Below are 144179 nucleotides of genomic sequence, written 5' to 3'. Positions count from 1 at the left end.
ATACTCTTGTTTATCTTTCTTCTGCCTAGTGGATCTGATTGGTACCTCCTAGCAACGGGGGTGGACCTATTTTGGTGCCACATGGTTGGGTGGAGTGCTTTTCACACCCATTGGGTTTGGCTCTTTTATCTTCATGTTTGTGTTGGCTCGAAGAAGATTTGAAGACTATTATTATTGTTCTAGATTCATGTATGCTCCCTATGTGGGACTTTTGAAGATTTGTATATTGAGGATCCATCATTTTGTATATGTGATTCTTATGTAAATTCTCGATAATTGTAACGAGAATCTTGTATCCATGTACTTTTTTGTAATGTATTTTATAGCAATTCCTTGTAATTATTTGAGATGATGTATAACCTTGTGTAGCATCGTTATGGGGCCTTGAGGACATTTGTTAGTTGATTCTTTATGTATTTCATTTAACTGTAATTAGCATTTGTATATGTTATATTGATTTGTAAGAAAAAAAATCTTGCATTTTCATGTTCATGGATGTTTTGTCCTTTGGGCCTCATGGCAAGGCACGACATGTTATCTTTATTTTCCACTTGCGTTATATGATACTATGATCAATTTTATGATGGCCTATGCATTCTTGTAACTATTAAATGATGCATTTGATATATATGTATATGGTAGTTGTTCATACTTGCATATGTTGACTAGTAGATTTTTTTTTTTTAAATTATCTCTATTTGTGGTTAGATTATGGTTATTTTTCTATGGTATTTTCGCGGGCATTACATGAATTCAATTTTCTGTTTATTTATTTTCCTGTGCATTCACCCGGGCTGGTTTCCAAGAGAAATTTATGTGTGATTGAGGATTTTGAATTTTGGTTGTGCTAGTTGTGGACTTTTGACTCTTCATCGAGTTCTCTTGCCCATAACTTTTATTATTTACGGGTTGGTTTCATTTTATCCTTTGTATATTTTATTTTGAAAAGAATTGTCTACTTTGTGTTTGTGTTGATTGATGCGGGAGATTTGGGGAAATATTGAGAATGGTATATATAAATATATTTATCAACTTACATTATTGTGGTTTGGGAATCAATGCATTATGTATTTCTATTACTATTTGGGCTATTGTCATTAATGGTTTTCTCTGCTTATATTTTCATTGTATTGTTGGAAAGCATCTTGAAATGATTGATGTATGAGAGAGCTTTGTTTATTGTCTTTTGGAATGCTTGTCAATCCTTTGGTTGAAATTTTTAATTCATTTCCTTGGAAATTTCTCTGTGGTTTTCTCTATATTGATTAGTTCATGCGTATAGTTGGGATCTGTGATCATATTTGATGAAGTAATTCCCCATGATTGATTTCTATTGTTTTGGTTGTCTATGACCTTAGTTTTAAGTGGATTTTGCATCCCTTTTGGACTTATCTTGGAGTGGTTTTCGAGACAGTGATTTTCCTGAGCCAGTCGCAAGTTTATGTTTTCATTTTTTGAATTTCTCTACTCTGTCTCAAATGCACCATTATATGTGTTGTATGCACCACTTTAATTATTGAATGTGCCATTATATGTGTCAAATGTGCCACAAAATGGGTCAAATGTGTCATTCTGACTTTTTCAATGAGTTTTGATGATTTCCTCAGTCTTCAGTCAATTTTTTTGAATCTGGCTTTGTACCAAAGGCTTTTGATGATGTCCTTGAGATTCTTGGTTCTATGTATTGCTCATATTTGACTGTTTTATTGTTATTTTGGCTCCGGAAAAAGGGATAATGTCTTGTCATTGAGGATTGTGCATATATTTTGATTTAGCTCCAAGTAGGAGAATGCCTTGCTGTAGAGATTGATTTAAGTAAGCTCCAGCATGATGGATATGCTCCATTGTTGAGGATTTGATGTTATTTGTGACTGAGTAAGATATACTTGTGTCTTACACTTGTTTATTATTGTGTTATTATGATTGAGGTGTTGGCATTATAACAGACAATAAGAGATTGTTGGCATTTCAATTAGGATATTGAGAAGGTTGTTGATGATTATGGATATAACTGATTAAGGATGTTTACTGTCTTAATATTATTATTTTGTCATTGATGTCAAGAAATTGATTTTCTAATTCAGTATGATGTTGCCATATCTTAAGAAGTATGATTTGGTGAGTATAAAGATGTCGGTAAAAGACACGGAAAGAATGTGATGAATAAGGGGAGGAATAAGTTATTCAATGGGCAACTATTACCGAGTTAGACAATGATGAGATCATGATGTTTAGATTGTTTTGATATCCTACATATGTTTTTGATTGTAAGGTTAATACTATACTATGTTACCGAGCAAAGAACCTAGTCGGTAAACCCTAAGGAACCTAGTCCTAAGGTTATCGCTATCGGTTAATGAAGGCGGAATGTCTACCGAGTGAAGTTTAGTATTTACCGAGTTGCAACCGAGCTGTAACAGAATGCATTAAATGATTAAAAGCATTATTTAATGAAGGAAGTTGATGAGATGGAACTGATTAAATGATTGGTATGTCGTGCATGAAGTTTGTTAAAGAATCTATGGCAAAGGAAGATCGGCAGAAAGATCTACAGCATAGATTGAACTGCAATACCTTAGCACAAGTTCCAAGAAATGTATGCAAGCTCCAAGGTGTGGTAAAACGTTTTCAAATCGAAGGATACATTAAACCTAGTCAAGTTTGAAGATCTGGTGGCTATGATTGATCATGGGATATGTGATCAAGGAGATTAAGCAGTTAGCAAATTGTTTATAAATAAGGAACTGTTGATAAACAATGCATGCGGGCAAGTGTAAGCACAGGGATGCTACATAGTGATTACCGAGCACAAAATCTTGAAGACTTGTTTGAATAATAGAGTATAGAGCCCAGGAGAGGGACAAGATAAGTCATATGACTAGATTGTATTGAGAAAATAAGAATCTGCTTCAGCATTTTAGATGTGAAGTTGCAGATAGATTTTTATTACTGTTATTTTGTAAAGTGACAGAAAATCTCTTAACCAAGTGGACTTAACAGTCTTATTTGTAAAACCCTCTAGCAAGGTGACATTCTGATTGAGTGTTTGAAATCCTTTAACAAGGTCACTTCTAACAAGGTGAAGATCTTAATAGATCTAAGGGAAATCCCTTAACCAGGTCACATCTAGCAATGTGTTTGTAATCTTAAACAGGATTTACTTTAATCGAGCATACTCTAGAAGAGTATATTTCCTAGTGGGTCCGAAATCCCACAGTGGTTTTTCCCTATTTGGGTTTCCACGTTAAATCTGGTGTTATGAGTGTTATGATGTTTATATGCTTATGAATTTGCATGTTTAGCAGTTTTGATTATATTGTTGAAGTATATGTTACTGAGGTTGAATCTGTTGTTTTTATGGAAGATTAAGTTTGTATGATTCACCCCCCCCCCCCTCTCATCTTGTTATCTTGGCATCTGTACTTACATTAAGTATCAGAACTATCATGAGGCTCTTGTTTTTATGTTGGCTTTATGGCCCTAGTTATGCTTAAGATTTGTATCAGTATGTTGATATTATTTGTGGATTCCCCTTGATTGAACCTCCTTGTGTTGTGGTTATTTATGTTTCATCCTAAGATATTGGTCCATGGTTAGGGGAGTGGGCTCTTGCATGTGTAGGACCGGGGTCATGAGCAATAGGCTTCTAAGAGGTTCCTTCTAAGGATGCTCAAGGTCTAGACTTGTCATGGAACCACATGGAGAGTTTTCCTTTAATTTGCAAGTTAGTGGGTTGGGTAATTAGGTCTTACCTAATAAGATAATAATTGATTTTGGCCCCACCTTATGGCCCTTGAGTAGAGATTCAATATGATCTTGGGAAGACCGTAGATATGGTAAACTGAACTCCCTTGATTGTCTCCAAGGTTGAGACGGTTCCACATGTCTATCAGGGTGTGGCTTGGCCCCTTCTATGTGAGGGTACCATGTGATGACACTCTTCCCCCACATGTGTTCATGATCCTTATGCCTTGATTGATGGTACGCGTCTGAGAGTTTATTGCAATCTTGATTAGCCTTGTGATGTGGTTTGGTGTATTCTTATGTGGTTTCCTTTCTTGATTGTGAGTTTTTGTCCTTTGGTTGTTAGGAGCCATCCTAGGTCTAGAGTGTTAGATTTAACCTTGTGTCATCTCCTATCATGGGGCGTGATTCCTTATTGGTTCCACATGGTCAGGTGATTTGATGCCTTCTTCCATTGGGATTTTCTTTTTTGGTTGCTAGTGTGTGTGGATGTGGATTTGTATCTCTTATTCATGTGGGTGGATCTTTGGAGCATATTCTATGTAATTGTGATAGTAACTATGTATCTTATATCATGAGGGAGATGTAATTATAAAGGAAGATTATGTATATGTATCTTGAGATCATATGTATTAGATATTGTAGTAGGTTGAGATCATGATGTATTGTAATAGATTATGATGTTGTAATTGGATATTCATTTTGTAAGTAATTCTAGATTGGAAAGGAAATCAAATGATTGAGTAATGTTATCGGTTAATTCTCTGTGTACTTATGGTTGTGGTGAGAGTGTTAAATGATCATGTTGGTAATCTTTAGAAAATGAATATGTATGAGTAGTTGGTAAGCATGTATGTTTATCCTTAAAGGAAATAAACTAGATTTGCATTAGGTGATACTTAATGTGGAAAGATGACATTATCATGTTAGATGGTTTTAAAACGGATTAGGAACATTTGTTTGGTACTTTAAAATGAATCCAAGAGTTAATGGGAATATGTAGGATTTACATTTGATAGTTCATAATTCTCAACTTAGGAAGGAAGTAATCGATTAGGAACTAAATATAGTGGATGTTAATGGTAACATGATTAGGGATGTGTTTATGTCTTATTATTGTTAAGTAATGGTGTTAAGATATCTTAGGGATTGGATAGTTGTTGTATGGTTATTTCCGCTTGCATAATATGAAGTTATGGTTATGTTTATGATGTTATGTGCATTTTGGTAGATATTGAATTAATGCACATGTGTAAATGTATCTTGCATGTCGCATTAGTAGATGTTTTGAAAAAATATATATATCTCTATTTTTTAGTTAGATTAGTTATCTTCTCCAGGGTATTTTGGTGGGCATTACAACAAGACTAAATTAAAATTGCTACCCCATGCCAAATTGATACATCAATGGATAGGATTGAATTTGGAGATCAAGGGTTGGGAGTGATTACGAGATTTGTTGTCATGAGAGGTCTCTAAGTGGCACCTTGAAATTGGCGTACAAAAGGAGCTCCATGATTCAAGGAGGTTTAATGAATGAGATTTTCTTAGAAAAAATGGATGACAATGACCAAAAAGAACCCTTTTGGAAGACCAAAAAATCCACTTTTAGATTTATATGAAGGGTCAGTATCTTCTTAGTAAAATTAAAGGAAAGTATTTCATTAAAATATTTTTAGGAAGTGATAAGCATGGGTCTATGCACATGCCAAATTTATTGTTAAACACATTACATTCTAGGGAGTTGGACAAGATTTATCTTGTTTAATCATGCTTTGACATGGATAAATGTTAAGCTATATTAAATAATAGGTTTTAATGTACTAGCGATGTGAGAGGAGAGAGGAGAATTAAATAGTTATATTTTTATTTATTTAATATTTTGGAGTGGACATGATAGAATTAAATAAATAAAATTTAAATTTATTTGACTAAGGTTGGACTTTAGAAGAATGATTGATTAATTGGATAAATATTTATAATTTATTTTAATTAATGTTAGGAGGGTTAGCTTAATCAATTAAATAACTAAAATTATTTAATTAATATTAGAAGACAAATTAGAAATTTTGATTCGATAAATATAATTTATTTAATTGATTTAGAAATGGTAATTTTTTTATTATTAAAAGCAGCAAAACAAGGGTGATAGCCCTACATACAAACAACCCATAGGTGGCATAAAAGAAAGGTGGTAAAACAAGGGAGTTGAACCTATACAATCTTAGGTCAAACATGTCATTCACAATAGGTTAGAGGACCACAATTAAAAGGCCTACCAAACCAATAATAGCACAATAGCATAAAGCTAAGAACCTACATCACGAGTGGGGAGAATCACCCACAACTCGACACAAAAGAGTTTGGGGTGGGGGAGGGAAGACTTAAATTTACCCCTATGATAAACAATAGTCCAGGTAATACTATTATTAAGAACATCATTGCAAATGGGATCAAGTAGGCAAATCCCCTTAGAGTGTATGTCAGCACTTGGAGCAGACTATTGTTGCAAAACAACACCTAGAGAAGACTCAGTAGGAGGCAGGAGCAGACTATTGTTGCAAAACAAGAGAAATAGGAGTAAAAATTTTAAGGCTTGAGGAGGCCACACTAGTAGGATCCAGGGGGTGGCAGAGGCCACAACAGTAATAAGAGGAACCATCTCATCCCAGATAGAGTCATCATTAGTATGTGAAGAGTCATCAAAATTAGGAGCCTCTATAATCAAATGATCAGGTAGAGCATATTTCCGCCAAGTAGCATCACCTTTACAACATGAGAGAGAACAATCCAAAGCTAGGTGACCAGTTGAGAAGTATATATAATAGCGAAAGGGGATGCCCTCATAATTCAGTGATTGATTCTATTGCCTATCCCCAACCATAAGAACCACATCCCCAGGGAGAGGCATAGAGATGTCGATGTAAATTAAAATGCAAGCAAAAGTAGAATGACCCATTAAGGACATGGAATCGTCAACCTTTAAGAATCAACCAATAGAGTTGCTAATGGCTTGATAATAAGAATGCTCTCAAAAATGAAGATGAGGATTGGGAAGGAGAACCCACACCAAACACACATTGAGTGGTTCAGTAAGAGTCTCAAAAGAAGATGTCTATAGTTTGATCGAGAGTGAGTTAAATCCCCAATCGCACAACTTGCCCAACACCAAGTCACAATCATCAGAAGAGGCAAATAAAGAAATGAAGAAACCCTTAGCACAAGGGAAAATCTCAATATTACTAGCAACCAAAGGCTTTTGAGAACCACTCATCCAATGATGTAGATCAAGGAGAGAAGGCCAAAACCCAACAAATCTGCACACCAACCCACATCTTTAGTAGAAAACAACATTTTCAACCACGTCTTGGCCACAAACCACAATAGGGGAGGTCTTGTCACAAGGAAGAGGGAGAGATTTCCCCTTGGGAGGATGAGAAATAGCAAATCTGGCAACATGAGAAAAGCATCACCCACTAGTAGAAGAAAAAGGTCAAGGAGGGACCCCATCACTCGCAATAGCCCTGGCATGACCACCATCATCAAAAGCCCTGACATGACCACCATTTGTATCAGCTGGTGCAGAAGCATCACTATCCACCAAAATCATAGGAGATGTTGATGACTTAGGCCCAAACCCAAACCCAACTGAAAGGGGAACCTTGGGCAAAGACATAGTAGTCCTACAACCAAGCAAGCTAGAGACAATTGCGAGAGCGAGAATATTTTTCATAATGGACGCTACGAGAGCCATTTTTATGGTATATTTATTGTGTACAAATGGTGATGTAAAATAGATTGCCAACAACAATATTACTCAAATATTATTTTTGTTGTCTATATTTTTACCCTCTTTGAGATGTTATGACTTTACAAAAGTAATGTAATTTTAAAAAAATATATGTATAGAACTTTTAGGATGAAAAGGAGAGTGATATGCCCCAATTGGTTGAAAAAAAATGCTAGTAAGAAGAAGGGATGATGCCCCCTTTGGAGGTAAATTGTGATAAAATTATGTAGCTTAACCCACAAAAAGAAGATGTAGGGAGAACATATAATGGAGGAAAATTAATGAGAAAAAAAATTAAATTAAGATGAAAAGAAAATGAAAAATAGGGAAATGGGATCAAAAAGAGTGAATGATATTAAAATTTTGATTAGTAGTGAGAAATTAGAGGTTGGGAATAATAAATAGAGTTGTGGTTTCAAAATATTTTATTTTCACCCATAGACCTTAGAGTACATAGAGTAGAGAAGAGTGAGGAGCTCAAGAAATATGGAGATTGGCTTTTGGATTGTCACCAAGTCAAGTGGGTGAGAAAGTAAAAGAAACCAAGATAGATGGAAGCATTGATATGCATAGAAAACCTAGACTTGAGAGTATTTACTTCCATTAATAAGACTATAATGTTAGGTAAGCATGCATTCCGAACTATGAAAATCCTATGTTGTCATGTGTGCAATAGAATATGGGAAATGCACTACATAGAATGACACATGCTTAGCATTTTGTCATTTTTGTTAAAATAATACTCATGTGGTCGAAATAATGATTGCCAATCCTAAGATGTGTGTGGGATTGGTACATGTGTAGGAAAATTTTGTATGTATTTCATAGTAAAATGTATATTTTTATTGGGATGTGTATGTGTATATACGTGAGTACGGAGATATATGCACTTGTATGGTTTGATACATTTATGCATACAATGGTGTGTGTCTAAAAGAATAGGCTAGGCTTCTTCTTAGAATAATCTAATCCAATTTTTTTACTTGATGTTGAAGTCATTTCTTGCATTATTTGTGCAAGAGAGATGATCATAGGTTCTTTTATTGACTACACATTTTTATGAGGTAGATTGGGGTATTCTGGTGTAGTTTAACCTATGTCAAATAGTGTAGATGTTATAGATCAAGGCTCATGATATATGATTATAATGACAATTGAGAGGTGGAATAGTGAGAATAATACCTTTCACTTTCCCACCAGAGAGAGCATAATTACATTGGAATACATGTGGAAGATACTATGGTTCTCAATCTATATGAATATTGTCTACTATAAAGGACATACACAGTATTGCTTAAATAGGTTATTTGGGAGGAGTAACCCACCTTGTATGAGGCTATCAATTGGAATGGGTATGTGTGTGGGGATATTGGATGATCTTATACTCATCTTGGAAAATATCATCAATGGCATCTTTCTGGTTGATAAGACAATGTGAATCTTTTTTATTAGTTTGGTGATTTTTTATGTAGATATATGAGTAAACAATAAAGAGTTCACATGAGTCCCATGTATATTTTCCTATTTATATAGGTATATACACATTTCTACTTATATACATGGGCATAGAAATTTTTGTCATACTTCAATTAAGTCTAGGAGCATATAGAAGTACTCAAACCTATCTATGAAAAAGTAGAGAGAGTAGAGAGTGATTCATATGTATTCATATACAATGAGAGGATAAGATATAAACATATTAGGGAGCTATCCTACTAGAGGTGGTGATAATGAGATAGGTGTAGTGGTATGGAGGTTGTAGATAGTATACAAGGAGTATCAACTTGATAGATTTCATTTGGAGTTCATGTAGATGCCTTGGTATATAGTTGGTATATATCATTAGCTAACTAAGAGATATAGACTAAACATGGTTTAGCACTAGTCCAAACTATGGCAAGGGATGCCAATAGATGGGGGTCATGTGTTTACACTTGTAACTAAGGAGGAGAGTAGGTGAGGACTATGTGTAGATCATAATTGACATGGATTAGGTAGAGATACTTTATGAGGACACCATGGGACTCTCATATAGATGTGATAAATGTAAGGACCTAATTGACTATTGGGTGCGGTGGTAGTAGAATATATTATTGATATTAATACTTTCCCTTTGAGTGGAGGTGTAGGATAATTTTAGGGAATCTTGAAAGGAGGTGTAGAGGCAGAAGAGACATGGTGGAGTTCCTAGAGAATAGACACATGCAAATGCATAGAATCACATATAGGATCAAGCCTATGCACAAGAAAGGGTAGAGCCCATGGACACTAATGATCAAGGTGTATAGCTATATGTATATTTTATTTGGAGTCTATCCATAGCCTTATCCAAGATGGATTCACTATACGTTGAGAGAGGATGGAGCGGGAAGGGCTATTGCCGTAGATATGTATTATGTTTTTATCTATAAATGTCCCAAATGGATGTGCATAGGCTTAAAATAGATAGAGATCAAGTGTAATCCTTTCTATCCCAATAAGGTTTGGCACATTTGGTGTTCGATATGGTAAATATGACAAGGGAGACAATATGGGCGCTACGCAAGGTGTTGTATTATAGATTCTCATATGAGAACATAGTGCCTAAAGGTTATAGAGAAAATTTTCATGTGAAGAGGGTAGCCTTTAAGGAAACTAGGCTAGATAGGTTAGGGAACTTCGTGTGAGTTTCTATGTACCCACCACCTACACCACCAAGAGGGCCATATATAGGATCTCAATATCAAATTCTAGTCAGAGATAGCAAGGTCAAGTCTCCATTTTGGTGTATTATTATGTACCATTATAATCTTTTCATGTGCATATGTACTCTTATGATTTATGGACCTCAATGGACCCCATTTTTATGTTATAAATGATATAGTTGGTACCATGATTTTGAGTTGAATTTGGTGATCATGATTGATGGATTCTTAATATAGAATTATGGATCATGTTTATATTTATTTTATGATGTATGATTATAAAACATATGATGATGATGATGATGCATTATTATGATTCATGCATTTTGATCGGGATGATGATGATGTATTATGATCTATATGAAGATACTTGATTTAAATTATGGCTATTTATGCTTTTAATGTGATGCATATTGATTTTATGTCATGTTATGGATGGTGTACATGTTATGTCATGTTTATATGCTATTGATATTATGACATATATGATGGTGAAATATAATGGATATGTATACATATGGATGTAGTAATGAGTTAATAGTGATATTGTTAATTATGTTTTAGTATGCTATGATTGTGACATCATGCATATTAATAACACAAAACATATTAAAATAATATTTCCAATGGTCATTTACTCAAGTGGGAATATTACATTATGTCATTTTTCCAAAATATATATTTACATCATCTTAGAATAAATAAATGGATAGCATATAAAATGTACTCTAATCATAGGACATGCTCTTCCATAACACATTGAGATATAATATTGTAAAGGAAAATTTTAAGCAATAAATAAGTCATATACTCTTCTAAATTGGTAAGACACAAAATAAATAATACATATAACATTGTATATAGAACCTCTTCCATCCCTTTCTCTGTAATTTGAATAAAATGAGAGAGAGCATCATTGAAACAAATTCCTCTCTACCATAAAGCCATAGGATTCCCCATGCTACTCCGTGAAGAAGCTTGACCAATCATGAGTATTCTATCAATCCACGATTTGAATGTGTGAAATTTGTACAACAATGAAATAATTGACACATCTGACCTATTTAATGCTCCCTAGCACATGCCCTTTTACCTATAAAGTAACTCAATTTAATTCAAACAATCCTCTCTTTAATTATTTCTTTTTTTTGCCAAAGCATTTATTTTATTTCATATTTGTTCTCACAAGTTCAACCTAGAAGTCACTTAACACCTTTTAATGTATGTATTTTCTATTGATTGTAGTTACTAAAGACTACCACTTAGTCAAAGAGACTAGGTGATTTAAAACTCTTTCTATTGCATTAATACTACTTAGTTTCTTATGCTTATTAATCAATAGTCCAGTCAATTTATCATTCTTATTTTAGTAATAATGTCAAATCCATTAGCCAATAGCGGAGAAGTTTCACTCGTGTATAGCTAATCCATCTTAAACCTGCATGAGTAGAGGAGCTGGCTTGGGTTGTGGCATCGCTCCCCATTAGTCTCGAGTTCAACTCTGAGGGTCGGATTTGCCTGATGCAAAGTGATTTGTAGGTGATAGTGTGCATTCTCAAGGGATTAGTCTCACCTTAGCTCTCTCATTCCTGGCCCCAATTCAGCAGTAAGTAAGACCAAGGTAAGGTAGGTCGAGCATTGGGCTAGATCATGGGGATACCCCTAAATTTAAAAATAAATTAGAAAAAAAAAACACTAATCCATCTTGTGCTTGTTTAGAGTTAACTAATAATAATATAGAAACAATTCACATTGCATATATTTCACTTGATAAGTTGTAGATTCTCATATTCATCTTGATTTCAATATATAACTTTTATTGCTTAGTCATTTTTTCCCATAAGTGCAAATTCCAACATGTTGGAAACTCTAGTGGTTGAGTTGTGTTGTCATTGTTGTCAACCTATGTGGTGTTTTCATTCATGTCACGATGAGTTGTGGATGGTCTGAAAGTGAGTGTAATGATGATTTTATATGCTCTGGTGATGATGGTGGGGTGTTTTTGAAAGTTTGGTGTAGTGGAAGTTTCAATATGCAAGAAACAATATTTATGTGCTAGAAAGATTAATGTTCCAGTGCATTCCTCTAGTTTGAGATGATTATGGATTGCAGTTTTGGATATAATGTTTATGATCTATGTATGTTGCACTGTTAGGTTTACAAGTCCTCTATTACTCAGATGATAGAGTTGGTTGTTGTTGTTTCTAACAATGAAGTGTCTATTAGAACTGGTCCGAAGAATGCTTGGTTGTTATTTGGTATGTGGATTCAAGTGTTGTGGCTTGGAGAACATTCTCATTAGATTTTTGCAGTGCTCCAATTCACTTTTATGTTTTTAGTTTGATTGTCAAGTGAATTTATGTTGACATGAGTTCAGTGTTGTCAGTTGGTTTGGTTTCGTCTATTTGAGGTGGTGTATCTTATTTGGGTCATACTTTTTGGTCCACATATGCATTGGAGATTGTGTTTGGATGTTGATATGGGTCTCACTATGGCATGTGCAGATCTATAGTGTTCATTTTGCATTGGAAGATTTTTAGGTTGATTGGTTAGCGTGCTTTAGTGCTTATCTACACGTTCCAATTAGTGTTGACTTGGTGGATGTTCTAGTGTGTGCAGTTCTTTGGAATAGAATTTGGAGGATGTGTTATGAAGTGTTTGGGAGTGGACCGTGATGAATGTTATCAATCTTGGTGGCCGAATTTATGTAATATTACATATTTTGTCTATGTTCAACCTAGTTTAGGGTTTCAATGAATAATATTGTATATATAAATGTGCAGTTGTAAGAGTTGATGTATGGAATGTGTGTGAATTGGTGTGAAGTGGATGTGAATGATATGCAAGCATATTTGGTATGAAAGTTAGTTTGTGAAGAGCTTTGATGATGATATCTTTAGTGTGACAGTGTGTTCATATAGTGGTTGATGTTTGATGTGTTCGTCATGATATTGATTGCTTGAAATAGTGGTTCAAGGACAATTTCATGATCAATGGATCTTTGTTCATTTCAATTCATCTATTCCATGTACATGTCAAAAGAAGGTGTGTTCATTTTGGCAACTCGTATAGACCTTTTTATCTTGCCCTAAGGTTGTGCACCTTAGTCTTGCGAGTCCTATAAGGTGTTGTGATCTCATTGGCCTTGAGCCTAAAATATTGTAATTAGTTATTCATATTGTGAGTGTTATTTTCACCATGGTTTTTCCCCATTTAAGGTTTTTCATGTAAATATGGTGTTCATGTGTTCATTGTACTTTGTGCTTTCATGTTTCATAATTGCAATAATAAGTTAATTGTGTTTGAAGTATTATAGATCAGAAGTAAAGTATTTTTAAGGTCTAGACTGATTCACCCCCCACCCCCCTTCTCAGTCATGTGGTGTGTTGAACACAACAATAGTCATGAAAATAGCATAAATTATTGGTCATTAGTGCATAAATTGCAAGATATTTTAATTTTCACAATTGTATAAAGTACAAGATCTAATGATGGTCATGAGCTCTCCTATGGCTAATATATGACACCACTATTATTCATACAAAAGTTTGTGACCATCATTATTTTTTTTATTAAAATTAAAATTTATTTTAGTCTAATGTATTAAATCATGACACAACTACAAGTAGTAGTTTAAAAGATTTGAAAATCAACGTATTCAAGTCCTTTAACTAGTTGTTATTATAATTATGGATTGAATATTATAGCTTGTTTGCTCAATTTTAATAGTAGCATGAACACATCAGCTAATTTGTGTCAATTTTAGATATCTCTAAGTTGTTATTGTCAATATTAAGAAACACTTTATGATACAAAATTCAATCTTTCAATACAATATAATTATTAATGCAACTATTTCTAAATTTTTATCTTCCAACTATATGTATTACCAAATATACAAAGGAAGTTTTATTATTATTATCACTTGTTAAGGAGAAGAAAAAAATTTAAAACAAGCCACTAGACAAAATTTCTACTTAATTGTCCTTATAAATGATCTAAATATTATTTTATGTGAAATCTTTTATAGTTGTATTAGAAAGAAAAAGAATTCAAGTCTATTTCTTTCTAAAATATACTGGCACCTTAAATTATTCTTCTCTTAACATACAATATATCTACCAAACACAAAATTATATCAAATAAATTTAAAATTATAATATTAATTCTTCATACCTCAAAATTTAAAATTATTCTCTTAACATATATTACATCTACCAAACACAAATTTGTATCAAATAAATTTAAAATTATAATATTAATTCTTCATACCTCAAAATTTAAAATTATTATGGCATTTTTTCTCCCTTTTAATTAGTGCATCCCTCATTAAAAAAATATCCCTCTCATTTTACTTCATATCTCTTCCTTTCTTTTTTTCGGTTTTTTCTTATTAGTTCCTACCCATGGCATGAATACTAATGCATTCATCATGTTTTTAAAATGCTTAAGTAGCTATTAATTATTGTCCTTCTCACCAATCAATTTTTAAAATTTTGTAAACTAAAATAAATTTTGATCATTTCAAAAGTTAACATACAAATTTTTTAGCAAAATTTATTTAAAACATGATTTATTTATCATGTGATTGGTCTATATTAATTTTTGCGGATATAAAATTTTATTTTTGACAACAAAAAATATTAAATTTTTATGCACAATTATAAAATATATCATTTAATGTTCTGACTACTTTACACCATATTTGTCCTTTACCACCAAAAAAAAATATTAAAAAAATTTTACAACTATTTTTTATTACGGGAAAAATAGGTTTTGAAGGGACCCGAAACCCTTTACAAAAAGATTACAAAAGATAGATCAAATAGGTCCAGTCATAAAAAAAAATTATAGAAAAAACAACCAAACAGGACTAAGAGACAACAAAAGACAAACAAAAGACCGCTCAACCCATAAAAACAGCAAAAGGCCAGCAAAATTACTGCACAGAACCAACAACAGAAAAAGACTAACCCAGATTTTTAAGGTTCTCCTCAACATCAGCACTAAGTTGGTGCATCTTCTTGGTGACATTCTTCAAGTCTAAAATATCCTGAGGTAGCTCAATGGCTTTCTTCTTCATACTGGCATGAGTGCACTTTCTTGGAGGACCCGAATCATCAGCACCAGCAACCATCTCCTTATCCATGTCCACAACAACCTTGTCCATGTGAGCTCTCTCCATCTTGCTGACCATGGTAGACATAGTATCTACAGAAGCCTTCACAATGTTCTGACTAGTTTTCATAATTCCCCTAAGGGTAGTCTCACACTTTGCAATTCTAGCCTCCATATCCACAATTTTTTTGTCAGATATTTCCTTAACACATTGAATAGCTTCCATATTCTTGGCCAAACAATCTGTCATCACCTGTTTTTCACTTTCAGTCCACAAAACACCAGCCGAAGTACCCTCAACCGTCTCTTTACCAGCATCAACAGGGTGAGCTCTCACAGTACTATGAAGCAAATCTTTAGCATTAGCCTGCAATACTTCCATCTTTGAAGATAAAGATCGTTGCTTAAGATTGATGTTTTTGATTTCATAGAACACCCATCTGAAAAGATGGAAAACCTCCAAAGAGCAGTTTTTGGCAACATTAAGCACATCAAATGGTATCTCCTGTTTAGGATGAAAATCTTGAGGGGAAAAATCCATCGAATCCTTAGAATTCTGCTCTGAGCCATGAGAGAAAGATGACACCTCAACATTTTGAGTTTGGTCTGTGGAATCCTAGTCATCAGAGCTATCAGAAACCTTCAAAGTGGCTTTTCGAGATTTACCCTTTGGACGTTTACTCGAGCCTTCCCCACTAGCACCAGGGGAACCCATACTCACACCCGCAACAACCATCTTCGCCCCAGTTTTGGCCTTTTTGCTAGAATGAGGGGCATAATCCCCATCATCACTATCAGTTTCCCATTCTTCCGACTCCGATTCCTCACTACCATCAATATTTTCAACAGAAATAGGGGATGGCTTACTGGGGTTTTCAGAAGCCCTAGCTTTCAAATTCTCAACAACTGTTACAATGTACTATATCACTTTAATTTCACCTACAAACATTTTTAAGCTTGTAAGTCAAGTATAGTAATTGAATAGGGGAAAGGATCCAGTAGTTTAGTGCATTCCAATTCTTGTTATAGATGTTGTTGATTTAATACCTCATACTTGTTGATTTAATGTCCAATTTTGGTACAACATTGCACCAATAGTTGTGACTTTAAAGTTGTTATTGCTATGATGAGTACCAAAAATTGAATGAATTATACCATTTGTTGTAAAAAGCAACCAAACATGTGATGCCACATCAGTTGCGCAAGTATTGGGGCCCTTTTGTATGCCTATTGATCTCACTTTTTGGGGGGGCTATTTTGGACACCTTGGCAAAAAGCATGCTGATATGGTATCATATTTCATGATGTGGCCCTGAAACCTTAGTTATAAGTAGGAGACTTGCCAAGTAAGTTGTAAAAAATTGGGAGTGGCTTGAAATTTCCACGTAGGATTTTGAGAAGCGTGAAGTTAGGGTGCACAACTACTGGGTCCTTTCCCCTAAGAGAGCAGCATTAAAATTGGAGGAAACTTTTGTTGGCACTATGGATATGTGTGGCATTGATATTTTGTCATTGATGTCAACACAAGATGTTACCAGCAGACAAATTTACATTGGTTGATATGGATAGTTACTGGCAGACAGGTTACCGGTATAAGATCTAGTGTTACCGACAGAAGAGATTATCTGTTGGACACTTCCGGCATGTTTGGATTAGTAAAGTAAATTGGATTTCATGTGTTATATGCTCCATAAGCATGTTTTGGTTAGTTGGTATTGGCTTGATAATTGGATGTTATCATACACAGTGGTAAACCATTATCGGCACTGGTTTAAGGCTTTACCGACAGAGCTTTCATTGAGGAATCATGACAGGATGTACAATTGGTGTTGGTGCAGCTTCTTCGAGAATTTCAAGATGTTGAAGATGTTCGTTGATCATGCTTCAGTTGCTTGAAGATATTTCTTTAGCTTGGTGGGCCCAGAATAGGTTCGGTACCTATCTAGGTTATGGACCGATATCATGTTAGCATGTACTCTACACGTTACCTAGATGATTTGAGATTTTTTATGGATTTGTTATTATTTTTTGGTCTTAAGCCAACATGGCATATCATTGTAATAAGGAATTATGTAATGATATTATTGTAATATCTTTAGGTGGCTGACCTAATTGGTTTAGGCCTTAGGGTTTGTATAAATAAGAGGTAGAATCTCTTTGTAAAGTATCATGATTATTGAAAAAGTTCATGGCCAAGGAATGTAATGTGCAAATAATGTAATATCATTCAGACAGAGGAGTTGATCGATCATTGGTGATCGGATTGGTTTCAGAAGAGGATTTAGTCCTTCAGCATTGAGCTTAACCGGGACTGTAATTCAGGCATAGTAGATGCTATTTCCAGCAATTCACTCTATTGGATTTTTGTCCATTTATCTTGAGAAGGTTGTAGCCTCTCTGTAGTCAGTGAGACTCTTTTGTAATGAGCAGTACGCTTTAGGCAGTGTGCCTTCCTGCAAGTGCAGCCCCTCATTGTAACACATACTTTATGCAGAAGTATCATCTGACTGTGGGTAGGCTTCCCACCATGGTTTTTCCCTTTCCGGTTTTTCCACGTACAAATCATGGTGTTATGTGGTATGATTGCTTTGCATTGATTATCTGGTTAATTATTAAGTTGTATTGTTTACCGGTATCTGTTTCTACCGGCATTTGTTTGTGCTTTACCGGTACTTGATCTGTTTAAGGTTGTATTGTGGATTAAAAGTTATAATCTGTTAACAACTAATTCACCCCCCCCCCCAGTTGTTCACCGGTTATCCTAACAGCTTCTTCAACAAAAGTAAAATGTACGAAGAAGTTTATTTAATTTTTTATACATCTTCATTGAATTATAGCAAAACGGGAAAATTGGTTGTTACTAGCAAGTGTCCTAAATGGATTTCTAAAAAATATTAGTGTAGACACCTAAAATTGTCATGTCTAATTAAATAAATATTTTATTTATTTAATTATTTAAGCCTAATTCTTCTATTAATTAAATAAATCTTTCTTTATTTAATTCATTCATTTATCCTCTTCTAGCCTTATTTCTCATTTAAATAAATACATTTATTTATTTAATTTATCATTTTCCTAAATTAAATAAATATCTTATTTATTTAATTGATCCCACTTCTTCTATTAATTAAATAAATCTTTATTTATTTAATTAATTCATTAGCCTTTTCTACCCATGACACGTGTCATTCATCTCTTAATTCATACACTACCTACCCCTTTCATTATTTTATTATTTCTTTTACCTACCCTCTAATCATAGCCAACCATTTATCTTTTACACCTCTCAATCTTATCCCTCCATTTCATATAGTGTCTTCTATATAAGAGGATACTTCCTTCATTATCAACCCTAACTGACTACCAGATCAATTGACTACACTACACCTTTGCACTTTCATATGCGATCCTACTTGCAACCACATTTCCGTTCTTTGTTGAGCTCTTGTGCACATAAAATCTGAGAGCAAATTTATCAAGCAAGATCAATAGAGATAGGAAGAATGGAGATTCAAGCCCTATTGGACATGTGATGGTATAATAATTGTGATTTCATTTGATTTGCATTGTCTTAGGTAATCTTCATATGTTATGGTGGATCTTTGTTGTTGTTAGGCTAGGGTTTTGTGGTTGAATTCATTTAGTCTTTCAATATTGTTGTTATCCATTTTCACCGTATACATTTTGGCATGCCCGGTGGGACTATTGTCCCTTTTGCATTTAACATCTTTTGTTGCAAATTTTTGTTTTGAAGTTGTAGATCTGACATTTCCGACAACATTTTGATATTTCGCGTCTGCGCACTTTCGGATCGCGTTTTTGATTTTCTGTCGCGTCTGTGAAATCCAAAACCACGTCTGCATCTTCGACAATATTTTATTTTTTTGCAGATTTCGGGAAATGCATTTGTATTCCATAGTCGCGTCTGTGAAGTCTTCAGGCGCGTTCGCGTTAGGAAAACACGTCTGCGTTCGGGAGCCGCGTCTGTGTCAGATCTAGGTGCGTCTGTGTGTTCTAGCAGTGTCTGTGTCTATGACAATTGCGTTTGTGTTCAGTTGTTACATTTTTGGTTTCATTGATTCAGTTTTTCATCATTCAGATTTCAGATCTAGTTTATTTTGGGCTAACATTTTCAAATTTAGCTAATGAAATTGGTGCAGCTTGTCTTGAAAGCAAAATCGTTTTGTTGAAGGCCCCTATTTCACAAAGTCTTTTGGATCTAAAATTTACCTAACTTGTGTGCTTGCGGGAAGGGGTGATTATTTGAAACAATCCAAACTACTAATAGATCTTTGTTGCAAGACCTTGGCAAGGGTTTTTGATCTTTATTGTGTGCCTTGTTTTCATAGATTAGCAAACACTTCAATTGGTGCACTAAAATTGAACCATTGTTTTTTGTGTCTTGAGCAATAGGCTCTTTTTGTTTAATCTTTAGAGGGCCTATCTCCCCATGTGGTCATTAAGACTACTAGTGAGGAGAGAACGACCCAAGTGGTAGCAAAAGAAAAGCCATCTTCTTCCAAACCACTATAAATAACTGTATCCATGGTGAAAACTATGGATAACGTGTGCTGATTAGTTCATACCGACACTATGTCTCCCCATAAACCCATTTCATCAAATTTATTTGATCAGTTGTAGGGCGTAACCCCTACCGGCTAGGAGCCTTCTGTATTTATAGAGCTGAAAGTGCCACATGTATGGCCACACGAGTGGATGCCCTTACTAGCACCTTTTTATTTTAGAAGCCAAAATCCTTTTAGTTGTTGGGGCAGGAGGTCGGACCTCTAGTAGCAGCCCACACACATGCGGTTCTTAGTAGAGATACAAAGTTCGCCATGAGGAGTTTCCGTGGGGATTGATGCTTGGTTGCCCCAAGAAGTGAGTGTCGAGGGTGGAGCCAGTGGGGTCAAGCATCTAAGTATCTGCTCTGAATAGCGTAGCCTCAAGGGAAACTCCATGTGGGATCAACAACTATTGTCATGGCCAGCCATAAGAATTATGCTTGACTTATTTTGAACAATCAAACATTCAAGACCAAACATCAAAACATTGTGTCTTTTGTGTCTTCAAGTGTATGCAAAACAATTTTACATCAAACAACAAACTTGTCTTTGAGTCATTTTGGAGTCTAAACACTTGCAAATATTGAGTCCTCATCAACACTGTATCCTCTTGTCATGAAAAACAGTCAAACATTCAGATTTGGTCACAACAAGCAACCTTACAGATTGGAAAAATTGCACAAAGTTTGCAAAATGCGTCTATGTCTGACAGACTTGCGTCTGTGTCATCTAAACACGTCTGTGAAGGGCAGAAATGCGTCTGTTTCTTTTGAGCAACATTGCAGCATCTCAGAAACGTGTCTGTGTCTGGTAGAATCATGTCTGTGTCATTTAAGCACGTCTGTGTCTGACAGAATAGCATCTATATCCTTTAAGCGCGTCTGTGTTCAGGATTGAAAACTTTCATAATTCAACAAACAAGAGCAGTCAGTTTCAAACTTATTGAGCTTCCTAGGTCATTTCTCTGGGTTTTCATCTATCATTCAACCTGTCTTTGGGTCTCACAAATTCCATCATTGCTTTACACCTTACATTACATTCACATTTGTCTAAACTTGAGTCAAAAGGTCACTTGCTTGTCCTCATCATACTTTGTCAACACATTACATACAACAACATTTTTCTAAGTGGTCCCTCATCAAGGTCTATCATCTTTGGGTTTCATTTGGTCTTACTTAGAATCAAGGTCAACTTACCTCATCAAGAGAAACTATCATCTCTTTGGAAGCCACACCTACTCTACTACATACATACTTGGTCTTACACTTTGGACATTGCAAGTACACCTCAGATTCATTTACATTTCATCTAATTCTTGGTCTTTCATATCTTTCCATTTTCATCTAGTCTCAAACATCTTGGTCAATACCTAGTTCATGGTTGAAACCCGTTCCCAAAAATCTAGGAGAGAAACTAAAGAGGCTCAAGAGTCCGCAAACATGAGTTCCTACGAATATGACAATGATATCTTTTTTAATTATGATCATACTACATTACCTGACATGGATGTCTATAGAAACATTCCAAATGTTGAGAACATGGACAACACAAACCACAATGATACACATAATGACAATATGGACAACTTTTTCGTACATTCAGCAGAAGTGGAAGACACCATTATGAATCCCCATTTCAATCGATTGGTTGAGGAAATAATGAGGAGAGATAGACAATACTTTCTACAAGTGATGGCACAAAGTGGAGCCAAGATCCCTCATGATTTTGACATGTCTCAAATAATGGAAAATCGACCTTTGCAACAACCTCACCTCAATATGGATCAAAGGAGGCCTAATAGTGGAGGCAATAGAGAACCACATACGGTGCCTGAATCACCATCATCTTTGTTTCAAAAACTAGAGGTCCCATACACACATGGTCAAGCATATGATACTCACCTTCGCAGACCATTATGGAAGTCTTATGCAAAAAAATATGCTCAATCACATACCAATGCTAAGGATCAACCACCAAAGCAATTGGATATTCCAAGGCATGCTCAAAATTTGGACACAAGGAAACCCCATGTCAAATTTGGGGGCAACACATTAGAACAAACTCATGACATGCCTGTAGAGTATGGTATACATGGACAAAGTAGATATTCCATTCCTCATCATGACTCTATACCAAGTGGTCCATATACGCAGCATCATTATAGACCTCCTCCATATGAACATGTGTACGATCAATATCATACATATATGCAACATGCTCCTCCTCCAATTGGTGCCTCAAGTATGGGGTATGGTCCAAGAAGTCGGTCTCCACCTAAGAACAATTTGGAACAGCAAATCAAGGATTTACAAAAGAAAATGGAGGACATAAATACACCGAAGCCAACATACACAATGAGAGACATATGTCCTTATCCATTTGACAAGAGCATTCCAATGCCTCCTTTTCCTACACACTTTGTGACACCTAAGTTTGATAAGTATAGAGGAAAAGGGGATCCTAAGGCACACATAAGATAGTTTTTCACAGCTTGCATTGAGGTAGCAGTAGAAGAGACATATTTGATGATATTATTCCCACAAAGCTTAGGTGATCAAGCTATGGAATGGTTCTCTCAACTCCCACCTGGAATTAAGTCATGGGGTGACTTAGCAGAGGCATTTATCCAGCATTTCTCCTACAACATAGAGATAGACATATCAGTCACTACTTCGTGCAACACCAAGCAAAAAGATGGAGAGTCTTTTTCATCATTTTTACAAAGATGGAGGAATCTAGCCAGCAGATGCTCTTGTGAAATTCCACAAAAACAAATGGTAGAAATTTTCACCCAAAATGTTAACAAAGACATTGGCTATGATCTAAGGAAAGCTCATTTGTCCACCTTCAAGGACATCATTGAAAAAGGCTTAGCGACAGAAAAGGTCCTAATTGAGCAAGGACTCATTAAAATATTCAAAGAAAACAAAGAGGACTTTAAAGGAAAAGACAAGCCAAGATTTTGGAATAAAAACAAGAACATAGTCAATGATGGTGTTGTTTATGCCAATACAGTACGACCCAAAATCATTTTTTCTGGATCAAGCTCTACAAACAATCAAGTGAATACTCAAACAACTTCCAGATCACGAAGGAAGTACACCCCATTGGGAGAACCACTTGAATCAGTTTTCAAGAAGCTAGTGGCAAACAAAGTAATCACTATTCCAGATTTGCCTCCATATGAGCCAAAGGTTAAACCAAATTGGTGGAATGATGATGAGTATTGTGAATTTCATAAGAGCAAGGGTCATAAAATAGGAAATTTTCATCGACTGAAGAACATCATACAAGATCTCATTGATAGATGTGACATTGAGATTGAAGGACACTCATCCAATAAAGAACATGAGATGTTTAAGGAACCATTCCCAAAACATGACAAGGGAAAATTTGCAGCCACAGATGACCAAACCAACTATACAAGAGCATCTTATAACTATGATTCAACTATCAATCACATTTCAATGGACAATTATGTCTCTACCATTATCATCAAGGACAAAACACCTGAGAATTCTACCCAAAGACCCAAGATTGTCTTGAAAGGCATTGGATCTTCTTCTGAACCTACCTCTGAATGTAATGTTACAACTCATCGAGGCAAATTCACTTTGCAGGGTGCTCCAGCTAAAAACACCACTTCCTCATCAACCAAGCCTAAGTATGACCTTGTAGAACGGTTAGGGAAGACACCCGCGCTCATCTCCATCCTTGAGCTCTTACACATATCCCCCGCACATAAAGCCATTCTTGACAAAATCTTAAGAGACACTTTTGTCCCTACTGATCTGAATGTGGACCAGTTTCAAGCCATGGTGGGATACCTTTCCATACCACACTCCCTTACATTCACAGAAGCCGATGACGCCTCCATAAGTGAGCCACATAATGCACCTTTACACATTGAGGCCTTCATACACAAACATCGAATAAAATGAGTCCTGATAGATGGAGGAGCAAGTCTAAACATTTGTACATTGAGCACTATTAAACAATTGGGATATTCTGATAAAGCTGTGAATTCTACAAACAAAATTACCATCAAGGCATATGATGATGAGGAGCATTCATCCAAGGGCACAGTCACCTTACCTCTCAGAATTGGGCCAGTTACAAAGGATGTGGTTTGTCAAGTCCTAGACTAGATCTCACATACAATATATTACTATGACGTCCTTGGATTCATGAAATGAGGGTAGTCCCATCTACATATCACCAATGAATTAAGTTTCCTCACAATGGAGTTGAAATAAAAGTTAATGGAGATCCTAATCCATTCATATACTGCAATAACTTGAGACTGAAAACTGAAATGATCATTCCCAGTAATCGTGAAGTTGTTCCTTCTTCTGCATACAATGATCCTGAATCATTAAAACCTTCAACCTCAAAACAAGGTGAGCTTAAAGGCAAATTCCAGGACAAGGGCATGGGTGAATACACTTTGAATCAAACCATGTACTTACGACAAGTCATGAGTTCACCAAAAGAATATGGAAGACCACATTCTAATAAGCAGGTATCTATCAATATACTCAAATGGGACCCTACTATCTTTCAAAAATGGGGTGAACTAGAAGAGGAAGACATACAAAATGCTTTACAAAGTCCTTGAAAATGATACACAAGATCACATCAGCATACCATGTGAAAAGTATAGAAAAGGGTTCAAGATCCTACAAAATTTGGGTATGATGGCAAAAGCCATCTTGGCTTAAGAAAGGAAGGCATCAATGAACCTTTACAACCTGAATTGACATTCAAAAAGGAACGCTTGAAGGGACTTGGTTTTGTGACTTCCAAGGTCCGCACTCAAAGGACAGAAGAAGCATTACAAATCAAAGCTACAGAAATTCAACAAGAGAATCGCTATTCCACAGACTCCAATGAATGGGAATGGGGTTCAAACAAATCTGCCAGTGACTACGAGCTCACCGAGACATTCAGAGAGCCAGATGAACCCACAGAAGAAGAGGAATTTTATGAAAAATTCAAAGTTGGTCAAGAAATAACCCCGGAGGATCCCATGCAGTCCTTGCCTCTAGGTCCTAGGTTGAAATCACATAGAATGAACACACCTGTCCCAGAATGTGCTACTAGTGATGACAATTTGGAGTCGGTCACGATCGAGACTGATGAGGAGAGTGCCAACGATGACCTTGATAACTACCTCAACATACCTGAATATAACTGCATCTTCTCTCTTAGCCCTGCTAACTTTGAAGACATCAAAGGCCTTCCCCTTGTTCACCACCAACTCATTGACTGGGACCATGAAGGACCTGCATAGTTTGATACATTCCAAAATGATGAAGCTTTCATTGATTATCTAGGCATACGAGATGATCTTCCCCTTAGGGAACATAAAGCGGGATACACTATAGAACTCAATGGCGTGGCATATTTTGGTGAGGGTGTCGGGCCTTCCAGTCGCAAAAATATAAAAATAAAAACAAACCAAGGGTCTTATGGTGAAAACCACATTGTGGCACTGTCTAACCCCAAAAAAGTAAAAAGAAAGGACGTATCTGAGGGCGAAAACCTCTCTGAGGCACCCGAAGATGGAAGGCTCGACATTCTCCTAGCATCATATGAGGAAAATTCATCCATGTTGGTAGAGGAGACTATCAAAACAAACATTGGCACAGAAGAAGTTCCACACAACATATTCCTGGCTCAATCTTTGATAGAGTCAGAAAGGTCAAAATTCATAAGTTTCTTCACAGAATGACAAATCAACTTTGCATGGTCATACGCTGATATGCCTGGATTGGATCCGGATTCGGTAATGCATCATTTGATAGTTAAACCGGGGGCAAAACCAGTGAAACAAAAATTAAGGAAGATGCATTCACAAGTCGCATTATTAGTCAAAGCAGAGCTTGAGAAATTATTGGATGTCAGATTCATACGCCCAATTGATTACCCCGAGTGGATCTCCAACTTAGTGCCTGTCAGTAAACCAGATCGTAGTATCAGAATATGTATAGATTTCAGAGACATCAACAAAGCTTGTCCTAAGGATGATTTTCCACTACCAAATATTGACTTGATTGTCGATCTCACAGTAGGTCATGCGATGTTATCTTTGATGGATGGATTCTCTGGTTACAATCAAATAAAAATTGCATCCAAAGACCAGCACAAAACAGCATTCACTTGTCCATGGGGAACTTTCTACTGGAATGTTATGCCCTTTGGGCTAAAAAATGCAAGCGCTACGTATCAAAGAGCCATGAATACTATCTTTCATGATCTCATGCACATAATTGTGGAAGATTATGTTGACGACCTCTTGGATAAATCAATAGACAGAGATACACATTTGGACATACTTTCAGTTGTCTTTGATCGATTGGAAAAGTATAAAGTAAGATTAAACCCCAAGAAATATGTCTTTGGAGTAACCTCTGGGAAGCTCCTAGGATTCATTTTATCAAAAAGAGGAATCGAAGCCGATCCAGCAAAAGTCAAGGCCATCCTAGAGATGCAACCACCAAGAAATATCAGTCAACTTCGATCTTTGCAAGGGAGACTCCAGTCCATACGAAGATTCATAGCACAACTTGCAGATAAGTATAATCCTTTTCAGCACTTGCTACATAAAAACATCAAATTCAAATGGGATGATAATTGTCAAAAAACTTTCCAGGCACTTAAAGATTATCTTCTCAATCCACCAGTATTGATGCCACCAGTTCCAGATCAACCTCTATTACTATACATATCAGCTACTTCAACAACACTAGGGGCACTCTTAGCACAACAGGTTGTTGAGGGCAAAGAAAAGGTAGTATACTATATCAGTCGCACATTGGTGGGATATGAGCTAAACTACACACCAATTGAGTGTGCATGTCTCGTTGTGGTCTTTGCTTTGTAGAAATTACGACATTACATGCTAACTCATAAGACTAGTTGGTTGCAAGGATTGATCCATTGAAATACCTTCTTAATAAAGCAACACTTACTGGGCGACTAGCCAAATGGGTGATGCTCCTGAGTGAATTCAACATCGAGTATGTGGACAGAAAAGCAATAAAAGGACAAGCTATCACAGATCAGTTAGTAGATGCTCCCATGTTAGATGATGTTCCTCTAATTTCAGAATTTCCAGATGAATCCATTTTAACAGTGTCACATGCAAAGCCTTGGCAACTATACTTTGACAGCTCATACACACAACATGGAGTAGGAGCTGGCATCCTCTTCATAACTCCTCAAGGGGATTCTATACCAAAATCATATCAATTATCATTTCCCTGCACTAATAACATAGTGGAATATGAGGCATTAACAACTGGATTACGGATTACAGTTCAGTGGAAGATCCAGGAACTTCGTGTTTTTCGGGACTATCAACTTGTGATTCGTCAGGCAACTAATGACTACCAAACAAAGGATGAGAAATTAATGCCCTATAAAATAATGGTGGATGACTTGAAACAACAGTTCATGAAGATAGACTTTGAGAAGATACCCAGAGAGCAGAATCGAGCTGCGGATGCCATGGCTACAATTGCTTCACTAATTGATCTACCACTGAATGAGACCCGCTATGAGTTCTTGGTGGATAACCTTTTGGTTCCCTCATATGAAATCACTCCTACTAAGATGTTATGTGTTGTCGGTCTTGAGTCCCAGTTATATGGTTCCATTTTCACATACCTTTGTGACAATACCCTTCCTCCTGACCTATACAATAACCAACATCGCACTTTCATTCGCCAATCTTCTCGATATGTCATTTTAGCCAATATCCTATACCGTCGAGGTCTAGATGACACTATTCTTAGATGTTTAGAAAGCGATGAAGATCAGATTGTGTTACGTGAAGTACATGAAGGGATATGTGGTCAACATTCTAGTGGTCCTACCTTAGCCAAGAAACTTATCAGGACTGGATATTACTGGCCTAATATGGAAAAAGATTCATATCAGTTTTTCAAGAAATGTAAGCAGTGTCAACTTCATGGAGACCTCATCCATGCGCCAGCACAAGAACTTCAACCAATTGTGACTCCTTGGCCCTTTTGTCAGTGGGGACTCGATCTCATAGGCAAGATTCACCCTCCATCTTCCAATGGCCATAAATTCATCATCATTGCCACAGAGTATTTCACAAAATGGATCAAAGTCGTGCCTCTCACACAAGTTACTGGAAAACAAATTGCTACATTCATTCTCAACTATATCATTTGTCGATACGGTATTCCTGTTTCCATCATTACTGATAACGGGTGTCCCTTCAAAAATCAGGATGTTCGTGAACTCTATGACCGCTTCCATATTACCCATCATTTTTCCACACCCTATTATCCCCAAGGTAACGGTCAAGCTGAGGCGTCTAATAAAACAATCCTTAAAATCTTGAAAAAGACAATTGACGACGCTGGCCGTAATTGGCATATCCAACTTAATCCCGCACTTTGGGCTGACCGCACAAGCGTCCGCACACCTACAAAAGCTACACCCTACTCATTTGTTTATGGCACCGAAGCTATCTTACCTATTGAGGTCGAGTTACCCTCTTTACGAGTCTCTTTGCAAAACATTATCAGTGATGAAGACTACAGGGTCTCTCGCTTGCAAGAACTTGAATTATTGGATGAACGAAGACAAACTGCTTTTAATCATCTCAAGGCTTATCAACAATGAATGAGTCACAGCTATAATCATAAATTCAAGCCTCGCACATTTGAGGTAGGTGATTTGGTTCTCAGAGAAAATCCTAAAAATCAGCAAGATAGAGAGAAGAAGGGTAAGTTCGAACCAAACTGGCTTGGTCCTTACATCATCACAGCAGCATATGGATCTAGTGCATATCAACTCTCAACCATAGAGGGTGAATCCTTGGAGGATCCTATCAATAGCATGCACCTTCGTAGGTTTTACACATAGCTCTTCAGAGTATCCCAATTCAAAAATACAAAAAAATCAAAAAAAATCAAAAATACAAAAAAAATCATAAAATATAAAAAAAAATCGTTACTTGGTGAAAACCTGGCAAACAGGCGCCTTGTGACACAAAAAAAAGTAAAGAAAAACATTTTCGTCCAATGGTGAAAACCACTTCAGTGGTGCCCTGGGCAAGTACCATGGTGAAAACTGGGTCACCAGCGCCATGCGTAGAGACATTGCTCCTCTCTCCTTCAGGATTCCATTTCATCCTTCACTTTGCACACACTCACAACCTATCCATTCATAATAAACTTACCCATTCCCATCATGGCTTGTTATTGATCTACCTAAGATTGGTTAGCCATTCATAATAACCCCCTTTTCACCCTTTCCATCCATAATAAATCAGCCCCTATCTCTGGCTAAGGCAAATCCTAAGTCTAGTGATGGGTATGGAACTAAGAGCATCACATATTATGAGGAGTTCAATTTCTTCCGGTTTTCTTCAGTCTATTCGTGCACAATCCACAATAAAGCAACACTTGCATCGCCGATCCACAATAAAGTTTCATCTTCTCCGCAATAAAGTATCAATTTCATGGATTCAGTCAGTTTCAGATGAGACACGCAAGCAACAATGGAATTTCAACAAATCAAATCTTTCATCAGACTCAAACAACATTATGGTTCAGTGCTATCTATCCTTTTGTGAAAGTAAACATTGTGACCACAATCAAATAAGACTTATACAAGTGACAAGAGACACTAAACTTGAGGACTACAGTGGATGTTGGTGTCGAGTCTTGGTTTTCTTTTGATTTTTATCTTTTTGGTGACATGTCTTTTAGCTTTTCCGGGATGTCTCTGACTAGAGATTCTATCTCTAGGATGTCTTTGACTAGAAAGGCGAGGATGGGGTATCATCACCTATTTTTCTTTGTTGTCTGTGGATTGTCTCTTAGTAATGCTATGACTTGTCCAAGGATATGAGGACACTATGAGTCTAGTGTGAACTGGGGCATTCCTTGTTTGTGACTGTCTTATCTCCATGCAAACAGGTACAATGACTTTCTGGGTCGAACATATGCCTCGATTGTCATAACCTACTTGCCATAATAAAGCTCAATGATGATAACGCACAAGAAGCTCTTTTCACTTTAATATCTTCTGTCTTCCATCCCCCCTTCTTGATTGACTTCCATCATCCTTCTTGAGTCCGTGTAGCCCGCCATCACATGACTGAGTATAATGACACGCCAAAAATATTTGCATTTCATATAGTTTGCACTTGCATTATCATATGTTGGCATTTCATACATACATATAGATATCACAATTGCATCACATCCTGCACACAACACATGTTAACACATTTTACATTCTCATCATGTAAATAATCATTTACATTATCATATTCGTCTTCATTTCATACATTCACATTTGCATATGCATAACATATTAAAAACATAAAAGAACAAAAAAAATATTGCATTTCATCATATACATATTTGCATCCATAACATCTCATCACATGGGTACACATGCATATAGCTGCCGCAAAGATGAATCATCTCATATATATATCAAAATCATAAGTGTCATGATACAATGATGTCAAAATACATATGGCTACAAAATCACCCGAAGGTGTCTACATCATAATACAAAATGGTACAAACTGATACATAGGGAGCCCTCTATGGCTATGATGAACTCCCTCCCTTGGAGCCACCTGGCCTCAACGAAGTCTGAGCCCTGGAAGGACCTGCCCCAAGATCATCTCTCCTGCCCCTCTATCTGGTGGTGGTGGAGGACCCATAACCCCACCACTGGATGCCTATCTCCTCCGACTCCCTCCTGTGGTCGTCGTTGTCCGCGATGGTCTACGGAAGCTCCTCGCCCGCTGCTCTGGTGGCACTGCCCCGTAGTATAGGTCTCACCAATAGCCTATCTCCTCCCCTGCCCACAGAACATAGGCATATCCAGCCCCTATGTCCTCTTCCACCTATCTCCCAACCCTTAGTGTTGTCTCAGCCTCAGTATAACGTTGGATGGCCTGATCCTGCTCCCGCTCTATATCCCTCAGCTATCTCCTGAGCCTAGTTGTCTCCCTCTCTAGGTCCTGGATCTCATCTGCCTATCCCTGGCAGATCTCCCTTAGCTCAAACATCTCATCCTCCTCCTCCTCGGCCCCTTGTGCCTCTGCTTGTGGCTCCCCCTGTACTGGTACCTGTACCTGTACCTATACCTGCCTCTATCTCTGTCCCTGCACCTGTCTAGGACCATGTGCTGCTGGCACCTGTAGTGGCAATCCACCGCGACCCCTCACCACCTGAGCCTATCTCTCCTCCCCACCCTCTCTCCGTGGAGACACTCTCCTCTCTCCAATAGCCCCCTGCCTCCTCCATCAGCCTCTTCCACCACCATCTCCATCATCATCCTCATCCCCCCCACCATCTCCATCCATCTACTCACCTAGGTCTGTCAATCGGGGAAAGGGATGCTCAGCCCAATCTGAAGTGTACTCTACATCCATGCCTGCATCCTCAATCTCCGGCCACATATCCCATGGCATAGGCACCATCTCTACCAGTTGCATCACGGCCTGATCATATGACAACAACAGCCCAAAGTGTGCCTGATCCCTAACTGTCTGAGCATACATCTCGGAACCCCATGGCATCCGCTAAATCCTACCAAACTGCCTGCATACCTTGTCAACCAGTTGTCTCTCCAATACATAGGGAATCCGCCCAATCAGATATCTGCTCTGGAAGGTATAAGGTAGATCCACTACATCATCCTCCCACTTCTCGCACTCACGGTACGGCCTTCATATCATAGTGTTGATCTCATCCAAGACTCGACGCCAATGCTCCAACCTACCAATCCATGGTTGTGATGTAATCATATCGTACAAATGAACAAAGTTGCGTCCATGACCCCTGCCCCTAAAATGTATCAGTCGAGTAACCGGCAGATGCTCATATGCCCACACCTGCAACAATGTAACTCTGCAGCCCAATCCTACGGATCCATGATAAACAAACTGATGCAACTCATAGTATAAGTGTGCCAACACGCACGGTCCCCAGGCATATCTGGTATGTTGTGTAACCAGTGTCTCCAAGGTGCTCCCCCAGCCTAGAGCCAACCCTCGTGTCGCCCTATCTGGACACAGGAACCCACTAATCACTCCTCCTAGCACTACTGGTAGTGCCAGTCCTATCGCGGTCATCATGTCCCATGCCACGTGTCCAGCCCTCATCTCCAGTCCTGAATCTTAGAACACTCATCTCAGCGCCTCCCTATCTCCATCTCGATCATAGGGTATCAGCTCCTCGTCGATCGGTATCCTCAATATCCTGTAAACATCCTCCAAGGTGACTGTCATCTCACCCATCGGCAAATGAAAAGTGCATGTCTCAGAATTCCATCTCTCAGCCAGCGCAGTCAGCAACCCCATGTTCGCCTGAAATGGCAGCTCGGTCCTCAAATGTAAGCTCTGGTTGTAACCTTTGAGTTGACAGGAATCTCTCTCATGACTCCAGCATAGGTAGGTACTCCTATAGTCAAGCAAATCGATCATGTCAGTCAAAGTAGCATTCACTGTTCATCTCAAAATGTTGCTTATTATCCTAGTGATTACATTTATCATATGGCGCACTATCCTAGTGACACTCACTATTCATCACAAAGTGTTGTTCATATTAGCACTCCATGTTCATCACAAAGTGTTGCTCATATTTGCACTCACTGTTCATCACAAAGTGTTGTTCATATTAGCACTCCCTGTTCATCACAAAGTGTTGCTCATATTTGTACTCCCTGTTCATCACAAAGTACTTTATCTTGGTACTCCCTGTTCATCACAAAGTGCCTTGATCTATCCTGGTCTTCCCTAGAGGACCTGCTTGAGTGTATCCTCTCAGCAGCTTATCCAATCGATGGCGTATGTTCATCACAGAACTATCGATTTGGCCTTGAAAACATACACGCACTTACATATTGTACATACGCGCCTAGCCAACCCAGACGCGCCTGACACCAGCACAGACGTGCCTTAGCATTTTATTTACCACTGCTTGACATATCTAAAATGCACATATTACCCTACCTAACATGCATTTATGACAACATTTATTGGGACAAAGTACAAGGAGGTTTTGTGGTACTTACCGGCTCTCCTGCATCTACTGGCCTCTGAAATCGGCGAACACGATCGAATATGTGAATCAAAGCCATCATTGTTGACTGTTGCTGCTCTATTCTCTCTCTGCACTCTGATCTCTTGGATGTGTGGATGACAATGAGGATGTTTTCCCCTTATAGTTTATTTTATAGACTACCCTAGCCCTCGTTTCCCGAGTCAGTCTTCTTTATCATGTGACTCTGTCACTCTATTCTATCTTGTCAGTCCATTCTAGCCTTTCTTTCTTATCAAGAGATTGTCTACAATCTTTTCAGATATTTTCATCCAATCTCTCGAGGGGGCATATCATTCCCATCTTGGGGCAACTTTGTATCAGTTCATCTTATCTTCTTTGAAACAACGCGACAAGCTGCATTGTCTCAAAAAGGGGCAAAATGTAGACACCTAAAATTGTCATGTCTAATTAAATAAATATTTTATTTATTTAATTATTTAAGCCTAATTCTTCTATTAATTAAATAAATCTTTATTTATTTAATTAATTCATTTATCCTCTTCTAGCCTTATTTCTCATTTAAATAAATACATTTATTTATTTAATTTATCCTTTTCCTAAATTAAATTAATATCTTATTTATTTAATTGATCCCACTTCTTCTATTAATTAAATAAATCTTTATTTGTTTAATTAATTCATTAGCCTTTTCTACCCATGAAACATGTCATTCATCTCTTAATTCATACACTACCTACCCCTTTCATTATTTTATTATTTCTTTTACCTACCCTCTAATCATAGCCAACCATTTATCTTTTACACCTCTCAATCTTATCCCTCCATTTCATATAGTGTCTTCTATATAAGAGGATACTTCCTTCATTATCAACCCTAACTGACTACCAAATCAATTGACTACACTATGCCTTTGCACTTTCATATGCGATCCTACTTGCAACCACATTTCCGTTCTTTGTTGAGCTCTTGTGCACATAAAATCTGAGAGCAAATATATCAAGCAAGATCAATGGAGATAGGAAGAATGGAGATTCAAACCCTATTGGACATGTGATGGTATAATCTTTGTGATTTCATTTGATTTGCATTGTCTTAGGTAATCTTCATATGTTATGGTGGATCTTTGTTGTTGTTAGGCTAGGGTTTTGTGATTGAATTCATTTAGTCTTTCAATATTGTTGTTATCCATTTTCACCGTATACAATTAGTATATGCTCATAAACCTTTTACTTTTTATTTAAAATTTATTTTGATCTAATTAAACTTTTCCATGGGTAAATCTAATTTGTCCTTTTTTCATGAATTTTTTGATAAATGTAATGGGTATTAATTAAAATTTATATTTTAATAAAAATATTTTATATATAAAATATAAATTATAAATTTAAATTATTTAAATTATTTAAAATAGTAAATTTAATAATAAGTTAATATAATTATATTATTTTATTAAGATTTGAGTTATAAGTTTATATTATATTTAGAGGTAGGTTTGTTTGTATATTTTATTTCTAAAATTATAATTTTGTAGATTATATCATCATTATAATTATATAATTTTTTAATTAAACTAAAATTAGAGTTATAATTTCTTAAAATATATTTAATTAATTCAAGATTTATTTTTTTCAAATTAGAATTCATAATAAAAATAAAATTATATAAATCATTTTAATATGCAATTAATTAATTTTATGATTGTAATGTATAAACAAAATATTATTATTCTTTGAAAATAAAAAATAATCCTAAAATATTTATAAAAAATTTAATCAATTATATTATTATTGTGATTATAATTGAATATTATTGTAAATTTTATTATTGTTTCAAATATTTTAATTAAATGATTTTTAAATATAAGATTAAGTAGTTATAGTTAATTATAATTTTAGAGTTAGAAAAAAATGACAAATCTAACCAACCTCCTAATTATAAACTCACATATTGACTAAAGGAAGAAACATATAAATAATTTATATATTTAAAATTTATTTAAATAATAAATATAAGATTGTTAACTTTATTTTTATACATGTATACAAAATGATTTTGAGAGTCTTTTAACATATTTTTTGTGATTATTTTAGATATGTTTAAATGTGTTGGCTTAGTTTATAATTTCTATTGATTTGGTTCTCTTAACCTCACATTTTTATTTTGACATTCAGAAACAAAATTTAACCTTCTTTCAAACAATTTTCATATTCGAGCATATCAAGGCCTTTACTCGAATCAGTTTGGGAGTTGTCTTAACTCAATTTTAAGTCATATGTGATTGATTGGTTCACTTTTTAAAAAAATTAATTTACTAATAGGTCCAATTTTATTCTCTTCTAACTAACTATAACTCACTAACTCTTGCATCAAAACTTTAAAATTGTAAACCCAAGACATTTAAAAATAGACATCACTCTAGGATGTTTTAATAAAGCAAAGAATCCTACCCATCCATCATTTTAAGACAAGTTATCTATCACAAAGAGCACTAAAGAGTTCAAAATTAATATTTTGTATGTCATATTGGCTCTTATATTAACAACCTAGTTCTTCCACTAGGTTAGTTTGACACCTATTGTCTTGCATTCTGTCGTATCAAGTCTCAATTCTTAAGTAGTTAACATAATCATAATTTCATCATCATCATATGTATTTTTGTATTTCTCCCCCCTCTCTCTCTCTCTCTCTCTCTCTCTCTCTCTCTCTCTCTCTCTCTCTCTCTCTCTCTCTCTCTCTCTCTCTCTCTCTCTCTCTCTCTCTCTCTCTCTCTCTCTCTCTCTCTCTCTCTCTCTCTCTCTCTCTCTCTCTCTCTATATATATATATATATATACTTCTCCATCGACCTCTTGCTATTCCTCTATCTATTTCTTTCCGTCCTCTTCTTCCCCTCTATCTATTTACACTTCGGGCAGGAACTTGACACTAGGCATCTCTTGTATCTTATATAGATCATTTCTTTACTATGTAGGAGGGGAAATGATGCATTTTGAAAATTCTAAGTAATTTTTTTTCCCTTTCCCTCAACACTTGGCATTGAACATCCTTTATGACAAATATATCCTTATAACATTTCTTGGCCCATTGGCATTGAACATCCTTTATGACAAATATATCCTTGTAACATTTGTTGGCCCATTTTCATAATTTCACTTTAATCTTTTTTCATTTTATAAACAAATTCATTCCTTTTAAAATTAAAATAGAGGTATTATGATTTTGGCAATGATAATACTATTACTATTTTTTTTAAAATTCTTTAATACTTTAATCCTCTCTTTATTTTAAAATTAAAACTAAGAGTACTAAAAAAAAGTTCTTATTAATATAATATTATTTAATAATAATACTAATTGCCTTTTTTTAGTCAAATACTATTAATATTAAAATATGATGTTCTTTGATAAATTTTATTTTCTTATTTAATAATGATAAATGATTTAATGAATAGAATATTATTGTTTTGATTAAGTAAAAGCAGGTATTTGAAAGGTACCCGTACCTTGTACAAACCAGGAGAAAGAACTGCTAAAAAAAGTGCCTGGTCACTTCAAAAAACAAAATGAACCCACTGAAAGGGATCAACTTAACACAACATTACATAATAAAGTATCTCGGTACAGACAGCAAAAGGAAAGCATAAAGACAGCAAAGAGACCTAACCAGGGACAGCAACAGAAACTAAATACTATTCATAATTTCCTCAGTGTGAACAACCATTTGTTTCATGCTGTTCGCTGAGGTCTTCAGATCCTCCAGCTCACAACCTTCGATGTCGCCTTTTTTCTTTGTGTTAGCTCTGGTCCTCCTTTCATGCCCTTTCTTGTTCGACTACTCTTTATCACCATCCTTTTCTACATCATTCTCGAACCTGTTAATAAGGATGTTCATGTTGTCCACCGAGGATTTGAGGATTTGGAAATTTTGGTCAGCAATCTTCTTTACATTGAGCTCCAACTTGTCAATTCTGGTACTGAAATCTTTCATTTTGTTTTCCATTTCCTTAGGATCTCCCATCTCATTGACATTTTTCTCCGTTGCCATAATTTTTCCAACCATACATTCAATAGCTTGTGCATTATGCAGAACGGCCACCAGTTCTTTAACATGTTCCGCCAAGGGCTTGTCACCAACTGTAATTCTTGCAATGGCCTGTGTATCGGTTTTCAAACTGTTAACATCCTTCACCATAGTAGCGATGGTCTCACAGAAGGCCTTAACAATGTCTTTGTCACCATTGTCACTTTTATCCCCTTTTTCCTCCTTATGTAGATTTGTGGTATTCACGGTCTCCAAATTATCCATCACCGGGTTACCCTCCCCTTCTTTATCCCGACTATCAACCACCTTGTTTTCTTCAGCCTCCTCTTCTGATTCAATCTGAACATGATTGAAGTCGTAATTGCTCCCCTTTTTAATGTTCTTTTTCTGGGCCTTCTTTCTAGTGGTTTTCCCTTTCCTTTTTTTAGCAGATTTTTCCTCAAGGGATTCAGTTGCAAAGTCCGACGTATCAGAGTCCACAATAATCCTCCTCTTTTTGGCCCTAATCCTCCCTTTCTTGCTAGTTTCCTCTGACTCTCCCTCGGTATCCGAGTCAAAATTAAAACCACTATCCTTACTTTCTGTAGTTTCATCTCTAGCATTTTTGCCTTTGATAGGCTTTTCAATGCACTTCCCCTTTAGCATTTTATAAACCAGGACCATAAGCCCCTGGTGGAGGGAATGATCACCTTTAGGATCCTTCTGGATTTCCTTTATAGTATGATCCATATAACAGGCAAGGTAATAGGGAAGGCTAACCCTTTCTCCATGACGAAAATGATTAAGAAGAACGAAGTGATGCCCGTAGGCCCTGGTAAACCTACCGTCTAAGGTAATGTATTCAATAGAAGCGAAAAGAACAAACCTCCAAGGCCTGCAAATTCGGGGAGTGGTAGGAATTGTCAATTTTGATCATCTTTCGCCTCTCTCCATCCATAACTAGAAACTTGTCTGCAGCTTTGTCAAATATTCCTATCCCTGTAAAATTTCATACCCTCAGTAGACATCCCCGTGGCCTTGGCAATAACCTCTTCATCGACATTCATCATCTGTGAACCAATTAGAATTTTTCCATTTTTCCAGTTCTTGATGAAGTAAGAAGTAATTGTGGGGTCTTTCCCACTTAGTCGTTCCATGAAAACATTCATTCCTCCCTATTGGAGGATATCCCAGACTTCTTCATTCTTTCTCCAGTCCGAGTAGGAAGCAGGTTCAAATCTCTTCTTGTTACCTCCCATTTTTCCAGCTCCTTCCTTGCAATGCCTTCTCTCAATTTGATCACTTCTCCTCTGGTTTCTGTGGTTATTCTGTAAGAGCGCCCAGAATCCGTGCCAAGTAATTATGATAAGATACCTATTTAAAAGTTCATTATCTTCAAACGAGCCCTGCATCGAAAAAGGCGGAAAGGTCATTAGAAATAATGATTAAAAGTACCATGTTCCCTTGTATATCTTCGGTCTTGATTGAGAAAGGATTTCATTTCGCTTGCAATCTTCGTTTCACCATAATTAGTAATGATGTCTCCCGATTGGCAGGCCAGGTTGGCAACCCAGTCAGCACAAGAGTTGGCCTCCCTGTAAACATGTGTAAAAACACACATGTCAAACTCTTCACTAATTTTCCTAGTAGCTTTAATAGCATTACTAATAGACCAAGACGGCAGGAATTTCATATTTAAACAGTTGATAATGTTTAAGGAGTCTCCTTCACACCAAACTTTAGTGCATTTGGCTTCCTTGGCAAGGATCATCCCATGATAGGCTGCCATGGCTTTGGCTACATGATTGGTTTGATTTCCTATGGGAATACATTTAATGATTTTACATATTCCCCATTCATCCCTTAGGATCACTCCACATCCAGCAACCCCCGGGTTACCCTTAGAGGCCCCGTCAAAATTGATTTTCATCCATCCTCCGGGCGGGCTGATCCATCTCACTCCCTCTCTAGGGTTGCTCTGAACACTCTCTTGAGCCTTTAGTCTCCACTTTTTATAGATACATTGATCCTCCTTAGTGTGAGGATTATCCAAACCACCTATACATTGATCCTCCTTAATAGAATATTATTGTTATTTATTCTTTATAATGTAATATGCAAACCTATGTGATAACATTATATGCTCGTACGTACAAAATTTCCACTTATGTCACCTCAGATGATTAAACCTCTCTTTATGGTGAGTGACAAAACTTGTCTTGTCAGAGTTTAATAACAATAATAAAGTTAGTCCATTATTTGAATAAAATCCTAAAGAGATTAATCAATTACAATAGTAAGATTACTGCATAATATTAACCACATAAGCCATATATGCAATAAAAGAATTAGAACTCATAATTACCATAACTAATCGTATTCATTAAATCTATTATGACAGTTTAAAGCACATATACAAAGATGTCATCATAAAAATATAAGGACAACCATTATGCTATTTAAATTTTCAACAATCAAATGAAACATATATGCAAGCATGGCATCACAAAAATTTAGGGTCAAGACATAATTTAGGTTGTGACAATGATAATGATTATTATATATTTTCTATCTAAGGCAATAACTGAGAGGAAAATGTGATGGTAGAATAGTTGGATTAGAAAACTAGTTAAATAATTGAACTAGTCATTTTCACAATTTTGGGTCATGATATAAAAGGGAAAAATGGATATGGATGGTGGATATTAGATTCGCAATTCATATTAATTAGTGATTGGATGGTCAAGTGAAGGTGTTGTGCTAACATGTGATGATAAAACTCAATTATATATAGTAGTGAATACTACATAATAAGGTATAAAGGCCAAGGTGACTATTTATCCAATGCATAAAATGCTAACTTGAAAGCATAAGAATGCCTCAAAACATCACAAGGAATTTGAAGGCCTTGGTGGGTCCTTTGATGTGATAACCAACAAACATGGATTAAATAAATAATAGACCAAGCCTCAATGTATGCCAATCAAAGCACACCATGATATAAGTTTTGTGGCGACCTTAAGAAGGTATAGTGTGGGCTGAGATAAACAAAAAATTAAAAATCTACAATTAATTGGCATACAAAAGGGTTACCTTTCTCTAATTTATTGATAAAGGATTGAGATGATTATATCGTTTGATATGAGGAATTATTTATCCCATGAAAGAAAAGGATGGGAAGGGAGTTTTATGATTGAAAATGATGTGACAACTACATGCTATTGAGGTCAGTATACAAACTTCTATCTTTGACATTTGATTTCTATGTTCCAAGTGCTTAGTTTATATGTTTATACATGTGAAGTTGATGTGCATATAGGTTTCTAAAGCTCAAGGTTGGAAATAAAAGTATGAGTCTTAGAATCTAGAGAGTGTATAAATCTCAAGCTTAATATTAAATGAAGCTTAGGATCTGGGATAGTGCATTAAGCTCAAAATTAGGAATAATGCATGAACTTAGGATTAGGAATAGAGAATGAATCTCATGATTACGAATGGTGCATGAAGCTCAACACTAGAAGTCCATCCTAGGCACTAAGAAAGCAATAGGGCATATTCCAAAAACTTATCTTGAGGTAGGATTTAATTTCTTTTACCCAACATAGAACACAAGGTTCACATGTAATAGAAATGGGAGAGGATATATTGATGACTCAAGGCAATGGATGATTCATGGAGTGGATAAATGAAGGGGGGTATTAAATCCATTTAATATGAGAGTAATGGATATACCAAAACAACTATAAATATCATGGATTGAAAGGGATGATGAATGAAGATTTATGGGTTATAAAAATATTGAAGCCACTATAAGAATCATGTGATGGTGATGGATTGGTGAGATATGAGAACTTAGAGAATAACAAAGATAATTTATTACTCATGACACTTGTAAGTTTTCATCTTGGTACTTGTCTAACTTGCCACAAAGAGTGGTTTTCACTAGAGGATGATTTTTTTCTTTAATTTTTTAATTTTTCTTTCTTTTTGATAATTTTTTAATTATTTATATTTTTTGATTGGAAAATTCCTCAAATTAATCATGGAATTACTTGGGATGCATTATTTTTATGGGTTCTTCAATATTTTGACCATTGAGAGCGGCTACCTAATATGTGTTGGTTCCCAAACTAGCAGTCCCTGAGTCCTAGAGGAATTGCCACTATCTCATCAACAAACTCGAAGAAGGATTTGGCCAATGAACGAGAATCGATCACAAGACTGAAATCTCCTGCACTTTTGGCTCTGCGAGACCAAGGCAAGTGAACCTATGTAGTGTCTAACAACTTTCAGCTTCAAAATACTCAGGACACTACAACTTACAGCAGATCATCCCAATGAGAATGTACTAAGGGAGATAGATTTGGGGGGGGGGGGGGGGGGGGGTTCTACATTAATCCTACTCCTAATTCTGAAAATAAAAATAGGAAACAAAAGAGATTTAAAGAGAATGGATTGATTCCGGCATTTGGGTGCAATCCCCATTACTGGTGCCTTCATCATGGCAGCAAAGTCAAATTATAGCATGTTACATTAACCCAAATAGACCTAACTATAACCAGTGGGTTCTCAATATCAATGCATTGCATTAAGACCCCCTACTACATTTCCATTGCAACCATTCTTACATATCCTACATGCACATAGCACCATTTCATCATCTTGTAAAAAGCACTTTAATCTCTTCCTTGAAGAGAAGCAAGAAACAAGATAAAAACCTGAGCTTGCAGGGACAAAACAAAGGATCCTTGATCGTTTATTTCATAAAACAGTGGCATAACATGTTGGAGACAGTTACAATAAAAACATTGAATCTTGTATGCATTTTGGTTATACACTATTTGCAATGGCAAAATGACTACAAACTGAAAAAGTGAACTCTAGCATACTCCTAATCTTCGACTGTACATGGAATAGAACCCCTGTTTAGAACCAACCCCCTCACACTGGCCCTAGATTCCCTTTTATAAGCACAAGGGAGCAAAACAAGCTACAGGCCAGGTGAGACACACCTGTCACAATCTGATTGCATGGGACAAAATACACAATGAGGTGTCCCTCTTCCCACTCTACACGCAATCCATTTGGAGGCAATCAATGCAAGCGGCTGCAATGGCAGCCTCTGGATCTAGGACCACGAGCTCAAGGACAATCAGAAGTAGGTGTCTCGAGCCTCACAGAAGTCTGCTACATTTAGTACATCCTTTACTGCATCTTGACCGACTTCTGAATCTAGATTACTACATTTAGTAATCCACACCTGCCCTGCATCCTTACATCTCATCGACTAGAGACCCTCCGATATGTTCGAGGCAGTGAAATCTCATCGACAGAAGATCCTCAGATTTCATGGAGCCGCGCAATTGATCTTTTGTCCGATCCTCATTAAATGTTATCCCCCTCTTGGGTTTTGTCACTGCGATCCGATCTGATTTGGTCGCAAAACACTACCTGCAGCATGTCAGCACAATAATCTTTGTCAGCATCATCTCTCCCTTCGACAGATGGAATTTGACCCAATCAATACGTGCCATGTCTTCGAAATCTTCTCATTTGTCCTCTGGTCAACCTCTATCAACCCTCCACATGGACATTTTGACCATCAGGTTGTGCTATGCAAATCGGATAACACACGTGTTATGCACCCCTGTGATTCCATCGTTTGGTCTTCAGCATCGCAGGATAACAGGCTCCACCTTTCCTTTTGTCTTTACTTATCCTGCGCTACCTCTGAGACATCACTTTGCCCTCGCGAGATAAGCCCTTCCTCATGTTTTGATTTGTTTCCTTATCGCACGCGTCGTGGGGACACTCTTGTTATCCTTGTGGGATAAACCTTTCCTCTATCGCCTTTGTCTTCTTATCCCATAGCCTTTGGAGACATCCTTTTTATCCCTGTGGGATAAGTCCCTTGAGTCTTGCTTCTATCGACTTTTCCTTATCCCATGCTATAATCCTTAACCCTGTTTTACCTTGCGGGATAAGATTTTTGTCTTTTGTTTTAACCTTTCCTTATCCCGCGGCCCTTTCCTTATCCCCGCGGAGATGCACGGGATAAGAAAATCTTTCTTTGTCTCTTCGCTCTCTTATCCCGCCACCTTTTGTTGACTGATGGGGACCCCCATGGGATAAGGATTTCTTTAGTAACCTTCGATCATTCTTATCTCGCATTGTATTTTCATCTTCGCTCCTTGCCTCTTCATGCGCTAGATCCTAGGTCACCATTGCTACGCAGGATAAGCCCTCTTGCTTATTTTCTTCTATCCTCCTTATCCCATGTGACCTCTTTATTGCTCATCATGGCACGGGATAAGCCCCTTATTCTTTGTCTTTCTTATCCCACGAGACCTTTAGCCTTGTGTTATGCCCAGTGTGGGATAAGGGAAAACCCCTTCCTTCCTTTCTATTTCTTATCTCGCATGAGTTTTCTCCTGTCTCAAATGTGGTGCAGGATAAGCATTTTCACTTATTATTTCTTTCTCTTCTTATCCCACGGCCTTTTCCTTATCCCCACGGGAAAGCGCGAGATAAGGAAAACCTTCTTTCTTCGTTTCATTTTCCTATCCCGCATGAGTCTTTATGCCTCCCTTTTACCCTGCGGGATAAGGTAAACCTCCCCTTCGTTGCTTTGCCTGCCTTATCTCGTGTGACCCTTTGGTTGGTCACGTTGCGTCTGCGGGATAAGCTTTTCTTTGTATTTGCTTTAGACCTCTTATCCCGTGATGCTCTACCGCTACCTCAAATGTGCTGCAGGATAACACCTCCTCTTGAGTAGTGCCATTCCCTTATCCCGCAGGGCTGAGACCTCTTGCTAAAATGCTCGTAGGATAAACTATTCTTCATATTTATATTTGACATGCTTATCTCGCACAAGAGTGACACTAAGACGGACACTTAAGTGAGTCTTTTTAGCACGTAGAAACCTCTATGGGTGAAGTGATCGTGCGCGGGGAGCTTCCTAAGGGATTTTAAGACTTTAAGTTATGGGGATTTTTTGTAGCACTTAGGTACATAACGAAAAAATTAAAAGAACCGTTTTGATCGGTGATTTCTAACACGCGAGGCCGGTATACAAACAATGAAGAACCCTTCCGACTATGACTTAAAACACGGACACCGGTGAACGCGGGTCAACTACAAAATATAACATAAGCAGGGAGAACAAAGGGGAGAACTTTGACAGGCATATGACCCCTTTTGAAAACCCTAAACCCTAATATTTTTATCACAAGAGAGGCATATCAAAAGCCAAAATTTAGCACTTCCAACAATGCAAAAATATGAGCTCACCAAATGAGCTACAAAGGCATGTTCTGAAAGGCGATTCTAAATGCAATCTACAAAATTTTGAGCCTGGGACTTCAAAATTGACAAAAATTTTGAAGTCCCAACAATATGAAACAAGTCAATGTTTGGTAATGATGATGACTATACCTAGCAAATCTAGTTCAAACTTACTTTTTTGTCTCAATCCTAAAGGTTCTTCTAATTTTAGTTGAGCACAAGATCACCAACTAAAATATGTAAGATCTGACATTATTGTTTTAGCTAGAATAAAGATGATTTAACGAATTGGGGCACCACTCATCAAGTATCTCTAGTTCATATAATTGTGCAACTCTATACTCCTCATCGTTAATAAGATTATTCAAGGATATGTGCAATTGTACTAGTTAAATTTGTATTGGAAAGATGGATTTACAACTAAAGAATAAGGAATATGGTATTGTACTTGTGGGTGTATATATATACTAAAGCAATAATCTCATGGGGTGGGATCAAGTTGGTGGTGACAATTATCACTGATAATGTTCTTGAGGATTTTGAGCAAGGTCTTCTTATATGATTATGTTGGACCATTACTTTTAAGGGCGATAGGGAGTGGACCAATGATGTTGGGTATGGAAACATTTGTAGAGGTTGTGGACATCTTGGTTTTTAAGGGATTTACTATTGTCTATCACAATAACAATAGCAATGTCATAGAAAAAATGTAGTATAGGATGAAGCTAGATATTTGTTGGAGTACCCAATGATAGTTATGATAAATGTGTGACCAATAGATGAGGATGGGTGGATCTTACCAATGAGATCAAGGCCCCATTTTGAAAAAAAATTAGAACTAATAGGCTCATATCTCTGTGATGGTGCATGAATCAAGAATCTATGGTGTTGATATACTAGGCATGTTTTGACATACTAACATCTATCATGTTCTATGGTGAGATGGTGAGATGGTAATAGTATGTTCATGAGATATTTTTAGGTAAGAAAATAACATTAATGTGGGCACTCAAAATATGATCAAGAACATATTTATTGTCAGAAGAATCTATTTTTTGAGTTTAGGTATGATAGTAAGATGGCATCAAATTTTCAATATAAGATATCATTAAGTATATTTTGTTAAGAAATAATACTTCATACCCCAAATACATTTAATCCATTTCTTACATAACCCATGAGAGAAAACATGCATACAAGCTTACAGAATCACCCTTATGCATAGATCAAATAGACAAGTCACAAGATAACACAAGATATACACTAGGAAAACCCTCATGAGGAAAAAAGTCAACCTTCAAAAGCATTCATACTCCATATTATTCAACCATAAAGTAATACAAAGCAATTACAGAGTTACAATGAATACTCTTGAAACATCAAGCCCTTCAATGCACTCTCCATGTGGCCAAACATGAATCCACATATCCCATGTTATATGTTATGCTTCACATATGCACTCCTTAGGAGGACTCAATAATGGCAACCTACTCAACCAGCCAACCTAAACCACTAACATGTTTGTTTTTATAGAAACAAATATAAAATACAACTAGTGCCACAAAACCATGTGGATACTAAACCATTGATCCCTCATTTAATATTGGGTACTAAGGATTTATTTTATTATATATCTTCCCCAATATTAAATAATTATAATATTATATACCAATGTGACACCCACATTAAATATAATTCTCAATGTTACAAATACAACGCATAAAGTGGTCCCAAGAATGTTACATCTAGTTATACACGCCCATCTAGGTTCCCCTACGTGCAACACACAATAATAAAGTAAGAGGGTTGAACGTTAGATAAAGATTTTTCATTGATTACATGATAAGTTGGGAGGTTTGATTTTGACCATTTTAGTAGATGTAAATATTATTGTACCAAAGGGAATTGGGATCTATAATCTTACATGCACGCTCAGAATCAAGGATGCCGTATACTAGAACTAGTAGTTATTCAACCAATAATTCACAACATAAAAAGTCTTATGGAACGTCCAAGAATGACCCAATAGTTTCCATGTTATCTTTTATTATTTTTTTAATGGAGGATTTTTCATCCACTAAGTCATTTTAGCTACCCCATACGAGAGCACAAGCCTTAGGCTGAACCCCTTCAACTAAGAGCCAAGAACTGAGAGGTATCCATTCACCCAAGGCACGATCTTGACTCTATTCTTGAGAAGGGTACATATTCAAATTGGATTGATGTACAATATTCCTTAAAGTTGTTAACCATCTATTTACGAGGAATCAATTTTTCATCATTTTCTTGACTTGTTGATTTATTTAATTATATACATACACACATTGAGATGATAGATATTTCACTAGATTTAAATTTTAAGACCCATGATCAAGGCCTTATAGTCTACAATGTTGGTGGTAGAAATAAAACCCAATTTGAATGATTTTGATTTGAGATGTCTTTATGGAGTCATAAATAAGATTCGTGTGCCTAATCCATGACTTGTGGAGTCATCAAAGTGTAGTTTTTAAGTTTGTGAATCATTAATTGTGAAAATAGACTCACTAAGAAAATTCCATAATGAAAGGATGATTCTCTATGATAGGTTATTCTATTGGTTGATCTACCATGAATGATCCCTTAATTATTTTTTGTCTATATATTCAACGTCAAACTCACTTAGTATCATACCCCATTTAAGACAAACTTTTCATTTGAACAATTCATGTGCTAAACCCTCTATTTCGAACAATTCATGGGCTAAAACCTCTATTTTATTTGCCCCCTCTATGTCTATGCTATAAAAATGCCTTTAAATTTCAAAAACTAGTTTTTCTCTTTTTCTACATTTTTTTATGTTTTCATTTTAAATTCCGATTTTTGTCCAATTTTTCAAAAAAAATCTTATACTTTTAGTTTATTGATTTTTTTCCAAAAGATTTTTGCGGCTATCTATCTACAAAAAAAAAAATATGCTTCTTCGTAAGGATCTGCAATGAACAATTTCAATAATGAAATAACTAAATAAATTTTGTCTAGAGCATTACAAGCACAAGCCATGCCTGCTTATATAAACATGGGTAGGCATAGCTATTGTTAGGTCTTGGCTAGTAATTCTGAGTTACATCTACATAATTCAATAATTTTTTGGCATAACAAAGAAAGGGAAACAAAATTACACAATTGTCCAATTGGAATGAGAGGGGAATTTATAAGGGAAACTTGAGATTATATCATCGCTTGCAAGGCTTTTTTCTCCAGAATCATGAAACAATTCTTCAACAACTGAATTCCATTGAAGGCTCTGGACATGACAGTGATGTGTCTAACTTCTGCTGGGGTATGAGATCATGTAAAATTGTGAAGTCCTTTTATTTGTATACTCTGAAATATGAATTCAAATAGATCATGTCAAACATGAATTAATATCAAAAGGTGCTGCATGTGCCAACCCTTTTCTAACTGAGAACCGGATCAACTAGGTGGTTGAGAGGCATCAGATAGATTTAATAAATAAGGATCCAATCCTTCAATTGACATCTGCATCTTTACTGCCTGCATAATTGTTAAATACAATTAGATCAGTTCTCTTTGCCCTTCAATGTGCAAGCAATAACCAAAGCAGATGCAGATGTAAAGAATATGTTTCAACGGAATATTGCACGCCAAATTAGAAACAGTATCTAATCTTGCAAAATTTACAAATATAGATTTCTTGCAGAGATACTCTTTTCACCACTGCCTACGCATCAAAGATAACAAAAATGAATTTGAAAAAAAATAACAAGCTAAATCTACAGCATCGGTGTACAAAGGAGAAAAGCTTAAATAATTTACACCAACACCATGTTTAGATTTCTTGCAGAGATACTCTTTCAACCAATGCCTACGCATCAAAGATAACAAAAATGGATTTGATAAAATATAACAAGCTAAATCTACAGCATCGATGGACAAGGGAGTAAAGCTTAAATAATTTACACCTACACCATGTTTTTGTGTAAACAGATCAAACCATAACATGGAATAAGTACTTGCTCAAGAACAACCCGAAGCATTTGAAATTTTTGGGAAAGCCTTGGATTATTCCTATTATTAATAAATATAATATGATATATTATATTATATATACTAATATATAATAAATGTAATTTTATATAAAAATATAAATGATATTAATATAATATATGATACAATATTTGGATTGCAAACTTAATACTTGTATGTTTTAGGCATATTAAGTACTTGAATGTTTTGCGCAAAGATAACATAGAGAAAGGAAAGATTGGCACAATAGGATTATGGTACAAGATTGTTCTTAGATGAATTTAGTATTGAACCATTAGACACTTGATGTATGTTTGATTGTTAAAAAATGTTGTTATTTTCTAATTTCTCTCCCCATCTCTCTACAGTTGTAATGTTCGCTTATTTAGTGGATAAGAGATCTATCAATAGATATTTTGTGATCTCTCTCTCTCACACACACACACATCCCTATGTGGTTGTTGATGAAATGAATGAGTAGCTAACATGAATGAACCAATCTATTGAACCTTCATATAGTAATTAAATGAACATAAGGAATGTATTCTGTCTATACTCCTCTCCTTACTTGGTAACAAATGCTTGTTATGAAAAAGAACACTCGTGTTTGTAATGTAACAAATAGATAAAACTTGCTTCTTATTAACTGTACTTACAGAAATGAACGAATGTTGCATGACAAAATGTAACTTCTACTTATGATTAGGATAGCTTTAGTTGCCTCTTGATTCTCACTTGACATTGAACCAGACAATGATTATATTTAAGAAATGGATTATGTTTACATGCTCCCTATTCTCTTAATCTCATAGAAATGTTAGTAAACAAAATTGTAGATTGTCTGTGGATAGAGTAGCTATGGGAAGAAGGTACTGTTTTCTCTTGATTTTTACTGTTAGTTAAAATGGATTATTAAAGATTAGTGGACATGTATTATCAAATGAGTTAGTGAAAATTACTAAATCAAGAATGCATCTTCCCTGCTTAACTGCTATCTTTCTGTTACCCATGAAGGGTCTTGTTTAACTCTCTTTCGTCTAGGCCCATCTTGGAATGGGTCATTTAAAAGGCAACATTCCTTTGGGGTGCCACATGCAATGGTACCCATGCCTTTAGCTTAGTAGTCTTCTGCAGTGCAGGGTGTACCACATGGATGTGTGTCCCCTGTAGCAACCTCTTATAGTTACACCCTTACGTAACTTCTTGAGTGTATGTAAACACGTACTTCCCTGTGTTATCAGTAGTAGGTGCCATTGCACGTGGTAATGACAAATGCAATGCCACCCGGATGCATGTGTCGATTGCTATTACAGTGATGCTAGTTTTTTAAAAAAGGAATTTTGTTGGTTTTGTTTTTGTGGGTTTTGTTCATGTTGGATTATAAGCATTACACAAGGGAGTAAAGTGTCATGCCCCCATCGAAAGAGGATAATAAATAATAAAGAAGAAACAAAAATAATAGAGTTTGACACTTGTAATTGGATCAGCAACCCCTCTTAAACATACATCAATATCAAAGAATAATAATATATATATATTAAGGTCATCCTCCGTCTGGTCAGCGATCAATTAGAATATAAAAATAACTACTTTGTTTAGTCAACAGCAATGGTTGAAAAGGCAGCAGTTCTATAGAGGAGACGCCTCTTTTGAGAAGGGTTATCCTTGGCAAAGGTTATGACTATTCATCCCCTCTTGAGGGCTATTTAAGGCAGATCCTCATTTGGAGAAAAGCATCGAATCAGATCAGAATTCAAATATGTAATTTGCATTCAGGAAAAGCGGCCATTTGAAATAAGAAAAGTAATTGGTATACAAATATGGTCATGTCCATTGTTTATTATGGAATCTCCTATGAAGTCTTTAATTTATTTATTATTGAATTACATTGCCATTCCATCAAGGATTTAGGATTAGTAATTGTTCATTGGATCTTGATAAAACAATCATGTAAGAAACTGGCAAGGAAACATAATAGGGAGATGCAGTTCAGGTCCCCTCAATTGAGTAGACACCCATTGAGTTGGTTGCTTGTGGGCCAAGGGGTCAGATTGACTTGGTTGGTTGTTTGACGCTCTTGGGCATAATTGTGGAGGATAGTCTCCCAGCATCGTATAGTGCTTTGTAAAGCAACCACTTTGAAATAGAATTTAATAATAAAATTAAAATTAAATTAAATTAAAATATAAAAGAATATAATTAGATATAATTAAAATTTAATGAATTTAATGAATGGTCAAAAGGCATGAAATGATAAGTTGTGACTCCCCCAAATATGAGGTATAAAAGGGAGAAGAGAACTCATTTGAAGGGGGTATAATTTGGGAATCAAAAGTGCAGATCTGATTGTGAAAGGTTGTGTCCCTTTCGAAGAGCAGAAATAATGAAGAGTTGCACTCTTTCAAAGGGTGCTAATGGTGAAAGGGTGGGTCTCTTTCCAAAGGGCATACATGATGAAGAGGTGTGACCTCTCTCTCACATTGAGAGATATAAAGGAAAGGAATCAAAAGCATCCAATTACAGCACCATGGATCAGATCAGATCATAACTGTTATTAAGTTACAGGCAGTAACATCCTTGTTCTTGGTGGTATGCATGGAAATGTGCTTAATATGTATGCTTAATACATGAAGCCTGATAACGTTCTTATGTAGAATTTAATAGTAACATTAATATAGACTGCAATATGTATGACAGTCATACTTAATTTCATATACATTTATAGTACAACAAGATATTGACATATATACAATCCCAAGCTCTTAACCAGTTCTAATTCCTTTTCCTGAGTGGTGTGATGCTGTTAGGGAGAGGTGGAGTAAAACCATCTCATCATAGATAGCCCCAAAGGTGAAAGAACTCATGATCCTGAAATCTGGGCTGCGGGCCCCAAGGGTGAATGGACTGTGGTTCTGGTAATCTGGGCTGCATTAGGGGGATTGTATCATCGCGCCCTAGACAAGCAAGTGTCCCATCCAGGATTAGAAATTAGAAGGGGATTAAGATTAGGCCTGAATAAGGACAATGCCTAACTATGAGCAACCCTAGTCATTAATTCATAACTACTGTAACATGGTAGGTAGTAATGTATGTTTCCCTTTGGGAATTGACAGCCTATAAATAGGGAACATTACATGCTTTCCCCTCAAGTTTCTAATATGGTGAACCTATAGTGTGCATGTTTACAATAAGAGACTTCATTACCATTTTGTTTAATGTTAACGGATTATTTTCCTAAATTCAATTACTATTGTGTAATTAGAGAAAGAATACTCTTGTAAATAAATTGTATTATCGTTATCGTTATTTTTGGGCAAATTTTGAGTATACCTCAAAAAGGGTCATTACATAAAGATTCTAGGTTGATTGCAAAAGGACATCAATTAGAAAATTTACACCAACCATTTTAAGTTTTTGTGTAAACTGAACAAGCTATAACATGGAGCAAATACTTACTTGTTCAGGAACACCAACACGCAGCATTCGAAAAAATCGAGAAAGCTTTGGATCATCCCTAAGCTGCACAGGAAAGAGAGTGTTAAAAGGACAAATCCAACATGAACATGTATAAATATCAAAACCATCATAAATTAGAGAAACGTGGAGCATGATCTATTACAAATTTAATTATAGCAGAAGCATATCTGATATTCAGTGAATCAAAATACAAAGAATTTTTGTAGTGAGAGGAAAACATTTAAAGGGACCTCGTTATTTAATAATCAAATTTATCCTGGACTCAAAACAAAACATGTTATAATTATAATATGCTTAAAGGTAAGCAGGTTAGTCAATCTATATTCACAAAAGTATAAATGCCAGATCAGTGACAAAATAACCATGTCTACCAATCACAGAGGAAACCTGTCTACCAAACACAGAAGCACACAGCAAAACAGTGTTCTAAATATAGATTAAGATTCAAGAAAAATATTGTAAAATTAGATCTCGAAATGTTATTTTTCCAACAAAATTAGTAATGTTACTAATTCCACTCATAAATTGAAGTGAAAGAATAGCACATAAGTTCTCATATGATTAATAGAGAAAAATATTTCAATCCAAAAAATTTCCAAGCAGAAATTTTGCTGGGATTGCCAAAAGGTGAAACAATTCTTTATTGCAAAATTAGAGGCAAGTATTCCCTGCTAGTGCAAAAAGATGCAATTCCATATTAACTATGGTCCTTAATCTCAAGGCTAAATATTACCATGATATTTACAATATAAGCTTCATGGAATTGGAAAGATCTATAGCACATTTCCAATTCGATAATTGGAAATGCTGCCACATCCAATCTCACATCCATACTTGTACAAACATAGATCTATTAAATTTCAAAGTGAATACAATAGTGCTACCCGGTACAATTACATATATAAGAATTGAAAATAGATGACGAAGAGAAGCATCGTAGTCTTATTTGTTTAATACATCTTCAAGCTACCGTTGGTAAGTGATGTGTGAAACCAAATTTGGGTGTCATTATCATTTATACTGATATTCTACTTGCCCTGTTATTTCTTCCATCTCCTACCTAGCTAGAATCATTGGCAACAAAAATTAAAAATTGGTGTCACCTCTACAGCCAGAATAAAAATGTCATCTTATTTTATAGAATATTGCACAATCGTCATTAATGTTCATTGACAATATGGCACAATAGAGATAATCTAAATCCTGCAGATTGAAACTTAGAATATGTTTCTAAAATCCTGGAGAGGCAACCAGAAAACAAGCCCACTTTTCTCAATTATAGAGGATCTTAAGATATTTTCCATTGCTATGACAGTATAAATAGGTCCATTCAACTAGCCCAGTATGGAAGAAGCAACAACAGACTAAAAAGTAGAGGAAAAGATGGATTTTAATGATTGAAGTTGGGGAAGGAACAACAATTACTAGAAAATTGACACTTTGGGCTTTTCAGCCTCTATGGCCTCTTTTCCAATTGGTAAAGCTTTTGGTGAACAAACACTAGACTTGAAGGATCTTCTAATTCCAAATATACAATGAATACAATGAGGATCGAGTATTTATTATGATATGCTCCTCACAATGACTGAATTACTTCCAAGTGAACACTAACATGCCACAAGTCACTGAAGTGGGTGAGTTGAACTTCAATTTGATGGCAAGTTAAAGAATGGACTGACTATGAAATTGAGTTACATTTATCCTAGCTTGTAGAAATTGTCGTGCTTAATCCTAATAAGGGGATAAAGCATAGCAGATGCCCTCAAAAACAGTCTAATTTGTATAAACTGTTAAACAAAACCCAAAGAAGTAAACATAATGTTGAAAATCATATAGACAAATGGCATGTGGAAATTTTTTAAATTGAAATTTAGATAACAAATACAACAGATGTACATATTAAGATAATTGTAAAGAGATTTGAGAAACCAGAAACATCAGATAAATTAAATACCACATATTTGATTCCAAAAGACTCACACAATGCTAGAGACAGACTAGTCACTAAAAAGCGAAAGGAATGTATATTTTAGAGAAGTACCAAAGTTACAAAAGGCCCTAAACAAACATGTCCCTAATAGAGGGAAAATGTGAAAAATTAGCAACAAATCAATTGCAACTACGGGTTCTACATGTAACATGAGTGGCAATTTAGTGTAAACCCAAGATTAAAACACCTACAACATAAAAACAAAGGTATGACTATCATAAAGCAGTCAAGCAACAGCCCACAAGATAATAGTTTGTAATAGAGTATAGACAAACTTAGTCCAGCCCAAAAGTAAGGTTCTATTTGGTTAGAAAAGTATCACAAAATAATTAAATGCTGGAAGGCCCATATATATACACATGCCTAATAGAGAAAAAATGTGAAATGAATTAGCAACCAATTAATTGCAATTATGGGGTTATACATGTAATATTAGTGAGAAGGGAGTGGAAACCCAGGCATAAGAAACCTACAACATAAAACAAAGGTATGACTATCATACAACAGCCAAGCAACAGCCCACAAGATAAGAGTCTGTAAAATGATATAGACGAACTTAGCCCGGGTCAAAATTAAGGCCTGTACAACACTATGCAGATGAAATTGTTTTATAGTGTCTCCTGCTGAAAGTATGAAGAAACCATCAAGTATTATTTTGTAGTGCCAACATAAACAAAGACAGCAAAGGTGTGTGCAGAAAGCCTGGCAGAGAATGGTGCCAAATCTCAATACTAGTAGCCAGCCAATCAAGGATCTATTTAAGGGATAAATAAAATATAATTTCATGGGATTCAAGATATCCTGTATGAAGTATACCACAGTGCACCTTCCTTCCTTGCTGAAGCTTATGGATCTACAAAATGAGAAGAATATTCAATGAATATGGTACAGATATAGGATATAATCCATGTAAAAGACAAGAGGAGCAAATAAAATTTGGCCCATGTGAAGCACCTATTTTAAAATTATTACAAATATGACACATAAGTCAAAACTTCAGCCTAAAATGTCTAAATGAATCCACATGCTCACTGGTAGCCATCACCAAAGGAAGTCAAAGTCAACTTTAATAGCAACTCTATTTTTTTGTTGCATGAAGCTATTGAATGTGATACCCATAACAAGAGTTGTGCCTGCCATCATAAAAAACTTAGAGAGCTTCTTGAGGTGCAACACTGATTATTATTTTATGGCCCATCTTAAAACAGCGAGCAAATGCAAAGGAATATTGGAACATAGTGCCTTGTGATTTCCAACAAAGATGGAATAAACCAGAATTTGACATTTATCCAGTTTTGCCTTCCTACAAGTTTGGATAGATGGCACCATGTGTAAAATCTGAGAGTTTTGCCAGGATATTTCACAACTAAACTTGAAGTTCATAATGTATGTATCACAAGAATCAGTACGGGCATTTAACACTCTTGCACCTCAGTATTAAGCTGATCACACGAAAAACCTCTAAAGCATGCAAACACCACGGGTATACTTTGCGAGTAAAATTGGAAGTTGTAATGAATATTCCACAAGAATCAGTACTGGTATATGGCATTCTTGCATCTCAGTACTGAGCCTAACACAGGAAGAACTGAGTATGAAAACACCAGGGCCTTAAACAGAATAAATGGAGTCATAGATCTGATAACAAACATCAAAACAAAATACATAAAAGACAAAATTGTTAGGCATATTTCAGTCTCAGACAGAGCTAACCATTTCCACAGGTTGTTCAGGGATTGGTGCCGATACTGTTGAGTTGTTTTGTTCCTCTGAGGTTTCACAGGTTTTAAGTGAAAGTTGAACGCCTTCACTGCATAATGTAAAGACACAAAAGAAAACTGTTAATATTGAGAACCTTCAATGTGTTATATGAAGTAACAAGCAAATATACAATAAATTTCATCTCATAGAATGAATGCTCAATAATTATTTTTTCAAACTGCATAGATAGATGCACTAAAGAATTTAAAATAAAATGTATGAAGCTTTATTCTGAAGCTTTACTGACCCAACCTATAGAATTGAATCTTGATCATTTGGCGAGATATCATAGCAAGAAACTGCATCGTAAAAAAAAAGTTCAAATTTAAAATCAAGATACAGAATTTGAGTCTACCAACCTTGATGATTCTCCAGTCTCATTTGCTGGGTTTTCAGAAGATGATAACTCTGGCGATGCATGGAAGGAGGAAGTTTGCCCAACTTCTTCTAAACCATCTACACTCTTCAACTTTGCCTCTAAAAGAGTTAGTGTTGCATCCAAACGCAAAATTCTCCTAGAAAGTTTTAATTTGAAATGGAGTTAGTATCATCCATATCGTCCAGTGAGACAACTGATCATATCATAGTAAACCATTAGAGTCCACCGACATATAGAAGTAGCAATACAAAGTTGATCTTTTGTACATGCCAAGTAAAGGATCTAGTAATGTGAATTATGCATAGTTGGGAATATAATACATTTGAAAGAAATCATTCAACAATAGTCAAAGACAAAAATTAAAATGTTTGAATGTGGCAGAACTAATACATTTGTAGCAAAGTCCTAAATCTTTTTTAATATTTAAAAGACAATGAACAAAAGAGCAAAGCAACCTGAACTCTAAAACATATATCTATGTAGATACGTACTTATAACCAAAACTAGGATTCTCAAATGCCCTATGGTACTCAAGAATAGTGCATATACTAGTTATACTAATTCTAATAAATCTGAGTTGATGTCAAAGATATTGCCTCTGGTGTCAAAATCTATAGAGAAACATAAGGCTTACCAGACAATAACTAAAGCAGATATGTCAGATCTAATTAACCAATCTGAGCCATTGTCCTTGGCCCAAGCTGCCTTCCTGGACTCTTATCAATCAAGCTATCACTCCAAAATATTTCAAAGAAACCTCTGTGACTACAAAGAAACTGGGAACAAGGCCCAGTTCTGGGCTGCAACAAAATAAAATATGGAATACAATTGCATTTCTTAACTGTCATCTTTACAACAAGTTCTTAGAAGAGAATACAAGTAAAAAAAATCTATGAAATCATTTTTCTGCGCTCCCAAAGACAAATTTCTAATCTGAAAACTTTACAAATTTGTTAAGTCCACCAGAAATGCGTCAGGCAAAGACAGGAAAAAATTCTGGTAGTCTCAAAATGAATGCAAATCGTTATGGGACAGTTTTCCACACTTTTGATCATTTCATGTTTTGTATCCTACATCTAACCTGAAAAAAGATCATGATCCATAAATATTTAGTATATAGCTGACCCAAATGAATGGTTATACAAAATTCATATCCACTAGACAAAATTCACAAAATGAGGAAAGATGAAAAAGAAAGTAGCTGTTCTTGCCATGACTAGACTGTTATTTCTTTTTAACTGGAACGTAATCATCAAATCTAATCTTTATTATTGTATATGTATCTAAAGGAGAGATCACTTAAGATATTTTGCTTTACCATAGCTGATAATATCTGCTTTGTATAGTCAAAATGTGAATGTTTAGCTCTTCTCCTGAACCAATATTCAAGTTATCCCCGTTAGTCATGAGCCCATCGGCATTATTATTACTAGTGTGATTTGGCTCATTGCAGCCATCAAATTTCATCCTGCACTTCCTTCAAACATACGTCAAAGTAATGATATTGGGAATTGTAATTGTTAGAAATGGGCTATAATAGCTGATACCTATATCATCAAAATATGCTTGTAGAAATTAAGAACCAATATAATTATGGACTGTGATACTTATAATCAAATTAGATGCCAATCAGGAAGGAAAGAATGCTATGAAAGAGAAGTGAAAACAAAGGTTTTATCTTGCAAAGCCCTTGAAAGGGTAAAACCAGTTTTTGTAGCAGCAAACACACACAGCCACCTAATTATTATTAAGAGCTCGTTGCATACAATGAAATGTAATTAGTGTGGAATACAATCTGCTCCTTGCTCCACTTGCTTACAGAGACACCGTTAAGTATATAGAACGAAATACAATTGGAATTCTACTTGTCAATGTTCCACAACACTTAATCTACCTCCCATGATAAAATCCAACTTCCTCTTCTCCTTGTAAAGATGCTGTAATGTCCTCATGCACTAGAAGATCCCAAAAGCAGAATTCAAAGGATAAACATCAAACTGTTCACTTCTAATCTATGTTTTTTATAACAAGACGGTTTGTAATCATCATGGTGATTACAAAATCACCTGGCAGCTACCAAACCACCACAATGGTTTTGAAATCACCCAATCAAAGAAATGGTGTTTTTATTTTGCTGGCAAAACCAAGTAGTTTCTGAGAGCTGCAGCCATCTGATGAAATTGACTCCTTCTGATCCTTGTAGATCACACCTCACTTCTTAGAGAGGCTTTTGGTTCCACAAAAGCTTATTGATACCATAATTGGGAAAAGAGCTTCCCCATCTCCTCTTTTGAGTACCATTTGGCTTGTCTTAGTGTTTTCCCTTTTAAGTCCAACTTGCCAAGACTCTGGTTTCCTCTGATTTTATTTTTTTGCAACATAATGTATTCTTGAAGTATTTTTTGGTCTCCCATTACCAAGTCCTCTACTGAGTTTAGTAATTGTTCTTCACCTTCTACATGGTATGCTTGGACACAAGCTTCATTCAAGCTTTGTGGGTTGGTGGTCAGGTCCCTCCAGCTGATATGGGTGTGAAGATCTTCAAGGTACTTTATAAGCACATTCTCATCCTCTAAGTCCACAACCAATAACTTGGCATGTCGTCAAAACTCCATAATGTAATCTTGCACACTTTGCCTCTTGTTTCATTTGAGATATAACCACCTTATTTTTTTATTAGCCTTGTGCCCAATAGAATAGAAATTCTTATATAGCAATTTCTTAAATTCTTCTCATCTAAAACCTACCAGTTTCTTTTTCTTTTCAGAATATGACAAATAACTCTCCCACCATAGAACTGTCCTAACATTTTGAGACACACAAAAGATATCTTCTCTGTCTCACAACACTATGCACACTAAAATAAACTTCCATTTGTTTGATCCAAGTATCTAAAACTTCAGCATTCGCTTGGCCTTTGAATGATTTTATCTCTATTTTTGTTTCAACCTTAAATGGGGCAGGTGCAGATTTTACTTTAATCTTATTTTCTTGATTTTCCTCCAAGTAGATTTCTCGGTTTTCATCTCCATCTCCAATACCAAATTCAACATTTCTTAAAGAGAGCTCATAGACTAATAGAAAACTGATCTTGGCCTACACATTCCTATTGTTGGCTCATATGTTGTTTCTGTTTCCTCATCCAATCTTTTTATTACTACCTCCATGTTGCTCTCACGCCAAATTACTGATCTTGGTATTAGTTCAGTTTCGATTTCAGGGGTTTAGATTAGGTGCAGGAGCACCCTAGGGACCTAGTTTTGGTCCAAAAGGTCAAAATTTGAATTTTATGTTTGTGTTGTGTTCTTTTATGCAAATAAAGCCATTTGAGGCCATTTTGATGTATTGAGACCCAATTTGGAAAGTTTGGGGTCCATATGGTTTAAAATGTAAAAGTTGCAAAAAGTTGTCATTGTTGTTATGACAATTTTTGCAACTTTTGAAAGCAACTTTTTGAAATGTGGTTGAAAGTTAGTTTATGGCGGTTTGAGGATGTAACCCACTTGGTTGGGTATATATAGACCTGTTGATGCGTGTTTTATGCACATAACATTCAGAATAAAATACCAAAGTAAATTACCCTCTCTTGAACAAAATCACCTCAGATGCTAAGGGTATGATCAACTAAAATGATTCCAAGGTTTCTACAATCAGGTCTTGACGAGTGGGTAACTCAATGGTCGATGTGAATTGTTGTTTTCACTTGGGGACTTACACAATTGTTCGAATTAACTTCATTTATCATGAAATGGAATGGGTGTGCTGATAACTTAGGATATAGCAATGTAGTTCTGGACTCAATTCTAACAAGTCTTACCAAAAAAATAACAAAAGGGAATAGGGTTCAGGAAATCTATTCTAAGCCTAGGAATGTAGGAAATGATGAACAAATTCAGTGGAATCAAACTAGGCAAGGTCTCACCATCAAATCAAACAAATTTTGACATGAGCTTAGTGCAATCATCTAGGGTATACTTCATAGATTTTCAAACTATTACCATCAAGCATTGAGACCATCCAAGTTGATGCATAACAATGGATATGTAATAATTGAAGTTAAGTTTGCATCAATTTCGAGTTGACCACGCACGACACACTTACAATCAGCAAGAGGCTAGTGGTATGGATTCATTGATTCCGCACAAATATACTCAACAACTCTTTCATTCAATCTAACAAGCATTGAAAGCAAATTCTAATCTGACTTGGAGGAATTGAGAACCTTGAATGCAAAACAATACTTGAAAGACAATCACCATCAAGTCAAACAATGATTTATATTCAAGTAGCTGCAGCATATACCAACAATTCTACAAAAACTCTCTTACAAATGAGAGGCAATGAGGTATATATAGAGTCTCATACAAAATGGATGGCCAAGATTAAAACTAAATCAAGGGCCAAGATCATGCCAACAAAACCCTAGAGTTGCCCTAATTAGGGTTTACATCAAAAATGGAGCCACCGACATATGGCCCAATAGAAAGATACCTAGTCATCAAATAGGGAATCTTCTAGAAGATTCCTCCCTACATCTCTCTCTCCTAGCATACTCCAAGAATCTAGCCAATACAGAATCTAACTCCTCCATGAAATACTGGGTAAGGTATCCTGTTGTAAATCAATCGCGTCCAATGCATCCGAGCAAGCATCCAAAGTGTTCTCCCAATCTGGCATAAGCTTCTGCGAATTATGAACATGAATCAACAAAAAGACAAATCATCTATTTGACTCTTCTTCAAAGAGTCCAACTGATTGAAATACATGAATTTCATTTTGTCTCTTAATTCTGCTAAGTGTAAACCACTGGCCTCACTGACATCAACCCCCAATAACTCCTCAATTGAAGCAAGGATCCTCAACTGAATATCATGAATTGATCCTTCCATCTCTGCACAACTCAGTTGTGCGCCCTCATAAGTTGATTTATTCATGGCTAATGAACAATACCAGCCATGGAAATTGTATCTATCTCCATTGTGCACAACATTTTCCCTAACCAATGTGGACTTAGGAATCCTCTTCAAAGCTCTGAGGCGTGGAATAGTCTTCTCCTGAATAGGTCTGAATTCTTCCCAAACTCCCTCCAAATACTATATTCTGAATATGAGCCTTGTTGTCCTGTCAAATGCCTGGACAAACTGAGTAAGGAAATCATCCACCTGTTTCTTTGTATTTTCAATCCATTTTTCCACCTCCGAGAGTGTATCTCTCACTGCCTCATAATGTGAATGTAGTCCACGATCAATTGCAATAGGAGAAATAAGGGTGGGATTCTCACGCCTTATCCCTGCAATGTACTCTCTAAGTCTGATATTCTCTTCTTTGTACTTCTCTTTTTCTTCAATTTCTCTATCCAATCTCGCACTGATAGCCTTGAGGTTATCACCAACCTCTTGAAATCACTGCTCTCTTTTAGTATGTCCAAGGGCAACTGAAATGATCTAGAAATTCATTGGAGTAGCAATATCCGCCATCACACCTCCAATAGGAACAGCCACCTATGCAATTCGCATTCCTATCTCCTTATTGCTTCTAGCTAAGTAGTCATCACTGTCATCAATAGGCTGTGCCTCTATCATTTTCTTACTTTTCTCCATACTCTCCATCAGCCAATCAGGAATAGCGGCCATCTCCATACCATCATCGAGACACATCTCTCGATCAAGCTCTCTCAATGCCGAGATAACATCATCATCATCATCAAGATTATCCCTGGTCAAATCACATACATTCTTTCCCAGACTAACCTCCAAAAGGACAGTAGGGGATCCCGACTGATCATCATCCTAATTAGGTGGAGCAGATGTCGCTGTGGCATGTAAATCCTGAATATTCTCTGGTAGTAATACTGTGTTGGAACATTGCTCAATTCCCTTGTTTTGTCTGGCACTTCAACTTCCTTGATTGATGAGACACTGAGGGGTGGTGAAGGAATGATAGTCATTTGCTTCTTCTTCTTAACCTTCTCAATCTTCTTCCATCTAGCCTTGACTTCTCCTGGTGTGTTCTTCCTTCTCTTGGGAGCTTGACTCTCCTCATCCGCATGAATCCTGATATCACTGATAGTCCTCTGATCATCTTCGGAAGAGGATTCCTCCAGTTTCATCTTTTCATAAGTGAAGGTAACACCCATATCAACTAATCTGTTCATCTGAATATCCACCCATGCCGGGGAGAAACTCAAGACCTCTCTCATCAATACATTCAAATCTATTTCTTCTGGTTCTAACCAATTAGGCAATAGAATCGCCTTCTTCATTTCATTTTCATATTGTGGATGTGTATGATCCCTATCATCTAACACTTGGTCAGGAATGAAGAAAAGTCCACACTTCCTCATGAAATCCACTGACATCCTGGACCACATTCTTCTCTTTACTGCTTGCTCGTCCATCAGGTTGGCCCAATAATCTTCTATGTCTACCTTGTGGATGAACTTTCTCCCCTGATCCTTCCAACTTTCTTATCTGGAGCAAACCTTTCTCTTCTCTTGTATGTTGCAAATCGATAGAATGCAAGTTCCTCACTTGATGTGCTAGCTGCCAAGGCGGACTGGCAAACCTCCAATGTCTTCCCAACTGAAATAGGAAATGGCATGCTTGTTTTATGCTTTTCCTTCTGGATTGAATCAAACTCTAGAAGTTGTCTGGCCACTTCCAACAAGATCACTTTGTCAGAAGGATACCTAGGAAGCCTGTAGGGTTCGGATTGAAATCCATGAATCCTAAGGTATGTGAAAGTGGAAAACTGTATATACCACAATCCATATTTCTCTATCAGCTCTGTTGCCTCCTTGGACAACCTCCTGTGGACTCCACCTTGCAACATTCGCGTTATGTACATTGTGAATACATCATTCACTCTCTTATAAGCTTCAATTCAATACATGTTCAGCTATGGATAGCATTCATAACTCCTGAATTGTCCTTGTCCATTCCCGACTTCACCTCTGCATATCAATCCCTTGTATGTAACAAATCGTGCAAGCAGGTACACCAAATAGGAAGTCATGGCGAATGATCTGAACCGCTCCATATTCCTCAGCTGAAAATCCAGATTATCACTTATGATTCTAGACCAATTTATCAATGTTCCTTTTAGACAATCCTGGATGAAATAGAACATCCATCCATCGTATATTGCACCCTACGGCATCCCCATCACTTGGTTAAGTAGGAATACTAAATCAATATATTCTTCTTTGAAGTCTGTACACATGAGTGTCTTGGGAGCCTTGGAATGATGAGTCTCAGGCTCGATCATCCACTCCTTGTTCACTACGGTCTTGCACGCATCCATCTTCTTCTTATATCGGTCTTCATATTCATCCTTAGTTATATCTTTCATGTCTGCTCCACATGGAATTCCAAACACCTCAGCAATCGCATCCCCACCAAGGTAGGCAATGATGGCACCCTTAGGAGTCTTGATCATTCAGGAGCAAGGATCATAGCATCGTGCACACTCCAGGATAAGCTCACTACACTGTACGGATTGCGGAAATCTAGCAGCCTGATAAATGTCACTCTTCATAATGTTCACATAAGCTGGGGAAGGAATCTGGTTCCCAATTCCAAACATCCGCTATCGCATCTGGCTCATGTTCAGGAAATGCATGTTAATGTCTGTAACCTCCTTCTATCTGGATGACATCTTGGATTCTGGATAGAATCGAGTCTCAACTATCTTTTGTTGCTCTCTCATTTCCTTGAGTCTGGACTTCGACATCGTACCTATACGAAGCTAGAAGTTAGAACTTTGGAAAATACTCTTGACAAAAAATTCTGATTTCCTAATGATTTAGACTAATTTGGGTATGGAAATCAGGAAAATAATCCACATTCTCAATAGATTTTAACAATAAAATGCAAAATGTGACAAGGTTAGGGTATAAAACCCTCATGAAATTCATTGAAATTAACAATTTTCAGACCAAAGTCTGAAAACACCTCCTTATACTTAGGAATTTATTTAAATAGAGTGCAAAAGAGTATACCGGATCAAACAATGACTAAGGAAAGGTGTGAAAGGTTGTGTTTTCACACAAAACTATGTCTGAAGACACCTTCCGAAGTCAACAATGGCTGCCAGTAAATCTGAAAACAACCTGCAACTTCACAAATTAATCTCTAAAAACATGTTGCAATCACCCAAAGGTGCACAGACTTGATGAAAATCGATTTCAATGATGAAAACAATCATATCCAGGAATGTAAGTATAGCTGGTAAAAAGAATATTTTCTGAAGACAAGTCTGAAAACGAATACTAGCATCTTGCAAAGTAATAAAAATCCCTGAAAATGATCAAAAATGACAAAGGAATGAGCTCCAAGCAAAATCGCCAAAGTGGGTAGGTGGCTGGAAATGAAGATTTTCTGAAGACAGACCCCTACAATGGAGTTTCAAACCTGCAACAGTGTTCAAATGGTCTGAAAATGCACTAAAGCTTCACAAAAACACCTCTAAATGCAAATCGCCTAAGTTGGGATTGGCTAGGCAATGAAAATTGAAGTCTGAAAATTAATTACAAGCCAACAATGGAGGTCACACAAGCTCAACAATGGCGAAATATCAAACCTGAAAACAATTATCAGCAGTCCTCCAATAATGGCGCCACAAATGGTGAAGAGAATCACCAAAAATGGAGGTGAAAATCCTCCAAAACAAAAATCGCCCTCCTCCAAAAATCGCAAAAGTCTGAAAATGGAGCTTTAATGGCACTCAAATGGCAGCCAAACAAATCGCCTTGGCTGGGAATGGAGGAAAAATAACAATAAAATCAACTTGCAGCTCAATGGGGTCAACTTGACACTTCACCAAAAATCGCCAGCTGGAGGAAAAATCGCCCTTTGCAATCACACACTTGGCAAATATAATAATATAATAATGCTGGGATCTCTCCTCTTAAACTTGTTTTCACCATCAACTTTCACCACACAAGCAATGTGGGATAAAAAAACTTGTTCTTATACTTGCCTGGCAAAAAATCGATTTGCTTCTAGAAGGTAAAATTCATTTGATGCTCATTGCAATTCATTTATTAATTGTTTTTTATTTTTAAATAATCGTTGCACTTCATTAAAAACAATTAAATGTGGGTCACTTTATTTAAAATATTTCAAAATTCAAATAAAAAATGACCAATAGGGGAAAATCGATTTAACTTGGGATAAAAATCCCAATAAAAATCATTAAAATATCCCTTTTGGGGAAAATTGATCCAAGTAGGGATAAAAATCCCTATCAAAAATTCACCAACTTGCACAAAAATGGGTCCAGGGGAAAATCGATTTGGGTCTAGAATGAAAATTCCAACTAAAACTTCATCACTTAGCACAAAAATCCTCCTGGGGGAAAATCGCCCCCTGTCTAGACATTCATCCGGACACAAAATCATCAAAATCACTCTCAATGAAAATTCGCCTAAGGTCTGGAATGAATATCTACATAAAAATCCACAAAATCTCGTCACAAAAAGTCTCGGTGGAAAATCGATCCATGTCAGGAATCATCACAAGAGTCATCCGCAACCTTATCCATACTCCCAATGGAAAAACGAAGGCACTCAGGAAAAAATCCCAACACTTAGTCAAAATTAATCATCCTGGTGGACAATTGATCCTAGTATGGATTTTAATTGGGGGAAAAACAAGGCATGTCTGGATTCTAGGGGAAATCCATGTCCAATCTGGATTTTGAGTGGGGAAAATCATGTGTAGTCAGGAATATGAGGGGAATAGCACCTCTAGTGTGGAATTTTGACCTTTTAACCCTAAGAATATGGATTTTTATCCGGAAAATGATGATTTTTCCACTCAAAATCATTAGGAAACTTCAAAACTCAATAAAACTCATCTAGACTTAGGCAAATTCACCAAAAATTTGAGCGAAACACAAGGAAACCTATCGGGATAAAGTGCAAAATCAACTTGAATAACTTCCTAAGAGCGAGAAAACAACTCCAAAAGGTCTTGAAGCACCTTAGCACTTTAAAATCACCGACGTGGATGTTCAAAAACACGTTAACACTCAAAAGGTCGACACTTAGACAAAATTAAAATCATTTAAAATCTCAATTTTACGTGCTTGATCCTATAACTCCAAAAAACCCTAAACGACAATAGGCATGATCAAAATTCCAAGACTCTGGCATGAGAAACTCAAAATTGCCCACTATACTGCCAAAACCCTAAACTAACCAACGCAGAAAGAAGGAAAAGAGGGGGTACCCGTTTGCAATGGGGCGATCCGTGAAAAGGTCACAACAAGACCCTTGGCACGCCATCCAAGGCTGGTTGGTGGAATTTTGAAAATTTTGCTAATGAAAGTTGGAGTTTTTATGCATTTTTGGGCATACCAGTATGATTCTCTTCATTTTTCAATATGAAATTCATCATGTTTTGATTGGAAACCAATTGGATGTGTTAGAGTAGTGAACTACCTTCATTTTGGCTTTTGTGGCATTAAAATTCATTCAGATTTGAAGTAGTTATGATCATTTTAATAAATGCAATTTCCATATTTTTACAATAACAGTCATGTTGCAGCGTTTATTCCGAATTGGTACGGAAGAGTTTGTTAGAAAGTTCAAATGGCCGGAAGACAACTAAGAGGGAGGGGGTGAATCAGTTGTCACAAATTACCTGAACCATTAGCAATTTAAACTTTAATACCGGAACCCAAAATATTAATACCGGAATAGCAATTAGACCAATTAAGCATAAACAATGATCACAGAATAAAAGCCATCCACATAACACCAAGATTTGTACGTGGAAAACTCGGTAAAGGAAAAAACCACGATGGGAAGCCTACCCACAGTCAGATAATACTTCTGCAGTAAGTATGTGAATTACAATTGAGGGGCCTGCACTTGCAAGAAGGCCAACAGCCTAGAGCGCACTGCTCATCACAAAAGGAGCCTCACTGACTACATAGAAATCCAAACTACAATCCGGAGAAGTGTCGAACTGCAAAAGATAGCATCTCCTATGCCTGAGTACAGTTTCGATTAAGCTCAATACCAGAGGACTAAATCCTCCTACATATACCCAATTTGATCTCCAATGATCGACCAACTCCTTTGCCTGAATGATATTACATTATTCACACATTACATTCCTTGACCATGACCTCTAACATTAACCATGATGATCTACAATGAGATCTTACATCTATATATACAAACCCTTGACCATAAACAATCAGGTCGGCCACCAGACAATAAGTCAATTACATAATTACAAACCATGTCGGCCTTAGACCAAACAAATAATATCTACACATAAGACATCCCGAAAATACATCAATAGGTCCTATCCACACGTTACATTAAAGTCGGTCCATAACCTAGATCAACCGGGACCCAGTATAGGTCCACACGCTACAACAATGATCTCCATCCGCCAAGTCTCGAACGTGATCACCAACAGCATCCTGAAACTCCACCAGAAGCTGCATCAACACCACTTATGCAATTCGTCAAAGATCTCTACCAAATGCTCTGCCAGTGAAACCCTCGCCAGAACCAGAAACTAAGCTTCTAAGCAGGCAGGATAGCATCCGATCACCAGACCAAAACCAACTGACCAAATATGAATAAGAGTATCATGAACAAGCCAATTCCATCACCAAACTATACTGGAGCCTACCGGATCATGCCAAATCCAAGTTAACTAGAAACCACTCAACCTACCGGGACTAGAAGGGTGCCGGTAAAGCATCCAAACAGCTAGTGTTGGCATCAATGACAAAACATGCATGCAACACATAATCAATTCCACCAAATGGCCAACAATCTCCCCCTTTGGCATTGATGGCAACACTAGATGTGAAAAACATCTAAGTACCAAGAAATGTCAAACAAGTCTCCCCCAATGGAAGACAGCCAACAATCTCCCACATACAACTCTGAATATCAATATCTCTCCCCCTGTGAATAATATCTTTGTAAAGCTCTGAATTTCTCTTTCTTTTTCACATCAATATCACTCCCCCTTTGACATCAATGCCAGCAATCTGATAGAAATATCAAAGCAAAAAAAAAAACCACTGAATCATAAGGCCGACTACTCCCCCTGAGCAGTAGCATCCCACATCAGTGTCGAAATGAATAGTATCTCTGATAAAGCATGCCGGACTGATGCCAAACCACATCAATCAAGTCTCTACCAGAGGGGTACAAACTCCCAATCTATCTCTCAGGTACTCAAATGATTCCTTGGGCAAAGGTTTAGTGAAAATATCTGCAATCTGCTCTTTAGTGTTCACATAAACCAGTCTAACTTCATTTGCTTCCATCTTCTCCTTCAAAAAGTTATACTTGATAGATATGTGCTTTGTTTTAGAATGAAATACCGGATTCTTTGATATATCAATAGCAACAGAGTTATCACAATGAATAACTACCGGTGCATCACAATCCACCTTTATATCGTTCAACATTTGCTTTATCCATAAAACTTGTGTACAGTTAGTAGTAGCAGCAACATACTCAGCTTCAGCAGTAGATAAAGAAGTACATGACTACTTCTTGCTGATCCATGAAACCAACTTCTTTCCAAGAAAGAAAGCTCCACCGGAAGTGCTTTTCCGGTCATCAACATCTCCAGCCCAATCAACATCTGTATATGCACATAAAGTAAAGTTATCACCTTTAGGGTACCACAAGCCATATTCTGATGTACCTTGTAGGTATCTAAAAATCCTTTTCACCGCCATCTCATGATTTTCTCTAGGATCACTCTGAAATCTTGAAACAATACAAATAGCATTCATAATGTCAAGCCTAGTCTGAGTCAAATAAAGTAGACCTCCAATCATGGATTGTATCTTGTAGGATTTACCAGTGCTGAAACATCCTTTCTTGTCAATTTCTCACTTGTAACCATAGGAGTACTTACCAGTTTAGAATCTCCCATACCAAATTTCTTCAACAATTCCTTAACATATTTAGTTTGACAGATGAAAATACCTTTGTCAGTTTGAATAATTTGCAAACCTAAGAAAAATTTCATCTCACCAATCATAGACATCGCAAATTCTTTCTTCATATTCTTAGAAAATTCTATACATAACTTATCTTCACCTCCAAAAATAATGTCATCAACAAATACTTCAATAATCAGTATATCATCATCAGTGATCTTATAATATAAATTACTGTCAGCACTGCCTGTAGTAAAACCAAGCTTTAAAAGATATTTATCCAATCTTGCATACCAAGCTCTAGGTGCTTGTTTCAATCCATATAAAGCTTTCCTTAACCTGCAAACCATATTTGTATCATCAAATAGTGAAAAACCATCAGGTTGCTCAATGTAAACTTCCTCATCAAGATCACCATTCAAAATGCACATTTAACATCTATCTGATAAACCTTGTAGTTTTTATAAGCAGCATAGGCAAGAAATAATCTTACAGCTTCAATCCTAGCTATAGGTGCAAAATTCTCTCCATAATCAATTCCTTCCTTCTGAGAATATCCTTTACAAACTAGTCTAGCCTTATTCCTTATAACTTGACCATCCTCATTCAATTTATTCCTAAGAACCCATTTACTTCCAATAACATTTTTATTTTTAGGCCGAGGAACCAAGGTCCATGTGTTATTTTTCTCAATTTGATCTAATTCTTCTTCCATAGCTTTCAACCAATATTCATCTTTACATGCCTCAATTACTAATACCGGTTCAACTTGTGAAATTAAACATACCTCATTAGTTGTCAATCTTCTTCTTGTCATCACTCCATTGCTCTTATCCCCAATGATCTGATCTTCTGAATGATTCAATCTCACATACCTAGGAGTCTTTTGACTTTCTGTTCCTCTTCCCTGTTCTTCAGTTACTGTTGAATTCTCTGATACTGCCGGAGTAACTAGTTCAATTCTCTATTCCGGTAAAGGTGCTACCGATTCAGATATAATCATTTCCACTACCGGTTCCTTCTCATAAACTTTGATTTGACTTCTGTTCAGCTCATCTACTTTGACATTAGCACTCTCCACAATTCTTTGCAATCTCTTGTTATAACATCTATATGCTTTGCTTTCATTAGAATAACCAAGAAATATGCCTTCATCACATCTAGGATCAAATTTCCCAATTATATCATCTCTCCTGATATAACATTTACTACCAAAAATTCTGAAATACTTGACTATAGGTGTATTGCCAAACCATAATTCATAAGATATCTTATCGGTTTCTCCTTTGATGTGTACTCTGTTGAATGTATAAACCATAGAAACAATAATCGTTTGGGGAATTAATCGGCAAAACAAAAGTATAAGATTTTTTCAAAAAATCGGGAAAAAATCGGGAAAAAATCGGATATACAAAAAAACATAAAAAATTGTAGAAAAACAATCAAAAACTACTTTTTTAATATATTTTAGGGTATTTCCATGGCATAGAGATATTGTAGGCAAATAAAATAGACACTTGAAAACATGAATTGCAAGAAATAGATTTTCGTTGCTTATATTCATATCACTGATTACGTTCCACAAAATATACTACACCATAAATAATATCTAGATGGTGATAGATGTCAAAATGTCAATTACAATATAGTTTGTGACTTTGAACAAAGTCAACCTGTAAATTAAGTACAAAATTCCAAAATCTCAAATGTAGGCAATGACATGCTAGAGGGCAGGAGGCCCTGATGATGAAGCTCCTGGGCAAGAGCCTGTCCTAATTCCTTCAACCCATTCAGGACGAAAGTTGGCTTGCCTCATGATATCAAAATCTTCAGACACAAGCGGACGATCAGCAACAACATAATCATCATCAACATCATCATCATCATCATCAGCATCATCAGCAGCAATCAACTCGCACTCTGGATATATCTCATCGAGGTCAATTGGCAAGCATTCCTCAATAGTTCCTGATTTTGCCCATGTAGAAATTAGTGTTTCCCTTACAAATGAAAAATCAATGAATAGTGAATACAATTCAAAAAACTGCAACTATATATTAATATTCTCACCTTGAGCTTTCCTTATCTTCAAGCGGAGGTTGTGATGAACAAATACCAAGTCATTCAGCCGTTGTTGTGATAGGCGGTTGCGTTTCTTAGAATGTATGTGTTCAAACACACTCCAATTACGCTCACAAGCTGATGAGCTACATGGTTGGCTCAAAATACGCACCGCCATCCACCTTAAATTTGGTATTTCATCTCCAAAAGAAGCCCACCATGCAGCTGAAAAACACATTATATGGAGATGATATTGTAAGACTAAGAATATCTTATAATCTTAACAAACTTAGTGGTTGGCAAAATAAAGAGATTGTCAAAAGTTTATAGAGTCTACCTGGTTGAATTGTCTTTCTGCTTTGTATAGCAGCCCTAGAAGAGAGAAAGCCCTTAGCATGCTTGTACATTTCCAGCTCTATCGTAGCCGCATCAAATTTTTCCAAGTCAGGAAACATTTTTTCCATGCACTTGAAGAAGCCTTGTTTGATCTCAGCATCAATTTCTAGGAAGTCAGTCTTATAGAATAACAGAGGATTGAGAAAATATCCTGCAGCATGGAGAGGAGTGTGCATTTGTCCATCCCATCTCCTATCAATTATGTCCCACAACGGCATATACTTATCCCTATTATTTTCCAGCTTACTCTTTATCACCTCCTTGGCCCTATCCATGGCCTCATACACATATCCCATGGGGGGTTTATCTCCATCCACTAGTCTCAAGATTTTTACTAAAGGCTCTGAAAATTCTACAATTTGTTCAATAGATTCCCAAAATGTGGTAGAATACATATACTCTGCCACTGCTATGCCATTTGCTTGAGTTGTGAAACTAGACTCCATCCACTCAGCTGAAACAAACATTCGCCTCAAATTACCTTTTTGTTCACATAATGTTTGTAATGCAAGGAAATCTGTTGCAAATCTTGTCACTCCTGGTCGAACTAGCTCCTTGCCACCTGTGAAAGAGCGCATTATAGCCAAAACCCTTGTGTGATTATAAATAAATTTGGTAACCTTGTGAGCTTTCTGAAATGCCGCCTTAACCCATTCAATTTTTCCAATGTCCTCTAGGGTTAGATCAAGGCAATGTGCTGCACATGGTGTAAAAAACATGGAAGGATATTTATCTGTCAGAAGTCTCCCTGCAGCAACACAAGCAGCAGCATTGTCTGTGATAAATTGAACCACATTTTGTGGCCCTACATCTGTAACTACCACGTCATACATCTCAAACAATGCATTTGTGGATTTCATCATATTAGATGCATCCACAGATTTCAAAAAAACAGTGCCAATCTCACAAGAGACAAGGAAGTTAATGAGAGTTCGGTTCCTTCTATCTGTCCAACCATCTGACATGATGCTGCAACCAGTTCTAGCCCACTGCAATCGATGTTGTTTAACAACATCTTGAACATCCTCTACTGCATCTTTCAGCATACCAACCCTTAATGATTCACAAGATGGGGCTTGAAACCCAGGACCTACAGCTGCAATAGCATCTATCATGGGTTGCCAATATGGATTTCTGGAAGCATGAAATGCCGTGTGAGAGGAGTACCAATAATTAGCAATTGCCTTCTTTGCTTGTTCAGTGACAGTTTTCCTCCATCCTGTACTCTCCAAAGTGGTTTGTGATCCTGCTGTGGTACGAGGTTGGAAGAAAGCATTAGTGTTTCCTCCACCTGTGTTTGGTCCACGTGCTATAGAATTATGTGTCGACCCAGATTCCTTGAAACTCCCATCTTCACCATCCTCCTCACCCAAATGGTTCATCCTGGGATCTGCAGAACTAGAACCTAGTTCAACCCCAATTCTTGCCTTTTTGGCCTTACTCTCAGCAATCCCGTCAAGAGATTGCTTCGCCTGATACGAGACATCTGCAGGGCATGCCTTGCATATCACGGTGTTATTTCCTCGTTCTTTGGACAAATGCCATTTGAAACGATAAATTCCACCACTGATCTCTTCTAGACACCAATTGCACTTGACCTTCGTGCTACCCGGAACTGCTGTGCAATGTGTCCATGCAAAGTCTTTTTGACGCGGCATTATCAAGAATCAGATCTGTAAAAACATTACACTCAATCTTAAACTTTTGAGGGATATACAGTTAAATTTAATATACTGCTAAATATATACAGTTACTAAATTTAATATACTGAAAATTTATACAGTATATTAAATTTAACTGTATATATTTAATAGTATATTAAATTTAATATACTGTTAAATATATACAGTTAAATTTAAAATACTGTTAAATATATACTAAATTTAACTGTATATATTTAACAGTATATTAAATTTAACTGTATATAAATATATACAGTTAAATTTAATATACTGTTAAATATATACAGTAAATAAATTTAATATACTGAAAATATATACTAATAAATTTATACAGTATATTAAATTTAACTGTATATATTTAACAGTATATTAAATTTAATATACTGTTAAATATATACAGTTAAATTTGATATACTGTTAAATATATACTAATAAATTTAACAATTAAATTTTAACAGCATGTTAATATACGTAACAGTTAAGTTTAATGTAACAGTATATTAAATTTAAAAGTTAAATTTAATATACTGTTAAATATAATTCTATAAAACAAACTAATAAATTAAATTAAACTATATTTATTATATAGTTTAACTTTAACTGTTAAATTTATTAGACAATATACAATATATTTAATAGTTAATATTTAACTATTAAATATACTGTATATTGTATAATAAATTTAACAGTTAAATTATTAAACAGTATATTTAAATTTTAATATATTGTTAAATATATTTAACTGTTAAATTTAATAAAACAGTATATTAAATTTAACTGTTAAATTTAACAGTATATTTAACAGTTAAATTTAATATACTGTTAAAACAAACTAAGAAATTAAATAAAGTTTAAACTAAGAAATTAAATAAAACGAACATAATATTAAATAAAATCTATAAAAACAAAATTTGTAAAACAAAAATTTAACTGTAAATACCCTACCTGGAAGGCTCGATGAATGCAGTGATGGCGCGCTAAACTGTAAGAAACAGTCCGGCTTGGTGATCTCCTTCTCGGACAATCAATCTCGGAAAATCGGAAGCCCCAATAATTACGAACAGACTTCAAATTTCCCACCTGCAAACTTTGGACGAAAAACAGTAGGGAGGCGGCGTCCATTTGTAGATTTTTTTCCGAAACTTTTGCACCTTTTTCGTGTTTTTAGGGTTTTCGTGCAAATAATTGCGATTTTTATTTTTTCCGATTAATACCTGTCGATTAATCGGGCTTAATCGCGTTTAAACGGGAAAAAATCGTTGACCCGCGGTCAACGCGTATTTGGCGATTTTTTCGGGGAAAAAAACGCGACCCTCTGCGATTCCCGATTAATCGCGATCGATCGCGATTTTTTCCCGATCATTGTTTCACTGGTATAAACCACTGTACTCACTGCTTCTCTCCAGTAGGTATGAGGTAGACTAGCTCCCATCATCATTGTTCTAGCAACATCCAAGATAGTTCTATTCTTCCTTTCCACAACTCCATTTTGCTGAGGTGTTCGGGGAGCAGAAAATTGTCTTCTTATACCATGCTTCTCACAAAAGTTAGTAAACTCACCGGATGTGAATTCTCCACCATGATCTGATCTCAAACTTTTAATCTTCAATCCTGTCTTAGTTTCCACTTTAGCCTTAAAGATCTTAAACTTTTCAAATGCTTCAGATTTTTCTTTCAGAAAAGTAACCCACATCATTCTAGAATAATCATCAATGATTAGCATCAAATATCTATCACCTTGAAAACTTTTAACTCTAGCAGGGCCGCACAAATCAATATGAATAAGATCAAGAACATCATTTGATTTATCTTGTATACTTCTAAAGAGGTTCTGACCTATTTACCCATTTGACATTCTTTACATACCGGATTATAGGGCTTCATAATCTTAGGTATATCCCTAACTACCTTAATTGAACTAATCTTCACAGTGCAATCAAAATTCACATGACATAGCCTTTTATGCCATAGCCAACTCTCATCAATCTGTGTAATCAAACATGTCTTCTCACCAAAGTTCAAATGAAATATATTACCTTTTGTTTGTTTACCAGTTGCAATCTCTAAGTCAAATCTGTTAATGATTTTGCATTTTCCATCCTTGAACTGTAACTAAATCCCTTATCTACCAATTGTCCTACACTCAAAAGATTATGCCTCAAACCTTCAACATAATAAACATTGTCAGTATTGTTCTTACCATCCAGTGATATAGTTCCTTTTCCTTTGATCACACATGTCTTGTCATCTCCAAATCTAACTAAACCACCATCAAATTCTTGCAAAGACAGAAACTTCCCTTTATCTCCATTCATATGATGCGAACAACCACTGTCAATTACCCATTCATCCTTGTCTTCAATTTTAGTAGCAAGTGTCTTCTCTTCAGGTACATTCTCTTTCAATGCCGGATCATCTCCCTTGATAGCCAGGAACACCCATTCCTTCCCATTGCCGGATCCACTAGCAGAGTCTTCTGTCGGTTCATCATCAGAATCAGTACTGCCTTCCTCATCCGCTATGTAGCATGATTTGTCTATGTTTTCCTTGTATTTATACTTATTCTGATATCTAGGTTTAGACTTAAATGATTTTCTAACTCTTTCTTCAAATCTTGAATTTCTTTCAGGACATCTAGATGCAAAATGACCAATCTTATTAAATGCAAAACATTTAAAAGGTGTTTTTCCTTCATACTTACTTCCTATCGGTCTTTTAGGTACTCTTCTAGCAAATAGTGTTTCAAGTTGCTCAAACTCATCATCTTCTCTCTTCATATCTTTCAATTCCTTTGCATACAAAGTTTTCCAATCTTGCTTACCAGTTGTAGATGTAGATGCATGAAAAGCAGGTTCAGTCTTCATAGCTCCAGAAAGTCCAAATTCTTCAAGCTCAAAATCAGATAGTTTCCCAACCAAAGTATCTCTATTGACAAACGTATTAGCCATTGTTCTCAACTCATTAATAGCAATAGCCTTCATTTTGTAAGTTGGTGGTAGGGCTCTCAGGACTTTAGAAACAATTTCATCTTCGCTCAGAGTTCCACCACAACATTGAATTCCCATAACAATCTCATTTACCCTTTCCATGAATGCAGTAATCCTTTCATCTTCTTCCATCTTCAAGTTTTCATATCTCACCCGGTAACCATCAAGTTTAGCAATTTTCATTGTAGGGTCACCTTCATTAAGAGTCTCCAACTTATCCCATATAGCCTTTCCAAATGATTTGTCGATTAATCCCATTATTTGTTGATCATAAAGTGCACACAAGAGGGCTTCTCTTGCTCTACAATCATTCTCAAGCTCCTTGTCCAGGTTTGTCAAAGGAGGATTGCCAGATCCCGGATTATAGGGTGTGACACCATTTTGTGTGATCTCCCAAATCTCCTTGCCAAGGCATCTCAAATGAGTCTCCATCTGAATCTTCCATACTGTGTAATTAGTTCCATCAAGCCTCGAAATATAGTTCCATCAAGCCTCGGAATATCCCTTCGAAAGATAGCTCCAGAAGAACTGGATGAACTTGAATTGTTAGTCGCCATAGGATCTTCCTCAAGCGGTTAAGCTTTCTGCAGAGAGGAACAAAGCTCTGATACCAATTGTTAGACAGTTCAAATAACCGGAAGACAAGAGGGGGGGTGAATCAGTTGTCACAGATTACCGGAACCATTAGCAATTTAAACTTTAATACCGGAATAGAAGTTAAACCAATTAAGCATAAACAGTGATCACAGAATAAAAGTCATCCACATAACACCAAGATTTGTACGTGGAAAACCCGGTAAAGGGAAAAACCACGGTGGGAAGCCTACCCACAGTCAGATAATACTTCTGCAATAAGTATGTGAATTACAATTGAGAGGCATGCACTTGCAGAAAGGCCAACAGCCTAGAGCGCATTGCTCATCACAAAAGGAGTCTCACTGACTACATAGAAATCCAGACTACAATCCGGAGAAGTGTCGAACTGCAAAAGATAGCATCTTCTATGCCTGAGTACAATTCCGGTTAAGCTCAATACCGAAGGACTAAATCCTCTTACATATACCCAATTCGATCTCCAATGATCGACCAACTCCTCTGCCTGAATGATATTACATTATTCACACATTACATTCCTTGACCATGACCTCTAACATTAACCATGATGATCTACAATGAGATCTTACATCTATATATACAAACCCTCGACCATAAACAATCAGGTCAGCCACCAGACAATAAGCCAATTACATAATTACAAACCATGTCAGCCTTAGACCAAACAAATAATATCAACACATAAGACATCCTGGAAATACATCAATAGGTCCTATCCACACGTTACATTAAAGCTGGTCCATAATCTAGATCAACCGTGACCCAGTATAGGTCCACACGCTACAGCAATGATCTTCATCCGCCAGGTCTCGAACATGATCACCAACAACATCCTGAAACTCCACCAGAAGCTGCATCAACACCACTTATGCAATTCATCAAAGATCTCTACCAAATGCTCTGCCGGTGAAACCCTCGCCGGAACCAAAAACTAAGCTTCTAAGCAGGCAGGATAGCATCCGATCACCAGACCAAAACCAACTGACCAAATATGAGTAAGAGTATCATGAACAAGCCAATTCCATCACCAAACTATACTGGATCATGTCGGATTCAAGTTAACCAGAAACCACTCAACCTACCGAGGCCAGAAGGGTGTCGATAAAACATCTAAACAGCTAGTGTTGGCATCAATGACAAAACATCAATGCAACACATAATCAATTCCACCAAACGGCCAACAGAGTTAAGGCTCAAGACTAGACTCATTTGAAAGAGGGTGAATTACTTTTCATTTGGCACCGGTTTCATGAATTTTGGTTAAGTGTAGTGCAAGTTATAGCAATTTTTCTGAAATCTGTCTGTGTAAACCTAGGTTCAAGAGTTTGAGAGTGAAATATGAACTTTTAAGCCATTACACCCATTGTACCATGTTGTAACTCGATGGAATGGCTCACACAATTGTAAATTTTGTGTTCGAGGGGTTGTCAGGAGTAGGGGAGGCCATTTGCCAATTTTGTGGTGATGCCCTAGGTGCATTCTATGTCTTGTTTTGGTGAAAGTTGATGCTTTCATGTAGGGTTTGGATGAAAGAACATTGTTACTGAGCGGGTGAAGGTTTGTAAAGCATGTGCAGACATATTTTGACATGTTTGAGGTATTGGCAAAGTGATTTGAGATCTGGAGATAAGAGTTCCAATAAACCCTCATTGTAACCAAGCCTAGAAGGCCAAAAAGTGACGTTCGTGTGTTGGGTGAATTTGTGAGGGTGCCCATTGATAAAAATTGTGGAATTTGTCTATTTGAATCCTGCCTAGGCTATTGAAGGAAAAACTTTGGTTTGGAAGAGTGTTTAGAGGGTAGTTGCTTTGGAAAAGTGGCCTAATTGGCCTTGTGGGACAGCATATCAGTCCATTTTTGGGATGTTGGTTCCAAAGTGACCTAATCTGATTTGAGATATGTTTCATAAGAGGGAAAAGGGTATTTGAAATGATGAAGAGTTTGGGGATTGAGGCCTTTCTCTAAGATATATGCCCAAGTTTCATGTTTTGGAGAGCTACAAGGAGTATAGGGTAGAGTTGTGAAAGTATGTTGAGTTAGGGTTATAAGTGCTAAAAGATTGTGGGAACCTGACCAATTTGGGTTTGTTAGAAGGTTGCCACCCTGCTCTGCATCAAGATTGCAGATTCAATCAAAAGAAATCGGGGTTGGGTTCATTTTGGGTTCGTCCATACAACATATAAAATTTATATGTATAAGACTTTTCTTTAGTAAATAATAGATAAGTATAGCAAAATATAAATGTATCTAATATCCTTTTTAATAAATATACATATAGATTATAAATAAGAAATATTAAAATACATTAATATAGAATATATTATTAATTTTAATGTGAATATTAATTACATTAAAATAATATATATATATATTACCTTTATATTTATATTAATATAATATATTTCTATATTTTATATTCTATTTATATATCTATATTTAATGTTAAAAAATAATAAATATAGATATATAAAAATACATAAATACAAAATATATAAATAAAAATCAAACCATCATCAATATTCAATCCAGCACTAATCAAGAGGAAGGTGGTCCCACACACAGGTGGGTAACCCAATAAGCAAGCAATATATAACTAAACCCCCCTGTATCTGTGTACATATGGGAACGAATCAATGCATCACTTTGGAACCTAGTACTAGGGGAGGGTATAGGGGATGGCAAATCCTGAATCCATCTGCTCACTCCTTAATCTTTGGATCTCACCTTGGCCAATCTCTAGACTCAAGTCCTGGCAAACAAGACCTTATAATATTAAACATAAAGTCAAATGCAGGAAACACTTAAAAATGTAGAAAAAATAATAGAAATATGTGTGATTTGTTGCGGTAGCAAAAAATGTGTGGAAATTTGTCACAAGTTTCCCATGTTCATACCAATCCAACCCATAGAGAAATTTGTGAACCTTGTCCCCACCCCTGCCAAACCCGAAAAAGCTGAACTGACAGTAATTTAGCTCTCAAGGGATATCACACAATTGTTCAAATTTTGGAAGTTCTCCATTCTCACCTCTTTATTCCACCTTTGGGTAGAGATGTCTAGATTGCAAGATAGCAATTCTTTATTCTTTGAAAACCTACTCGCTGTCATATAATTGCCACTATTTTCAACATATCCCAAGGAATAGTAACAGCTTTAATTCCAAATTGATTTGTAATCTCATCAAATTATGTTCGTTGAGATTAAGAACCAATGAAATTATAAATTTTGCTACTTATAATCAAAATCGAATGACACCCAAGAAGGAAAGAATGCTATGAAAGAGAAGTGAACTAACAGATTTTATCCTAGAAACCCCTCAAAAGGGCAAAACCAACTTTCGCAATGGCAAATGCACTACTACCAAATCATTACTTTAAGCTAGATGAATACAATCAGTTGTAAATAGTGTAGAATAAAATTAGCCTCTTGCTACACTTGGTAACATACACACTATTGTCTATGACATGAAATGCCATTGAAAGTCTAATTCCCAACATTCTACAATACTCAAATCTAACTTCCATGATATAATCCAAGTCTCTCTTGCCTTTATAAAGATTATGGGATGTCCTCCTTGCACACTAGAAGATCTTAGAAGCAGAATTAGAAAGAGAAGCATTAAACTATTCACTTCAAATTATGTTTTCCTAATAACGTGACAAATCCACCTATTTGCATAGATGGGCAGATTCAAAATCATACCCCCAAGCACAAAAGGTTTGTTTGTCTTGACAAAACCAAATAATTTTTTACAACTTCTAGAAGTGATTCCTTTAATGAAGTTTGACTCCTCTAGATCCTTATGGATCAATAACTTACATTGAGTTGTCAAATAACACCCTTTGTTTCTAATTTGCCTACCCAACTAATCAAAGATAATGTTGAGATGGTGATATAGTCAAGTATGAGGAGCCGAATGAATGGTGGCCTTTTCCTTGCAGCCATCACTAATATGATATACACAAAGGTTTCAACTACTCAGATATGGGAAAACATCCCACAAATCTCTATACACACAAGGATTCATCCTACATTAGATTTGGTCCATTCCTCAACAAAAGGAAATGCACATCCACTATGCATAAAATTCCACAAAGCTCTTGCTACTAAACCAACAAGTCCCAAGCCTCAACAAGGCTAATAATTTTCAAGCCCCTTCAAAACAAATCAACTCCAAGCCTACACCTTTGCTTCCTACAACAAAAAATTGAAGACCTTCCAAGCCTACGCCTCCTTGCTTCTCACAAACAAAATGGAAGAAGACCTCCAAATCTCTAATGCCCCTATTTGTAGATGAAACTACCAAATAGAGCATCTCATTTTAACGCATCAATTGGAAGCCAAGTGGAAATGCCCTTCTTCATGGATCATCAGAACAAGTCAAAGATTTTGTAATGTCCCTTCCCAAAATTTTCAATGAAAACAAGTTTGCAAAATAAACAGCCACCTTCACCAAATTATATCCAAACAACAACAATTAATCATATTCAATAGCATTCATAATTAAAATCACTTAGAATTGCCTAAATTGGATCAAACTCTAGCAACAACTTTTATTGATTAGGGTCTGGTTTCTATAGTAGATAGTGCTGTGACCATTTCACACATCACCCCATCATAAATGGGGACCCGCTCTTTTGCTTTCAGTTTTAGGTTTTAAGTTAGAATGCTCGTAGTGATCCTTTAGGACCAGTAAGTTTGAGTGGATTTTATCCTCAACATTTTGGGAATGAATGATTCACGATAATCATTCCATTTGATTATCATCTTTTGCTTGCTCAATCAGAGATGAAATGTTAAAATTTGGCTAAGGCAAACTTGTTTTAGAGAGTCAATACTTTGAGGAAGGATAGACTAGAGTTCAAATCACCATGAAAATGCTCTGGACAAAGGGATTAAGTTAGCAAAGTTGTTATTTTGGGATCACTTCCAGTTGAGCCCAAAATCAGCGACACTTCTAGTTGAGACCAAAATCAGCGAACTTTGCTTTGACTCTTCCAATAGGGCTCCAAATGTGCGAACTTTATCATTGGCATTTCCACTTGACTCTCCAAAGCATGAACTAACATTTCCGGTATCCATCCAAATGTGCTACCTTTCATTTGCCATTTCCAATTGCCTCTTCAAAATGCGACCTAACACTTCCAATCAGGCCTCAAAAGTGCAACCTTTCACATGAACACTTTCGTCACCTAAGTGAAAGCGCGATCTTACATTCAAGGAAGAGGGAGAGGCACTTGAGTTTTCCCGCAATCATGAGAAAGGGCCCCACAATGAAGAGAGACATTTTTTTGTTCAATTCGAATTTGATAGATGCAAGTTGGCTTTGTTCTATGGAAATCAAAATTGCAAATCTTTAAATGAAAAAAACACAAGTCGGCCTTGTGATGAGGAATCGCACCCCTTTCAGCCACTATAAAGACAATGTTGATCATTTCATTTGATCAACATGCAATCGATAAAGTGAGCGATCTCAATTAGGCAGCGAATCTGATCAATTCCATTCCAAGCAAATATTGCTAAAATTGACATTGCTAGGACAGCGAGTTCATTCACCATTGGCAGCGACTTTGATCAAGCTTCAGCACTTAAACGATTTTGCTTGATGAATTGATATTCAAACATCAGCAAAGCTCTGTCTACAATCAGCATCAGCAATCAAAGCTTTCAGATCAGTGAGTCCAGCCTTAACATCAGTGATCAACACACAAGATCAGCGATTTTGCATAAATAATCGGATTAACATCAGCATTTGACATCATAGTTACAGTGAATACGCATCAGTATAAGGGCTATTTTGGCCAAATTGGAAATCAAATTAGAGATTACCAGCCAGTTCTAAGCTTGTTTTTAGGTCTGAATTGGGTTTTAATTGATCTTTTTTTTTTAAATCAGACCCTAACTAGATGCTGGTACGACTTCAGGTTATTCATGTTTGAGAGAATTCATTCATAGGATGATTCTTTGATTGCATTTTGATCACCTAGTATGCTTCAATGCAATTCATTTTGGTTAGATGATCATTTTCAGATTTGGACAAGTCTAGGGTTCATATATACGCCTAGGGTTTTAGTAATGCATCAAAGATGTCGATGATTTTATGAGCTTTTTAGAAGGAATTACTAACCTAGAGGCATTTTAACACAGTAATCATATCAAAACCTAACTTAGACAACTCTCACAGGTAGGATAGCATGGCAGCCCTAAAGACCGGAACAAGTACACGACAAGCACTCATCAAGGAAGACTCTAGAGGAGAAGCGTTGGAATCCAAGATTACATAATTTTGGAGCAATGTAGAAGACACCAACCTCGGGCAAATTAACATGAAGAATTTCTAAGGTCCCTTGTATACCACCGTGCCTTCTGGATTTTCAAAGATGATGATCAAGAGTGGGATAGTGAAAGCAGCAGGCTTCCCCCCGGCTATGCAATGCAATGAGTTGATCGTCAAGTGTGCCAAACACTATGATGCTAGCAAAAAAAATAGCAGCACCTGATGGCAAAGAGCTTGCCTATCTATCCGAGACAGCTAACAGTGAAGCTTTCCACATACCCGAATCCAATGGCATGATTTACAAAAACAAGGAAGTAGCACAGGCATTCTATGATGATGATCCCGACAAATGCCTCGACATAATCAACAAGTATTGGTTATTGAAAAGTAGGCTTGGCATATCTAAGCTACCCAACAAGCTTCACAAGATTGATTTCAAGGAGGAATTCAGTGATTTAATCACTTTGCTCAACGGAATCATAGGGACCCCTCAAGCATCCCAATTCGAGAATTGGATGTTCTACTTCATGGAGATCATATCAAACAAAAGAGAGAAAATCAACTGGGCAAGAATTACATACAACTCAAGAGACTTGCACGAACCAGAACATTCTACATGAGTTCATATCTCATATATTCGCTTGCCAGAGCTCATGAATACGCAGGATTAATGTATAGAGGTCCAGTCAGAATGGGAGCCGGAGAGTTGAGTGTGTGTGAATCATACACACAACTGCATTATCCTGACAGAGCACATTATAGGAGGGTGAACAATGCCTTCACTATGCACATAACAAGAATTTTGCAAGGGGGCATTCATCAAAGGTTATCCCCACAAGCAAAGGAGCTGATAAAGAAGTTTGGTGCTTGGTATATCAAGTTTCCCAAATTCGCCTATATCAGAATTCAAGGATGCTCTTGTCCACCCTACATGCTACCACGATATTCTACCAACAAGATAGTATTGCTTGCGTTGGTGAGGCAGTTGATGACATATAGCAAAGTTTAGAAGAATAGACACAAGACTATAATCCCTTTTCCCATTTCAATTGGGCAATTGTTGGAGGTGTGTCCATCCTTGCAAGTAGCAAAGAAAGTGGAAGAAGAATTGAAATCTCTCCTTATTCCATACTTTTCCAGAGATAGCTTTGATCCCTATGGCAATATCAAAAGATCTAGTGGAAGAAGGCACAAACACAAGCTACAATTGGAAGATCATTTCATGAATGCTCAAGATGAAGAATGTGCTCAACACTATCAATTGACATAGTCAGGACGTGCAAGGTCTTCAACATTCCAGATCAAGCACAAGATAGTGGGAGATGCCTTTAGCCAATATATGAACAAGAGAAGGACAAGGAAGTGAAGGTCAATTGGATTCATGTGGAGATCACCAGTTTGAAAGACCTAATGAAGCCAATCTGTGCATATACAAAACGATGTGTAGACATCCAAATCCAGAAATTGAAGAGCCAGAATACCCAGCTGACTTTCGTGTTGATGGGAGAGGCAGAGCCCTCCGATGAAGATACAGAAAGTGCAAGTGTGAGAGGAAGTGCCACCTAGTTGACTCACTCCAAAGGATCGACGAGAAAAGAAAGTCACAAGGAAAAGCCTCCAAACAAGAAGCATAGATCAAGTTCAGGCTGCCCTGCCACTAGTACCTCTTCCATACACGAAGTACAGATGAATCAAGCAGTTGGCCAAGAAAACCATCTGCCTAGAAGAACCATAGAACATGGAGTGAATGAATCCATGGAATCCACAGTTTAGAACAGCAGGTGCGAAAAGACAGACAAGGGTAAACAACCATCCGGTCAGAACAATTCAGTTCCACTTGAACAAATCAATGACAAAACAGGCAAAGATGTGTATGTAGACATTGAAAATGAAGATGACAAAGTAACCTCTCCACCCTGAGAAGACCAGTAGCTCAATGAGGTGCAAGTAGGAGAAGAGAAATATGCTATCCCAACATGGCTCAAGGAGAGGTTAACAGAGGAGGTGATAATAGTAGAAGAAAATCCTATTGATTTAGACAGCTTCCTAAACAGAACTCAAGACACTGTTGAGAAGAAGAAAGCAACTAAGATGTCAAAGCTGACAAGAGACAGTAGAGGATCTCGAGTGATACAAATTGCCACTCCGAGAGTAGATAAGCCTGAAGGCGAGATCACAACAAAGGAACATGATTGGAGACTATTGATTTAGGTCCTCCTACCACTGAGCAAGCATTGGAAAATATGAATGACACAATGAAGACGGTCCACGACATATTGAGGCTGGAAGTAGAAAAGAACAAGAAGTTGGAAAGAGAAGTGAGTGCATTGAAGAATTACTTCTAGCAATTCAAGCAACCGCTAAGGCAGCATGATCTTTCAGCTACGCCACCACCATTACTTCCTCCAGACTTAGTTGATAATTTGGAAAAGATGAGAACTTCAACACCCCTGATGGAGACTTGGATAAATAGAACTTTCAAGAAGGCAAATGCATTTGTGAAGGAATTAGTTAAGATATTTGATAAGGCCGTGTTGTGACCTTTTCACACATCGCCCAATTGAGAATGGGGACCCTCCCTTTTTCCTGCTTTCTAGGGTTTTTGTTAGAGCCTTGTGACCTTCCTACATCGGTATTGTCAAGTTTGTCAGTTTTGAACAACCTGAGTTTTGAACATTATGAGTCGATGTGTGCAAGCCATGGTTAGAACAGAGTCTAGACATCATCATTGTGTCTAGAAAGCCCAAAGGACAAATATCACAATTGATTTGAGCTAATTTAGACAACTTTCTATTTTTGGAAAGTTTTGCTTTTTGCTTTTTGTTTTTTCCTATTTTTTAGGAAGTTTCGTTTTTGGTATTTTCAGCACGATCCCCGAAATGGCTATTTTTAGAAAGTTTTTCCTATTTTTTAGGGAACCTTGCTTTTTCTATTTTTGGAAAGTAGATATAGAGTTTGCACTGTTCGCACTGAAATACATTGAAATGATTGACAAATTCCTCCTAAAATCCAAGATTTGACCCAAAAAGCTAAGTTCCTAAATTTTAGGGATCCTAAGGAATTTGATGTATAAATGGGAGGTGGTTTTCAAATTTCAAGATGATCCGACAAAAATTGCACAAGTTATGGAAATTTCAAGTTTTGATCATGTGGTTCCTGAAACAAAGTCCGCCCTTGTCTTGGTTCCTGAAGTTGGCAAAGTCCGCCACGAGTCGGTGCACAATCTTCACAAAGTCCGCCTTGGAGTTGAGCCATGAAGTTTCTCAAGTCCGCCCAGAGGTGTGGAGGTAGCATGAGAAAGGTTCCTAAAACATGATAAAGTCCGCCTTAGAGAGAGGATATAAAGTTAGGCAATCAGTCAAGTCCGCCTTGGAGGTGGTAAATGGTGCACAAAGTTAGTAAAGTTCGCCCACCCTGCAAGTCTGTGGTTCCTGATTTCAGTAAAGTCCGCCCTAGATGGAAAGGTTTTGAAGTGCACAAAGATGATAAAGTCCGCCTTATCAAGAGGTTGAGTGCACAAACATTACAAAGTCCACCCTAGCAGGAGTAACAACTTAAGTAAAGTCTGCCTTCCTATGTGGTGCATCATCTTCATGAAGTCTGCCTAAGAACATAAGTATGGTGCCTAAGTTAACAAAGTCCGCCTAGGCTGCAAGAAACAAGTTTAATCCAGTCCGCCCAAGAGGTGTGTGAGCATGGTCATGAACCAAGGCAAGTCCGCCCTCCTAAGGTGCATAAGATAAACAAAGTCCGCCTTGAAGCTAGATAGGAGTGGCATGAACTCAACAAAGTCCGCCCTATGAAGAGGTTGAGTGCATAAGATGAGCAAAGTCCGCCCTAGCATGATATGTGGGGCACAAACTCAACAAAGTCTGCCTTCCTACTTGGGAAAGAAACTCACAAAGTCCGCCCTTGATTGGATATGAAGCAAGAAAATGGTACACAAACTTAACCAAATCCGCCCAAGTTTGGAGAATGAAATCAATGAAGTCCGCCCTCATGAGGAACTTGTTAAATTTGGAATAAAGGAATATTCCCATATGATGTCAGCAAAGATCTTGATCAAATTCGAACTAAGGCAAATTTAGAAAGTTTTTCAACATGGAAATTTGAAGATTAAGTTCGATTTTCAGACTGAAATTCAAAATAGAAACTTTCATTTTAGAAATCAGAACTTTCTTAAGTGATTCAACTCAACTCAAAATTCAAAATAGAAAGTTTCTTAAGAGATCAAGTCAGACTCAAAATGAAGACAGAAGTTGCCTTTAAAGGACTGAGTTCAACTGAGCATCAAAATTGGTAACTTTTTAAGTGATTCAAATCGAGCTCATGAAGGACAAATTAGAAACAAATTTTAGAAGATCTTCTATGAAGAATTCGAACTCCAATACAAATACAATTCATTCTTTCACTTTCTCACATGAAATTCGAGTTTTGGATAGCAAGTGGAGAGAGTTTCTAAGAGGTTTTATGCAGGCGAAGGACATTTTGAGAGAATTTTTAAGAGTTTTGCAGGTTGAAAGAAGATTTCAAGAGAATTTCAAGTATAAGTCTGAGTTTTCAACCATTTTCCACGAGTTTGCACACAGATTTTGGAAGAACCTTGATTGATTGGAGGGCAAATTCATTAATTTTCTGAGTTAAACTTCTGATTGCCTCCTCTCATTTGGAGAGTGTGGTGAGGTTTTTGAAATATTGTTGCATGAAGGTCATTTCCAAATAATATATTACATGTGTGCTTTCTCTTAAGGCTTTGTAATCCCTATTGTTTGAGTGATTAAGTGAGGTTTTCAATTTCTTCAACACATTAGTTAAAATTTATTTCATGTTATTAGATTGAATGAAAGATCTGATAAGTATTGGTTTATGGTGTATCTTTGCTCATACTTTTGGTGAATGGATGATTTTCATTTACTGTGCAAAGTTAGTCTGAGCTTTTCATTTTGTGTATGCTTGAACTTCTGATCATAAGCACATCCCTTAAAGATTGCATCCACTTTGTGTAGTTGTCCTAAGTGAGGCGAAGCAAAGTGTGGTTACTAAGTTCACCAAATCAATACCGTCTATGGAATTCGTAGGATTAGAGTAGATCTCTCAACCCTCATCTCTTTTACCTTTTTTGAAGTCTTAAATCCTGAAAATCCCAAAAGACAGAGAGAGAGCTATAATTGATAAATCCATCTAAATCCCAAAGTTGTTGACAACTCTTTCAAACGTAAGCCCCTTTGTGTATTACCAGCAAATCACAATGCCCATTGAGCTTATCCACACGTCAAGACCTGACTAAAGAAACCTTGGAATCGCCATATGATCTTTTAGCTGTCTTAGCATACTCAGTGATTTTTCAAGAGAGGATAAATTATCTTTAGGTACTTTATTCTAATGTTTGGCAGATGATAAAATAGACACCAACAGGCCATAAGCGTCCTTGAAAGAACTAAAATCCTCATGGTAGCATATGATACTTTCGTTTTCACCAAAGACTATACTATGTCGAGATTGCAAGAAATGAAGAAACTAAATAAGCAAACTTTGGTGAATGGAGGAGTATTGAGAGATGGACAATCGCCTAATTTCCAGCAATGGTGTAACTTGCTCCGAATGAGGAAGGTCATTTTTGAAGATACCAGCAATGGATGCACCCAAGTCGATGGAGCAATAAACTTGATACATGACAACGTTGTGGAAGTAGCTAAGAGCATTCTTGAGAAGGAGATGAATGAAGTAATTCACATAGGTGTTGATCAGCTAGTTGAGAGAGTGAAGATCATATTCTTTGGAACAAATGGATCGCCTTCTAAGAGACAGCTGGATGACATACACTCATTCATGGTACTTGCTAGCAAGACTAGAAATTACGAGCCAAGATGGGAAACAACCTTTGCCTTTGCCTTAGAAGAAGTCAACTTCTTGGAGGAACAGTTGAAGAACCTGCCTGCCATTCCAATAACTGAGATTGAGTTCATGACGTCCAAATCCGTTGAATTTGCAACAAAAGAAAAGGACAAGGGAAATAAGCTTCTAGAAGATAGTTTGTTATGATCCCAAGTGGCGTCATTTTTCCTATTGGAGAATTTTCCTTGATGTTTGTGCCAAATGGATGTCATATTCCCATTGGCTAATATTAAATAATTTGCAATAAGATTAGGTTTTTGTTGTAACAAACCCTGTTAAGGGTTTAGGTGGCATAATCTTGGCCCTTGATTCTGATTTAATCTTGACCATTCATTGTATTTGAGAGCACTATATGAGCTCAACTCATTTCATTTGTAAAAGATCAATTAAGAGCAGTGTTCCACGGGCGTCGGGGACGGGGGGACGCGGGGACGCGGGGATGCGTCTCCGGGACGGGGGGACCAAGGGTCTAAATTTGGGGACGGCGGGGGGACAGCGGCGGGGGGGGTGGCGGGGTGGTGGTGCTCATATACTTATACATATACATATAGTACTTGAAAAACTAGTTTTGAAAAGATGTATAACAGTATAAGAATTAGATTTCAAATGAAACTATAGGAAATACCAAGATTACTTAGATTAGTGATACGTAACTAATTGCTAAAAGTAAATAAAATTTGACAAATGAAATTGTCAAATTGGAGATTTCTCATTTCTATCATATGAATATCGAAAAAGGAAAACGAAAATACGAATATCTGATGCCATTGCAAAGTCTATAATAATAAAGATGATTACATGATTCATCATTACAATGAGTAGCCAAATACAAATACGTGTAGCAATAGCATTACAAAAGAGACTAGAGTCAAATACAAAATGACAAAACTGAAAACTCAAACTGTAGCTAATGGAGGCCTCTAATCATCTGCGAACTCCTCCTCACTGGAACTGCTGGACTCCTGAGGATCAAGGTCCCTCAAGCTCACACCAACTAGCCCTGCATCTTAAGTGGTAGGATCATCCTCATCAATCTGTGAAGGCTCCTCTGGCTCTACATCCCATCGTGCCGCTGGACTCTCCTTGTACATGAGTGTCTTGCGGTCAATGAGACGCAAAGCACTGTGTACAGCCACAAACTTCTCTGCTCTCTTAGAGGTAAGTTTGTTCCTCTTAAGAGAGTGGATGAAGCTATATGTAGACCAGTTCCTCTCAGCAGCTGAAGAACTGGAAATCTGGGATAGCAGACGGATGGCTAGAGTGGTGGTCAAAGATTTCGGGCCATGACAATTCCACCATAAAAATGGGTCCTCCTGTGCCATGTTGTCTATATCCATCTTTGCCGCATCTGAATAACCTCTAAGAGTGGCAAATCTTCCCCACTCAGTGCACATTGTGCCGGCATCTCTGGAATCAAACATCTTCTCTATGCACCTAAAGAAACCCGCCTTCACCTCATCATCCTGAATCGGTGTCAGTCTACCCGGTCTAGCCTTGTACCACTTAGGATTCAAGGCAAAGGCAGCCATATGCAAAGGAGTGTTCAACTTGTCCCATCTACGCTGAATGATAGGCTGGATTTGCTCATTGTAGAATGCTAAAGAGGGGTCCTTCACTCGCACAGCAGCCCTCATCTGGTCAAGCATAGAGTCAATGCACTCATACACCTCTCCAAGGTTAGGTGCATCCCCATCCCCATATCTGATCACCTGGAATACTGGAGTAATGATAGAGACAATGTATTTCGCATCAGTCCAAAACACATCACTCTTCACTATATCCTTCACCCTTCTCCCTTGCTCTTTCTTGGCCTCAGCCCACCTATTCCACTCATTAGTCATAACCATGAGTTGCAATGCCTCTTGCAACTCAATCATTCTCTCCAAGAGAATGAAATAGGATGCATATCTAGTCTCAACTGGTTTCAAGAACTCCTTCTTCGCGAAGGTCCTGAAGAGTGCATGTGAAGTGTGGTGGTTGCAGATAAACATCTGCACATCTCTCGCATCGGTGACCACTCCTCTAATCCAGTCTATCTTCCCCATGTCCTTGAGTGCATTGTTCATGGGGTCCACCAAATGTGTCTATAGGCTGCCTCAACAAGTCTCCCTGCTGCTCTACACACATGGGCTGCAACTGTCACTACTTGGACCACATTTTGTGGCCCAACCTCCTCAATAGCCTCCCTGAGGACCTGAAACTGGAAATCAGCATCTTTACGATGCCCTATACAATCAACTGCTCTAAGGAAGTATGGGCCCTCTGCACATGTGACCATGACGTTGATGAGTGGACGATGGCTAATGTTCGTCCACCCATCCATAACTATGCTGCACCCCAATGCCACCCAACATGCCTTCATCTTCTCCATCAAAATATTGATCTTGGAATAGCTTTTATCCAAGATCGAGGTCCTCATTTTCGTCTCCCCTGGTGGCACATAAGATGGTCCTCCCTTGGCCACCATAGCCATCATCTCCCTATAATAAGGAGACCGTGTAACGTGAAATGGAATGCCATTGGCAAAGAAGAACTTGCCAATAGATTCATCTATCTCATCTCTCAGCTGCACATTAAACATATCAGTAATGGGGTTGCTCTGTGTTGTCTGCAACTTACGTTTCCCAGCCCTAGCGACAGTAGAAGTGGAAGTGGATGGAGATCCAAACATCATTCCTCCCGTCTGCGAAGCATGATAAGTATGAAGTGCTGCCCTAGCAGACAAAGTAGTAGGCATTGAAATATTTGTGTCATCTGGAACCCCCCAAATCCTGTTAAACTCAATTTTGTACTGTATATTTTTGGCTTCCTCCAAAAACTTACAATGTTTCACGCCTTTTGCTCTCCAAAACAGAAAGTGTGCATTCACCCTCCTAATGCTATCGAACCATTCTGTGTCACAAATATTGCACTTTCACTTCCTTGTTCCCCCACTTGAATGTGATGCAGTGCCTTGTACTGATATTCGTGAAGCAAACTGTTTTAGAGTAGACTTGGGATCAAAATGACCCCTAGCATATGGTGCCAACAACTCTGAAGGGCAACCTGTACTAGCTGGTGCACTTGCCATAGAGCTAGATTGGGCTCCAGGATCAGCCCCATGGTCACCCCCCTCATTTTCAGGTTCATATTCTGAATCATTCTCACTATGAGAATCGATTTCCATGTCATCTTCACTCATGCCTTGGGAGCTCATTGTGAAATTGACACTGCATTTCACAAAATAAAAATAAAATCAGCCTAGTTTAACAATATAATTTTAAATTTTTTTCCTATTCATCTTAAAATGAGATTTGATGTTGAATCTTGAGGGCAAAATGATCATTTTGCCCCCAAGATTCAACATCAAATCCCATTTTGAGTCTTGAGATGAATAGGGAAAAAAAATCCAAAAATGACATAGAACAATGAAAATCAGAAAATATTCAAAAAAAAACAAAAAAAACAAGAAAAAGTTGACAAACCCTACCTTGTGCTTGAAAAATCTCTCCAAAATGTAGAAGAATCTTCTTCTTCCTCTTCTTCTTGCTTCTTCTAGCTCCTATCACACTTGCAATCAGCTTTTCTCACCCCTTCAATCAGTCTTCTTCAAGTTTTTCCTCCTCTTTAGCTTGCTGGAAAAAAAAATCAGTTTACCAAAATGAGAGTTAAATCTAAACAAAACATGCTTTTGTGTTGTTTTCGGGGGTTGGGTGCGGCCCACGTCCAATTAGGGTTACCCCTTAATCCCCCCAAAAGGCACATGTTTTTTAAAATGTTGCTTTTTTGTTTGTTTAGGCGTGGGGACGCGGGAGACGCCTGGGCGTCTCCCCGTCCCTCGAGAAACGCCCACGTCCAATTAGGGTTACCCCTTAATCCCCCCAAAAGGCACATGTTTTTTAAAATGTTGCTTTTTTTGTTTGTTTAGGCGTGGGGACACGGGAGACGGATGGACGCCTGGGCATCTCCCCGTCCCTCGAGAGACGCCTGGGCGTTTCTCGAGGGACGGGGAGAGGCCCAGGCGTCTCCCAAGGAGACGCCCAGACGTCTCCACGTCTCCCTGGGAGACGCGAAGACGCGGAGACATCTCCACGTCCCGGCGGCGATTGGGTGGCGATGGCGGGACGGCGGGGGACGTCGCGTCCCCGTCTCCCCGTCCCCGAGACGTCCCTGACGGGGGGACGCACCCAAAAAGGGGCGGGACGCGTCCCCGTGGAATGGGGATTAAGAGAGTTTTGAAGAATTGTTGCTCGATTCTGCAAAATTAATAAAATCATTGAAGTGTTGGTGACTTATTGAGTTTTGGTGCATTTGCTTGTTTCTTCATCCTTTTATGAGAGAACTTAATATTTAAAAAGGCAAAAAAATTAGAATAGAATTTGCTTTAAGTATTGTAGATGAATGAAATATGCATTTGCATGATTGATAGTGAAGCTCATTGTTCATACACTAGTACTCCATCGATGGTGAAATATCTTGCATAGTCGACTGAACTCATTTCAGCTAAACTCAAGTTTAACTTCAATTACTATTCCATCATTGATATGCTTCATCTTGAAGGTATCTACGTTTGTGGTAGTGATTTGAAAATCAAGCAGCTACCCTTAGAAGATTGCACTAGCATTGTGGAGACGTTCATGGCATGTCAAAGCAAACTTAGTTGAGCTCACTTGAAGTTGTCCATTATCTTGCATTCTTAGCATTAGCATAGCATTTCTAAACCTTGCTCCTTTTTCACTTTTTTATCAAAAATCGATAGTAGTTGGAAAGAGCGAAGTTGCAACATCATTCGAAGAATAGCATTCTATAAACTTGAATTGGTGAAGAACAATTGCGTAAGTCTCCTTGAAGGTACAACAAACACATCACACCATTGAAGCTATCCAACACGTCAAGACCTAACATTGTAAACCTTGGAGTTGTCTCAAGTGATCCTTAGCCATCTTGAGCATTTGAAAAGACTTTGTTCAAGAGAGGATAGAGTATTCAATACTTTATTTTGTGTTCGGTCATGCATAAAAACACCATCAATAGATAGGACTATTATGATAGTCATTACAACAGCAACTATTGGGACTCATTAAATTTGAGTCAAGTTTAGAGGCCCATTTCAAAATTTTGCTCTGCATGTCAGAAAAGTACCTAAATGAGTCAATTTGAATGGCCTATGCGAGAGGGCAAAATGGAGCCGGTTGATTTTCAGAGGGTAAGGCTCAGGATTCATGTCCCACATCTTTCATTTGGCCTATTCAGTGATGTGCAACTTTCAGAATTCAATTTGGATAAGTTTATGAGGTGCCCAGTTTGAGGGGTGAGTTGAAAGTGCATTTTAGGCACAAATGCAGTTTTTATTGAGTAGCCTACTTTGAGCGATTACATCTTTTGCCCTATTGATCGTCATGGAGAAATTCAAAAAGGATTCAATTGTATGCATAAATGTGAGTCAGCCTGCAAAATTTCAAGTCTTGACGAATCCATTTGCTCAGTTTTCATAGACAAATCCATTTGCAGTTTGTGTGTTTTGGCAAGTCCCTGTTTCGACAGCTAGTCGAAGCCCTGTTTTGCACAAGTGTAAAAGTTGCCTCAATAAGCGTCATGCCATAATGTCTATTCCGGGCTAATGCTGATATAAATGATGAGCTACGTTTCCAATTTCAGGCTCCTACCAATCCGTATAGTCGGTTTGCAAGAGGGTTCATTTAGCTATCATTTTCAGTTATCCGTACTTTCAATGCTTTATCAGTTAATGTAGCCATTTTCATAAGCGTACCATTTGCATTCTGTCAGTCTTGTGATCGAACTGAGATTTCCAAGTTTTAGTATGTACTTAAAGGTACCTGTGTTTCAAATTTGAGAGCCTACGGAGGTCGTTTGATATTTTTGAGAAAGGCATCATGTGTTGCCAGAACATTGACTTCATCAGGTCCGCAGTGTCGACAAAGCCAGTTGGTCATTTTCGCCGATTAATATCTCTTCACTCGGGACTCGTCTTGAGAAACCGTTTGGTAGATTTCATGCTTGCATATCAGAGTACACGCCTGTCAGATGGCGAGCTCCAGAAAGGTGTTTTGACAAGTTTGAAAATTACATCTTCACGATTAAATGCGAAAATGTGGCGTAATTGCCTGAAGGTTGTGAAATGCGGATTAATGATCTGAAAACAATGCCGATCGTTTCCAAAGATATGTTTGAGGTCCATGAAGCATTCCAGAGGTCAGTTGCATGAAAACGAAAAAAATTTTAGTCGAACCCACTTTGGGGCCCAACCTGGTTCCTGCCCGTGCATTAGTTTTATGACGGAATGGTCTAAAAGGAAAATCATGTATCTTCCAAAACCAAGAGGGAAAGAAGTTTTGACAATGAGTTCCAGTGTCCTAATGTTGAGGTTTCAGATAAAAAGAATCCTTCAAGTAACTCCTTCGACAGGAAGATGTGGCTGCAAATAGAGGAGGCCATCAAGACTTCAGGCCGATGCAATTGGTAGCGTGGTATGGTGGAGGTAAAGTATACACAAACAAATTATTGGCTTTGCGTGCAAGATATCACAGGAAGAAGTTTCCAAGTCATAAAGCATGATTCATAGTGTCAAAGTTTTCCACATGAGGCACAAAAGGAAAGTTAAAGCACTTTCAGCGATCATTCACATTGCGGATGCATTGGAGCATGGTAACTTCAGTGCATTTCAGCAGGTTGATGTCATGTATGGCAATGGAGCATACACAATTGTTGTCACGCTATCATTAATGGATCCACTGACTTGAGTTTAAGAGATGTATCCCCTGAGGCGTGGGCAACACAATTTGAATTTAAGCATGGCGAAAGACCAAAGATAAGGCTATTGGCATTGATCTTGGGAAAACTTACAGCAGTGTGGTAGCATGACAAAATTGAAATTATTGCTAATGATCAGGTAACCACTCCCACTACGGTTGCTTTTACCCCCAATTGAAAGACTTGTTGGTGATTTTGCCAAGAATGGGATTGCAGCTAATCCTACCAGCACCGTGTTTGATGCCAAGAGAATCTTTGGAAGGAGATATGGTGATCCCTGCATGCAGTCTCACAAACCATTGTGGCCTTTCTCTTCTCCTTGCGTGGTGTTCTCCACGCCTTTCTCTCTTCCCCTACCGTGAGTTTCAAGAAAGGAGGTCACGTGATTTAAGCTGCAGATAATTTCAAGTAAATTCAATGGAGAACACCAGCAGCAACCAAAAACCACTAAGGCAAATATAGCGTCTCCCTTCCCCTGTGCGTGGTATGCTGGAAACTGCAGAGGATGTCAGCGTGGATTGGGGAGGAGGCTTTTTAAAGGTCTTCAAACAATTGACATTGCAGCTTCCTCTTTCTCCTCACGCGCCCTCCCATCTTCCTTCAAGGCTTCACGTGGTGTGTTTGAAAGGAGCTGATAACAGATCAAAGCCCTCATCACTTTCAAATGAGGATTTTCAAGACATCCCTCCAGGTTGTGAAGCTCTGAATCCGGACTTAATATGGCTAGCCGTTGCAAACCTCATATGTGGTGTGTCTTTGGTTTGGTGATTTTGATGAGCTTGACAAGAATTTTAACTGCATCTGCTCAGCTAGCAGAAACTGAAACGGTCACAGAAGGGAACCTGTCAAATGACCCAACAAAGATGAAATGGCGAAAGGCCCGGTTGGATGTAGACACTATGCAAAAGGACTCAATAGTGGAGAAGCCAGATATAAAAAGTAACGGTGCTTCAGAATCCACTGGACTTGGTGTTTCTGATGGTTTTTTTTCGCAAGTTTGTCCATGATCATTGTTAGTGAGATTGGAGATGAGACTTTCATTATTGCTGCACTCATGGCGATGCGTCATCCAAAATCCATTGTTTTGTCTGGTGCTCTTAGTACTCTTATTGTTATGACTATGCTATCAACTGGATTAGGGCGAATAGTTCCAATTTTGATCTCAAGGAAGCACACAAATAGTGCTGCTACAGTTTAAATGTTTTTTTTTTGGCTTGCGTTTACTTTATATAGCTTGGAGGTCAGACTCAAAGAATTCACAGAAAAAAAGGAGGTGGAGGAGAGATTTTTTTTTAATCTTCCAAGCAATGTAAGTTTTAGAAAACGCTATGAAAGCACTCAGAAATTGCTTCAAAAATGCATTCCCAGTTATAATGCATTATCCCACATTCACTGTGGAAGGGACTTTTGTAATGTTTATAAGCAAATCCACACACTAGTAATATGTCAAAGCCTCTGGGCTTTTGACGGACGGTGCCTATGGGCGCCCAAGGTGGGCCCACGCGCAAGCGCGGGTCCCGAGGCGACATTGGAGGTAACTGAGCGGCGACCAAGTGGACCCCACGCAGGCACGCTTCCCGAGGCAAACAGGCGAATTTTGCAGAGAAGGGTCGGCTTAACCAGTGAGCAGGTTGCAGTGGATCCTACGTAGCGCGTGATTTCACGAGCCGAAGATGCACGCGAGTTACACCCTGCGAAATGGCGAAAAGGGTAAAGAACGTGCATGTTAGATGGAGATCAACGGTCCACGCTGTTTCGCGAAGGAAAGTTGCTCGCGAGTTAAGGTCCGCGAAACAGCGAAACGCAAAATGGCGAAAATGCAGCAAGTTAAAGAGTGAGCAAGTTTGGAGCAGATCGACAGCCTACGCGGTTTCATGGAGTGAAGATGCACGCCGGATAAAGCCCTGCGAAATGGCGAAAGCCAGGTGGCGCACAAGTGGCAGGTCCAATCAGCGGTCCAGTAGGCGGGCCCCGGTGAGGTGGCGATGACATGGCGCCTAGGTGGACAACGAGTGAGCAGACACGTGGCGGAGTGACGAGGTGTCATCCCAGGTGGCGACCAGTGGACCCCATCGACCAATCAGGTTCCGCCACGTGGCAAGGCATCAAAGCACAATCAGAGCAAAAATCAAATTTAAAATCAGTTAATTACATAGTGCAAACTATATCAAATAAATGAAAAATTTAAATGATGTGCACAAATGGGGAATTAATTCGCCTAGGGCTCATTTTTTGGGCAAAATATGAAGTGTTATATGTTTTCGGAAAGCTCTCGGAATGAGGAATCCGGTCAGGCAGTTAATTTTGACAAATGTGGGATAATTCGAGAGCAGTTTCCACGGGAGTGAAATTCAATTAGAGAGGAGATATTTGGCAATTTCAGTTGCAGATTTGATTTTCTTCCCTCCTCTTTTTATTCTCAACTCTTCTCATTTGTAAGGGTTCCAGAATTTTGGAGGAAGTGCTCCAGCTTTCATGGCTTCCATTTTCTGAATTTCTTGACCCAAACTTGTAAAGTTCTATGAATCTGTTCAGGTTATAGAGGCTACATTGCAGGATGACAAATTGTTTTCCATTTGCAGGTCTACTTGTGTCAGGCATGAGTAATTTCACGCCATATTGTCTCTGTGTATGCATTTCAGTATTATGAATTTAATCCTCAAGGAGGATGAAATTTGTCAATTTCAAGGAGGTTGTGTGATTGTTTGTGGGTATCTTTCAAGGAAAGTTTTAAATTCTGTAATCAATCATGAATAATGGAATGTGTCCCAAATTTGATAATGTTGTGAATGGATCTGAGTAATGCATTAGTATAAGGTATTAATGCAGGGATATTTTGTAAGGAAAACAAATTTGCAACTGTGATTGACATTTTGTAGTTCTGTGTGTGACTCTGTTGCCTAATGAACAAGGCACTGGTCTTTGACAGATTTGGGGATGGTTTCAGATATATATTTTAAAAGACAAATCTATTTCCCTTTATGTTTAGGGGTGTGTTCTTCTCATTCCAAGCTCTGTTTTCATTTATGATTTATACAGATCTAGCCAATCTATAGTGTGTTTCTAGATTTGGTGAGCTTGTGAAATGATTTGTCTGCTTAGTATTGATGCAGTTATGTGTTTGTAATTGTTGTATTCAAAGCATCAAAGGGTGTCCCCCCCTAGGTCTAGCAGAACCTGAAGTGCAGAAGGATCAATTAGGGTCCTATGTTATGTTGTCCAAGCCCTGATGTGTTTCATAGACTGAAATTGGCCATTTCATAGAAGGATTGCAGGTGTTCTTGGGTTATCACTTTTGGTGAGCAACAGCAACAATAAGTGCAATTCTACAACAAGCAAGGCTCAAATGAACAATTGAACTTCCCTAAAACTCCTCGAAGCTTCAATGGACTACATGAGTGAGAATGCCCTCAAGAACCAAAGGGTTTTCATCCTCTGATTCTAGCAATCAATGGGTTTTAGTCCCACTAATCATAGTCTCCTATAGGTTTTTGTCCACAAAAGATTGCTTGAACACCAAGTGCCCAAAAAATACAATAACCTGACATGGATGGCCACAATTGAAATGTTTTCCTAGTTTTATATGCTACCCCTTTAAAGAACAAACTAGTTGGCCCAAACCCAGAATGGCACCAAGGCCTAAATTTGAACTATACATGCTACATAACCAATCAACCTTGTAGGTCTTATCAACTTCTCTATCGAAGGTTTGGAGTTTCTCCTCCCTTTCAACTTGGCACAGGTTAGATGATACCTCCAACCCTCAATCCCCAATGCGTTGTTGATTCTATGCCATCCTTCATCAAGCATGCATTGGAATATAACTTCGAACCCCAATCTTTGATGGCTCTTTGACATGCGTCGGGCCACAACCCTGAACCCCAATCTCTGACGGCTCTCCAACCCTGAACCCTAATCTCCAACAATGCTCTAGCATGCGTCGGAAGAAAACCCCTACCCCCAGCCTTTGACAACTTTAGGAATGGATTACCCTAGGCGAGAAGTCTTTTATAAATTTTTTGAAGAAGGGACATGACAAGTCCTCCCTTCCCAAGATTGTTTGTCCTCAAGAAATGCAAATTGCAAGGCTCAAGAATCTCAAACCCTTCCTATGTGGCATCTTCCACTAGTAGGTTTTCCCACTTAATTAAATACTCCATGATGTTCCTATTCCTCATTTTTTTTATGCAAGTGTCCATCACTTCTTCTAGGATCATAAGCAGCTTACTCTCATCATTTAAGGGTAGCAACTCCTCTAAGGGCGTGATGTGCTGACCAAAGACTTCCTTCAAACAAGACTCATGGAAAATATTATGAATCCTACTCCTCTATAGTAGCTCCAACTCATGGACCACTTCAACTATCCACTTCACAATTTTGTATAGTCCATGGTGTCGGGGTTTGAGCTTTTCAATTCTGCCCTTCTCAATAGAAATCTCTATATGGCTGTAGTCTCAAGAAAACCAAATCTCCCACCACAATGGACCTCTCTATTATTTTTCGATCTGCATAAGTCTTCTATTGGTTTTGTGCTCACTGCAAATTATTCTTTAGTGCCCTCAATATCTCTTGATCGTGACCCATCAAGTTACTTATTGTCGGTGCTATGCTATTTTAAAGCAATAAATCAATAAAAGAAAGTGTATCATAACCATATAGAAACCTATAAGGTGTCATCCCAATGGATGTGTGGGGTATTGTTGCAATATTCACCCAGGTGTAACCAATTAATCCATGTGATCTACTGGTCTGAAACATAGTTTCTCAAGTACCCCTCAATCCACTTATTCACTACTTTGGTTTGTCCATTAGTTTGGGGATAATAGTTGGTACTAGGTGTGAGATCCATACCTATCAAGTGAAATAATTCTTGCCAAAAGGAACTGAGAAATCTCTTGTCCTTGTCATTGACAATGTTCTTGGACAAGCCATGTAAAATGAATATCTCCTTGAAGAATGTCTGCTACTTGAGATGCCTTGAAATTTGAAGCAATATAAATATAATGTGCATACTTTGACAATCTATCAACCACAACATAAATACAATCTCTACATTGTACCTTGGGTAAACCTATGATGAAGTCCATGAGTAAGCTCTCCCATTTCTGCTCAGCAATTGGTAGTGGTTGAAGCAGGCCTGATAGAAAAATTTGTTCTCCTTTTTTCTATTGGTAGGTCATGCATTTTGTAATATTCTTATGGAAATTCTTCGTCAAACCCTTCCATGAAAACCTTTCACAGATATGCCTGTATGTCTTACAATACCCTTGATATCTTGTTGTTGGAGTATCAAGAAAGGCTTTCAAACTCTTCTCCTTGATCTTAGACCTCGGCACCAAAAGATTATTTTTTGTAAAGGATCAACCCTTCCATCACAACAAGCATGTCATCTTTCACAACCTCCTCATGGATGCAAGTAACAAATTTATTCTTGTCATACTCAACAATTATGAAAGCTTTCTAATCATCAAAAAGGACAGATATTGAGCTTAAGGTCGGCCTTTCCTCTAGCCCTTCATGTACGCTATTTGAAAATCATAATCTTGTAGCTTGCTTACCTATTTTTGCTGGTGATCATTCAATTTGTTTTGTTCGAAGAAGATCTTCACAACAAACTTTCCACAAACCAAATACTATCTAAACTTCATCAGTGCATGCATGATTGCCAACATCTCCTTATCATATATGGAATATCCCTTCTCTAAATTGCTCAATATCCTGCTCTTGAAGCGCTATTGGAAGTCATCTTTGACTTAGAACAGCTCCAAAGCCTTCTCCAAAACTGTCACATTCAACAACTAAGGGTAATGAAAAATCACCATCACATTCAACAACTAAGCGTAATGAAAAATCAGGAATGGCAAGTACAAGGCATGAACCCATTACCTTCTTCAACTTGTCAGAAGTCTTTTAAGCATCCCTTCTTTGTCAAATGAGTCAAGAGTGAGGCCAATTGAAAGAATCCCTTCACAAATCTCCTATAATAACAACATAATCCAAGAAATCCTTTCAGCTGAGTTAGATTAGTAGGTGAAAGCCAATCAAGGATCGCCTGGATGTAATTTCCCTTTTCTGGTTATTTCTAATTTTAGGCATACAAATAACATTAATCACTAAAAAATAATATTAGTAATATTAAGTAAATTATGATAATATTCAAATTCATACATCAAAGCATCAATTGCTGCGAAGGATGATATTTAGATCAATAAATCATAGCATCATTAATATTTCAATCAATATATCATAGCATATTCCTTGCAACCAATTACATCATGAATTTCTTGAAAATGCTTGCAAACCAGCAATTCTCAAGGCTAGCCATCCTTGACTTGCCAAGAGCATGGAAGGTTGGTCGCCCTTCCATCCCTCAATCCACCTTGGAGGTTAGCCATCCTCCTTGACCAAGCCCAACAGCATGGAAGGCTGGCTGTCCCTTCCACCTCTGGTTTAACTTGATAAGAGCATGATAGACAGGTTGTCCTTCATCTCTCATGAACTCGGAAGGCTGGCCATCCTTCCTATTTGCAAGACACTTCGCATAGAAGGATTGCTGCAACAAAATGCCCAGAACTGTGTCTAGGTGTTCCAAATGTTGCTTCGAGGTCTTGTTGTAGATCAATATATCATCAAAGAAAACCAGAACAAACTTTCTAAGCTATTTATGGAATACCTGATTCGTGCATGATTAGAAAGTCGTTGCAGCATTAGCGAGTCCAAAAGGCATGACCAAAGACTCAAAACATTCGTAATGGCACTGGAAGGTTGTCTTCTCAACGTCTTTGTCCCTCATGTGAATTTGATGGTATCCTGATCTCAAATTAATCTTGGAGAAGTACATGCAATTCATTAATGAGCTCATCTATCCTTGGAATAGGATATTTATTCTTGATGTTCTTCTTATCCAAGGCTCTATAGTCAGCATCCTTCTTCTTCCCAAGAACTACTGAAAATGCAAAGTGACTGCATGTAATGTCCCCTACTAGGGTTTGGTCAATTTTAACCATAATTAATCTATTTTCAAAGTACTTATGACTTATATTAACTTGGTTAATAGTCAAGTCTATCTTAACATGAATCCAATCTGTGATGTTCTATTTTTTTCTTTAGTCTATCAAATACTTGAAATAATTAATCATATTCTAATTTATTTATAAATCATTTATATATTTATTAATTACTAGTTATAGGAATTATTACTAATTTCTAAAAGTACTGTATTAATTATAATAATTATATTAATATTTATTATTATCAATATCTATATTTACAATCCTTATATTATTCCTCATCCTGATTTGAGCATACATATACATAAATAAATAAATAAAATAATATTACCAATTATTTATGTATTGGCTAATATCCTATTATATAAATTACCAATATTACCACTACTTAAAACATTACTTCTTAGTGATATGTTTAGTGGCTGGTAATGGCAGACAGATCTGACGTATGTCAGGTCAGGTCTGCCACTATCATTATATTATGTAATTGCTTAATATATATATGTAGTTTCAATCTATGCTAATATTATCATTAAAATTCTGCCTAAAGACATTATCAGACTTCATATGTTAGGCATACGTATTAAGCATATTCCTCTATGTACTACCAAGAGCAAGAGATGTTACTGCCTATAATTCAATAACAGTTCCGATCTAATCTGGTCCAACTGTGGTAACCGAATGAACTGCTGGATATTTAATATATCCTCTCTTCACTGTCCTATCTTTCCTTTTTCTTATGTCCTCCTTCCAAATATGAATCTCCCTTATATATCCTTGAGGGTAATAGAATATTAAAATAATGTTAATTTTAGTATTAATGCTCAATAGTGTATATTCTATTTTAGTCAGATCGTCTTCGGTCTTCTCAGCAGTTTCTTATTAGAAACTTGCTATTCTTGTAAATATCCTTGTATTATTTATGAGCGTCTTGCTCATTCTGATATTGAATCAATTCTTTGAAATCCATTGCGTGTCTCGCATTGTTTTATGGTATCAGAGCCATAGGAGAAATTTTTTCGAAAATTTTTTAATCCTAATTTCCAATTAGTGGAAATTTTCGAAATTATTTTCTGGAAAAATTCATCGAAATTTTTTTTCCTAGGTTCTGGGGTTGGATAGTCGCGGTTTTTCCCGCGACCTGTGTTCGCGCGACCTACAGGGTAGTCGCGGTTTTTCCCGCGACCTGTGTTCTCGACCTGCAGGGCCGTCACGTTTTGTCGCGACCTGTGTTCGTCGCGACCTACAGTGTCGTCGCCTTCCGTCGTTTCGACCTGCACCCTTCCCTCGGCGCCTGCAACCTCCTACACTGTTCCGCGACCTGCACTCTTCCCTCGGCGTTGCGACCTCTTCCCTCGGCGTCGCGACCTCAAACTTCAACGTCGCGACCTCAAACTTCGGCGTCGCCACCTGCAACTACCTCCAATGTCGCCCTCTGCAAACGCGTGACCTGCACCCAACGACCCGCATCTTCACGACCTGCATCTTCGGCGACGATTTTTTTGTATTCGTGGTGGGTTTTTCAAACCCTAATCTAGGTAGTTGTCTGTTTTTTCTGGGTGCCTCGATTTTCGAGCCCGCGGATCCAAATTCTGACTGCAGATTCCTTCTTGGTTTTTCGCACGCATTTCTGGGTGGTCTTTGGATTTTTCTGGGTCAGCCGGGAATTTTTTTTGGGAAACGTGCAAATGGCTTCTCTCACCAATCTGATGTTAGAAGGCAGTCAACGCTTTAATGGTCACAATTACAACATCTGGAAACAGCGTATGTTGACCATTTTTGAATATAGGCGTCTTGACCAGCTTGTGTTGGGAAAAGAACTCAGTCCTAGTACACCTGGTGCAGATCAAGATAAGTTTGATGAACGCAATCGGGAGGCAGTTATGCTTCTCAAACTCTCAGTGACTGATGATCAGTTACCGCAGATTCCTTCCGGCAAGACAGCTTCCGACATCTGGAAGCATCTGAAGGAATTGCATGAGACATCCGACAAGAGCCGAGCATTCTTTCTAAAGAATCAGCTGTTCTCCATTATGATGGACGAACGTATGTCCTTACAGGAACACCTCACGAGGATTAAGGACATTCGAGATCAGCTCGAAGCTATTGGTCGGACTATGGAGGAAGAAGACATGGTAGTAATCACTCTGAAAAGTCTTCCGAAATCGTATGAACACTTCATTGAGACCCTCAATATTACTTCCACTAATGTTGATCTGAAGTTTTCAGAATTGTGCACCAAACTTCTACAGTAGGATCGCTGGAAACAACAATTTGGTAGTGGTACTACATCAGCCTCCTCGGAAAATGCCTTCACAGCTCAATCCTTTCAGAAGGATAAAGGCAAATTTCAGTCCTCTCAGTCTTCTCAGCAGAAAGGCTCTTCTCAGACACAGGATGGAGCTAAGAAGAAGAATGTGCAGTGCAATTACTGTCACAAGTACGGCCATATGAAGAAAGATTGCCGTCAGAGGCTCGATTCTGAACAAAAGAAGCAGGGAGGGTCACACCAGAAGGCGCATGTTGCTGAACATTCCGAGCAGAAGGAGTCTGCCTTTTATGCCTTTATGGCTAAGAGGTCTTCAGATCATGCCAGGTCTTCTGCTTGGTACATCGACTCTGGTGTATCACGTCACCTTTCTCATCGGCGTGACTGGTTTACAGACTTCTCTCCTTTCAGTGATTCCGTTGTATTTGGCGGAGGTGAGGAGTATACAGTTGTTGGCAGAGGCACTGTTTAGATACAATCTAGTGGCAGGACTCTCCTTTTTCTGAATGTGTACTATGTTCCTGGAATGGAACTTAATCTGCTCTCTGTCAGCCAGCTTATGAGGAATTCTCCTCAACTAGATGTGGTGTTCAGTGCTCACAAGTGCTCCATCATTGATCGGGAGACTCGTCTTACTGTTGCTGTTGGTCTAGAGGATCATGGCCTATATAGGCTTCTTGACACTGGTGATTCTCCTGAAGTGGCTCTGGCAGCTCGTGTTTCTCCTCTTAGCACTTTGTGGCATCAGAGATATGGACATCTCAACATTCAGTATCTCTCTCAGCTATCTCGGGAGGGACTTGTCTCAGGGTTACCTGATATTCAGACTCAGCATCTTGGAGTATGTGGCGCATGTCAAGCTGGCAAACAGCATCGGACTTCATTCTCACATGGAAAGTCTTGGCGCGCATCTAAGGTACTTCAATTACTTCATGCTGATATTTGTGGTCCTATGAATACATCTTCTGTTACTGGTTGCAAATACTTTTTGCTTATTGTAGATGATTTTAGTAGAAAGATGTGGGTGTACTTTCTTAAACATAAATCAGATGTATTTAGTATCTTTCAGAAGTTTAAGTCCTTTGTTGAAAAAGAGTCTGGACATAGTATCATTACTCTTAGGACAGATAATGGGGGGGAATTTTGTTCTTCTGCATTCTCCAACTTCTGTGATACCCATGGCATCAAACGCCAGTTGACTACACCCTACACTCCTCAGCAAAACAGTGTTGTCGAGCGTCGCAATCGTACGGTTGTTGAGATGGCTCGCTCTATGTTACAACACAGGAGTGTTCCGAATAAGTATTGGGCTGAAGCAGTGTTTACTACTGTCTACCTTCTTAACCGTTCTCCTACTCAGGCTGTTAAGGGGAAGACTCCAGAAGAGGTTTGGTCTGGTCGGAAGCCTCAGATCAGCCACCTGAAGGTTTTTGGCTCTGTTGCCTATGTTTGGATTCCAGATGCTAAGCGCTCCAAGTTGGATTCCAAAAGTCAGAAACTCATGATGACAGGATACAGTGATCACCATAAGGCCTACAGACTGATAGATATAGACACTGAACGTCTTATCTTCAGTCGTGATGTTGTATTTGATGAAGACAGAGGATTTTTTCAGTCCCCTTCTTTTGAGCAGAGTTCTGAGGATCAGCCTCACAGTGTTCTTATTCCATTAGGTTCGCCTGATGGGAGGGATGATGCAGAATCTATTTTCGATGATGCACTACCTGAGTTCCCTCCGGAGAATAATCCTCCTCCTGCTGCTCCTGTTCCTGATCCTGAGCCTCTTCCAGCTCCTCCAAATGTTCGCACTTCTACTCTCCGGCCTAAATGGTGGGCCAAGACCATTGGTGATCTCAGGGATACTGAGCTCATTGAGGGTAGAACCTCCCGTAATAAGAGCAAACAGCAGCATACAGTCAATTTTGCTCTCATGGCTAACATACACAGTGTTTTCGAGCCTCAGACATACTCAGAGGCTAAAGGTATACCTGAGTGGGAACAGGCTATGGAAGCTGAGTTCCAGAGTCTTCAGAAGAATCACACTTGGGTCCTTTCTGATCTTCCTTCAGGGAAGAAGCCCATTAGCTGCAAATGGGTGTATAAAGTAAAATACAAAGCTGATGGAACCCTAGACAAGTATAAGGCTCGTCTTGTTGCTCGTGGGTTCTCACAGAAAGAAGGCATTGACTACGAGGAGACTTTTGCTCCTACAGCCAAAATGAGTACCATACGGCTCGTTCTTGCCTTGGCAGCCCAGTTCAGTTGGAAAGTCCATCAGATGGACATAAAGAGTGCTTTTTTGAATGGTGACTTACAGGAAGAAGTCTACATGACGCAACCCCCAGGCTTCAAGGTTGCTGGTCAAGAACAGAAGGTCTGTAGACTAGTCAAAGCACTCTATGGTCTGAAACAAGCTCCTCGGGCTTGGTACATGAAAATTGATAAGTACCTGACAGATCATGGTTTTCAGCGGAGTCCATCTGATGCAAACTTGTATATCAAGCATTCTAGTAATGATATTCTGTTTGTAGTTGTCTATGTGGATAACTTAATCATTACTGGCAGTTCAGCACATTTGATCACTGGCATCAAACAGGATTTGTGCCGCACCTTTGATATGACAGATTTGGGACTTCTACATTACTGCTTAGGAGTTGAAGTCTGGTAGACTGAGCACAGTATCTTTCTCTCTCAGTCCAAGTATGCCAGAAGTCTTGTGGACAGGTTCAGAATGCAGGATTGCAAACCTGCCTCTACTCCTATGGAACCCGGGCTCAAACTTTCAGCTCAGTCATCCTCACCAGTTGTGGATGAATCTCTGTTCAGGCAACTAGTGGGCAGCCTCATCTATCTTACTGCCACTAGACCTGACATCAGTTTTGCAGTAAGCTACATTTCACGCTTCATGACAGCTCCCAAGGCTGATCATTGGATAGCAGCGAAGCGTGTGCTGCGTTATGTGAGTGGCACTTTTGATTATGGACTTCTGTACACTCGGAGTTCTGATCCTATACTCAGTGGTTACACAGATTCTGACTGGGCAGGTTCGGTTGATGACCGTAAGTCTACAGCAAGGTATGTGTTTAGTTTGGGATCTGGTGCTGTCACATAGACTAGTAAGAAGCAGCAGGCAGTGGCTCTCTCCTCGACAGAAGCAGAGTATCGGGGAGCAGTTAAGGCATCTTGTGAGGCGGTTTGGCTTCGACGAATGCTTGCGGATATGCATGTCTCCCAGGCAGGTCCTACTCCCTTGTTCTGTGATAATCAGGGAGTGCTCAAACTCGCCAAGAATCCAGTCTTCCATGAAAGAACCAAGCATGTGGAAACACATTGTCACTATATTCGACAGCTGGTTGAAGACGGATCCATCCAGTTGCTGTATGTTCCTACCGCGAAGCAGCCAGCAGACATCTTCACCAAGCCCCTTGGTCCTGATAAATTTGTAAAATTTAGGGGGTCTATAGGTGTAGTTAATAGATTGAGCATTAAGGGAGGGTAATAGAATATTAAAATAATGTTAATTTTAGTATTAATGCTCAATAGTGTATATTCTATTTTAGTCAGATCGTCTTTGACCTTCTCAGCAGTTTCTTATTAGAAACTTGCTATTCTTGTAAATATCCTTGTATTATTTATGAGCGTCTTGCTCATTCTGATATTGAATCAATTCTTTGAAATCCATTGCGTGTCTCGCATTGTTTTAGAGGGGAGGCATGGGTTCCCATCCTTTGCAACGGTCATCTTCCTTCATACGGGGGTGTCTTTCCCGAACCAGGTCGTCCCTTGATGTTGACCATTGCCCCTTGATTAACAAATCGCTACTCTTAATCTCTTTTGCAAGCGCTGCACCATATTCTTAATCACGTCTCTTTATTGTTTACTCTTTGATCGATATCTCACGGTAATGATTTATTATGATTTAACATTAATATATAATATAAGAACATTATTAGTTGATTAAGTATTAATGAAGAGATATTACATGTGTTAAGGATAATATTTGTTTTTCATATGGATATATTTATAATATATAATTATGTTTATAATATAATATGAATTAATTAATTAATTAATTTTATTTTTATTTGAATATTTCAAAAATATTATTATTAGTTAATATTAATGAATATTAACTAAATAATAATATTTAATAAATAAATAAATTTCAAGTAAGCATTCGTTGGTAATTATTATATTAATAATAATAATAATAATTGTTTCATTTAGGATATATATAACGATCAAGGAGGGGACGTGACACTGAAGCTAGGTCTTATGAATCCCATGTCAAGAAGTTCTATGGTAGCCTTCTCTATCTCCTCTTTATACCCTCTTGGATGGCAGTATGGTGTAGTGATAACAGGTTTAGCCCCATATAATTCTATAGCATGCTGAAACCCTATATCCAATGGTAGTCCCAAAGGTATGACATTGAAAACTACACAATGCCTATCTAGAGTTTTCTGAATATCAACATGATATGTACCTTTCTTGCCTAATGGAGACTTTGTGGGAAGAATCAAACAATTTACTGTTCATGCTACTTGGCCTTTATGGAAGATTCTCTCCATTCTCTTGGCTGTCACCACCAATGGAGCTCCATTTGAGGTTCCTCTAAGGACAATCTTCTTCCCATCTGCTGTGAACTTAAGTTCCAAAGTTTGATAGTTCTGTGAATACTCTCCTGTATTACTGTTGCTGTTGGTATGAATTTGATGTTGTTGTTACTGATATGGCGGAGCAATTTGAATATATACAGCCAATAATCTAATAAGACGGAGATTGGGATTTCATCTATTATTTGTTGTTCATTATAACAAGAGGATTACGAGTTGTTTCTGTCAATGTCTGTTTGAAATGTAATGATATTTCTGATGTATAAACAGTACATTTAAATTTAAACTGAGTTATCTAAAATCTAATTGAATGCTAGGGATGATAGTGTTGTTAATCAAATATTATGTGTTTGTGGAAGGTTAAGAATCGGATTTGCATTATTATCTTTAACCAAGACATAACATAACCCTACAAATCCAGCACAATTGGTGAAGATACATTAATTCTGAGAAGATATGGCTCAGTATCAAACTTTCCATAAATTAGCCTTTTCTATCAGATAGGATAGTACGCAAATCACTCATACCAGTCAACTGTATCAAACAAACTGAAAAAAGGCTTAGACAAATACAGAACTAATATGGAAAAGAGGTGCTCTGGAACTCTAAAACTTAAAGCACAAAGCAAGCTTCGTTATTTCCATGAAGACACCCTCAGATTCCAGTCTGCTAACAGGATTGGCTGTTCAAAAATTCAAACAACCAACCATGTAACATTTTCAACAAGTTGAAGAAAAATTTAAACATTGGCACCCTTTCCCTTGCCATAGAAACGAAACATAATGCATATCTGATAGAGGCAGTATATCAAAGTTGAAAAGGATTCATTAAAGTAACCTTGAAAAATATGATTAAGATGCCACTGATTGTGCATTAGCCTCCACTCTGCACCACAAGTATAATCAAGAAGTTTTTTATCCTTCCCATCATGTGTAGGATTCAAATACGGATGGCTTCTCTTAGCTAAATGAGCTGGTCCCTTTCTAGGGCACTCCTGCAGACTATTGTCTTTTTTTGGATCTTAAGCTGGTGAGTCTCGGAGCTCAAGCACTGACCCATTTAATAGGGTTCTTGAGTTCAACAGTCAGTTGCGAATTCTCCAACAGGATGTCCACTACTATTATAGGCCAGATCATCCCAGTCTCTCAGAATGAATCACCCCAGCCCGGTGAATAGTAAAATCCTAATAGTTTTGCTTGTGCACACCCAAAAAGACTGTTTGCCCTACTCAAGTGCAAATCTGATATTTTTGAAATAATGAGCATGGGAATAAGGCCAATTACAATTTGAAAGGTTCCAATTTGAATTCAAAATACTTGGTTTTCTTTTATCAGTGAATTCAAGATTTTTAGCCTGGCCTGCACCAGTTGAGATCACAATTGGGGGACCTCATCCCCGGTGTGAACGCACAGAACCATCCAAACCTGCGAGCATAGTAGCCTAGCAGGGGCACAGAGCCCACGAGCACACCAATCCAGAAAGGGAAAGGACCACAGGCATGAATGCCAGCAGCATCAACACTACGGTTCAAACCCACAAGCACACTAGATCAGTGAAGGCACAAGCTTGTGAACACAATGGTCCAACGAGGGTTTGAAACTTTGAACCCTGGTGGTAAAATCAACATTGCCACTTTTTAACCATCACACTATGGGATGAATCCCCAAATTCAAAATACTTGTTGCAATAATAACAACACGTCCATTAAATTCATATTCAGGAAATATAACATTGCATGCCCTGAATACTGATTCATATTCATCCATCATAAGCATAGCACAATATATTATTAGCCGATAGGCCTCTCTAAGTGGACTTAGAAGTCCATAAAGTGTCAGCAAACCTGTCTCACAATGCTAAACCGTCATTAAATTGCCGCTAAACCATTTTCAATCACCAGTTTTTTCATTCACTGCTTCACATCACATCTTACAACTGCAGCTGTAAAAATTCGTGTCAAATCTGCATTATATGAAAAATATGTGTTGAGTTCAAAAATCTACTTGCTCCACAGTCCTGATATTTTTATATCTAATTTCCATTTATTGTGAATAGATTGAAGCAGCAGCTGTAGGGAGACTGGTTTTGGTTCATCTCATTTTTACAAATTTCTGCATTGGCAGGACTTCATCATATTTTTCCTGAAAATTCTGCCCATTCTTCCTCATTGGGACAGTTGACAGCGCAACACAATTCGAGCAAAATCATGAGGAAGTGTGGAGAAGAAAAAGGAGAATAAATATGAAGATAAGGTTTCACTGAACTAGATGTGCCCCTTGAAGAAGCTTCGGCATCGGACAGCAGCACTACAGAGGATTTGAAACCTGATGAACTGAGATACACTACAATTATCAGTAGACTTTGTTAGTTTGAGAAACCTTTCTTCTCCACATGCACTGATGAATAACATGACAAATGAAGGTCGGGCTCCTTATATGGCTATCTATGAATGTTTGATTAATGATCATTGCAAGGCTGGCAAATAGATAAGGTTTTGAGTTTTTTCAAAAAAAAGATGGTTGGGTTGGTATCATTACGGATATTGAAACTTATTTAAGGCTTATTGACTCTTTTTGCCAGGAAAATAAACTTGCATTGCCTTCTCAATGTTGATGAGACAAGAGCAAAGGACTTAATTCAAAATGTCGTCACTTATAAGAGATTTTATTATGCTGCCTCTGTATTAAAGATGCATTAATAAAAGCTTATTTGATGATGGATCAAATGAAGAAAAAACTGCTTTGCTTCAGATTATACAACTGGTTGGTTACTTGGATACGCTGTTTGAATTTGGTGATATCACAAAATTAGAGACTTTGTAAGTGGTTATGCTATTATGATCTTCTAATCAAGCATAATTCTTATACCTGGTTATTGTTAGACATATACATAATTCATGCATATGGATTCACTTATTTTCCCAAGTAGATTTTGTGTTGACATGTCATAGAGAGGTCAGTCAATTTGGAGTCTTTTATAGTTGACACATTATATGTAGATTCTTACTTCTATTTGTTATGATACTTTCTAGTTTCATAAATTCTTCTCATATATGATAGTTAGAAATGGAACCTATTGAAATCCTTAACGAGTATTTTCTATATTGGCTTGTTGCTAACGATAAACCATCCCAAAGGAACACAATCACAGGGTCGTATTAAAAAATGCAAATAAAGCAAGAATTATTTCTATATCATTATATAAATTGTAAACTAGTTCATGCTCAGAACAACTAATACTGTTCTTTTAGAGATAACAGAGTAAGTGTTTGTATAGGCATTAGATTGATGTTCAGAATTGCTACATAAGATGAAATCCAACTTAAAAGTCTCACTTATACCATTTTGCATCATTGATATAATGCAATGATGTGCACTAGAGGGCAATTAAACTTCTAGATAATTTCTACCATTACTTTCTTCTGATGTTGATCGACATGCAACATAGGGCATGATTTTCTCCAAGTGATTTGTAATTTAATCTAAAAGCTCTCAGATGAAACCAAATGCAGATCTTGAAACAATGCTTGCTGCTTCTGCTTGAATTAACTTCAAATAGAATTGATTTAAAGTATAGTTTAAACTTTTGAGTAGTAAATTATGAATTGCTGATTAAGCAATAACAAAATAATTAACAACAAATAGGGAATAAGCAAACAACCGGGATTTTACTTTGGGAACCTCAATGTTGAAGAGCCAGTTGGTAGTCAGTTAATCACAGCCTCCTTCCTTCAACGATGGGGCATTTACAACTTGATGGAGCATGAAATCCGTACTGTAATGCTAATTATTCTCTCACCTCTTTTCTACCTACTTTTAATCCTTTCGCTTCTTATTGAGATTCTACAGCAAGCTCAATGGAGTATTCAAGTCAGTATCATACTGCTGATTATTTATCTCAACTCTTTACTGCTAAATCATCCACTCATACATCCCACTCAATCTTACACTCCCTTTCTTAGCCTATAACCTTTGCCTCATATTTATTAAAGTGGTAAAGAGGTGTCCACTTGTAGACCAAAGGAATCTGGGTTGTTGAGAAGTTTTAAGAGAATGTTCTGCAATTATTACTGATTTCTGTTGTTGCATTCAGGCAGGACGCTGCTGACTTTTGCACAACCGCCAGTGACAACTGAGTGAGCAACGTGGACATTTATGCAACATGTGCTTTGTGCAGGACCACCAATGACAATTATACATTTGGTTTTTTCCAGAGCAGGACCTCCCATGGCAGCCCTGTCACTGTATTTACAGTTACCCTGTTTCGGTTAGAATGATGACTCTAAGCGTAACTGGTTTTGATTGACTGAAACAAAAAGGTGAACAAGCAAAATGCAACTCTTTTCCACTTATCTTCTGTTCAATTACAAGCATTTTGAGAAAAGGTACTTAAAGGTCAATGCCATAAATAGATTTAAGCATTATTCCACTATACAATCTATAGAGTTGGGTTCCAAACATGTCAACTAATTAATTGGAATGTTCCGCTACGTACTTAGGATCGAAATTGGCAGGTAGGATGACAGAATTCTAAAGTTGATGAGACAAACTGTAAAACTGCAAAGAGTTTGTGACCTTATTTGATAGGCATTTTTGTTTACAGGGAAGAATGCTAAGAATTCTTATATGTAAGAATACAAATATAATCTAATATTTTTGCATTTCGTTTTCAAATATTAAATATACATTCATTAGTCTTGATTAGTCTTTATTTTTTCAAATACATTTAAATTTTACCTTTAATTTCCTATCAGCATATCCCTTGAACCTCCTATGGGTGCAAGCGCTAGTTATATCCTAACAATTAATAGTTGCTTCTGTTTGAAAGTGGTGAAGTTGTGCCTTCATGAAATGAGTTAAAGTCCACAAGAGCAATTCCCCTTCTAGAACTGTCATTTACATTTATTTCGTTGCTCTTTACAAACAATGAACTGCAGAAACACAATAGACACCATGAGAGAACTACTTTTACAGCTAGAACAGCAATCATCATAAATTTGCATGATCAAAGGGAATATGGAGTTATGGTGACCGAATCTCTAAAAAAAATTAGGGCAACTGTTCTGGGCATGTGGTGAAGATGTATTTCAATGACTATGGAGTACATCCAAACCTCACCCATGTCCGTAAATCTTAAGAATGTGCTCGAAACTAACCCAATACCGCAGTAAAGGTACAGCATATAGACGCATATAAAACTGTTGTCTATCCAGCAAGGTTGCCACAAAAATAAAATAAAATGTCCCTCGTTGTCTTTACAAATGTTACCCCTCAAATGGAAGTGAATCAGCAGACATATCGACAGTTTAAAAAAACATTAAGGGGTACTAAAACTATAACAGAAACATAACTTATTATTTAACATAAATTGAGCATACCTGTGTACTTCTGCTAGTTTTTGCTCGCACAAGGCTGAGAATCTGTTGAGAAATCTTACAGTGTGCACGACGAAAACGTTGACCTATAATCCACCATAATCTTCCACTTTAAAACACAGGTTGTTTGTATATCAGTCTCCTCCAATGCATAAAACGGTAAGAGAGGCTAACTGAGCCAAAAAATTGATAAGATGGTATAGTATGATGTACCAGGTAAATTGTCCTCTTATCAGACATGGGTGTGAAGGCTTCGTCCTCATCACCGGGCTCCCTTCTTGATCTGTACCCCTTCTCCATAGTTTGAGGCAGATTGGACTGGAAGTTAAACAATAGGATTTCATATAATTGGGAAAGGACTAATCATCAGAAAAGATGAATTTAGCCATACTATACTAACAATTCTTACTTCATTTATAATTATAATATAAATATTATAGTGAAAATGTAATTTATATATATATTTCGAAAAATAAAAAATAATCAAATTTATAAATCTATAGAGAAAAATAACTTTATTTATATTATTATAAATAAAAATAAAAAATTATTTAAAATAGATTTTTTTTTTAAATATAAAGAAATTTTTTTAAAAATGTAAAAATCTATAATTCTTACGAATCCACTCTTATAACATCAAATTTTTTAAATCAATCATAGTGTAAATAAATAGTCTCTACAATATATAAAGATTAAACATATAAATCTCAACTATATAAAAATCAAGTTTATTTTGAAAAAAAAATAATAATCACTTTTGATTGGTTCAAAACAATTGATTATTTGGGCTTAATGCAATAATATTGCCTATAGCACGTACTAATAAATAAATAAATAAATAAAAATTTGGTTTTTAAATTTACTCACTTTAGATTTGAAAGTTTTGGTTTTATTAAGGAATTAGTTTGTATTACTTTGATGTCATGCTATTTCTAAAGTAGTAATTGGTCGTGTTTCTTGTTTTTTCTGCATTTATTGTAGGTTTTTTAGGTTGTCATGTGTAGAAATATTTAATGTTCTGTTAAATAACCTTGATCTTCCATCACTTCATAATTGTTATTGGAGCTAAAGGTTAGATGACTCATCATAATGGCACCCTTGTTCAAGATCGAGGAAGTTTGTTCCCAAAGTGTTCCATGAGGCATGTCTACTAAAACACCCTTATTTGTGGTTCTCTTTGTTCTAGAATTTGACAATGTATGTCATTAGTTACAGAACTGAACTTAAATAGGATATTTTGTAGGAAGGGTCCCACTTAAAAGCATGCTCAAAGACAAGGTTACCAAGGCCTAAGTCCCACATGGCAATCACCTTAATGTCATGTAAAATGTAATATGTCAACTAAATTTTTTTTGGATTTTTTCAAGTGTTTGAGAAAATACCCAACACTAGATTATTCTATCTATTTATGTGAATTTCTCAAAAGTTTGACAAAATTATCATGTTGTAATGTAATTTAAGCTAAATAAGGATAATTCCCTTTGATGCAGTATTATAATTATTTTTATTTCTAACCAAATATACAGATTTGACAATACATAATTCATTATATCATAGAATGAAGGAAATTTCTTGCATACATGGACTAAATTGAAACATATTTGACCTTCATATCATTGTTAGATTCCTCTACAGGTCTATAGTGTTATAAATTGTATCTCTTACAATTTCGCACTCATTTTGAGCTCACTTTGGTGGTTGTCCCTCATGCCCTTGATTATGCTTAATCCATGGCCAATTTTGGAAGCCCAACACAATTCCATGCATATTAACCCTGATTTCAAGTCAGAATGTCAAGAATATGTCACCTAGCGCCCTAGTCCAATCATTTTGGGCCTGAATTTGAACCTCTAATGGTCAAGAAAATGAGGAGCAAGAAAGTGCTCCCTAATAATAGCATTCTTTGAAATTTAAACCCAAAAAGGTGTAAGTTGTGTATAAATACAACTCCTTCCCCTCATTTGAATATCTACATCCTACAATCTATTCACACAAGTAAAATTCCAATTGAGCACTTCAATTAGGCGTCCTCAAGACAATTGAGGAGAAATTTGAACTCAAGAATTCAAGGATTCAAGTTCAGCAATCATGATCAATTTTAGGTGTTACTCCATAAATGAAGGCATACATTAACTCCTATTAAGAAACATCAAGTTTTGTGAAGGCTTCAAGGCAATAATTTTATAGAAAAGGTATAATTTTCTTCTTGTTGTTTTTTGATTTGATTGTGTCTATATTATAGCAAAGATATTATTTGTCAATTCCAACATTTCCTTTATTTTCACCCTCTACCCTACCAAGGGTAATCTCTCTCTCTCTCTCTCTCTCTCTCTCTCTCTCTCTCTCTCTCTCTCTCTCTCTCTCTCTCTCTCTCTCTCTCTCTCTCTCTCTCTCACACACACACACACACACACATTCATTATTGTTGTAGTGGAGGTTAATTTCTACCCAGGGTTTGACTTAGGTAAGCCCCTATACAACAATATTTTTTCCTCTATTTTGTGTGCAGGTTATAGATTCAACTATCGAAAGTTGCAAAATTGCACAAAGCAAACTAAGACATATAGTTCTATTTGAACAAGTGAAAACTCATAGTCTATGTCAATTAGCACATTTGACTAACACTTTTTGGCTGAATTTTAGAGGTAGTGATCTATACTATAGGATGTTTTCATTCAAACTCTCTAACTAGATTTCTTCAAAATCCATAACATCATTGATTTTATAGGGTCCTAACCATTGCACTTTGACTTTTCCCTACTTATTAAACTTGCTATCTGCAAAGTCATATATTGTGCACCTTTAATTAGGGCATCTAATTTCATGCTCTCCTAGCCCTTATTTTAGTATTTATCATTCCTCTATGCATTATAGGACCTTTATTGATTTAAATTAATGTTTAATTCAATATTGTGAGTCCTATTTCACTTTAAAACATCAACACTTTCTTAATTGGGGCCTTATTTTAAGTGCACTCTTTATCTTATTTCATTTAATGCATAAATGGGTCTTATGTCATCTCAAAGTTCAATGCACCTTTTTCCACATCTAAATATTATATATTTTCATATAAATTGTATTTCTAGTATCAAGGCCCTATTATCTAGCAACTCTAAAAATATGGGCCTATTTTGTTAGGACAATGGTGCTTGAAGCAGCATTGTTTGACACTTTTTGGCTAGAATTTCAAGAGGATAATATGTCGATCTTACCATTTCCAAAACGATCCTCGGTGAAAAAATACAATAATTCTAAGTCAGCCAAAAGAGGATTTTACTTTGGAATCCCTACATAATACATCTCCCCTAATTTAGTTCGTCGTCATCTATTATCATAACAGTATTATCATTTCAATTCAAGAGCAATACTTCAAGAGTAGAATCTGAGTCTAAAGAGTATAAAGCTACATCAAGGCATCTTTGATTATGATTTCATGATGGATTTTATGATGATTTATCATGTTATTGTTGTTAGACTTGTGTGAATATTGTCGTTGTTGTCATTGATGCCAAACCTGGTTATTCGGTTAGGACTGGATGGTGTACGTTGTTGGAAGCAGTTTTGGTATTGTTGGTCAAGCATCAATGGAAGAAAAGGTATGAGATATGATGTAAGGCATAAATGATCTATTGATGTTGTTTCTGGAAGATCCTCATCTCCGGAATCCTGAGTTGTGCTTATTTTGGTTTGTATCCTATCCCGATATTAGCTGTGTGAGTTTTGATATTAGTTATATCTGATTGTATCTATCATAATTTATGTTTCGGTATGTGGTATCCATATCTTGGAGTTAGGAGTTGCTATGCTTGGATTTTTGTGCTTATGGGTTCATGTCGTCGGGTCTAGTAGACCCTTGTTCTATTCCAGTAATTAAGGTGTATGCATTGGCAAATGAATTGAGTGAAGGATGTGTGTAGGAGATCAAGTGGAGGTTGACTTTGTTATCATGTTTTGGTCAAGGCTTTATTGGATGACGTGTTAATCTAAGCAGCATATTATTGTGTAAATCATTTATGTTTGGTCGACATATTATCTTAGTGTATGAGCTTACCTATATATACATATAAAAGATGTGTAGAAAAATTAACAGAGAAGAGTGTGTGAAGAGAATTATATAAAAAGCAGAGTGTGTATGGCAGAGTAAGGAGTGCAGATGACATAGTTGTGGACAACGAAGCAGTTGTAGTAAGAAAAGTAGTTGTATGAGCAAAGGAGTATATAAAAGAGTTAGAATGCAGACAATGTTGTAGTAATCCTTTACTGGATGTGCTGCAAGTGATTGGTTTGGCAGAGTACTGCAGTAATCCCTTGCCAAATTTGTTGCTGGTGATTGTGGACAATGCAACAATAATCCTTTACCAAATTCGTTGTGATTTTTGTGAGTTGTTATTTGAGCTAAATTTGGAACTAACCTCGTGCATTAGGAGATGCAATTTTTCCTCAATTCAACTATTTTCTATTGTAGTGAGTATTCCAACAATGAGCTACTTTTGTAATCTGGTAATGAGCCACCCCTTTGTAAACACCATATAACTAGTTATATTATCTTGAGAGCTAATACTCTTTGTTGTTTTTCCCATTTGGGTTTTCCACATATAAAATTGGATGTTCCATTTGTGGTTTTGTTATTTGTTTATTCTGCATTTGTTATTTCATGTTGATGAGATTAATTGATGAAATTGGTATATTAGTAAAAGGTTTAGAAATTGTGAGAAAGTTTTAGAATCTGTGGGAATATTGATTCACCCCCCCCCCTTAGTATTTCGGTCCATTCAACCAATACAACAATTGGTATTAGAGCATTGGTCCCTTTCTTGAAAGCTTAACCGCTTGAGGGAGATCCTTGTTGGTTGAATCATGGCACTGATGAGTATGACTAGAGAATATCAGTTGGATGAGGAATTGCGGACAGCTCTTGAAGATCTAGAAAGTGTTGAATCCAAGAATGAGGAATTGAAAGAGAATGTGAAGGTAGGGAATGAATGTGTGCAGAAGCTGAGAGAACAAATCTGGAAGTTCAAATTGAGGCATAAGGAAGTTAACAATTAATTAAAGCAAGAAAATGAAACCGTTAAAGACTTGATGCAAAAAATTGAGGAGAAGAACAAGATAGAGGAAACCCTAAAAGAATCAATCAAGTTGAAGACTAAAGAATGTGGGAAGCTAGAACAAGAAGTGAAGAAGTTGAAGGCAGAAATTAAAGTTCTTGATAGCAGTAGGCTTTTGGAATATTTTATCAATATGCAAAAAGCTCATATAGACAAGACTAGACTTGGATTTCATACCAGTGTATGTTCAAATCAGATTGACAAAGACAAAAGAAAAGAAGTTAAGGCAGAAGCAAAGAAGAAATCAAAAGATGCAAGCAAGACCCAAAATCAGACTACTAATGCAACAAGACTACTGGTTCATCAACCAAATGCACAAAGGTACCCATCATTTAATGGATATTATTTTCAATGCAATAAATTTGGTCATAAGGCTGTAAATTGTAGAAGTATTCAATGTTACAATTGCAAGAGGTTTAATCATAAAGAAAATTACTGTCAGAATCATAATCCAGTTGGACCAAATAAGGTGAATATTAACTTTCATGGATATTGTCATATATGCAATGGTTATGGTCACAAAGCTAATTAGCGTAGATCTAGATCACATTCAGTAAATTCAATGCAAAAGAACATCAGTTGTTACAAGTGCAAGCAATCTGGACATTATGCTAATCAATGCAGAAATAAAAACATGGAGAAGTCTACTGAGAAGAATGTAATAAAGGCTAATGGATCAAAGAAAAAGGAATTTTTTGTTTGGAGAAAGAAGGAGGTAAGAAATGGAAGTGAGCCCGGTGTACTGGAATCTGATGCAGACACCTCTTCCTCTAGTAACTAAGCATATTGCTATAGCTCAGGGGGAATTCTCAAAGAAAATCTTTTGGTCCCCTCTTCTAAGTTGGTTCATGTCATTAGTCCAACATGACTATGTTGTAAACGTTATCCAGTAATTCAATGTGTTTTGTTGACATCATCGACAAGACACCTTTTGGCGGCAAAACCCTAAAAGGATATTTTTGGCAAGATAAGTATCGATGCTTGAGATCATTTTTCTTTATCATGGTAATAGTGCTTAAAGAGGCTATGAGTAGTTGAAGAGCAAAGAGCAGAGAAGTAAAGCTAATAGTCATGGAAGCAAAGATGGTCATCAAAGAATCTAGTAGTGAAGATTTTCAGATTGTAGAGAAGGTGTGTCTAGATGATTTTAACCCTAAAAAGATCAGAAAGGTGGAAAAGAGTTTAAGTGACATAGATTTGCAAAATTTTAAGGAGTTTGAGCATAAAGGATTGAATTTATGGACTGAGTTTCCCTAGTTGATGAAAAGGAAGTGATTAGAGTAATTCTTAGTTGGGTGCAGAATGATTGCATCATGTTGGATAAACTCTATCCAATCGTAAAGGAGATTATTTTGGCCATTATTGGTTTATGCAACAATGGATCTATTCTGGTTAATAAATCTATAAAGAATAAGGAAGTCAAAAACCTAACTAGTGTGATGGGTGATCAGAGAGCATTGATTATCGACAAAATTATCAATCATGTTGTGAGGTATGTTGTGTTGGCAATATGGATGAATTGATTATGTGTTGCATTGATGTTTTTCCATTGATGTCAACACTATTTGTTATGGTTGGGTTACCGACATAACACTGATTCACCCCTCCCCCCTCTCAGTTTTCTTGGGTTCATTGTATTCCAACAATTGGTATCAGAGCTTTGGTCCTCTTTTGTAGAAGCTTAACCGCTTCAGGTAGATCCTATGGCAACTAATACTTCTAATCCACTGTCAACTATTTTTAGAAGAGAAATCCCTAAGCTTGATGGAACAAATTATGAGATATGGAAAATCCAAATGGAGACTCATCTTAGATGTCTTGACAAGGATATTTGGGAGATCACTGAGAAAGAAACACTAGCACATTTACTGAGTGGACTTGTATCCATATCTGGAACACTCAAAACTGGCTATGATACCTATGTACAGTTGCTAGAGAAAGCTTACCTGGAAATTTTGAGATTGGTCAAGCTCTGATAAAATAATTTGTAATTATTCTTTCAATTCTTACACTGGTCTTTGACATTGATGTCAAAGGGGGAGAGATAGTGATGTGAAAAATAAATTTATAACTTTATAGAGATGTTATTCACAGGGGGAGAGTTATTGATATTCAGAGCTATATATAGGAGACTGTTGGTTGTCTTCCATAGGGGGAGACTTGTTTGGCATTTCTTGGTACTTAGATGTTTTTCACATCTAGTGTTGCCATCAATGCCAAAGGGGGAGATTGTTGGCAATATGGATGAATTGATTATGTGTTGCATTGATGTTTAGTCATTGATGTCAACACTATCTGTTATGGTTGGGTTACCAACAGAACACTGATTCACCCCTCCCCCTCTCAATGTTCTTGGGTTCATTGTATTCCAACATGTTGTGTATGGAATCTCCTACAAGATTTATTTCAGAAATAGGGAAGGTTCCTCTTCGACTATTGTTGTATACATGGCACATATGCTTGTTATGGAAGATAGAGTATTCGATTTGTGTGAATTATTAAAAAATATGTTGCTAGAGAATATCAAGATGTCAAAAGAGCAAGGTTACCCCTTCTAGTTTGGATCATCGCTTGTGTGTTTAGCTATGTATTGTCTGAGATCCCTTCCGACTAAGGAGAATGTGATATGGGAATCTAGAGTCTTGTTTGCTAGGAAAATCTTTTGATATTTGAATGGATTGGACAAGAGAGAGGATGCATGCAATGCGTACTTCAAATCATTTCTGGATATGTGGTGTATCGGTTCGGTATCCCCTGCTACCAGTTCAGCTAAAGAAGGTTCTTCCTCTAGTAAGAGGAAAAGGAAAGAAAATGTACCTCCCAGTGCCTCAGAATCTAAGAAGCAAAAGAAGGATCAGAAGGAGAAAGGAATTGTTGTGATTGAGGATCCATAATCTCCTATTGTTAAGGGAGAGATGGTTGTTGCAGAGCAAAAAGAGAAAGCATATGAATCTATTGATGAGTCTAATTTGTTGGAGATCATTGGCAGTGCAGATGGAATTTAAGGAAGATTGGAAAGACGTGAGTTACTTTTGTTGAGGCAGATAGGATTGAGAGCAGCCCGATGGATCATTTTCTCCAGAATAATATCAAGATTGAAGATGTTAGTGATATGCTTCTGGAATCCCTATCTGAGACAATCACAGAGAAATTGAGTGTGCAACCTATTAATGTAGAAGATGATGATAGTATGTAGAGTATGCTAGAGAAGTGAAATGATGCACAAAGGGTTATATCTATATGCATAAATAAAATAAGAGATTGTATCGATAGTGCTATCAGAGTTTACCGGTACTGTCTTTCATGGCTAGCTACTGCAATGAAGCATCAAGCTAAGATTGACATTGTTGAAGAAGAGTTGTGTTCCTTGGGTAAGTCATTTAACATTTCGAGTGACAAGGATGGAGAGTAGAGGAAAAAGGTAAATTTTCTTTAGGCTAAATTATTATTATTGCAAAGGCAAAGAGAAGATTATGGGAGTGTTTTCTAGAAGGTTAAGAAGATTATTGAAGCAAAATTGGAACATTTCTCAGCATTGCTTAGTAGTGCGATTGAATATGAGCGGAATTCATCTGCTCTAAACAGTTTCTATCATGTTGTTGATTGTTGGTAGAATGCATAAGTTTATCAATTAGCATTAAATTTGTTGTGCTTTCTTGGGAGGTTCTTCTTCCGAAATTTAAGGAAAAGTACAAGCAAGTCTATTTCAGAAGAAGAGCCGTTAAGGAACTTCTTTTTTTTCCTCGCTTACATTTTTCTAACTTTTTCTTTTTTTTGGAACCCTTTGTCATTATTGTCAAAGGGGGAGAGGAATGGAGGAATGGAGAGGAATAGAGATATGGAGAGAAAAATAATATGGTAGAGTATCAGAGATATCAGTCATATGAGTAAGGGGGATTTTCAAGTTTCATGCATTATTCTTTTTGAGATGTTTTTCCATCAATGATAAAGGGAGAGATTGTTAGACTTGTGTGAATATTATCATTATTGTCAAACCTGGTTATTTGATTAGGATCGGACGATGTATGTTATTAGAAGAACTTTTGGTATTGTTGGTCGAGCATCAATGGAAGAAAAGGTATGAGATGTGATGTAAGGCGTAAATGATCTATTGATGTCGTTTCTAGAAGATCCGCATCTTCAAAATTTTGAGTTGTGCTTATTTTGGTTTGTATCCTATCTCGGTATCAGTTGTGTGAGTTTCGATATTAGATATATATGATTGTATCTATCATAATTTATGTTCTGGTATGTGGTATCTATATCTTGGAGTTAGGAGTTGCTATGCTTGGAGTTTTGTGCTTATGGGTTTGTGTCTATGGGTCCAGTAGACCTTTGTTCTATTCTGGTAATTAAGGTGTATGCATCGGTAAATGAATTGAGTGAAGGAAATGTGTAAGAGATGTTATCATGTTTTGGTTGAGGCTTTATTGGATAACATGTTGATCTAAGCAGTATATTATTATGTAAATAATTTGTGTTTGGTTGACATGTTATCTCGGTGTAAGAGCTTACCCGTATATATACATATAAAAGGCGTGTAGGAAAATTAACAGAGAAGAGTATGTGAAGAGCATGATATAGAAAGTAGAGTGTGTATAATAGAGTAAGGAGTGTGTAGATGACATATTTGTGGATAGAAAAGTAGTGGTAAGAAAAGAAGTTGTATGAACGAAGGAGTATATAGAAGAGTCAGAATGTAGACAGTGTTGCAGTAATCCTTTACCGGATGTGCTGCAAGTGATTGGTTTGGCAAAGTAGTGCAGTAATCCCTTATCAGATTTATTGTTGGTGATTGTGGATAGTGCAACAGTAATCCTTTACCAAATTTGCTATGAGTTTTGTGAGTTTCTATTTGATCTTAATCTAGAACTGACCTCATGCATTAAGAGATGCAATTTTTCCTCAGTTCAACTATATTCTATTGCAGTGAGCATTTCGACAGTGAGCTGCTTTTGTAATCTAGTAGTGAGCCACCCCTTTGTAAACACCATATAACTAGTTATATTGTCTTGAGAGCTAACACTCTTCATGGTTTTTCCCATTTGGGTTTTCTACATATAAAATCTAGTGTTTTGTTTGTGGCTATGTTATTTGTTTATTCTGCATTTCTTATTTCATGTTGACGAAATTGGTATATCAGGAAAAGGTTTAGAAATTGTGAGAAAGTTTTATAATCTATGAGAATATTGATTCACCCTCCCTCTCAGTATTTCGGTCCATTCAACCAATTTGACAATTGCATCAACACATGGGGGACTTATCCTAAGAGCATTGCATAATCAATTTAAGGTAATATCAATTTATTTAATCTTTTCCATTCAAACATTTCAATTTCAAATCTAGCCTCTGCCCTCTCAGGACACACTTTCCATTTCAATTTCGATTTAATTACAGGGTTAATTCCAAACTCAAGGTTTGACCTAGGAAAACCCTTATCAACAATAAAATTTATCTTCTTTAATGTATAGGTGGCAAGTTCAAAAGACACAAATACAGATTCAGGTAAAGCAAATAGGTACACTCAAATTCAACTTTTGCAAAGGTGAAAAGTGGAGGACAAGGTCACCCCACATACATATGTCTCGTGCACTAGTTTTCAAGCTTCAGGCATAGGTTTTGAGCAACATTTGGATCCCAAAAATACATATGTTGTCTATATTCGACACCTTGAGGATAGTGGCACCCATAGCACATATGTCCTATGTGCTAATGTTCAGGCTTTAGATAGAAGTCCCTATCTACATCCCCTTTCTAGATCTATACTTTATGTATCCATATTTGATCTAAAACTACCTATGCATGCTAATTCTTGTCAATCTCACATCATTGAGCCTAGGTCTTGCATTCAACTCATATATTTTCCATAGCTCATTTTTAACACAATCAAGGAAAACTGATTTCACCTTGTACTTGACCCCTTTCTTATCAAATTGGAGCTTGGGCCTATTGAGCTCATTATCCTTCTAATGTAATCCTTATGAAATAGGTTTAGTTCCTAATTTGCATGCATAAACTTATGAAACTTATTTCCATATGTTACACTGTCAAATAAAAATACAGTATCTCCAAGCTGAAATTGTTTTGTCCTTAGGATTCTATCATGTAAAGCTTTATGCCTTCTTTGTTCTACCCACAAGTTTGATTTGGTTGATTATCTTTCTTCATCCAACTTTTCCAGTTTTGCTAGTCTATGTTTTGATAGATTCTTCATTAGTTAGTCTTAATGTGAGGATCATGCAGAGATTATTGACTATGACTCACTTAAGAGCATGTTGGTTCCCAAATCAATAGATTACCCAAACCCTAAAGGATAACCACTTCTTATTCTCAGGTTCAGAGTTGGATTTGGCCAATGAACGAGATTCAGTCACAAGATTGAAATCTCCTACACTTTTGGCTCTATAAAACCATGGTGGGTCTCCCTTAATAATGCCCAAATGACTCACTACACTCTATACTCATGGCATTGTAAATTACAATAGATATTTCCCAACACAAAGATGCCAAGAAAGGTCTAAAATCTTGAATCTGGCTATAATCCTGGCTTTTCAACATTCACTTAGCCATTGGGACTAATTTCTACACTAAAAAATACTCCTACAAATAGAAAGGAAATGATATTTTGGTTTAGTGATCCTAGAAACAACCGAGAAAGGAAAATTAGTGCCTATTCATGGGTAACAAAGTCGAGTTGCATAATAACTATAACATATGATGGTGTACATTCACATATATCTCCCTAATTCAACGTTTTATGCCTCACATACAATGTTGATGAAACAAACATTCAAAATCTTCTTGAAAATCACAACTAAGTGCAAATGCATTACTGTAAATAAGATGCAGTGTTTAACCCTTTCGTTAAAAGAGATGCACAACTCAATTTACACACACTCTATTAGACAAGACAAATCAATATACCATTAATGTACTGATTCATATAATGCAAACACAAAATTGGAGAAAATATGAATTGCTTCTTTTCATTGATTCAAAATAATGTGTACACTTGATCATAATGAAACAACATAGCTCTTCAAAATTTCTTTCAATTACTAGAAATAGACAACCTATGCATTCTATTTTCCCTTCAAATTCCAAAATCCTTTACTACTAGCCCTGATTTCCATTTTATAACACAAGGGAGAAAAAACAAGCTTCAGACCAGTAGGACAACTATCAAAATTTAATTGCATTACAATAGAATATGCCCGAGGTATATTTATAGGTACAAGATAAAAATCATTCTTGAAAGAGATAACAAGGCGACTGAGATAATAACTTCTTGAGATTGGAGTCCTAGGCTGGTGTGTAGTGGTGCTAAAGTGTCTCCATTTTCAAGAATTTGTCCCTTTCGAGAGTTCAAAATTTTTGTGCTAAAACTGGCACTATCATCAAGAGGTATGTGTTGAATATGAGTTTCAAAAGTGCTGACCTACAAAAATGATTATGGCAAACAAAACTGATAGAGATAATTACTCCTTTTTTGGTTGCTATTTCTCAAGTGTACAATGCTCTTTATGCTATCTTTCAACTTATGCAACGATAGGTCAATTGAAGACTCTAGGTTTTTGCAATTTATTCAATGCATTTTTTACTTCAACAACAAACTTTTGGTACAATGAATCAACCTCCAAAATTTTATCCATGATTAAATAATAAATATCTCATTGAGTTTGATCTCCCCATACAAGTTGATCCATTGATGACCACACTGCCTCCTCAAAATCCCTTTTCCACTCATCTAGAGCCTTTATTTGATTATCTTTATCCAAAATTTTAGGAATTATACAGTGTTGTAGATCCTTGAAAGAGTTCATTTTTTCCTTTAAGGCTACTTCTCATCCCTCCACATGTTAAATCTCCTTAATCATCATATTATGATATTTCCATGTAGCCCCAATAATTGGAGGGGCAGAGGGCAAATTCTTGACTACCAATAATATTTCTTTCAAAGTTGTAGCCCAGGGTTGCCATATGGATTTCAAAGGCTTAAAGAATGAAACAAGGTCTCCTAGTTGCCTATGGACCTGGAAAATATGTTTGTATGAGGCATGAACCTCATCCAATTTACTTATTATTTGGTCAAGCAAATGCAAAATTGTTCCATTTCTAACACATAGACATTTGTAATCTCCTTTGGCCCTTTCCAAATTCAATTCTTTATCTCTATTCTTGATTACTATTGCTAAGGCCTTATTTTTGTAAGCCATCATCTCAAGATAACAAATTGAAATAGAGGAAATGCCCTCTGGCTCATCAAGCCCAATTTGTATTTGTTGTCCCTGAGGAAGAGGCCATTGTTCAATTAAGATGGCATAAGAAGATTCTTTCTTTGCATTCTCTCTTTTCAATCTAATATTGTCATTGAGAGCTACATGCTAGTTTTTCAAAATTTCATGCCTCTGTTCTTCTATTATTGCATGTGCAAAGAGTGAAGAATGATTTGTAATTATGGTCACCTCAATAGTTGATGCATCCTTTAATGTTATCACAATTGCATCCCCCACTTTCTCTTGTACTCCATACACAAGTCAAGGCTTATCAATGCTTGGGGCTTTAACCCATTGTACCAGTGCTTTTATATTAAGATTAAATCCAGTGCCATGAGTACCAAATGTTGGCATATGATGAACTGATATGATGATACTGTATGTTGTCATTGATGTCAATAAGTACAGGTGAACTGGTATGAAGAGATGAAGTGAACCGGTGTCAGGGTTTCACTAAGTGTGACTACCGGTTGGTAGTCTCAGCTCTAGGGTTTTCAGTTTGGCAATCTAGCTTGTGCGATGCAATTGGTGACATTTTGTGATGAGTTAGCTAAGAGATAAGGATGAGATCAAGATGCCACGTCAGTTTTGTGCATGTGAAGATCAATTTCATTAAATGTATTCTTCTTAGCTGTATGTGAAGAGAGCGTGGTGGGTTGCTGATTCCCATATGTGGTGAAGAATGGAAAATGCAGAATGACTTGTGATCTGTTTGAGATTGTTTTATTCTATGCAAAGTGTTTGGACGGTCAGGATTGGACCGCTTGTAATTGTAAACCTAAAATGTTTAGGGTTTAGGGTTTATGCTACCGACCTAATTATTGTCTATAAGGTCGATGATGTTTGTTATTGTAAGTGTTGGAAAATGTTGTGTTTGTATCCGAGTGATGAGATACTTGCTAGACCATTGAGTGGAAAACTGCAGAGTGTGATTGCAGAGTAGAGGAGCTGAAAAGGATCTGCCTTGGCATGTAGTGTTGTTATTAGATCAGAGCTTTACCTGTTGTCTTCTAACCATTTCAACAGTAGGAAAATTCCTTTACCAGGTAGCTTTAACAGGCTTATTGTAAATCCTCTAACCAGGTGACTCAAGATCATTGAGTTCTTCAAATCCTCTAGCAAGGTAACCTTTAACAAGGTTTCAACCTTTAACAAGCTATATAGCCATCCCTTAACCGGGTGATATTTAACATGATCAGTTCCTAACATAAACTTATTGTAAAGTCTTTAACCAGACTAGGCTCCTAACAGAGTGAGCTTCAAAAGAGTTCAAAAACAAGCTTGTGGGTATTCATCCCCACCGTGGTTTTTCCCATTTGGGTTTCCACGTGAAAAATCCGTGTGTCATGAGTTGTGCATTTTTCATGTGATGATTGAGTATTCTTTGTTTAGGTGAATATGTATGCAAAGCTAATGGTTATGGTATTACTGATACAACACATGCATGTGTATATTGGTGAAGTAGTTATCAAGTGTTGAATGTTATTTGAAGTATTCAGTTTTACTGGTTTAAATGTCTGAAGTCTTATTGTGTTTAACTGGTATTGCCATGGTTAAGTTCAGTGATGAAGACAACCGGTTATCATTGTTTTAACTTGATAAGTTGTTGAGAAGTTTTTATCTGTACTGATTCACCCCCACCCCCCCCCCCCTCTCAGTACCAGTTAGGGTATTTGTTGTTCATAAAACAAAAAAAATCATGCTCCACCTCGGGACCAAAAGCATACCACTTTCTTTGATCATTTTTTTGGCCTCATCTGGAGTAATGTTATATTCTCCTTGTCAAAATGTGCCATCTCATCTTTTGACATAGTTTTCAATTTGTCTTGCAACCAAAAACTTTTAATTTTAGAGTTATGATGAATTCATCATCAGACAAAAATTGAGCGGAAACAATTATCCTCTCATCTTTTACTTCGTCTTCAGAAATTGTGCTCGGGATAATGGTTCTATATACATCTAGAGGCTCATCAACAAAATCAATATCTTGAAAAGAATCTCAAGGAGGAGAAGGGGGAGGCACTCCAGAGTCATCTTCTTCCTCATCCTAAGTCTCCACAAAATTAGATGGAGTGACCCTACCAATTTCAAAATGTTTTTCTTGCCTCAGGGGAGTTTGGCTTTCTTGTGGCCTTGGTTGAGAAGGAGTTGGCATGGAAGGCTCTTCTCTCATGACTTTCTTCCCTATTCTATCATATACTATATCTTTTGGGGGCTTGTAAATAGGTCTCTCTTCAAGTTTTTTGACCAAACGACTCCCCCTGTGATTTAGCCAAAATTGCTTTAAAATTATGAAGCTTGTGGTGCATCCTCATTGCTTTGTTTGAAGTATTTGAGCAAAAACACCTGAATTTAGGGTCTCTTAGTTTCCTTTCCTTCTCAAGTTTATTGAGGATATCCCACATTTTCCTATTGCTTAATGCATTATGGGGTGAACAATTTCTGATTGGGTCCTCATATTCATTGTGTTCATGAAACACTTCTTTTCTTTTCACCTTGCTTACTCTAAGGTCATTGATGTACCCCTCAGGATCATATTCTCATGCCTTCCCACTTTGTAGGTGGTAACTGTCTCTAAAAAATTCTTGCACTTTTTCTATTATTCCATAGCTCACTACAAAATCTCCATACATAGCTGCCATATAAACTCAATAAAAGAAAGCCTTGGGAAGACAAAAATAGCTGCCACTCCTCCTCCTCCTCCTCCTCCTCCTCCTCCTTCTTCTTCTTCTTCTTCTTCTTCTTTATGTACAATAAAACACAAACGACTGGGTGTAATAATATATGTGCCGTAAAGCTATCAAGGCCAAATGAAATGGCCATCAAGGTGCCCTCCTGGATCTGTGTCAACTCCTCCTCTGTCATCAAATACTAAATAGGCCATGTAAATAAACATTAGTGTTTAATATAATCTAGATTATAAATATTCATTTAAAATATAGAATGAACTATGAAAATACAAATCCTACCACTACATCATCAACGTATGATGAAGGTGCCTCCTTGCCTCTAGCATGTGAAGACTCTCCAGGGTATCCTCCAGTCCCTGTCATAACATCTGGTGCATCGTGCATCTCATGGACCTCATAATCTATAGTGTGCATAGGAGGATCAACAGGCTGTCCAACTGGACCCAAGCATAGGTGCCCACACATGACACAACTATGGGGCACACAAACGTGTGGAACCGAGGAGGATATGTCAATGCCACTAGATGCATTGCTACCATCAAAAGAAGGCTGAACTATTGCCCCAACCTGAGAAACCAAAAGGATACTCAAAGACTGAATAGTCGATATGGTCCATGACGCCGCCTCACAGATGATATCTAGATGCTGCACTGGAGGTGGGGGATCAACAGGAGGAGGGGGGACATATGGGCCTTGGACTACTCTAACTACCCCAGGTCTATTTTGGGGCATACCTAAACCCACACCTTGGAAAGGTTGGATGTCAAAGTAGTTCACATGTTTTCCTAAAACAAACTCAACATACAATTTTTTGATGAAGTGGAAAGGGACATCAAGATTGTTGTTGGGTGGTTTATCAAAAACCATCGACCAACGATCCCAAATTTTTTTCACAATATCATCATTTGTGCACCATTTAATAGAAAGTTTTGTTTTTTGGGGGTCTATGGGTTGACTAGTGCAGGGATTCACAAACAATGTGGTGATATTGGCTTTGGATATCTCGAGATCCTTGATCTCTTTATAGGACAAGCCATCCACATATTGTTCCCTCATAGAATCTTGCCACAAAAGAGCATCATTGTGCTCCTTAGTGACGGTTTCTATATCTTTATGATGGACGTGAGGGGATCAAACATTGGGTTTAGGCGAGGGATCCTACGATAGACATCTGCAATCCCCCTCAATTGGCTCAAATTTTGTGCAATTAAATCCTGAATTGAGGGGGGGTTTGGCAAATGAGGGTTTTGTGCAAGAGGGTTTGGTTGTCACGGTTCTGGTTGATCAATGTTTTCACTATTATCCCCCATTTTTAACCTAATTGAATGTAAACAATTGAATTTAGTTAACAAATTTGAACAATTTTGTATTTGATTTAAAAAAACCCAGTTTTCATTTAAAAAACATATTTTGAATGAAAAAACAAATAAACATTAAAAAAAAATGCAAAAATTTGAATGAAAACGATGAAAAACAATAAAAATCCTACCTTTTATTGGATTTTTTTGCAAATTTTGGTCACCAAATCGGATATCGGATTTGCTTGAATTCACACAGCCGGTGGGTAAAAAATAGCCCATGGGCTATCACAGTCCTCTTTTATTGTCTCAGAGAAATCGGATATTCGATTTTTATTCTTTTAAAATAACAATATATTATATAATATAATATTATATTATATATTATGTATTTATGTATTATACAATATATAATATAATATAATAATATATTATATATTATACAATATAATATAATATAATAATATATTATATATATTATACATAATATAATATAATATAATAATATATTATATAATATAATATAATAATTATTTTTTTTCCATCTTTTTCCTTTTTTTTCCTTTGTTTATTGTTTTATATATTTCCTTTTTTGCTTTATACTGATTCTCGCTTATATCTGTGCTTTATTTATATATTCTTAGCTATTAAAATTCTCCTTTATGTTTATATTTATTTTCTTTCATATTCTTTTTCTTTTCTTTCTTGTTTCTTATTTAGGTTTTTGTTTATATATTCATATTTACATCTTCATTTCTTCAGTTTTTTCTTTTTTCTTTTATGTTTTCTTTCTTTTTTTTCTTATTTGCTTTATTTATTTTTCTTCTCTTCTTTCTTTTGCTTTTCTTCTTTTCTTTCTATATATATGTGTGTGTGTGTGTGTGTGTGTGTGTGTGTGTGTGTGTGTGTGTGTGTGGTGAAAATGGATAACAATAATAACAATATTGAAAGGCTAAATGAATTCAACCACAAAACCCTAGCCTAACAATCAACAAAGATCCACCATAACATATGAAGATTACCTAAGACAATGCAAATCAAATGAAATCACAAAGATTATACCATCACATGTCCAATAGGGTTTTGATCTCCATTCTTCCTATCTCCATTGATCTTGCTTGATATATTTGCTCTCAGATTTTATGTGCACAAGAGCTCAACAAAGAACGGAATGTGGTTGCAAGTAGGATCGTAGTGTAGTCAAGTCCTCCAAATTGTCGATTAGGGTTTGATAATGAAGAAGGCATCTCCTTAAATAGAAGACACAATATGAAATGGAGGGATAAGATTGAGAGGTGTAAAAGGAGGTCGGCTATGATTAGAGGGTAGGTAAAAGAAATAATAAAATAATGAAAGAGGTAGGTAGTGTAGGAATTAAGAGATGAATGACATGTGTCATAGGTAGAAAAAGCTAATGAATTAATTAAATAAATAAAGATTTATTTAATTAATAGAAGAAGTGGGATCAATTAAATAAATAAGATATTTATTTAATTTAGGAAAAGGATAATTTAAATAAATAAATGTATTTATTTAAATGAGAAATAAGGCTAGAAGAGGATAAATGAATTAATTAAATAAATAAAGATTTATTTAATTAATAGAAGAATTAGGCTTAGATAATTAAATAAATAAAATATTTATTTAATTAGACATGACAATTTTAGGTGTCTACATTTTGCCCCTCTTTGAGACAATGCGGCTTGTCGTGTTGTTTCAAAGAAGATAAGATGAACTGATACAGAGTTGCCCCAAGATGGGAATGATATGCCCCCTCGAGAGATTGGATGAAAATGTCTGAAAAGATTGCAGACAATCTCTCGATAAGAAAGACGGGATAGAATGGACTGACCAGATAAAGTGACAAAGTCATGGGATAATGAAGACTGACTCGGGAAAATGAAGGCGAGGGCTAGGGTAGGCTATAAGATAAGCCACGGGGGAAAATACATCCTCATTGTCATCCACGCATCCACAAGAGCATATTGCAGAGCGAGAATAGAGCAGGAGCAGTCAGCAGTGATGGCTTTCGTGCATAGATTCGACCGCGTTCGCCAATTCCAGAGGCCAGCAGAGGCAGGAGAGCCGGTAAGTACCGCCAAACCTCCTTGCACTTTGACACATTTAATTTTGTCATTAATGCATGTCAAATAGGGCAATAAATGCGCTTAGACTAGGGTCCAAAAAGTGTCAAAAAAACGTCCAGGCACGTCTGCGTTGGTCTTAGGCGCGTCTATGTCTGCTAGGCGTGTCTATGTTTGTGCCAGGCGCGTTTGTGTCTGGACCTGCGTCTGTGCTGAATGCGGCTGCGTCTGTGCTGTTCAGGCGCGTTTGTGCCAAGAAGGCACGTCTATGTCAAATAGACGTGTCTATGCAGAGCATAGGCACGTCTGTGTCCGGCAGGCGCGTCTGTGTCAGACAGGCGCGTCTGTGCAGTCTTTAAAAGCGTTTGCGTCATGTAAGCGCGTTTGCGTTTGAAAAGTATGAATTTGCATCTTCTAGGTCAAATCGACAGTTCTGTGATGAACATACGCTGTCGATTGGATAAGCTGCTGAGAGGATACACTCAAGCAGGTCCTCTAGGAAGACTAGGATAGATCAAGGCACTTTGTGATGAACAGTGAGTACCAAGATAAAGTACTTTGTGATGAACAGGGAGTACTAAAATATGAGCAGCACTTTGTGATGAACAGCGAGTGCAAATGTGAGTAACACTTTGTGATGAACAGGGAGTGCAAATGTGAGTAACACTTTGTGATGAACAGTGAGTGTCACACACATAGTACTTTGTGATGAACAGGGAGTACCACTAGGATAAATAGCAACACTTTGTGATGAACAGTGAGTGTCACTAGCATAGAATGCCATATGCATTTAGATAAAAAGGTAGTATTTTGTGATAAACAGTGAATGTCACTATAACTGACATGATTGATTTGCTTGACTGCAGGAGTATTTGCCGATGTTAGAGTCACGGGAGAGATTCCCGTCGACGCAGAGGTTGCGACCTAAGTTGTCGTTTCAGGATAGAGCTGCCATCGAGGAGATGGGTCTGAGACATATATTGTATGTGCCTGAGTTTCGGGCAAACATGGGTTTGCTGACTGTGCTGGCTGAGAGATGGCACTCTGAGACGTGCACATTCCACTTGTCGATGGGTGAGATGACAGTCACCCTGGAGGATGTATACAGGATTCTGCGGGTGCCGATTGATGGGGAGCTGATCCCATACGATCGAGATGGTGACAGAGAGGCATTGAGACGGGTGTTTCAGGACCCTGGATTGGAGATGAGGGCAGGACACGTGGCCTGGGATACCATGACAGCCACAGGTTTAGCATTGCCGACGGTGATCGGAGGAGCTATCAGTGGTTTCCTGTGTCCAGATAGGGCGACACGGGGATTGGCTGTGGGCTGGGGGGAGCACTGGAGACGCTGATGACACAGCATACCAGATATGCCTGGGGACCGTGTGTGCTGGCACACTTGTACTATGAGTTGCATCAGTTTGTGTATCATGGATCAGTTGGATTGGGCTGCGGGGTGACACTATTGTAGGTTTGGGCTTATGAGCATCTGCCAGTGACGAGGCCGATACACTTCAGAGGCAGGGGACATGGACGCAGTTTTGTGCACCTGTATGACATGATCACCTCGCAGCCACGGATTGGCAGGCTAGAGTACTGGCGACGAGTGATTGATGACATTGATGAGGTCATATGGTGACCTTATCTGGGCTGGGAGCAGTGGGAGGATGACGCAATGGAGCTGCCCTACACCTTCCGGAGCAAGTACCTGATTGGGCGGACGCCCTATGTGCTGGAGAGGCAGCTGGTGGATAGGGTTGGCCGACAGTTTGGCCGGATTCAGAGGATGCCCCGGGGATCAGGCATGTATGCCCGCACCGTCAGAGATCAGACACAGTTTGGGCCGCTACTGTCGTATGATCAGGTAGTGACTCAGCTGGTGGAGATGATACCTCTTCCTTGGGACATGTGGTCTGAGATTGAGGACGCCGGGATGGATGCAGAGTATACAGCGTATTGGGCAGAGCATCCATTCCCACGATTGACAGATCCAGGGGAGCTATTGGATGGAGATGGAGGTGGGGACGATGATGATGATGGTGGAGGTGATGGGGGTAGAGGCCGACAGAGGTGGAGGGGAGTAGTGGGAGAGAGGCGAGTTGCACCTCGGAGGGAGGGTGGGGAGGAGAGGCAGGCTTGGGTGGTGAGGGGTCGCGACGGATTGCCCCTACAGGTACCAGCAGCACAGGGTCCCAGGCAGGTACAGAGACAGGGACAGGTGCCAGTACAGGCACAGGAGCAGGGACAGAGATAGGGACAGGTACAAGGATAGGTACAGGGATGGAGACAAGGACAGGTACAGGGACAGGTACCCGTACAGGCACCAGTATGGGTACAGGTACAGGGGCAGGCACCCACAGAGGAGGAGCCACAGGAAGAGGCAGAGGGGGCTGACCCAGAGGAGGATGAGCTGATTGAGCTCAGGGAGATCTGCCAGGGCCAGGCAGATGAGATACAAGAGTTGGAGAGGGAGAGAGATCGGCTTAGGACGAGGCTCATAGATACTGAGCGGGAGAGAGATTAGGCTATCCAGCGCTATACAGAGGCTGAGACAGCGCTGAGGGCAGGGAGACAGGCAGCGGAGGACACAGGGGCAGGATATGCATATGTTCTGCGGGCCGGAGAGGAGATAGGGTACTGGAGGGAGCTCTACTACGGTGCAGTGCCGGCAGATTAGCAGGCGAGGAGCTTCCATAGACCGTCGCGTACAGCGACAGCTACGGGAGGGAGTCAGAGGAGGCAGGCATCTAGTGGTGGGGTCATGGGTCCACCACCACCACCAGATAGAGGAGATAGGCAGGGTGATCCTGGGGCAAGTCCTTCAGGGGCTCAGATTCCACCGAGGCCAGGCGGCTTCGAGGGAGGGAGTTCATCATAGCCATAGAGGGCTCCCATTGTATCAGTGTTGTACCATTCTTTTTGTATTGTAGACACATGCGGGTGATTGTAGCCATATGATTTTGACATCATTGTATTATGACACTTTATGATTATATATGAGATGATTCATCTTTGCGGCAGCTATATGCGTGTGTACCTATGTGATGAGATGTTCTTATGATGTATGTTTATGATATGGATGCAAATATGTATGTGATGCAATGCAATATATTTTTGCTCTTTTATGTTTTAAAATGTTATGCATGATGCAAATGTGAATGTAAGTAATGTAGATGAATATGATAATACAAATGTAAATTGTGCTAACAGGTGTTGTGTGCAGGATGTGATGCAATTGTGATATCTATATGTATGTATGAAATGCTTATATGTGGTAATGCAGGTGCAGCTACATGAAATGCAAGTGTTTTTTATGTGTCGTTATACTCAGTCATGTGATAACAGGCTACGCGGACTCGAGAAGGACGATGGAAGTCAATCAAGAAAGGAGGGATGAAAGACAAAAGATATGAAAGTGAAAGAGCTTCTTGTGCTTTATCATCATTGAGCTTTATTACGGCAAGTAGGTTATGACAATCGAGGCATATGTTTGACCCAGAAAGTCATTGTACCTGTTTGCATGGAGATAAGACAGTCACAAACAAGGAATGCCCCAATTCATACTAGACTCACAGTGTCCTCATATCCTTGGACAAGTCATAGCATTACTAAGAGACAATCCACAGACAGCAAATACAAATAGGTGACGATACCCCATCCTCGCCTTTCTAGTCAAAAACATTCTGGAGATAGAATCTCTAGTCAAAGACATCCCAGAAAAGCTAAAAGACATGTCACCAGAAAGATAAAATCAAAAGAAAACCAAGACTTGACACCAACACCCACTGTAGTCCTCAAGTTTAGTGTCTCTTGTCACTTGTATAAGTCTTATTTGATTGTGGTCACAATGTTTACTTTCACAAAAAGGATAGATAGCACTGAACCATATGTTGTCTGAGTCTGTTGAAAAGATTTGATTTGTTGAAGCTCATTGTTGTTGCTGTGTCTCATCTAAAACTGACTAAATCCATGAAACTGATACTTTATTATGGAGAAGACAAAATTTTATTGCGGATCTGTGATGCAAATGTTGTTTTATTTCGGATTGTGCGCGGATAGACTGAAGGAAGCTGGAAAAAACTGTACTCCTCGAAATATGTGATGTTCTCAGTTCCACACCCATCACTAGACGTAGGATTTGCCTTAGCCACAGATAGGATCTGATTTATTATGGATGGAAAGGGGGGTGAAAAAGGGAGGCTTATTATGAATGGCGAACCGATCTTGGGTAGATCAATAACAAGCCATGATGGGAATGGGTAAGTTTATTATGAACGAATAGGTTGTGAGTGTGTGCAAAGTGAAGTGATGAAAGAGAATCCTGAAGGAGGGAGGAGCAATGTCTCTACGCATGGCGTTGGTGCCCCAGTTTTCACCATGGTACTTGCCCAGGGCGCCACCGAAGTGGTTTTCACTGTTGGACAAAATTATTTCTCTTTACTTTTTTCGATTTTTCAATGTTTTTGTGTCACAAGGCGCCTGTTTGCCAGGTTTTCACCAAGTAACGATTTTTTTTGTTTTATAATTTTTTTTTGTATTTTTGAATTAGGATATTCCGAAGAGCTATGTGTAGAACCTGTGAAGGTGCATGTTGTTGATAGGATCCTCCAAAGGTTCACCTTCTGTAGTTGAGAGCTGATATGCCCCAGAGCCATATACTGCTGTGATGATGTAAGGACCAAGCCAGTTTGGTTCGAACTTGCCCTTCTTCTCTCTGTCTTGCTGATTCTTGGGGTTTTCTCTGAGAACCAAGTCACCTACCTCAAATGTGCGAGGCTTGACCTTGTGATTGTAGCTGCGACTCATTCGTTGTTGGTAAGCCTTGAGATGATTAAAAGCAGTTTGTCTCCGTTCATCCAGCAATTCTAGTTCCTGTAAGCGAGAGACCCTGTAATCTTCATCAGTGATGATGTTTTGCAAAGAGACCCGTAAAGAGGGTAACTCGACCTCAATAGGCAAGATGGCTTCAGCGCCATAAACAAGTGAATAGGGTGTAGCTCCTGTAGGTGTGCAGACACTTGTACGGTAGGCCCAAAGTGCAGGATTGAGTTGGATATGCCAATTACGGCCAGCGTCGTCGACTGTCTTCTTGAGGATTTTAAGGATTGTTTTATTAGACGCTTCAGCTTGGCCATTACCTTGGGGGTAATACGGTGTGGAGAAACGATGGGAAATATGGAAGCGGTCACAGAGTTCACGAACATCCTGATTTTTGAAGGGACGCCCGTTATCAGTAATAATAGAAACAGGAATACCATATCGGCATATGATATAGTTAAGGATGAATGTAGCAATCTGTTTTCCAGTGACTTGTGTGAGAGGCACGACTTCAATCCATTTTGTGAAATACTCTGTGGCTATGATAATGAATTTATGACCATTAGAGGAAGGAGGGTGAATTTTGCCTATGAGATCGAGTCCCCATTGACAAAAGGGCCAAGGAGATGCAAGTGGTTGTAGTTCTTGTGCTGGCGCATGTATGAGGTCTCCATGAATTTGACATTGCTTACATTTCTTGACAAACTGATATGAGTCTTTTTCCATATTGGGCTAGTAATATCCAGTCCTAATGAGTTTCTTAGCCAAGGTAGGACCACTAGCATGTGGACCACATATCCCTTCATGCACTTCACGTAACGCAATCTGAGCTTCGTCGCTTTCTAGACATCTAAGAAGAGTACCATCTAGACCTCGTCGGTATAGGGTATCAGCTAAAATGATATATCGAGAGGATTGGCGAATGAAGGTGCGACGTTGATTATTTGATAGATCAGGAGGTAGGGTATTGTCGCGAAGGTATGTGAAGATGGAACCATATAACTGGGATTCGGGACCAACAACGCATATCATTTCTGTAGGAGTGATCTCATATGCAGGAACCAACAGGTTGTCCACCAAGAACTCATAGCAGGTCTCATTTTGAGGTAGATCAATCAGTGAAGCAATTGTAGCCATGGCATCTGCAGCACGATTCTGCTCTCTTGGTATCTGCTCAAAATCTATCTTTGTGAAGTGTTGTTTCAAATCATCCACCATTTGCTTGTAAGGCGGTAATTTTTCATCTTTTGTTTGGTAATCATCAGTTGCTTCACGGATGACAAGTTGGGAATCTCCAAAAACATGAAGTTCCTGGATCTTCCACTGAACTGCAATTCGTAATCCAGTTGTTAATGCCTCATATTCCGTTATATTGTTAGTGCAAAGAAATGATAAGCGGTATGATTTTGGTATAGAATCCCCTTAAGGAGTTATAAAGAGGATGCCAGCTCCTGCCCCATGCTGTGTGTATGAGCCATCGAAGTACAGTTGCCATGGCTTTGCATGTGATACTTTTAAAATGGATTCATTTGGAAATTCTGAATGTAAAGGAACATCATCTATCATGGGAGCATCTGCTAATTGATCTGCGATGGCTTGTCCTTTTATTGCTTTTCTGTCCACATACTCGATGTCGAATTCACTTAGTATCATTACCCATTTGGTCAGTCGCCCAGTAAGTGTTGCTTTATTTAGAAGGTATTTTAACGGATCTATCCTTGCAACTAGCTTTGTCTTATGAGTAAGCATGTAATGTCGTAATTTCTGTGAAGCAAAGACCACAGCAAGACATGCGCGCTCAATTGGTGTGTAGTTTAGCTCATATCCCACCAATGTGCGACTAATATAGTATACTGCTTTTTCCTTGCCTTCAGCGAGTTGTTGCGCTAAGAGTGCCCTCAGTGCTATTGGAGTAGCTGAAATGTATAATAACAGTGGTTGATCTGGAACTGGTGGCATCAGAACTGGTGGATTTAGAAGATAATCTTTGAGCGTCTGGAAAGCCTGTTGACAGTTGTCATCCCATTTGAATTTGATGTTTTTATGTAGCAGGTGCTAAAAAGGATTACACTTATCTGCTAGTTGTGCTATGAATCTTCGAATGGACTGGAGTCTGCCTTGTAAGGATCGAAGTTGACTGATATTTCTTGGTGGTTGCATTTCCAAGATAGCTTTGACTTTTGCTGGATCCGCTTCAATTCCTCTTTTGGATACAATGAATCCTAGGAGCTTCCCGGAGGTTACTCCAAAGACACATTTTTTAGGGTTTAATCTTACTTTGTACTTTTCCAACCGATCAAAGGCAACTGAAAGTATGTCCAAATGTGTATTTCTATCTATTGATTTGACCAAGAGATCGTCAACATAATCTTCCACAGTTACATGCATGAGATCCTGAAAGATAGTAGTCATGGCTCTTTGATATGTAGCACCTGCATTTTTTAGCCCGAAAGGCATGACATTCCAGCAGAAAGTTCCCCATGGACAAGTAAATGATGTTTTGTGTTGATCCTCGGGTGCAATTCTTATCTGATTATAGCCAGAGAATCCATCCATTAATGATAGCATTTCATGACCTACTGTGAGATCAACAATCAAGTCAATGTTTGGTAATGGGAAGTCATCCTTTGAACAAGCTTTATTGATGTCTCTGAAATCTGTGCAAATTATGATGCTGCGATCTGGTTTACTGACAGGTACCAAGTTAGAGATCCATTCAGGATAATCAATTGGACGTATGAATCCAACATCGAGTAATTTCTCAAGTTCTACTTTGACTAGTAATGCCACTTGTGGATGCATTTTTCTTAATTTTTGTTTTACTGGTTTTGCCCCCGGTTTGACTATCAGATGATGCATTACCAAATCTGGATCCAATCCAGGCATATCAGCGTATGACCAGGCGAAGTTGATTTGTCGCTCTTTAAAGAAATTTATGAATTTTGACCTTTCAGACTCGGTCAATGATTGAGCTAGGAATATGTTGTGTGGAACCTCTTCTGTACCGATGTTTGTTTTGATAGTCTCCTCTACCAACATGGATGATTTTTCCTCATATGATGCTGGGAGGATGTCGAGTCTTCCATCTTCGGGTGCCTCAGAGAGGTTTTCACCCTCAGATACGTCCTTTCTTTTTACTTTTTTGGGATCAGATAGCGCCACAGTGTGGTTTTCGCCATAAGACCCTTGATTTGTTCTTATTTTCACATTTTTGCGACTGGAAGGTCCGACACCCTCACCAAAATATGTCATGTTGTTGAGTTCTATAGTTTATCCTGCTTTATGGTCCCTAAGGGGAAGATCATCTCGTATGCCAAGATAGTCAATAACAGCTTCATCATTTTGGAATGTGTCAAACTGTGCTGGTCCTTCATAATCCCAGTCAATGAGTTGGTGGTGAACAAGGGGAAGGCCTTTAATGTTTTCGGAGTTTGCAGGGTTAAGAGTGAAGATGTGGTTATATTCGGGTATGTCAAGGTAATTATCAAGGTCATCGATGGCACTCTCCTCATCAGTCTCGATCGCAAACGAATCCAAATTATCATCACTAGTAGCACATTCCGGAACAGGTGTTCTCATCCTATGTGATTTCAACCTAGAACCTTGAGACAAGGACTGTGTAGACTCCTCATGGGTTGTTTCTTGACCAACTCTGAATTTGTTATAAAACTCCTCCTCTTCTGTGGGTTCATCTGGCTCTCTGAATGTCTCGGTGAGCTCATAGTCACTGGAAGATTTGTCTGAACCCCATTCCCATTTGTTGGAGTCTGTGGAATAGCGATCCTCTTGTTGAATTTTGGCAATTTTGATTCGTGATGCCTCTTCTATCCTTTTAGTGTGGATCTCGGAAGTCAGAAAACCAAGTCCCTTCGAGCGTTCCCTTTTTACAGTCAATTTAGGTTGTAAGGGCTCCATAACGCCTTCTTTTCGTAACCCAAGAGGGCTTTTTCCATCATACCCGAATTTTTGTAGAATCTTGAAGCCTTTGCCATATTTCTCACAGGGTATATTGATCTGATCTTGTGTGTCATCTTCAATGTCTTTGTAGAGCATTTTGTATAAACCTTCCTCTTCTAGTTCACCCCATCTTTGAAAGGTAGTAGGATCCCATTTGAATACTATGATGGATATTTGCTTGTTAGGATGTGGTCTTCCATATTCTTTTGGAGAGCTCATGACTTGTCGTAAATACATGGTCTGATTTAAAGTGTATTCTCCCATGCCTTTGTCCTGAAATCTGCCTTTAAGTTCACCCCGTTTTGATGTCGAAGGTTTTAATGACTCAGGGTCAATGTATGCCAAAGAAGGAACAGCTTCACGATTACTGGGAATGATGGTTTCCGTATGTGATCTCAGGTTATTGCAATATAGGAATGGATTAAGATCGCTGTTAACTATTACTTCGACTCCATTGTGAGGAAACTTAATGCATTGGTGATATGTCGATGGGACTACTCTCATTTCATGAATCCAAGGACATCCTAGCAATATATTATAAGTGAGATCTAAATCCAGGACTTGACAAACCACATCCTTTGTAACTGGCCCAATTCTTAGAGGTAAGGTGACCGTGCCCTTGGATGAGCGTTCTTCATCATCATATGCCTTGATGGTGATTTGATTTTTTGAATTCACAGCTTTATCGGAATATCCCAATTGTTTAATGGTGCTCATTGTACAAATGTTTAAACCAGCTCCTCCATCTATCAGGACTCGCTTTATTCGATGTTTGTGTATGAAGGCTTCAATATGTAATGGTGCATTATGTGGCTGACTTACGGAGGCATCATCGGCTTCTGTGAATGTAAGGGAATGTGGAATGGAAAGGTATCCCACCATGGCTTGAAACTGGTCCACGTTCAGATCAGTAGGAACGACGGTGTCTCTCAAGATTTTGTCAAGAATAGCTTTATGAGCGGGGGATATGCGTAAGAGCTCAAGGATGGAGATGAGCGCAGGCGTCTTCCCTAACTGTTCGACAAGGTCATACTCAGGTTTGGTAGATGAAGAAGCGGTGTTTTTAGTTGAAGCACCTGGCAAAGTAATTTTACCTCGACGAGTTGTAACATGACACTCAGAGGTAGGCTCGGAAGAAGATCCAACACCTCTTAGGACAATCTTGGGTTGC

The 144179-nt window shown here is 37.4% G+C and overlaps 2 protein-coding genes across 2 annotated transcripts; both read right to left on the bottom strand.

The window, feature by feature from the left end:
- Nucleotides 1-47254: 47254 nt before the first annotated feature.
- Nucleotides 47255-115154, bottom strand: LOC131077847 (uncharacterized). The gene is made up of 6 exons (XM_058015422.2): nt 114988-115154; nt 114778-114860; nt 55893-56048; nt 55486-55582; nt 51762-51824; nt 47255-47813 (listed from the first exon to the last, which is right to left on the bottom strand). Exons 1-6 carry the CDS (start codon nt 115072-115074, stop codon nt 47733-47735), a joined length of 567 nt encoding a protein of 188 aa, XP_057871405.2. The 5' UTR covers nt 115075-115154; the 3' UTR covers nt 47255-47732.
- Nucleotides 70420-73061, bottom strand: LOC131032985 (uncharacterized). Its single transcript, XM_059211109.1, has 3 exons — nt 71241-73061; nt 70913-71128; nt 70420-70810 (listed from the first exon to the last, which is right to left on the bottom strand). The coding sequence occupies exons 1-3, from the start codon at nt 72955-72957 to the stop codon at nt 70566-70568; spliced, it is 2178 nt and encodes a 725-aa protein (XP_059067092.1). The 5' UTR covers nt 72958-73061; the 3' UTR covers nt 70420-70565.
- Nucleotides 115155-144179: the final 29025 nt, after the last annotated feature.

This window comes from Cryptomeria japonica, chromosome 9, assembly GCF_030272615.1.
Source record: "Cryptomeria japonica chromosome 9, Sugi_1.0, whole genome shotgun sequence".
NCBI lineage: Eukaryota > Viridiplantae > Streptophyta > Pinopsida > Cupressales > Cupressaceae > Cryptomeria > Cryptomeria japonica.
Note: the sequence above shows the minus strand (reverse complement) of the source record. Positions and strands in the feature narration are given on the sequence as shown.

Coding starts and splice junctions, on each gene's coding strand:
- LOC131032985 (XM_059211109.1), bottom strand. CDS start 72,957: ATGCCGCGTCAAAAAGACTTTGCATGGACACATTGCACAGCAGTTCCG. Junction 71,129..71,240: donor CAGAAAGACAATTCAACCAG/GTAGACTCTATA, acceptor TGTGTTTTTCAG/CTGCATGGTGGGCTTCTTTT. Junction 70,811..70,912: donor GAAGATAAGGAAAGCTCAAG/GTGAGAATATTA, acceptor GGGCAAAATCAG/GAACTATTGAGGAATGCTTG.
- LOC131077847 (XM_058015422.2), bottom strand. CDS start 115,074: ATGGAGAAGGGGTACAGATCAAGAAGGGAGCCCGGTGATGAGGACGAA. Junction 55,583..55,892: donor GAGACTGGAGAATCATCAAG/GTTGGTAGACTC, acceptor TACATTATGCAG/TGAAGGCGTTCAACTTTCAC. Junction 51,825..55,485: donor CTGAACAACCTGTGGAAATG/GTTAGCTCTGTC, acceptor TTTCCTGTGCAG/CTTAGGGATGATCCAAAGCT.